General features: G+C 35.6%; 4 protein-coding genes and 1 long non-coding RNA gene across 7 annotated transcripts; 2 read left to right on the top strand and 3 right to left on the bottom strand.

Moving 5' to 3' along the window:
• Positions 1-38,801: 38,801 nt before the first annotated feature.
• Positions 38,802-52,055, bottom strand: LOC136037193 (uncharacterized). The gene is made up of 5 exons (XM_065719772.1): positions 51,918-52,055; positions 48,888-48,990; positions 44,878-45,072; positions 42,613-42,812; positions 38,802-39,057 (listed from the first exon to the last, which is right to left on the bottom strand). Exons 2-5 carry the CDS (start codon positions 48,988-48,990, stop codon positions 38,902-38,904), a joined length of 654 nt encoding a protein of 217 aa, XP_065575844.1. The 5' UTR covers positions 51,918-52,055; the 3' UTR covers positions 38,802-38,901.
• LOC136037194 (uncharacterized) lies at positions 48,989-53,337 on the top strand. Its single transcript, XR_010619881.1, has 2 exons — positions 48,989-49,162; positions 50,356-53,337. It is a non-coding gene; the product is annotated as an uncharacterized LOC136037194 (long non-coding RNA).
• A 19,803-nt stretch (positions 53,338-73,140) lies between these two features.
• Positions 73,141-92,994, bottom strand: LOC136037192 (nucleoside diphosphate-linked moiety X motif 17-like). Its single transcript, XM_065719771.1, has 4 exons — positions 92,752-92,994; positions 82,194-82,389; positions 78,297-78,520; positions 73,141-74,289 (listed from the first exon to the last, which is right to left on the bottom strand). Exons 1-4 carry the CDS (start codon positions 92,962-92,964, stop codon positions 74,011-74,013), a joined length of 912 nt encoding a protein of 303 aa, XP_065575843.1. The 5' UTR covers positions 92,965-92,994; the 3' UTR covers positions 73,141-74,010.
• A 2,949-nt stretch (positions 92,995-95,943) lies between these two features.
• Positions 95,944-139,530, top strand: LOC136037188 (mitogen-activated protein kinase kinase kinase kinase 4-like). Of its 3 annotated transcripts, XR_010619880.1 has the most exons (7): positions 95,944-96,095; positions 100,470-100,576; positions 103,060-103,260; positions 107,668-107,897; positions 110,322-110,652; positions 123,485-124,279; positions 139,332-139,530. XR_010619880.1 is itself a non-coding variant. In XM_065719747.1 (6 exons), exons 2-6 carry the CDS (start codon positions 100,496-100,498, stop codon positions 124,148-124,150), a joined length of 1,509 nt encoding a protein of 502 aa, XP_065575819.1. In that variant the 5' UTR covers positions 95,944-96,095; positions 100,470-100,495; the 3' UTR covers positions 124,151-126,304. The 3 variants fall into 3 exon arrangements, 2 of the variants coding, with proteins under 2 accessions (XP_065575819.1, XP_065575820.1); XM_065719747.1 differs by lacking the exon at positions 139,332-139,530 and having other exon boundaries at positions 123,485-126,304; XM_065719748.1 differs by lacking the exons at positions 95,944-96,095; positions 139,332-139,530 and adding an exon at positions 96,261-97,862 and having other exon boundaries at positions 123,485-126,304.
• On the bottom strand, positions 133,609-134,751 carry LOC136036781 (TATA box-binding protein-like 2). Its single transcript, XM_065719108.1, has one exon. It carries the CDS (start codon positions 134,749-134,751, stop codon positions 133,609-133,611), a length of 1,143 nt encoding a protein of 380 aa, XP_065575180.1.
• Positions 139,531-144,179: the final 4,649 nt, after the last annotated feature.

The raw sequence follows: 144,179 nt of genomic DNA, 5'->3' as shown, positions 1-144,179 counted from the left end.
ACGGACCATTTAATATAACTATAACCGATTTATTTTAATATAAAGAATAGGGTCGTCTATCTTAAGTTTTCTCACAAAAATTTATACAAGGACAGAAGTAAAAAAAAAAAAACCGTGTTTCAACTTCTGAAGTTTATCTTGTAGATTCAGTGTGTTACTTTTGAGAAAAACCAAGTTACAAATTATATTGAATTTGTCTAGAATTTTCTGAGGGAAAAAAGTGAAGAAACAGAAAATAAAAGTATTGAGTAGCAATTAAATTATAATTGTTAACTTGCCGCCAGAATTGCTAGCCAACTTCCTAACACTGATTCAGGCATGTATAATCTGAAGAGAAAAAAACACGGAAAAAGAAAATAAAAGATCACCAAAACTGTCGGCAACTTTTTGTAACCTTTTTTATATAATTTGTTTTCTTATTAATTCTGTTGATATTTTCAAAATCCTCGCTCGTGTTCCAGTAATTATACCAGTTGAACTAGCAAAAAGAAAATGGTTTCTAAATGAATAGGAAAAAAAATAAGGGGTTTAAAAGGACAATCAAAAAGTTCTATAATGGTTAAACCACCGCTAGCCATGCCAACATTCACGGATTAGGAAGATAAGCCAAGAGCGCCAGTTCAGTAAAATGCAGGAGGCGGGGCGATGAACTTTTTATCATTTTATAAGGGTACAAAAAAGGTATTTTTCAAAACTTAGGGGTGAATTTGATTAGAAAAAATGAGAAACCATAATAAATATATTTTTCAAAATCCAGGGGATAATAGCACACTTACCGGTACCCATTGGTACCCTGTGTTTGGAAATAATAAAGAAACAAGTTAATCATATTGATAAAACAGTGTTAAACGCCTAAAAAGCTACTAAAACTATTTATTTTAATATGCAAAAGAACGTTGTCTGTTGAAGGTTTTAATTATAATTTTTGTGTTCTTGCTAATTTACTGATGTTTCTCAAGAATTTAGTGATTTTTTTGTTGATTTAGTTATTTTTTTCAAGAATCTAGTAATTTATTTTTTACTCAGTGGAAACTCTGTTCGCCACCCTGTTATCGTTACCGCTGCTTTGTTATCAAGCAAAAAAGTTGTTGTTAGTACCTGTTTTTAATTCCTTTGCTATAATTTTTACATATTGCTTTTTTGGAAATAAAGTGAGCCATATGAAATTGCTAAATGGGTCACTCGGTAACACGCAGATCACAGGATGCCGACCTTTGGCTTAAAATGTCATTTTCAGTTTACTAAAAACAAAACATCATTTGAACAGATTCGCTTTTATTTTAGTAGCTGTATAACACTGAAAAATAAAGAATTACTGGGCCTTCTAGGAATTAATATACTTATCTTTTACATAGTCAATCTTGTTTCATTATTCTGAGATGAAGTAAGCTTTTATCCATGTTTTTGTCCTTTTAAAGAAATTACTACTACTATTATTACTAACAACAACTCACCACAGCACCAAGCCACCTGAGGCCAGCACAGCTACACACGCTCTTCCTCCGTCCCAATTTATTCAAAGCCTTCCTCTTCACACCCTCCCAGGAAGTTCCCATTTCCCATAAATCTTTTTTATGACACCCTCAAAACCTAACCGATAAATCAGATCAGCTAAGGTAAAGGGTAATGAAAAATGCCTAAAATAATGATGAACGAAAATGAAGAACAAAGAAATATAGCCAACAGCTGGAATACTTGCGTCAGCGACAATTACAAAACGCCAAGAACATAAGTGAAGAACAAAGAAATGTCTGGTTCGAAGATAAGCAGCAGCAAGAAATAAAATGAGTCAAAAACAAAAGCGAAGAACAAAGAAATATACTGTTACAAGACATGCGACAATGTTGAGCTGAAAAAATCTAAAATGAGAGTGAAGAACGACGAAATATATGACTAAAAGACATGCCACAGCGATAACAAAGAAATATGCGGTTATAAGATACGCGGCAGCAAGAATTACAAGCGGTAAGGAGAAAACGAGTATCAGAAAGAGTCAAAAATGAAAAGAAGGACAAGGAATTGTGCTGTTAGAAGACAAGCGATAGCGAAAATAAGACCTTAATCAAAAATGAAATTCAAGAAGAAAAACAAGAGCTAAGAGCTCATATGGCACTTGTGACAAGGTCAGAAGAGCCAAGAGCTCAAATGGCATGAGCTCTAGCAAAATTCTAAGAACCAATAGATTGATTTACAAGGAAAATCAGAGGCTTAATGCCGGTCGTGATTTAAAATAAGAGCTCTGAAACACGAGGTCCTTCTATATGTCAAAATTAATTAAGATCCGATCACCCACTCGTAAGTTAAAAATACCTAATTTTTCTAATTTTTCCTCTCCCTTCAGCCCCCCAGATGATTGAATCAGGGAAAATGACTTTATCAAGTCAATTTGTGCAGGTCCCTGAAACGCCTACTAATTTTCATCATCCTAGCACGTCCAGAGGCACCAAACTCGCCAAAGCACTGGAACCCCCCCCCCTAAATCCCCCAAAGAGAGCAGACCCAGTCCAGTTACGTCAATCACATATCTACGACATTTGCTTATTCTACCCACCAAGTTTCATCCCGATCTATCCATTCTAAGTGTTTTCCAAGATTTCCGGTTTCCCCCTATAACTCCCCCCAATGTCACCAGATCTGGTCGGGATTTAAAATAAGAGCTCTGAGACATGATTTCCTTCTAAAGATCAGATTTCATTTAGATCCGGTTGCCCGTTCTTGAGTTAAAGATACCTCACTTTTTCTTATTATTGCGAATTAACAGCCCCTCCCCCAACTCCTCCAAAGATAGCGGGTCCGTTCCAATTTTGTCAATCACGTATCTAGAACTTGTGCTTATTCTTCCCATCAATTTTACACCGACCTCTCCACTCTTTGCGCTTTCCAAGATTTCCAGTTTCCAAGATTTCTGTTTCCCCCTCCAACCTCTATGTCCCTGGATCCGATTTGAACTGAAAATGGAGCATTTGAGACATAAGATCTTTCTATATATCAAGTTTCATTAGGATCCAATCACCCATTTGTAAGATAAAGATACCTCAATTTTCACATTTCAGAAAATTTTCAGAAAAACAATTTTGTGAAGTTGCTGATGGTGTCCTAGGGAAGAGTGCTAAGACTGCAACTAGGAATATTAGTGAAAAAGCTTTAGGTTTAATAGAGAGTAGAAGGGGTTTGTATAAGAATTATCTGAATGATACGTCGTATGAAAACAAAAGGAATGTAAAGAAAGTGGAGAAAGCATTAAAATATGAACTAAGGAGATGTGAAGTGGATGCGATGGATAAAATTGCTGAGGATCTGGAAGATGCGGCTAGACGGCATAATAGTAAAATATTATACTGGCATGTTACTAAATTGAAAGGGAGTAGCCAATCCGGACAAGTCCCAGTTAAAGATAGAAATGGGGCCACAATTAGTGATAAGGAAAAAGTTAAAGAAAGATGGGTGGAACATTTTGAGAATGTGCTAAACCGAGATACAGTTGCAGGAAAAGATATAGATGAAAATGAAAAAGTTTGTGATACCTTGGATGTGAAGGAAGATTTGTTTAGTGAGGAAGAATTAGCGACAATACTAAAAGAATTAAAAAATAATAAGGCCCCAGGTGCTGATAGTATGATTAATGAGTTTCTTAAATATGGTGGCTCTGAGGTTAGGAATAAGCTACTGAAGATTATGAACATGATTTTTGAAAAAGGGGAAGCACCCAATGATTTTAGGAAAACCTTAATTAAACCACTGTATAAGAAAGGTGACAAGAGTGAGTGTCGTAATTATCGAGGCATTAGTCTAGTCTCTGTAGGTAGCAAATTACTGAGTAATATGATACTTTTTAGACTGAGACATGCTGTAGACAAAGTTTTAAGGGAAGAACAATGCGGTTTTAGAAAAGGAAGAGGATGTGTCGACCATGTTTTCACTCTTAGGTTAATAATTGAGAAGTCCCTTCGTTGTCAAACACCTTTGGTCCTCAGTTTTATCGATTATGAGCAAGCTTTCGATTCTGTTGATAGAACAGCGTTAACAAAGGTCTTGTCGTTATATGGTATACCTGTAAAATACATTAAAGTGATTTGCGCTATGTACGAGAATAATACTGCTGCCGTTAAGGTAGAAAATGAGGTTAGCAACTGGTTTTGTATTAAATCAGGAGTTAAGCAGGGTTGTGTTCTATCCCCCTTTATATGGATCATTTTGATGGACTTCGTCTTAAGGAGCACAGGAAAGGCAATTGGAGACCATAGAATGAAATGGGGAGGAAGAAAGCTCCTGGACTTAGATTATGCTGATGATTTAAGCATATTAGATGAAAGTATGAGCAAAATGAATGAATTTTTAGAGGTTTTACGAGTTTAGGCTGCTAAAATAGGCTTGAAAATTAATGTTAAGAAGACTAAGTCACTAAGGCTAGGAATAAGTGAAGATGAACAGGTGACATTAGGTAACGAAAAGATTGATCAGGTTGGGAGCTTCAGTTACCTTGGTAGTATTATTAGTAAAGATGGTGGGAGCAATGAATATGTCAAAAGTAGAATAACTAAGGCCCAGGGTGTTTTTTCACAGTTAAAAAAAGTTTGGAAGAATAGAAAGATAAGTCTACAAACCAAGATTAGAATACTGGAAGCTACAGTGATGACAGTGGTCAAATATGGTTCTGAAGCATGGGCACTCCGAAAAGCAGATGAAAATTTACTAGATGTTTTCCAGAGAAATTGCCTACGGATTGTTCTGGGTACCCGGCTGACTGACCGTATTTCAAACAGTAGGTTGTATGAAAAGTGTGTTTCAATCCCGCTTTCTGGGGCTATAATGAAAGAAAGGTTGAGATGGCTAGGCCACGTTCTACGGATGAAGGATGACAGATTACCGAAGATTGTCCTTTTTGGCCAACCGTCTGGGGCTACACGGAAAGCAGGTCGTCCTTGTCTGGGTTGGGAGGATGTCATAAATAAAGATTTAAAGGAAATGGGAACTTCCTGGGAGGGTGTAAAGAGGGAGGCTTTAAATAGATTAGGTTGGAGGAGGAGCGTGCGTAGCTGTGTTGGCCTCAGGCGGCTTGGTGCTGCAGTGACTTATTAGCAGTAGTAGTAGTAGTAGTAATTTTCACGTTTTCCAAGATTTCTAGTTTCCCCCTCCAACTCCCCGCAATGTCACCAGATCTGGTCGGATCCTAAATATTAAATTTCATTAAGATCTGATCACCCGTACGTAATCTACAAATACCTCATTTTTTATAATTTTTCCGAATTATCCCCCTCCCAACTCCCCCAAAGAGAGTGGATCTGGTCCGGTTATGTCATTCAAGTATCTTGGACTTGTGGTTATTCTTCCCACCAAGTTCCATCCTTATCTCTCCACTCTAAGCCTTTTCCAAGATTTCCGGTTCCCCCTCCCCCCCAACTCCCCACAAAGACACTGGATCCGGTTGGGATTTAAAATAAGAGATCTGAATTACGGGGTCCTTCTAAATACGAAATTTCACTAAGATCCAATCACTCCTTCGAAAGTTAAAAATACCTCATTTTTTCTAATTTTTTTAGAATTAATCATTCCCCAAACTCCCATAAAGAGAGCGGATCCGTTCTGGTTATGTCAATCACGTATCTAGGACTTGTGCTCATTTTTACTACCAAGTTTCATCCTGGTCCCTCCACTTCAAGCGTTTTCCGAGATTTTAGGTTTCCCCCTCCAACTCCTCCCAATGTCACCGGATCTGGTCGGGATTTGAAATAAGAGCTTTGAGACACGTTATCCTTCCAAATATCAAATTTCATTAAGATCCGATCACCCGTTCGCAAGTTAAAAATACCTCATATTTTTCTAAATTTTCGAATTAACCGTCCCCCACTCACCCCCAGATGGTCGAATCAAGGAAATGACTATTTCTAATTTAATATGGTCTGGTCCCTGATACGCCTGCCAAATTTCATCGTCCTTGTTTATCTGGAATTGCCTAAACTAACAAAACCGGGACTGACAGACAGACCGACAGAATTTGCGATCGCTGTATGTCACTTGGTAAATATCAAGTGCCACAAAAATATTACGTTAGAAGAACAACGCCCTCACAATCTTCGACACCAACAAAATGTGATGCAAAACCCATCACAAACCTACAAAGATGCCATAAACTACGTAAGTGTTAATTACAAGTCATTGGGACCCTTCAACGGTATATGTATTCCCTGTGGAGCTCTTCATTTTCCTGAGAAAAGAGTGTCAAGCAAAGGTGATTCTTTTGGAGGTTGCTACTTACAACGCGAATCAATATATACAAGCCTGTCATATGCCGAGTGCCGCAGCCCGGGCTCGAAATCCGCTACGTATTTTTTTCTTAAAACTGGCATATTTACGTTTATGACCATAAACGCTCTAAAAAGGTTATATCTTTAATTTAGAATTTGCATTTTTCCCAGGGTGTTTGTATTGAGCCTACGGTGAACTCATGACATTAAGAAGAGACGCACATTATCTTTGTTTAGAAGATAAGCGACAATGAAAATCAATATATAAAGGCCTACGGCGAAGGTGTGCCGGGGTAGCGCAACAAAAATCAAGATAAACGAGCATCCCGCGTAGCCCTGCCGGGACCATTAAAAAAACCAACCGAGTGAGACGGGATTTTCGAGAAAATTTTGAGTAATATGAAAGGAAGGTTCGCTATTTTCTAGAAGTTAATATTTTCTTTCTTTGTTGCCTAACTTAGATAATGATCTTGAATACTAGTCGAAGATAAAAATTATATTTGATTTTATAAAAGTTCAAAACTAATTTAAAGTTCATTAAAAGGGAAAGACAAATAAAATAACAGCCAGTACTATTAAAAAACCTTACCAAGAAGACTTTTGTCTCATGTATATGTCTTTGGCTTTTGTTTAATGAGACTGAAGAAAAAATCAGACCATTGCCTTTGATCTGCAATTTTATAAATAGTTGCCATAATAACGGCTGGTCTGATCTTTTATCTTTGACTCCGTTATTCTTGTCGTTCTAATTTATATTCTTATAAACTACAAAACATTTCGTTCTCGAACCCAGTTCAAGTCTTTTAACAAGACTAATTTGCATCTTCTTGAAGCTTAGAATTCCAATTTAAAACAAGAGCTAAGAGCTCATATGGCACTTGTGACGAGGCAAGAAGAGCTGAGAGCCAAGAGATCATATGGTATGAGCTCTAAGAAAATTCTATGAATCAATAAATTGATTTAAAAAGGAAAATAAGAGGCTTAATGCCGGTCAGGATTTAAAATAAGAGCTCTGAGTCACGATGTCCTTCTAAATATCAAAATTCATTAAGATCCGATCACCCACTCTTAAGTTATAAATACCTAATTTTTTCTAATTTTTCCTCTCCCTTTAGCCCCCCAGAGGGTCGAATCTGGGAAAACGACTTTATCAAGTCAAATTGTGCAGCTCCCTGACACGCCTACCAATTTTAATCGTCCTAGCACGTCCAGAAGCACCAAACTCGCCAAATCACTGAACCCCTCACCCCAACTCCCCCAAAGAGAGCGAAACCAGTACGATTCTGTCAATCACGTATCAAGGACATTTGTTTATTCTATCCACCAAGCTTCATCCCGATTCCTCCACTCCAAGTGTTTTTCCAAGATTTCCCCCTCAAACTCCACCCAATGTCAAAAGATCTGGTCGGGATTTGAAATAAGAGCTCTGAGACATGAATTCATTCTAAAAATCGAATTTCATTAAGATCCAATCATCTATTCGTAAGATAAAAATACCCCAAATTTTCACGCTTTCCAAGAATTCTGGTTTCCCCCTCCAACTCCCCCCAATGTCACAGGATCTGGTCGGAATTTAAAATTAGAACTTTAAAGCACAAGATCCTTCTAAATATCAAATTTTATTAAGATCTGGTCACCGTTTCGTAAGTTACAAATACCTCAATTTTTAAAATTACCCCCCCCCCAATTCCACCACAGAGAGCAGATACGGTCCGGTTATGTCAGTCACGTATCTTAGACATGTTTTTATTCTTCCCATCCAGTTTCATCCTGATCTCACCGCTTTAAGTATTTTCTAAGATTTCCGGTCCCCCCAACTGCCCCCCCCCAATTACGCTTGATCCGGTTGAGATTTAAAATAAGAGATCTGAGTTACGAGGTCCTTCTAAATACGAAGTTTCATGAAGATCCGATCACTCCTTCGTGAGTTAAAAATACGTCATTTTTTCTTATTTTTTAGAATGAACCCCCCCCCCCCCAATAGAGCGGATCCGTTCCAATTATGTAAATCACGTATGTAAGACTTCTGCTTATTTTTTCCACCAAGTTTCATCCCGATCCCTCCAGTCTAAACGTTTTCCATGATTTTAGGTTTCCCTACCCCAAACTTCCCCCAATGTCAACAGATCCGGTCGGGTTTAAAATAAGAGCTCTGAGACACGATATCCTTCTAAATATCAAATTTCATTGAGATCCGATCACCCTTTCGTAAGTTAAAAATACTTCATTTTTTATAATTTTTCAGAAATAAACCCCCCCCCCAAACTTCCCCAAAGAGAGCGGATTCGTTCCGTTTATGTCAATCATGTATCTAGGACTAGTGTTTATTTTTCCCACCAAGTCTCATCCCGATCCCTCCACTCTAAGTGTTTTCCAAGTTTAAGGTTTTCCCTCCCAACTCCCACCCCCTCAATGTCACCAGATCTGGTCGGGATTTAAAATAAAAGCTCTAAGACACGATATCCTTCTAAACATCAAATTTCATTGAGATCCGATCACCCGTTCGTAAGTTAAAAATACATCATTTTTTCCAATTTTTCAGAATTACCCCCCCCCCCCAACTACCCCAAAGAGAGCGGATCTGTTGCGATTATTTCAATCGTGTATATGGGACTTGTGCTTATTTTTTCATCAAGTTTCATCCCGATCCCTCCACTCCAAATGTTTTACAAGATTTTAGGTTTCCCCCCTCCAACTCCTCCCAATGTCATCAGATCCGGTCGGGATTTAAAATAAGAACTCTGAGACACAATATCATTCCAAACATCAAATTTCATTAAGATCCCATCACCTGCTCATAAGTTAAAAATTCTTCATCTTTTCTATTTTTCCGAATTAACCGGCCCCCAATCCCCCCCCCCCCCATATAGTCATATCGGGAAAACGACTATTTCTAATTTAATCTGGTCCGGTCCCTGATACGCTTGCCAAATTTCATCGTCCTAGCTTACCTGGAAGTGCCTAAAGAAGCAAAACCGGGACCGACAGACAGACCGACAGAATTTGCGATTGCTATATGTCACTTGGTTAATACCAAGTACCGTAAAAAGCATTGCACGAGGAAGTAAACTTTGATGTCGGTTATCTAAATGACATTTTGGGGAGAACCGACCTCCAAAGATAACGCTCCTCTTTTGTTCTTCACATATTTCTCTTCTGTTTTTCATCAGAAAATCTCGTCTACTAGTTATCTACATCGACTGCACGTTCAACTTCCTTGTTTTTGTATTATTTTATTTATATTGTACCTTTTTCGTGTACCTTATTATGTTGAGCTTATTTAATAGAGTGTCTTTAGAGTACAGAGTACCTTTGTCTTTTTTAGTTCTTAAATCACAATTTTTCATTGTTGATAGGGAAGAATGTTGTAAGTGAGTCATAAATTAATGTAAAATACGACCTTAAACATTGTCAAGTATTTTTTTTCTGTAAGAATTTCTTGAATTTGCATTTTTATTTAATTCTCTGGCGTACCAGTGATCTGAGAAAAATATCTTTGTCATTTTCCGAATTTTTCCAAAGAAGAGAGAAAAGCTACACTTCAATAGGTATAGCTGCTCTAAGAAGCCGTGCTACTGCATTAGGTAGATATACTGGAAAGAAATTTGTTGTAAAAATTTACTGAGTCTCCAATCGCTAAAGGTGGAGATTTAACATTACTGGGGACTTTACTTTCGGTAAAGTCGAGGTCGAGGCTTAAAATTACCAGGTACACCCAAAACTGATGGATCTGAATCGGAAGTGGTTGTTGAAGCTCACAAAAAACGTGATAGACCCAAGAAAATACAATTGGAAGTGAGTAAAGTACCTAAACAGCGTGAAAGGTCCAAAAAAGTTCAAAGAATGCTCGCTTCCGGAAAACGGATCGTCAGAAAGAATCAAAAATCCCATGATTCTGTTGACAAATATTGATATATTGAATGAATTAGGTAATATTTGTTATTTTCGTGTTGTTATTGCTCAAGATAACTTAATAAGTAAAAACCAGAGATCTAAGAAAAATATCTTTGTCAAACTAGAGATCTGAAAACAGAGAACTGAAAATTTCGACCACAATAGCAAATGAAATCTATCAAAAAATTTTTAAACTGGTTCAGACTTCAGAATCTGTCAATAAATACTGAATTTACCAATTTTGAGTTACAGCTTTCTGAAAGACAAATGTGGACAATTTGCACCCCATCTGGTAACATTATATATGACTTCCTTGTTCTTTTTATTGGGGGGGGGGCAATCATGCCTGCACTATCAAGTTTCACGAGAACTTCTAAGCCGGATCATCTAAAAAAGAAATAGCGAAATTGCGCCATTAGCACAATTCCGTTTCCCTTGCTGCGCTGTCACATATCAGGCATTTGGCCACACTGATCTCAGTTGCATCGAATTGGAGTAATTTTAGATTATAGAGGATAATGGTCATTTGGAAATTTAAAATGTAACAATGGTTGGTGATAGAGTTCCTCTTTTATTGGAAAGTCTTCAACGGGAATATTTTAGTTTTCAGCAAAAACCAAATCTTTCTATCTACGGAAAGTCCTACCAGAACGGTTAGGGTTGCGTTCAATTTAACACAACTTAGTTAACTAACAAGTCTACTTTTTTTCGCTTTTAGGGTTTTATTTGCCAGAAAGTAAACTTAAAAAGTTTACAGGGTTTTTGCAAATAGAACTGAAAGTTTGGCAGAAAATTCGAAGTTGCTACAACGTGAGCCATGCAAACATTAAGAATCATCAGGCTTAGGAATCTGAGGCCAAAATAAAAAAAAAACCTGGTCTTTGTCCTTTGGCCTAAAACAGCCAAAATAACAAAGTAGGTCAAAATCTGTTGGCTAACAAGAAATCAATCTTTTTGTGAAAATTCTGCACCTCTAGTTTCCTTTTACAAGAAAAGAAGTAAACTCCAGCATTAAAAATACAGCCACTGAATGCAGGGGCGTCATACGGAGGGGGGCAGTTTCCCCCAATAATTCGGAGGAAAAATTATACAGCCTTGAATGTCCGGATATGAACCCCTCATCCCTCTCCCCCAATAAAGATGCTGGAGATTCACCCCTGGCTGAATGAGCGCATTTAATAAACAGCTGCATCATTCAAATCTTAAAATTTTTAAATGAATCATCAGATTTTGAAAGAGCCAAGCCTTTTACCATAGAGCCAAGCATGAGCTGCTGAGCTCGAATTGTTTGCCAGAAATTCTTTGTAGATTTCTATCAACTAAGAATTCTTAATAGCAGTTTCACTTGAGGGAATAGTAAAATGTAATATTGTATATGTACTTCATGAGGAATAAATCTTATCTCTAATTGTCAACTTTTCAGTTAGTTAAGAATTCGTTCGTCAAATCAAATCTCTCAGAGTTAACTAATAATTGCAAAAAAAACGGCAAAATCCACTTATTTGTTAAACTAATAAAGTAAATCGAACGAGACTTAGCTTAGCAAAGGTTATGGCCTCTACAAGGGAATACTGAGAAGAAATTTACAGTATAAACTACACAACTGCTATCCAATTTCGGCTCGTTTAAAATTTAGCTAACTTGCTTATAAATGAATATACTTTTCTTCTTTTTTTCATGCAATAATTTTTTTTGAATAATACGAAAAAAAGAATACAATGAAAGAGTTTTAGAAACGCCATACTCATAAGTGTTTCTATTCATGCTTGAAGAAAACACAATCCAAATTATACAAGACAAAGTGATTAACTAGATTTACTGGCTTATCTATTTTCTAAATACCTGCACGAATAGATAAGAGGCTCAACAACGCCGTTCGTAGGTCAAAGATCCCTTAGTAACAAATTTCTCCGTGCAAAATTAAATCCACACACGGTAGTTCAGATCCAGATAAAGGAAGTATTTTTCACCATTTGCATGGGAATATTCGAAACAATAAGCTAAGTCATATTTGTCACAAGGAACCAAAGAAAGTTTCTTAATTCAATCAGATTGACAAGAGGTGTGCGCAGGGTTACCAGCTCTAGTGATTTAGCACTATTTCTAATGATTTTTCATATTGCCTAAACAAGAAATCATAAAATCAGCATACAAATAACTAGATCATTGAAGAAAATCACTATATCAAACAAAAAATCATTAAAATCTAGTGTTTTCTCCTCGCCGGGTGGCAACCCTGAGTTTACGTGCCATACGATCAAAATACAAATAATACGGATTGTTCACGAAGGAAGTCATTAGCAACACAACTTATACGGGTAACCTTTTCAAATACTCTTGATGTATTGGGGCAGGGTGTCTAACATCATTTTTATAGATTTATTCCCCCTCCCATACCTCTTACGCACTTTTCTCCTTAATAATAAAATATGAAGTCGGAACATTCTAGGCCCATGATTCCCAACGTGGGGTGCAGGCCCCACCGGTAGGGGATGGCAGTATTTCGGTGGGTCGTGGACGAGACGTATACACTTGTGTACACACCTATAAATAGTGTTTTATACAGACATTATTTTTCATTAGCATAAATATGCCTAGAGGACAAGTTGAAAAAATCCAAGTTAATGGCCTTTTAAGCTTCCTTTAAGTGAACAAATTTAAAATTTTAAACATCATGAGGGGCTCATCCGGATTTTAGAAATGCCTAGGTGGGGCATGGCCCGAAATTGGGTGGGAACCGGGTCGAATCTCCAGCATTTTAGTTAGGGGGAGGGCAAGAGGGGTCCATATCCGGATAGTCAAGGGCCATGAGATGTCTAATAGCTTTTTCTCCACATTATTGGGGGGAGCAACTTTCCCCCTTGCCCCATCCCCAAACAACTGCCCCGGTGGGAACCACTGCTCTAGTCATAGAAGCACTGGTGCGCGCAGCTTTAAATTCACCTCATTTCAAGTTATCAACTGCAAAACTCAAAAGACATATTTTTTGGGCAATCACCTTTTTGAAACAAATATTCTACTAAGAACGGTTTTCATTTGTTATTTCAAAAGTTATGAACTTTTATATCCAGAATCAGCGTAAATCAGCTCTTCACTCTCATCAAAATGTACAAAAATAAAATCACAGTTGCTAACAAGAGGTAAGAGCTCATATGGTATTTGTGACGAGGTCGGAAGAGCCAACAGCCAAGAGCTCATATGGCATGAGCTATAGCAAAATTCTGAGAATCAATAGATTAATTTAAAAGGATAATCAGAGCCTTAATGCCGGTCGACATTCAAAATAAGAGCTCTGAGACACGAAGTCCTTCTAAATATCAAAATTCATTAAGATCCGATCACCCACTCGTAAGTTAAAAATACCTCATTTTTATAATTTTTCCTCTCCCTTCAACCCCCCCAGATGGTCTAATAGGGGAAAACAACTTTATCAAGTCAATTTGTGCAGGTCCCTGAGACGCCAACCAATTTTCATCGCCCTAGCACGTCCAGAAGCAACGAACTCATCAAAGCGCTGGGACCCCCCCCCCCCCAACTCCCCCATAGAGATTGGATCCCGTCCGGTTACGTCAATCACGTACCTACGACATTTGCTTATTCTATCCACCAAGTTTCATCCCGATCACTCCACTCTTAGCGTGTTCCAAGATTTCCGGTTTCCCCCTCCAACTCCCCCCCATTGTTACCAGATCTAGTCGGGATTTAAAATAAGGGCTCTGAGATATGAGTTCCTTCTAAATATCAAATTCAAAAATACCTCAGAAACGGTCATCCGTTCTTAAGTTAGAAATACCTCAATTATTCTCATATCTCAATACCTCAATCATTCTAAGCGTTTTCCAAGATTTCCAGTTTCCCCCTCCAACTCCCCCAATGAGAGCGGATTTAGTCGGGTTATGTCAATCACGTATCTAGGACTTGTGCATGTTCTTCCTACCGAGTTTCATCCTGATCTCTCCACTCTAAGCGTTTTCCAAGATTTCCAGTTCCCAACTCCCCAATGACACTGGACCTGGTCTGAAGTCTAAATGAGAGATCTGAGTTACGAGGTCCTTCTAAATATGAAATTTTATTAAGATTCGGTCACTTCTTTGTAAGTTAAAAATACCTAATTTTTTCTAATTTACCCTCCCCCCAACTCCCCCAAAGAGAGCGAATCCGTTCCACTTATGTCAATCACGTATCTAGGACTTTTGTTTCCACCAAGCTTCATTCTGATCTCTCATCTCTAAGATTTCCAAGGAAATCTTGGAAAGCATTTTCCAAGATTTCCGGCCCCTCCCCCTCCAAGCCCCCCCCCCCCCCCAATGACACTGAATCCGGTTGGGACTTAAAATAAGAGATCTGAATTACGGGATCCTTCTAAATATGAAATTGCATTAAGATCCAATCTCTTCTTCATAACCTAAAAATACTTCATTTTTTTCTAATTTTTAGAATTAATCCTCCCCCCAACTCCTCCAAAGAGAACGAATCCGTTCCGGTTCTGTCAATCACGTATCTAGGACTTGTGCTTATTTTCCCCACCAAGTGTCATCCCGATCCCTCCACTCTAAGCGTTTTCCAAGATTTTAGGTTCCCCCCTCCAACTCCCCCCAATGCCACCATATCCAGCCGGGATTTAAAATAAGAGCTCTAGGACACAATATCCTTCTAAATATCAAATTTCATTAAGATCCGATCCCCCGTTCGTAAGTTAAAAATACCTCGATTTTTCCGAATTAACACTCCCTCCAACTCCCCCAAAGAAAGCGGATTCAGTTCAGTTATGTGAATCACCTATCTAGGACTTCTGCTTATTCTTCCCACTAAGTTTCATCCTGATCTCTCCAGTCTAAGTGTTTTCCAAGATTTCCGACCCCCCCCCCCCCAATGGCAAAGTTACGATGTCCTTCTAAATATGAAATTTCATTAAGATCCGATCACTCCTTCGTAAGTTAAAAATTCTTTACTTTTTCTAATTTTTCAGAATTAACCCTTCTCCCAACTCCTCCAAAGAGAGCGAATCCGTTCCAGTTATATTAATTACGCATCTAGGACTTGTGCTTATGTTTCCCGCCAAGTTTTTCCTATCCCTCCACTCTAAGTGTTTTCCAAAATTTTAGGTTCCCCCTCCAACTCCGCCCAATGTCACCGGATCCGGTCGGGATTTAAAATGAGAGCTCTGAGATAAGATATCCTTCTAACTATTATGTTTCATTAAGATCCAATCATCAGTTTGTAAGTTAAAAATACCTCATTTTTTTCTAATTTTTCCGAATTAACCGTCCCCCCAGATGGTTGAATCGGGGAAACGATATTTCTAATTTAATCTGGTCTTGTTACTGATATACCTGCCAAATTTCATTGTCCTAGCTTATCTGGAAGTGCCTAAACTACCAAAACTGGGACCAAGACACCAACAGACCGACAGAATTTGCGATTGCTATAGATAGATAGATGTGTATTTCAAAAACCCGTGGGCCATATACACAAAAATATAAATAAATAACAAACAAGCAAGGAAATTAACAACAGTACGAACACGCACAAAAAACAGAATTCAACGCAAAAAGTACCTAATCTAACTACAAAAGAAATTAATCATATACAACTTTTTTCTTCTTATTAAAGATTTATCTATATATACTCCCACTCGAAATATTGTGGTTGGGTTACTATTTTGTAGAATACCCGGAAGCATCAAATTAACCCCATGCAAATAAATTTCCCGTAAATCCAAGAGCACCGGGCATTTCCGGAGAAAATGATCCAAGTCTTCATCATCATCTTTACAAAGGGGACAAACATACCGCCTATCCGGACCAACTATCATTTTATTTTTGTCGAACGTTTTTTGCCTGTTCTGGATTGGAAGACAATTTGGCCTAAGCTGAATCCAACGACGTAGAATCATAGCCGGTAAGTTAAATTTAAAATAAACTTCCTCCCCAAAACTAGGTTTTGCCTGATTATAATGTTGCAGGGTTGTAGAATCAAAAACCAGCTCTTGTCTGAATTTCCTGACTCTCTAATATAAATCGTACCTGGCTTTCTAAATTTGTTGGTACATCACGAGAGCAAAGACCATTTATCCATAAATAAGGCATTCCTACTTTTTCTAGTAATGATTTAATTTGGGATGGCCACGAGGTTTTTAAAACACATTTCAACATCTCTTCATATGCCGCTCTTACTATTCTATCTTCATTACTCTTAGTTAACTTCAACCAGAATCTAAGCATCAAAATATACCTACGTAGCTTTAAAGAAAACAGGCCCATATCACCTTTCAGAATCTGTGAATGAGTTGTCTGATGCAGACCAAACACTCTTTTATAATACTGGAGCTGAAGGGACTCCAGTTGCTGCACCGTTTCTCCACCCCATATCTCTGCTCCATATTCTATCACGGGTAAAATTTTTGTGTTAAATATTCTTTTATGCATTTTTAGGTTTTTGATCCCCATTATCGTCGGGTTTCTAAATATAGCTGACATGGCCACCCTACCTCTCTTAATTATTTCATCAACATGACTCCTTGGGCTTCCATTATCCGATAAGATAAAGCCTAAATATTTTATTCTTTTACTTATAAATAGTTCTTTATTATTAAATTTAAATGTATATTTTTCATCGTCCCCAACCTTCCTTTTTTTTAAAAATAACAACTTCGCTCTTTTCAGTACTCAGCCTTAACTTTTTTATATGCAAATATTCTTCTATGAGATTCAAAAGAGTCTGTAGATCTTGCGGTTTATTAGCCACCAAAGCAATATCATCTGCAAATAATAAGAGAGATAGTTTTTGAGTCCCTAGGCTAACTTTCGGAGCCCATCTATTCTCTAGAAAATTAACAACATCATTAATAAAAATATTAAACAACTTAGGTGAAAGGGTGCTGCCCTGTTTTACTCCCCGCTTAATATCAAAAAGCTTCGAAAACCTATTACCAACTTGAACTAGATCTACGTTGCATGGGCAACGTGAGGTGTTGCGGCAACCTTTTCTCGGCTTCGCCGAGTAAAGTGTTGCGAGAGCAACACTTTGGTTTTGTTTCCTCGCTGCGACTAAACGCTGAAGTTGTTAATCTGTAAGGATGCTAAAATACATACTAGGTACACCAACTCGCAAAAGTTGCAAACTCCTCATTGCTAAAGATGATTGTAGCCTTACAGCCGATTATTACTTACAAGTCCCCTACATGTCTTACCACTGGAACCAAATTGGTCTTACCATCAAATACAACGGAAACAAAAATAGGTACACCAACTACTAAGAGTTGCGAACCCCTCACTGCCGAGGATGATTATGAGCTAACAGCCGACTGTTGCTTACAACTCCCCTATATGTCTCACAATTGGTATCGGCCTATTTTTGGTTTCAGTGTGTACCTTACTACTGAAGTTGTCAACCCCTTTAAACTTTCAAACTGGTATATCTCATGAAGGAATTTTTATACAAAAAAATGGATGACATATACTTTAATCAGCTCATCAAAAGCTATCGACTGCCGTCAAAAAAAAAATCTATCTGTCTTAGTTCAAAAGTTGACTTTTTTGCCGTAGGCCAACTTTCTAACGTCATCACTTAGAAAGGAGCAAAGGATAAACTCTAATTTCTTTAGCAATGAGAGAACTTTTAAAGTTTAAGAGGCACATCTGATACCATTTCTCTACCGCAATCCCAAGTGCGAAAAACCGAATGATAAACTCAGTGGGAAAATGCCGCTTTTTTGCTTCTCTAAATTTTTCTATTTATCACTCAAAGAAGATATATTGGCTGTGGGGCAGGGTAACTGTCGCATATATTTAACACTTATAGATTTTAGTCCATCTTCAATTTGAAACTGGTGCCTGCCTGCTTGCCTGCTAGAACGGAGCTTTCCACTCGAAAGCAGAAACATGGTTTGATGAAACGAAAGCTTGGCTGCATAACTTCAGATAGTCCTCTCTGACATAGGCTATACAACTCCTCTTCACTTCACACACTATAGGCTCTGGCTCAAGGACAAGCAAAAACCATCCTTTTTGGCACCAGGCAAGAGTTCTACGAAGCTTTCCAAAATGTAAAGTCATATTCATCAATCCGGCCTAAGGTCCACACTTTCCGTAAAAACCGCAGAGGTTAGACCCTTACTACTTTCTAGGAATAAGCTGAAATCGGGGTGCTAGGAACAAAAAAAAAAACACGACAAAACCAAAGTGTTGCTCTCGCAACACAATGATTCCACTCACACAAGTATACATGCTCACTATCAATCTAACAAATGAATGGGGAAGGCCAATATTTAGCATGGCATCCTTCAATAACTCTCTGTCGACACTATCAAAAGCCTTATGGAGATCCAGAAATCCCACATAAAGACAAGTTTTACCCTTTCCATATTTATCTATTAATGCCTTTAAAATAAACACACTATCTGTCGTCCCATACCCTGTCCTGAAACCTCCTTGTTCCTCATGTATTAAATTATTTTTATTTAACCAATTGGAAAGCCTGGTATCTAAAAATTTCTCCAAAACCTTACTTAAAGCAGGGACAAGTGCTATTAAACGATAATTTTCATGAGCCTTCGGGTTTCCTCTCTTAAAAAGTGGTATAAACAATGATGTCTTCCAAGCGCTTAGCCATTGCCCTGACCTTAACACCTTATTACAAAGAAGAACAATTATCGGCATCAAAATTGAAAGAAAATTCTTAAATAACAATATTGGTATACCATCAACACCCGCAGCAGTACCACCTTTTAAATTCTTAAATATTGACTTAATCTCTTGGCCATTCACATCACCAACTAAATCGTAATCATGTTCTCTCATGGGATATATAACCATCTCTGGAGTATGCGCTACCTCCTGAAGATCTGCACAAACACCTTCTAAATTATTTAGGTAATCAGGCCATGAATCAGCTTCCGGAACAGCCTGGGTATTAACATTTCTCCACTATCATTCTTTATATAACCCCAAAACTTTTTAAAATCTTTATTTCTAAAATCATCAGCAATAGCCAGTTTCTTCTTATTCTCGTACTCTTTTTTTTTCTTTTTATTAAAATTTTATATTCTCTTCTTTTATCTTTATATTTAGCCAATTTTAGACTTTGATCTTCCGCGCTATCAAATTCATTCAAACGATTTAATAAATATTTTGCTTCTTCTTTCATTAACTTGCAATCCAAGTCAAAATATCCCTCATTTTTTTTTTTTTTTTTTTTTTTTTAGTCAGGCCACATGATTCTGCACAACTGAACATTATTTCATTTAATTGTCTTCTAACGCTTTCAACTTATTTTTTACATGCGAGTCCAAGAGCTCCCTTCTAAATGCCTCAATATCTTTATCTGTTAAATCATTTCTAATTCGTTTTTCTAAACCTATTTTTCTATAATCCGCATTATAGAAATTTCTTACTCGTGAACCGTGGTTCACAAACTGCCCAATATTTACCTCAAGCATAATAGCTCTATGATCAGATCCAACTAAATCTAATACTCCTATATTTATTGATTCAGGTACAAATTGCGTATTAATTAGCACATAATCTACAACACTTGGAGTTGGACCCGAAAGGCAAGTGAACTCGCCCCTGCCCTTATCATTCCCAAACCTACCATTCGCAATCATCAGACCATGTTCCCCACAAAACGCCAGGAGCTTTCTTCCCCATACATTTATTTTTCTTTTTTCATCCTTGTTGCTTCGTGGTATTCTACAACAAATTGGGACAAAATCACCTAAATCTGGGATCAACACATCTGAGATCTCAGCCTCCAGGCTGGTATAAGCATTGAAATCCCCCATTAACACACAATCCAGATCTTTATAACTTTCTTGTATTAACGAAAATTCTTCTCCTAAAATTTCCCAAGTATTTTCTCGATTGTACGAACTATTCTGTGGAGGTATATACACTACACCCAAAATTAATTTCTTCCCACATTTAAAATAAATAGACAGCCAAAGCAAGTTTTCAGATCTACTAGTAATTCTCTCATAGCCGTCAATAGCAGATGCTTTAACCAAAACCAAAATGCCACCATAATGTCTATTATTTCTTGCTACATTACGCACGGTCTGTTCAACGAAATACCAGGGGAGAGGTGATATAGGAGAACAATCGTTCCATGTTTCAATAAGCGAAATCACATCAAACGAAAATAAATCGTCATATAAATAGGTCAACTTATCACGTAATCCTTGTATGTTCCATGAAACTAGACTCAGTATATGGCCCTCTATATCCTATGTTTCTAAGCCTTCTGTTAGCACGTTAACATCACTAGCCTTTGGTTGAGATTGCTCGTTACTAGTCTTAGTCGGGGGAAAGGCAACATGATAATACTCACGAGTGCGGTTATTTATATCCGCTAACTCACTTCGGTGTTTATTGTCATAAAAATCACATGAAAAACCACCACGATGTCTTTCATTAAACTTCTTTCTTGGCGAATGGCTTCCTTTGGGTGCTACATTACGAGTACCTGGTCGAAACAAGTCATTTGGGCTGACAATCAGGGCTTCCACTTCTAGGGAGATTACCCTATTTTAGGGGAAAATCACTTCTTTTAGGGACACTTATTTTGAATCTAGGGATTTAGGGAAATCTGGAGTAAAGTAAGGGTTTTTAGGGATCTTCAGGGAGAATTCGAATTTTTCAAACGAAGGCTGACAAATTCTTATAGATTGGACATTATGGTCAGTCTTCTTGAAAATACTTATGTCGCAACACTGGCTTATATTACAAAGATCAGCGCGAAATTTAAAAAAAAGCTAAAGCGTGGAATGACATTCATTAGGAAGGGACGACTTTAATCCCTTGGATTTTCATTCATTAGGTATTTAGTAATTTAGTTTAGGTAGCCTAGTATTTAGTTTATTTTTAAGCAATGCCTTTGATTGGGTGTAAACTGCCCAACATAAAGAGTATTGGTTAGGCAGCAATTGTAGAATAGGAGCATGCGGCCTATGCACTTAGCATTAGGGATTCTTTCAATCTGCTGGTGACCTCTTTTTCCCGTGGTCATCTATCTGCAAATCCACAGGGGACAATCCAAATAAAGCACCAGCTGCCTTAGCCGGGAGCCTGGGCAGCACCAGCTGCCCATGGAGGTGACCTTAGGTCGATGGGTGAAAAGTCAGAAACTATAATTTTTCAATTCTAAAATTTTCTTTCAGTTTTATACATTCCCTTCTATGATTGTACAGTCTATGACATCTGATCTCTTTAGGAGTAAAAAAGAAGAAAGCAATTCTGCTACTTAAAAAATGAATATTTTGATTGATTTTGTAACTACATCAATTTTAAAAAGGTCAGAAGGGCTTAAATTTAATTATGAAGTAAGAAAATATGATTTAAACCATGAAAGAACAGTTTTTGACTTGATAATTGGCAGGCGTTGATGTTTCATCCTGACACAAAATGGCACTCTCCATTGCTTAGCTAAAAGAAACAAGGCCCCAGCTACAATCTGAGCATAGAAGAAAGTATACAAGACATTTACGGAAGTTGAAAGACTTATTTCTACCAAGTACGGTCCTGAAAGACACTGACCTAAGGTCATCTTCCTATACAACATGTGCAGACTGTGGCTTCTGTGTCAAAATTTAGGGACAGATGCTGGTGTTGGTGCAAACTGTGGCTTTTTTGCAGAAAAGTTGCAATCCATACTGTCTATAAAGGACCCTGCATTCTGTTAAAACTAGCTGTGAGTACCCTTATTTTTAATATGATGATTCACACAACAATATTTAGTCTAGTCTTTTGTTCATGTCCACTTGCCTGCCACTTGCCATTTGGAATAATGTAAAATCTACTGTTTTGCCTTGGACTGCAGCATAATGAAAGTAGCAAATTAAAGTATTTTGTTAAGTTAGGTTTACAGAGAAACTTCTTTTTTGTTGTTTTTGCTTGGGTTGGTCCCTCCTAGGTTAGAAGACATCAAAGCAAAGATCTTCTAGTGAAGAAGTGGGTCACAAATTTCTTTTTCCATTTAAAGTGGTGTTCCAAATCTGAAGATACTTTACTTTGATACTTACTTTATTAATAAAGACGATTTAACTCTTTACTATTTAAATCTACTGCACTAATGAAAAAACCTACGTTTTTGCTGGCGTGCAGTAGTAAAGGTTAACCATTTTCTAAACCAACCAACAAACAACATAATAAATAATTAATTATCATTTATCAAGCTAGGCATACTTCGTTTTGATTTTTGCAAAAACGTGCAATACAACCATTGCAAATTTTTGGTCCATCCGTACTCCATACTGCAAACTTAAATTATACATGAGGTAATTTAAGTTAATTGAGGATATGCACCTTAATGCCCATGAGCATAGTTTAGCAGATCTAATTATTGTGTACCCTTGTACAAGTAATTATAGAAATAGACTAGTTTTGATCGCTAATAAAACACTTTTTCTAGAGATCATTGACATGCAAAGTTCATCTGAAAGCCAGTGTACTGAATCAGAGGAAGATAGTCTTAGAATTGGATCTAGTCCCGAAAGACGACTGGATGACGAAGATGATGATGTTCCTGGAGTTCACTTCCTGGTGACTCCTCCAAAAAAAACAGGGTTCAGGGCAGAATTCCCAAAAGAAAATATACGAGCAAAATTTTGTTGACAAGCGGATAGAGAAAAATTGGATAGAGAAAAGAGTGTCAAACAAGTCAAAGAAAAAGACTTTTGTACCATACTGTAAGTTCTGTTTGAAGTATGTGTATTGTGGGAAATCAGAGTTGACGAAGCATGCCCTGACCAAGCAGCATATAAAAGCAAGCAATGAAATCGAGACGAAGTCTGGCAGCATTGAAAAACTTCTGACTGTAGGCAGTCATTCCAAATAAATTGAACAGCTGATCTGCATATTTTTGGTTATCCCTTCAGGCCTGTGTGAAGAGGCTTATTGAGCAACGGGTTGCACTTATTCAGTATTTCGTAGAAACAACGTTTGAAGACCCAATTGCAACAAATGACCTTATCTTGTCGACATTACAAAGCAAGTTGACAAAGCCATACCTTGAATTCATGGACTGCTCTCTTGGCCTCTCCAACGAATTCAATACAGTTTTTCAATCCGAACTCCCACTTTTTCACTCTCTGAAGCTTAGTGTAAGCAAACTTGTGAATGATGTTGCGTCTAACTTCATGCAACTGGACTATATTCGCCGTGTTGGTTCGTTTACTGAACTGGATCCTTACCTTTCAAGTGAGTACCTGGCTTTAAACCAGACATATGTTGGAATAGCTGCAATCGATTCCATGCAAGAACTCGAGGATGCTCAAGAGCCAAGTGATAACATTGATCTCTTTTACCAGTCATGTCGAAACTACTATATAGTCCTGATCAAGCAGATCAAAGACCGGTTCAAGTTTGAAGACGAAATTTATGACATTTTGGCTTTAGTTAAACCAAGGAATGCAAGAAGTTTGAACCCAAGATCTCTAAGGCCACTATTTGTGAGATTTCCTGTTCTAACAGAAAAGTGTTCCCTCCAGAAAACGGACGTAGAATGGAGGTCACAGGCAATGACTGATGTCACTGAGCTTCATTTGGGAGATTCCCAAGTTGAAGACCTGTCAGTTGAACAATACTGTAAGAAAATACTTGGTCTGAAGACTCGCAGTGGCGAAATCAAGTACCCGGAACGGCGGAAGTGCATTTCACTGATATTCTCGTTACCTTTTAGCAATGTTCCAGCTGAACGTTTGTTCAGCCTCCTGAAATTGATCAAAACAGACATGAGAAACAGTCTCGAAAATGTCACCCTAGATTCACTGATCCGAGTCAATTACTGGTTGAAAAACAAAGATAAAACTTCATCAACTGTCAGTATACCGTCAGCTGTCGCTGGCTTCAAGACGAAGGCAAACGCTATGTGCCATGAAGTGCTGGAGATGACACTTGTTTGAACTTTTTTATGTATTCTCGTTAGTGTAAAGATGTTATCATTATCTGAAGTAAAAAGATCTCAGTTTGAACTTTTGTATGTATTCTCGTTAGTGTAAAGATATTATCATTATCTGAAGTAAAAAGATCTCATGTAAATTCTGCAGAAATCTAGGCCAAAATATCCTTTTTTCTAGGGAGAGAAATAGGGAGAAAACAGACCTAAACACGAGGACTTCTAGGGAAAATTGGTATGAAAATAGGGAAAATTGAAATCAAAAAGTGGAAGTACTGCTGACAATAGCACTAGCAGGTCTTTTAGCTGTCGATACTGCCTGAGGAGTGCTGGTCAATGGCACTAATGTCTCAGTATCACTATCACTGGCATCACTAACCAGCCTCATCGGAATACTATTGGGATCATTTGGGAGCCTAGCACTAAAGGGTGGACCAAAATTTTGTACTGGCTTCAAATTACGCTTAATCTCGACTATTGAATTTCCATCATACCTGAATATTCGGCCTTCGATGAATAGTTTGTCACCTCGTAATTTTGCATCACGGCCATCATTTTGCGCAGTAGTCAACATTTCCTTCAAATGTTTACGGGCCTCCCTTTGTATAGCTGTGTAATCCGGAGCCACCGATAAACCAAACCTTCTTAATACGGAGCTGTTTCTTAAAATATAGTCTCTGATTTCAACCGAGTTTAGCTTTACTACTATCGGCCCTGATTTCAATCTAAAAATGTCACGGATATCACTTCGATTTATTCCGAGAGACGGCATAGTACGATTTAATAACCCCGTTATTTCTTGCTTCAGAGTATAATCTCCGAGTTGTTGAGGGGTGTAATTATAGAAGATTAAATTCGTTCTCTTCTGCTCTGCTTCGAGCTTGTTGGCTCGTTCATAAGAAACTGCTAGGTTAGATTTCACATTTTCCAGCTCTTTTTTAATTTCATCATTTGTCTTAGCATTGTTAGATAACTGCGTAAATAATGTTACTTAACTGTACTTGCATGGAATCAATGCTATCCGAAAGTTCAGGAATCGTATTAACTTTCTGTGAAAGCACCGGTAATAAATCCAGTTTAAAATTAATTTCTTGCAAGAACTGGGCACTTTGCATTTTCTCGGCCTCTCGTGTTTGGACCGCCATAAACTTGTCAAAGTGCAAAATGTAAAACCTTTATCACTCCTTGATTTGATCCAGTATCGTTAATTAGCAATAAGACTTTTTTTCACCATTCGAAAAAATCACAATATTGGCTCAAAGCCACGCGGGAGAGAAATGTTATTTCAATCTTGGTTTAAACTAGTTAGTTACACAATTTGTCTAGATGTAAGCATGGATGTTATCCGAAAGAAATGAAATCTGGTTTTGTTGTTAACTCCTTGAACTCTGAATGAAAACTGATGGCACTTGGCACTATATATGGCACTTGGTATTTACCAAATCCCATAAAAATTCGTAATCTCCAAGTTGGTTCAAGGAACCCTGTCCAACACAGCTATAAAACTCAGACTTCCATTTATTTTTTTTTATTTTGGACCTAAACAAAAAATTGTCCAAACGTTTTAATAATCAAAAAAGCTTTTCGAGACATCAAACTCAATGCACTGGATGTCCTTTTTTTATACGTCGTCCTTATCCGTAGTATTCGATACAAGACATTTGTTTATATTAAATATAAAAAAAACTTTTCCAAAAAAGAATTTTTTTTTAAAGAAAGTAAAGGATACATTAAACCAATGATCAGCAGAAAAAAATTACTATAATAATTTAAACTTGAAACAGCCATAAATTACTATTAAAAAATAAATGAAATCCAATGCGAATAGAAATTAAATGAAGTATCATAGCAAACAAACATACAACAGGTACTAATTAAATGAATAAATAAACCCTAAAACGAATAAAACTTAATTTGAATATGCAAATCAAGTTTAAAATGAACAAAAATCACTACAAACAAGAGTTTGGCTACACCTCCTTTCCCTAACTGTAAAAATATAAAACCTACTGCGTCATTGGCGCTTTACTGAAAACGAATATATTTTAAATATTTTCGGTATTTGTATGATACCGCTCAAGTTGTTCATGCACTGACGCACTGTAGACCGTTTTCTTTCATTAGTTTCTTTCAACTTAGCGTGAGAAAAGACAAAGAGAAGGGACAGAATAGATGGGAAATATACAATTTCAGCTATATATTTGCACATTAGCGGGGGTGGGGTAAAGTATTTGGACAGTGAGAAGTCAGAAAACAATTCAGAGTGAATTCAGAAAACAATATCAGAATAATTGCAGCTAACACATTTTGCATGTAGACCCGTTGTACTTTACCCCCATCCCCCCTGATGTGCAAATATATAGCCCATATTTGTTAGTAAACTATTATGTATTTATCTTACTTAGGTATATTTTATTAGGATTAACCTAAGTTCACTTCTTCCGCGGCAGAGGGCATATCATACAAGTACTATATTAATTTTCTGATCTTATTGTAAATTACAAAACTGAAAATAAAAATTAAATTACAGTGAAATGAGATCTAGAACAGATGAGCTTTCCGCAATGGATATCATTATATATCAAATATTCAGTTTAACTCTATTAGTTCTTTGCAAGACTGTTCAAAACACATATAGTTTTCACTATAAACAAGAGTTTGGCAACTGCCCCCATCCCTAACTGTAAAAATCTAAAGCCTACTGCGTCATTGGCGCTTTACTCAAAACGAATTATTTCTATTGTACTTATTATAAAATTGAAAATAAAAATAAACTATAGTAAAATAAAATCTTGAACTAATGAGCTTTCAGCAATTAATATCATTACATATCAAATATTCAGATTAATTTCAATAGCTCTTTCCAAGACTGTCAAAGACACGCGTAGTGTTCAATAAAGCACTGATGACGCGTAGGCTTTTTCAGACTTTTACACTAAACAGTTTGGACACCCGATAACAAATCAAGCCTACGAAGACAACAGTTAAACAACTATAACTAAGCGGCTGACAAATCCCCCACAGCCCCCGGGGCAAGGGTGTAACTTATGCAAGTTGCCCATTGTTAACTTATAAGGTTTTTGTGGAAGGGGTGATTGTATTAACTTTGGAAGGGACTCGTTCAATTGGAAATTGAAAATTCTAGTACCTTTTTAAAAGTAAAAGGAGGTAAAGAGAAACTAATCCCCCCCCCAACTCATCCCATTTCCACAAATGCATCTGGTCAAAATTTTAAGATAACCATTTTGTTCAAATTAGTCTGAAGACTAAACAGCTATGCTACCAGGGTTGAAACCACTCTCGAGCCCCCAAGCAAGAGCTGTAAGCTATGTAAGTTGCTTGTTGTTACTTTGATACTTTGTTTACTTTGATAATATGATTTACTTATTTATCTTATGTTTTTCCTGTGTTTATTTTTTCTCATAAAGAAAAGAAAGTTACCTAAAATGTGTCACAGTTGCTATTAATACTCATAGAAATAGTTAGAAAATGAAACTATCTATATTAAAGCTGTCTTGCCGTATTTTCAATGGCACAAAAACTGTTTGCACAACAACTAGCTACCAATACCGACAACATTAAAAAAACAACCAAGCAAGGTTGTATTCATAGGAGGGCTTTGGACACAACCCCCCCAAAATGTTTTTCCGTCTCGTAGAAACACAACAAAAATGCATAAAAACACATTTTTGATGCAAGGGAATTAGCCCCCTCTCCATGTCCTCTTTTCCCTAAATACATCCAATAGAAGCTTAGAGATAGCCATTCTGTTCAAAATAGTCCAAACATCATACAACAAAGCCTTCTGGGTTGAAACGGCCCTTCAGAGCCCGGAGGAAAGGGTTCTAAGTTGCGCTCTGGGGGCAAGGGTTCTAAGTTATGCTCTGGGGGCATATAAGGTTTTATTGAAGGGGTGGTTGGATAAATTTTAGAGGAGGTTCATTTAATTGAAAATTGAATGTTCTAGTTCCTTTTTAAGAGTTAAAAGTGATGAAGGGGAACTACCCCCCCACCTCCAACGCCTTCTTTTTTCTCAAATGCACCTTATCGAAACTGGGGGAGAGCTATTTTGTTCATAATAGTTCAAAGGACATATAACAATGCCTTCAGGGTTGACACCCCCCAGAGCCCTTAACCAAGGGTTGTAAGATATACCTTGGGTGCAAATAAGATTTGTTTGGAATGGGAGGCCATATAGACTTTGGATGGGGCTCATTTTATTGGAAATTAGAAGTTATAGTGAACTTTTTAAGAGTCAAAAGTGATTAGAGGGAAGTCGGAACCCCCCTCCCCACGCCCACCATTTCCCAAAACAAACATCCAATCCAAATTTTGAGACATATATTTTCTTCAGCATTGTTGAAAAGTTCAGTAATTTTGCTTTGAATAATATCAACCCCCCTCCCCCAGAGCCCTCAGGGCAAGGGCTGTAAATTATGCAATTTGTTGACTGTTTGTATATATGTTCTGTAGTGCTCCTGTACAAGTACTACCAAGGCGGGGGATGCTGCAATTAACATCTGAGGAAACATTGAGGGGAAAGTTGAACTAAATCAAAACATACTCTGTGCATACAGATTGCCAATTCAGACATTTCAGCAGTATTTTTAGAACAGCTTACCATATCAAGATGAAACTTCTGGGGCATCATGAGTTTAATTTTCAACTGATCAAAAGAAACATGTACCTGCTACTACTGATATTAATACTACTGTTACTACTATGGTACTAGTACTATTAAAGCTGTGCATATGAAGGTGAAAAAACATAAAATCGCAAAGAAAGGATGAAAACGAGGACAATAAATAGCAAGTGAAAAAGTTGAAAAATTATGCAAATATTTCAGTCAAGCCCTCCACTTCACCATCCTCAGTGAAGAATAAAACTGATAAAAATAAAAAAAAAATAAAACCTTAAAACAAAACACAAGAATAAAATAAGATGACCCTTTCTTAGTAATGTTGAAAGGGTAAATGAATAAAAGCACAATTCTAAATGGCATTTCACAATTTCATCAAACAGTTCGTGGTAACGAACTGTAGTAAGGAGTGACCCGGCTCAATAGTAACCAAAACTCTAAAAAATGGAATTTTGATACCAATAGTTACATCAAAAAAATCGCATTTTAATGCTGATTTTAAATATATAACTTTCATCAAGATTAGTCTTACCTATCAATAGTTACGAGCCTGAAAAAATTTGCCTCGTTTTAGAAAATAGGGAAAAACACCCCCTAAACGTCATACAATCTTAATAAAAATGTGGAATTTCGGATTTTTTGCCAGAAGACAGATCACGGATGCATGTTTATTTGTTGTTTCTTTTTCCAGGGGTGATTATATCGGTTCAGTGGTCCTAGAATGTCGCGCGAGGGCTCATTCTAACGGAAATTAAAAGTTCTAGTGCCCTTTTTAAGTGAACAAAAAAAAATTGGAGGGCACCTAGGCCCCCTTCCACGCTCGTTTTTCCCCAAAGTCACCGGATCAAAATTCTGAGATGGCCATTTTATTCACAATAGTCGAAAAACCTAATAACTATGTTTTTGGGACGACTTACTCCCCCACAGTCCCCATGGGTGGGGTTGCAAGTTACAAACTTTTACCTGTGTTTATATATAGTAATGGGTACTGGGAAGTGTACTTTTCAGGGGGATTTTTTTGGTTTGGGAGGGGGAATGAGGCGGGGGGGTACGTGGGAGGATCTTTCCATGGAAAAACTTCTCATGGGGAAGAGGCTTTCAATCGAGGGGGCACAGGATTTTTTAGTATTATTTAAAAAAACAATGAAAAAATACATATGAAAAATTTGTTTTTTTTCTACTGAAAGGGAGGAGAAGCATTAAAACTTGAAACAAGCAGAAATTATTGCGCATATGAGGGGTTTACCTCCTCGTAATACCTCGCTCTTTACTCTAAAGTATTTTTAGTAATTTCAACTATTTATTCTATGGCCTTTGTGATTCAAGGGTCATTCTTAAGGAATTGGGACAGAATTTAAGCTTTAGTGTAAAGAGCAAGGATCAACGAGGGTTGAACTCTCTCATATACACAATAAGAACATACGAACATAGAAGTTCGTTATATAAGTTAATTTGTAAATTACATCTACTTTTTACTAATGAAAATGTTTATAAAAAAATTTAAAGTTCTAGTTGCCTTTTTAAGTAATCAAAAAATTGGAGGGCAACTAGGCTTCCTCCCTCTCTCCTTTTTTCCTCAAAATCTTCCAATCAAAACTACGAGAAAGCCATGTAGCCAAAAAAAAACAGTAATATGCAAATTTCGTTTTAATTATTTATGTGCAGAGAGCCAAGATCAAAACATGCATTAACTAAAAAACGTCTAGAAATTCAATAAAAAAACAAGTTTTTAAATGAAAGTAAGGAGCAACAATAAAACTTAAAATGAACAGAAATTACTCCATATATGAAAGGGGCTTTTCCTCCTCAATGCCCTGCTCTTTGCACTAAAGTTTTTTACTGTTTTAAGAAATAGATTTAAGAGAAAGGTTCAAACTTTAGCGTAGAGAGCAGGGCATTGAGGAGGAAAAGCCCCTTTCATATACAGAGTAATTTCTGTTCATTTTAAGTTTTAATGTTGCTCCTTACTTTCATTTAAAAAACTTGTTTGTTTTTTTTATTTAATCTTGTGTAAAGCACTTACATAAAGTATTGCAATCAAATAGTCTCTGATAATAATCTACATGGAAAGCAATTATCCTTTAAGAGTATTTTATATTAGATGAAATTATGAAATGCCATTTAGACTTGTGTTTTTATTCAGAAAAGAGCATCAAAAGGGCACATCAGCAATTTCTTTGGAATGGTTTACCATATCAAGGTGAAACTTCTAGGGTATCATCAGGGGGGTGTTAAGCTGACCAAAAGACAATATGTAAATGTTACTATTGTTATTAATACTGCTGCTATTTCTATTATTACTGCTACTAGCACAACACTACAACTGCTACTACTTCTCCTACTACCACCACTACTACTATGATATTATTAAAGCTAAGACAATGAAGATGAAAATTTAAGAGAATATTGAAAATAAATTTGAACCAAATAAAAAAAAAGACACAATCTGCATGCAGATCAGCAAAAGAGTGTATCTCAAGAAAAGATTTGGGTATTAAGTTGGAACTTCTAGAAAATACTTAAAGGGGAATAATGATTGACCAAAAGGCAATACATGCACACTACTGCTAACACTGCTACTACTACAGCTGTGACTACTACTTCAGCCACTACTTCTATTACAACTACTTGTAAGGCTAAGAGCATTAAGATGGAACTTTCATGAAGTATATGAATATACAGATTATAAAAAGGATATATCAGCCATGTCGTAGCAACAGCTAATTGTATTAAGGTGAAACTTTCATGACCTGATGAGAGTGATGTTCAACTGAGCAAAAATACCACTACAGTGACTACTATTACAACTATGCCTAAGGGTATGAAGATGAATTTTCAGGAAATCTTGAGGGGGGAGGTGAACTGAATCAAAACATGCTATCTGTATGCAGGTTGTCAAAAGGACATATCAACAATATCTTAGGAACAGCTTGATATGTGATGTTAAATCTAACAGGGCTTGTTGTGGGGGATGTCGAACAAATCAAAACACAAGATTTGCATTCTAATGCTATTGATTCTATGCATACTAATACTACTGCAACTACTACAGCTACTATCATTACTGCTGGACAGGGAATAGAGATGCTTAAACCAGTGCATAAAAATATCAAGCTCAAATTAACCATATGTTGAATACTAAATATCAATGTTGCTAAGGCAATTTCTTAAAAAATACTACTAAGTAATAATTTAAAAAAAAAACTGAAAAAAAGAAGTGCTGTTGAGCAACAGCAATCATTCTCTTATTATTCAACTGACTTGTTTCATTTTTACTTGGCCAATTAAGATCCACTGCAATATACAAAATTTACAATCTAGTATCAGAAAGTTTAAGACATATCTTTATATGAAAATAAGCAATTGCATATTTCTGTTTTAACAGGAGTTTAAATTACACAATGGACTCATATCAAGAATTGGGAAAATATACTGATTCTAGCTGTGATTTCTATTTTATGAAAAACAATAATTACAACAAGACATTATATAATTTTGATTGCAAATGATGTAAGCATGACACAAGAAACAGGTCAAGCAACTTCTTTATATCACAGAATTAGCTTTGGTTGCAAAATATATTTTAGCTATATTTTATTTATGTAATTAGTTTGTATTTTGGTTTGGTTTATGCAAACAAATTTGGGCTATATATTTTCACATTAGGGAGGGGGGGGGGTAAAGGATAGCATATATTTAGTAAAGGTTAGTTTACACATTTAATATATATGCTATGCTTTACCCCCACATCCTAATGTGCGAATATATAGCCCAAATTTGTTTCTAAACTATTGTATATTCATCATACTTTGTTTCATTTCATTAGCATTAATCAAACTTCACTTCCTGAGTGTCTATTATAGGCCTATAAGCAATAAGTACCCTCAATTCATTATCCTATTCCTAGTCCAAAGAGCTAGGCTTGGTTTTAACAGCTGTATGTGTTGCAAAGCTCATAATTAGGTTACTTAGGAATACTTCTAAGGAGATGCCATTACTTTGATTATTGTATCTCCTACCTCTATTTCTTTGTCCCTTCAGAAAAGATATTTTGAGGTTATATCTGGCTATTTCATGGACCTTTAGGAGGGAGCAGAGAGGGGGGGGTATTTTCAAAGTTGAGGCTGTTATGCTTAGAAAGATCATATAGTAGGGGACAAAATGGGGTAGGCTAAAATTGTAGTTTTGTTGCTCTTCTGAAGGAAACACTCTGTCTAAGCAATTAAACACTGTCTAAAACAAAAAGAATAAAATTTTAATTAAAGATGTGGATAATAGCACCTTAGAAGAAAATACAGCAATACAATCAAAATAAAGATGCTGCATAATAGGCCTATGAAGTGAGGATTAGGCTACTTGGTGTTATCTTTGAGTAGGCTATTGTATATATCCTGAAACTATATCTAGGAACTCCAGGCAATGATCATTACATTGAGAACAAGCAACAAATAATGAATTTAATTAGCTTAAATTACAGCTTTGAGCAGTCTAAGGATTTTTAGATTGGCACTACTTTGTTTTATTGACATCTTTACTTCAGAAGAGTGGTTAAAGGCAACTTTACTTGAAATCATATAATTCTTTCACTACTACAGTGTTTTCTTCACTAGATCAGCACCTCTAGAATATTAACCTATTTCTGTTTATGATGGTTGATTAATTTCGCCTCATTGTTTAAATATTGAAAAAGTTTGCCTTGTCTCTCGCCATCTCAAGGGTATAAATATAGATGGCAGTGGCAGAAATTCAAGTGTCTCACCAGTAGGCAAAGTTGGTTTTGAATTGAAATCAACTCATAAACCAGAATTGTATTAAAATGATGTCATTTCACTTGTTGATACATATTCTATCATCCATCCTAGGGCAGAACTAAGGTAGATAGGTATGGAGTAACGATAGTTCAAATGAGCTTTGCCTTACTCAATGAAGCTACCAAAAAGCCAGAATAAACTGTCTAAAGGGTTTTTTCACGAGATTTCTGGAGATACTTTCCTGCTCGATCGTACATCTCGTAAACTACTAGGAAGCAAAAATATGAAATTGGCAAACTAACACGATTCTTGGATACAAAAATTAGTGGAATACATCTGTCATACCGTAAGGTCTGAATAAATTTAACATGGACTTAGGTAATTCAAGTAGCAGGTGTTATGGATGATACAATATACAATTTACCCAAGCATCTGGATTTTCTGGATTTCAGAATTTGTATTCAGGACCACTAACTAACTTGCCTGTACTTTGGAATACGAGTCCCCCCTTTTCATTCATGCCACGATAATCTTCCTTCCTAAATACAGCCGTTTTATTGAGTTTCAATGTGGCCATATACTTTCCTGTTCTTTGGCCTGTTTGAAAACTACACTATAAATGTGGTTTCCAGCTTCAGTTTTTATGAACCGTCTGGATCCCCTTTCCAAAAATACAGAAATCGTTTCTAGTCACAAAAACCCAAACTGAAAGTTATTTCTGTCCGTCTTCATCTGCGAAAGCACATGGAAAGTCATTCCAGCCTTTCCAAGTCGCGAAAACCGCCCTTAAGTATAAAACCCAAGGAGCTAGACATATGTAACTTTTTTCGACTCTGGTGTACCAAATTGACGCCAATTTGAAATGAAAACAACGTCAATTTGAGTTTGAAAAATTTTCCAGTTTTTGGTGCCGATTTACAGAAATGGCTTCGAATTTAATCGTGATCATAAAAAAAAGAAATCCTCATAATTTTTCTTTTCTTCAACTGGAAAATGGAAAGAACTAAATAATGATAGCAATAAATTAAATATTTAATAATAAAAGAACTTCATAATTTAATAATGAAATAGTTCGAAATTTAATTAAGAGTTGTTTAGTAAAAAAAATTAGGTATTAAAAATTTTAATAAGAAAGGAACTAAATTATAACTTGAGGTCAACCATGCCACTATTGATAACTTACAGCTAACTAATGTTTTCCATGATGTTTAGTTTGAAAATATCACGCAAATGGCGGTGCTTTTCCATTGCTATCGTTTGCCCGTTGAGCTGCTAAAATCTGTGCCCGAAAAAAGCTACATGCGTCCAGCCATCAACTCTCTTACAGTCCAAGTAGCTTTTTTAAATACGAGAATGTCTTTCAAGGACTTTGAAAGTTAGAAGGTAAATGCCACATAAAGTATCAAAACCAATAGAATGGGTTAGTTCCATTGTCATTGTTAAGGAACCCATTGGTAGTGTTTGGTTGTGGCTGGACCCTAGAAGCCTGAGCAAGTCTATCAAGAGACCATTCCATCCAACGCTGATATTCGTAGATATTTCCATAAATGTGTAAAATCCACGAAATGTTTGAAGCTTGATGCACGGAATGGATACTGGACCAGGAACTCGAAGATCGGTCACCTGATCTAAATGTTTTTATCACAGTATTTGGAAGTGCTAACTTTAGTTGATACTTCTTTGGCTTAAATGGCGCTCAGGTTGACTTCCAAGGAAAAATGGAAGAAACATTCAGTGAGCTTATCAAGAAGGCAGGACAAGTCTCCTTATTTATGACATTGTAGTTCATAGAGCAATTGATAAGGAACAAGATAGCATTGAACAAGTTAAGCGGAAACGAGGTATTCGCTTCACAAAAGAAAAAGTACATCTTTGGCAAGAAGGAAATCTCATAGTTTTGGGCACATATTGATTTCACAAGATATGGTTTTAGACCCAAAAAATGTTCTTACCATTCGTGAAATGCTTAACCTTATTGGACCTGAAAACCTACATTCGCTATTGGATATGATTGGCTACACTGAAAAATATATTCCAAACCTGGTGACCTTAAACCATCTTTCAACTCTTTTGAAAGAAGCTACAACTGACGGCGGTTTTAAGTGGACGTCAGAACATAACAGAGCGTTCAACAGGATCATGGACAACATTTAGAGAAGTGTCAAGTAATTCAACCTTAATTCTGAGGATATTCTGCTGAAAGCTGACACGTCAGAAGATAGCCTTAAAGCGACATTGACATGAAACGGTGGAATCTGTGCTTTTGGATCAAGTTTGATGACATCAGCCGGAAAAATTATCACAAATTAAGAAAGAAGTTCTCGTCATTGCAGTCGAATGGAAACATTTCCACCGACGCGTATTTTGGTGGCCAGTCAAGGTCTTCATAGATCACAAACCACCTGGATCCATCGTACCTTGAGGCATTTTGACTGTACTTCCACGGCTACATTGTCTGATGTTACAGATAAAGATGTACAGTTAAACAGTCGTACGCATTCCTAGAACAAGCATCCCTGCGGCAAATGCTCAAGTAATATCTACAGAGTTGATAGTTTGGTAGAGGCATTTGCGCCCCCCCCTCCCCCACCCCTCCGACTAAGAAAAACCTAGATTTGGCACCAAAAACTGCAAATCCCTTCCATCCTACAAAAGAAGATTCAAAAACACTTGCAGCAGGGTAGCTAAAGACTCTTAATTTTATATTTAACAGTTACCAAAGGGAAACAAATCAGTCTAGAAAATAAGATGACCAATCTTTCACTAGTCCACTATCGACATACCGGGAACTTAAGGAAAGAAAATTAAAGTTCGACACACTAGGCCGTCACAAATTGGCGGGGATTTTTTGAGGCAAGCTAGAATGTGGCGGTCACCTACATATCCTCTTTTATACTACTTACAGTGCGAGAGCAAAGTAAGATCAATTCAAAAATAGTAACAACAATAAACATTATCTTTCAACTACAAGCCTGCTTTATTATTAAGTTTCTGTACTAACTTATTAAACCAAGCGTAAAAGCAAACAGAGAGAAAAGGTAAAGTGAAACTCATCGCAATTTCTTTTTTTTACTGACCTTATTTTAAAAACCGAAAAAATGCTTTTGCAAATAAACGCAACTAGTTTTGTAATTTAAATCGATAAATACTAATAATTGTTCATAGTTTCACAATTCTTCACGGTCATCAGGAGTCAAAGATGCACACAATGCCTTTATGTGTACGAAATTTGTAAGAAAGAGGGTCAGGCCAGGCCCTAATTTTGAATCCACTAATTTTACTAGAAAGGAACATCAGATCCAAAATAAAATATGTGGGAAGTAAGCGCTAGGCGCACAGGTTGTGCCTTTAATGGCCCGCACTTAATCCAATCTGTGTTTCTATAAACCTAATGTTAAGGTCGGTAGGTTGTTCATTCAAAGAAATGCGGTCAACAGCTACAACTTTGTGTCGTGTGTACATGTTATTTTGAAACTATGTGAGAAAAAGGCTTAGTTTTTGTCCTCTGCACCTACAAGAACAGCTTATATGATCTCAATTAAATTGGCTAAGTATCAGAAAATGGACATCGTGTGGCCCCTTTTTGGGGTTTGAGCCCAAATCGAAAGATATTGTGTCTTGTTTTCCCCTGGAACTGTGACTCATGGGTACAACAGGCTTTTGGAATGGTTCGTGGGGGAATTTAATCAAGATTTCGAAATGGATCGAAATAAATAGGCCATCTTTTTTGTTTTGCTGTGAATACAAAGAACAAAAATTTCTATATAATCTCCCTCTTTTGTTACAAAAGATTTTCCAGTGGATTTGCAACTTTTTGATAAGGTTTTTAAGAGAATAGCCGTAACTCACATAGAGCATTAAACAGAAAAACTTCCCTGAACAGGCTTGGAAAAGATTCAAGCTTTTCTTTTCCAAACTATTAAACCGACCAATTTCAAGTGATTGAATTTCTTCTGTAATTTCTGCCATGATTTCCAACGAATTTTAAATAATTTACCAATATTTTTGCTTCTCTTAAGCTATTTTTGACCACAACTCTTCGAGCTAGCTTTCAGTGTTGAACACAAATGAGATTCACCGGTTATTTTTGACGAAAAACTCAGACTGCTGTGAAACTAAACAATTATGACTTGGGCGGCTTTATCTGGTGCTGTCAAAGTATTCAGTAGCAAAACCCATTCAAGCAGTTGAGAACAGAAATGCAGATATGAGTTGATTTTTTTTTTCAATAAGGCTATTATAAACAGATTTATGAGCTGCCAATTTTATATAGTGTAAAATGTTACCGAGAACCAAGGGTTTTTCAAGCTTACTTTTCTCTGTCAAGCCTTTCGAAATTCCTTAAAAAAAGACATCAAACGTGTTAGCAGAACGGGTCCTGGCCCTGAGAGTAATCTTCATTCCCTTATTGAATCACTAATAAAAGCATTGTTTTGGTAAACCTTCTTAATTATGAGCTTTTAGTTCAAATTAAAATTTTTAATTCTTACTTTGAACCCAACCGTTCATTCAAATGGTTCGTTATTGCCAAGTTCAAAGAAAAGTAAGCGGCTTAGAGTTGTGTTTTGTTCTTCTCTGTCTTCAGCATGTTTTTGTTAGTTAGTTTAACAGTAAAAAAAAGAAAGAAAATTAGAGTTTCTTATGGAAAGGTTTGTTGACACCGCAGTCAATTTAACTGAAATTTTCAGATTTTATGGTTCTATTTGCACCCCAGTTGTATTTTTCTTTTCTGATTTGCTAGTCTTCTTCGAAAAAAAGATTATAACAATTGAAAGTTGCATATTTTCGTTGTGCAAAATTTCTTTTTGTTTTTGCCTTGCCATCATAAAAATATTAAGGCTGTGTCGCGGTTCCGTCTCATCGAGGCTCCTTTCATATTTAATGAATTAGCTGTTGAGAATTGACATACTTCCGAAATCAGTTAGTTTTTGTTGTTAATGATCTGTTGTATTGGATTTTGGATTGTAACTAAAGCTGTTTTTTCATTTTGTGTCGAATTTTTTTATGCTCCATAGTCTTGTCTTTGTCTATCATTACTGTGTAAAATTTGAATAAAATTGAATAAAAAACAAGCAGAACTTCTGCATGACATCCACTTCTGCAACACTTCTGCTATATACTGCTTTATAATGATTTTAGTAAGTGTCAATTTATCTTGAAACACTTTAAAAATGAGTTCTCAAAGAACCCCATAATTTGTCCCAGAGAGTAATAGAGCTCCACGGAGCAATGCCAGAGAGCCACTGGTATAGATTATAATATTCATAATTCCTCTGCCGCTCAAAAAAAAAAAAATAATAAAAAAAATAACGCAGCTTCTTTATGTATGTCCGGATTTAATCTACCGAACCCGGATTGAAAATCAAACAGAACCAAAAATTTTTTAAGAAATAAAAATTCGTAAGGTTTAATTACAAACTTTTGAATAAAATAGCAACAGATAAGAAACATACATAATAAATATTAAGTTATCTCCTTTTTAAAGAGGGAGAGTCGGGTTTCGTGATTTGACGTATTCCAGAAGTTCATCTGAATCTTCACAGATGAATGGTTTTTCGTGGTCGCAAGCAACATCGTGCCACTTAATTCCGTCATTGTAGAAGTTGTTCAAAATAGCCAGACATGGTTCTCCTTCCTACAAAGCACAAAAAATACAAGTTTAAAAAAATTTCTTATGAAAATACTATCCAAAATCATTTAAAAAAAGGAGATCCATATTAAAACGTGAGACAAGAAGACCTACAGTTATATAATAAATCATACTTAAGTGAACAGGAATAATTGTGAATGTATAAAAAAAACAACAGAAATTAAATTAATGGTCAAGGCAAGTTTAAACGAAAAGAAAATACTACCAATAAAAGTGGGGCTGCCACCCCTCAAACCCTGTAAAAGCTAGAATGTTATTTACACTTAAACAATATATTTATCTAGAACATGTTTTCTTTGTCAATACAATAATAAAAATAAATAGAACTCAACTTCCGAGAGCTCTTTTTTATGTATCAGTAGATTTTAAACAAGTTTAGTTTGCTTATATGTAATATTTTTTCATGAAAATCAAAAATGACTGTTTTGAGAATTTCTTCTCTCCTGTAAGCTTGATTAGGTTTTTTTTTATATGGTGAATAAACACAAACCGTTCGGGATACATCATTTTTAGTAAAAGGCAATCGACACTCAAGCTTCGAAGGTTTGAAAGTCGGGGAAAGGGTAGGACCATTCTTGTTCGTGGTAATTTCTATATGTTTTTCGACTCATTTATTCTCCTAGTAATTACAATTATGTATATGTTTGACTTAAATATTCGCTTTAATTTCTATTCATTTCACATTTTGTTCACTGAATCCAGTAATTTTTATTAGTTACATGTTTTATCTACTATATGACAACTTTTTGCTCGTGTAAGGTATTTTTGTTTCGTGCATTGCTTATCTTTGAAAAATCTTATCTTGGAAAACGTTTCCTTGGATTAATCCTCACAGCCGCCTACAATATACCAAGTCAGGTACTAAAAAATTGTTTTCAATCTCATTTGAATCAGTATTCATTTTTGAACAAACTTATTTATATAGCTTGGATCTCAGACCAGATCAATCGGTATTGTAATCAATTATTAACAAAAAAAGGGTCTACAACCGGTAGAAGTCTCCAATCCGGTTTCCAAGACCTTAAAACAAAACCTAGCCTATAATTTAGATACTGACTGAAATCCAATTTATCCTAGGTCTATAAAGCCACATTTTAAAAGGGCTAACACTTATGATAGCGAAAAAGAGAAAAAATATAAAAACAGGATAGGCATTAAAAAATAAATGGAAAAATGGATAAACGACTGAATAGTAAGAAGGGAGAATCTTTAATATTTTCAATGGCTCATTTCAGAACAGTCGGCAAATCGTCAAGACTCATTACTTAATGAAACAAGAGCTAAGAGCTCATATGGCACTTGTGACGAGGCAAGAAGAGCTAAGAGCCAAAAGCTCATATGGTATGAGCTCTAACAAAATTCTAAGAGTCAATAGATTGATTTAAAAGGAAAATCAGAGGCTTAATGCCGGTCAGGAATTTAAGATAAGAGCTCTGAGTCACGATGTCCTTCTAAATGTCAAAATTCATTAATATCCGATCTCCCAGTCGTATGTTATAAATACCTAATTTTTTCAAATTTTTCCTCTCCCTTTAGCCCCCCAGATGGTCGAATCTGGGGAAACGACTTTATCAAGTCAATTTGTGCAGCTCCCTGACATGCCTACCAATTTTCATCGTCCTAGCATGTCCAAAAGCACCAATCTCGCCAAATCACTGAACCCCTCCCCCGAACTCCCCCAAAGAGAGCAAATCCGGTACGGTTACGTCAATCACGTATCAAGGACATTTGCTTATTCTATCCACCAAGCTTCATCCCGATTCCTCCACTCCAAGCGTTTTCCAAGATTTCCCCCTCCAACTCCCCCAATGTCAAAAGATCTAGTCAGGATTTGAAATAAGAGCTCTGAGACATGAATTCCTTCTAAATATCAAATTTCATTAAGATCCCATCACCTATTCATAAGATAAAAATATCCCAGTTTTCACGTTTGCCAAGAATTCCGGTTTGTCCCTCCAACTCCCCCCCCCCCCCCAATGTCAAAGGATCTAGTCGGAATTGGAAATTAGAGCTTTAAAGCACAAGATCCTTCTAAATATCAAATTTTATTAAGATCTGGTCACCCTTTTGTAAGTTAAAAATACCTCATTTTCCAAATTACCCCCCCCCCCCCAACTCCACCAAAGAGAGCAGACCCAGTCTGGTTATGTCAGTCACGTATCTTAGACAGGTTTTTATTCTTCCCATCCAGTTTCATCCTGATCTCTCCGCTTTAAGTATTTTCTAAGATTTCCGGTTCCCCTTAACTTCCCCCGCCCCCAACTGCTCCCCCCCCAATGACGCTGGATCTGGTTGAAATTTAAAATAAGAGATCTGAGTTACGAGGTCCTTCTAAATATGAAGTTTCATGAAGATGCGATCATTCCTTCGTAAGTTAAAAATACGTAATTTTTTCTAATTTTTCAGAATTAACCCCCCCCCCAATATAAAAGATCCATTCCAATTATGTAAATCACGTATCTAAGACTTCTGCTTATTTTTCCCACCAAGGTTCATCCCGATCCCTCCAATCTAAGTGTTTTCCATTAATTTAGGTGCCCCCACCCCAAACTCAGTGTCACCAGATCCCGTCGGGATTTAAAATAAGAGCTTTGTGACACGATATCCTTCTAAATACCAAATTTCATTGAGATCCGGTCACCATTCTTAAGTTAAAAATACCTCATTTTTTCTAATTTTTCAGAATTAACCCCCCCCCCCCCCAATTACCCCAAAAGAGCGGATCCGTTCCGGTTATGTCAGTCATGTATCTAGGACTTGCTCTTATTTTTCCCACCAAGTTTCATTCCGATCCCTCCGCTCTAAGTGTTTTCCAAGATTTTAGGTTTCCCCCTCTCAACTCCCCCCTAATGTCACCAGATCCGGTCGGGATCTAAAATAACAGCTCTGAGACACGATATCCTTCCAAACATCCAATTTAATTAAGATCTGATCAACCATTCGTAAGTTAAAAATACTTCATTTTTTCTAATTTTTCCGAATTAAAGGACCCCCCACTGCACCCCCCCCCCCCCAGATGGTCAAATCGGGAAAACGACTAATTCTAATTTAATCTGGTCCGGTCCCTGATACGCCCGCCAAATTTCATCGTCCTAGCTTACCTGGAAGTGCCTAAAGTAGCAAAACCGGGACCGACAGACCGACAGAATTTGCGATTGCTATATGTCACTTGGTTAATACCAAGTGCCATAAAAAGGCTGTTATCACAGGAGTCATGCCTGAGTGACAATACTAGATTCTTCAATTAGCTTAAAAACATCGAGAATATGTTTTATTAAAACATGTTTTTTTTTCTTAAGACTGTTTATTTCCTAAGGCGGATTTTACGTTGTGATGGTACTCCTTATTCCTTAATTTATCGTATCTTTAAGTTCCTTAAGAGCAAGTTTTAACGATAAAACTCTTCATGATAAAAGCCAATCCCAGCTATATCGGGGAGGGTGAGGGGGTTCTCTAAAACCTTAGATTGACACTCATGATGCCAATTAAGTACCCAAAGAGTCAAAGAGTTAGCAAAAGCTTGAGCATTAATGGCAATACCTCTTCACGGTTGTCTGGCTGAGGGCGACCTTCAAGACCAGTATTAGACCAATCCCCAAGCTGACGTTGATTGGTGGGTGGAATTCTTGCACCACTACCAGACCAGAACCATCCATTGACAATAAGTGGCTGAAGGTCTTGACGAGTACATCCGTCAAAATCGCACTTTCTTCCTGAAGTCCAGATGTAACGAACACCACCTAGAAAGAAGTAAAAACAAGATTATTTAATGAAGAGAAAGAAACTGAAGAGGGTTGGAAAAAAAAATGATCCATCACCATCGAAATCACGTCTTTTCTTCATCTCTTTCATTTTTTCCTTTCTATTTGACTTAATCTTCTTAGCAATAATTTTCACCCCTATTCTCACATCCTTAATCTCCAAAACCTCGAAAAACCCATTTTTTCGCCAACATGTTCATCTAAGATCTGGATAAACTAATTCTAAGAGGAGTTTAGCTTCTTTTTGTTACTATATTCTCTCATAGCCTTTGCAGCATTGCCTAGGGCAAAGTTCATCAAAATAATCAGAGCGAGACTAAACGAGACGTGATAACTGAGACTTGTGTAATGTTGAGCATAATAAGCATTGGAAAAATAAACATATCATTTTTAATTCTATTATTTTGCTACTTTATTTCCGGCTTTCCACCTATCACTACAATTTTTTTCTACTCTCTTGGATAGCTCTAAGAAAGTCGATGATGCTTAACTTTAATTAACCAAGTCTAGCAGCTTATCGTAAGTTTGCCTTATGAAAATTTCTTACGATTGAAGCACCAATAAAAACTGAACAAGTCAAGATTCTCTGCGGGGCCTTCTACTTTATGTTTTCGATAAGACAAAAAATTTCGGAATTTCACCCCCGTCCCGGTTTGATATTGCCCAACGTGGCTGAGATCCTTATTCTCTTGTCAAAGTCCGAAGGAATATGAGTATACACTGAACCACTCACAGTTGCTATGTTTTCACAAAACAATTGTAAAGGTATGTTTTATGGATCATAAATTCTTGGGTATTATCTGCAAGTCGAGTCACCATTTGAATGTGTAAATGTGCGCTGTAGCTAGGAACTCTAGCCAGCACCCAAGGTAACCAGACGACTGCGCGAGCAGAGGACCATCTCAACAAGCGTGCTTTTTCGTAGAAGTGTACACAAGGATATACTATTACATTTAATATAAACCTTCCGGAATAAACAGTTTAGATATTTAAAAAAATGACCAAATTGGTACAAGTTGCTTTATTCTAAATTTTTTATTAAATTTCGTTCTACTGGAAATTATTGAAAGTTATTTTTATTGGAAGATCGACGACCTTTTATACTAAAAATATCCCAACCAAGTGCTTTGAGTTTTTTTTTGCAGAACTAAGACAAAATTGTGGAAAGTAATTTTAATCCTAACTTGTATCGTAATCTAAAATTTATATAAGTAGGCTATTTTAGTTTTAATGCCAACCTAAAGCATATAAGTATGCTACGTAATTTTAATACCAGCTTGTACTGTAGCCTAAAGTATGCTTAATGGGGGTTTTATGATAGAGCAGCAACAGAGAGTATTAGCGAGGAGAGTCAGATGAAATGGAACGAGCGATGTAATACTGAAAAAGACCAAAGAGGCGATTAGAAAGGTGAATCTTAGATTAAAATTCAAAATTTATCAAAATCCAATTACTTAGCAGTAAAAATAGAAAATAAATTTATGACAATTTCTTGAGCTATCTTTGATATAATGTTTCATAGTTTAGGCTTACAATAAGCCGTCTTGCAACCTAGAGAAGCATTTAATCGTACTTTTTGGCAGTTTAAGCCAAAAAAAAAAGTTTATTCATTGGATATATTTGTCCTTTCTTGCTTGGTTTCTGCCTAAAATTTAGCTTTTTTTTGCTTTTTGTTTATCCATTGATAGAAATTCCGGACGAGAAATCAAAATGTTTGGTACATGTTCGCGTCGTAGTTTCACTGTTTCAATCAGATTTTGTATCCACTTATTTTTCTTTTGTTTTGAACAAACGAGATCGGAACGACAGCCTCAGATACAAAATCCCTAGACTCCTTCAAGTACAATCCAAGCAATATATCTGAAATACCTTCTAAGCCCTTCTCTCTCTGCCAAAGAGTACCTCAAAATCCTCTTTAATGTTTCTACAAATAATTTAATATTAGGAAACCTTTTTCCAGTATATCAACAATATATTTTCGTGCTTTACTTACTTTTCAAATACACGAAGCGATTTTGTTAAACTAGATTACAAAAATACTCACCTCTTGCCATCTGTTGTTTAACCCATTCATTTTCTTGCAAAGTTTCAATTGACACGGCGTCCATACAATGTCTACGGCAGACATTTCTGGCATCAAGCCAATCAACTTCAATCTTTGATGTGGGTCTATGCAACCAACTGAAGAAATAATTATGTTTTGTTCCTTGAGGGTCAGCAAAAGACGCATGTTTGACACCTATAAAATGTTAATTAAATTGATGCTGTAATACAAAATAAACCGTATTATAAATTAATAAAATTAATGCTTTTTTTCAAAATAGAGAAAATAAATTTTTCAAACAAATAAATGCAATTTTGACACGCTTCAACTGGTAAGAATCATAGTTAACAAACCAATTAGGCTATACAAAAAACTAGCGATTTTTATGTTCCTTCCGTAAAATCTGAAAGCTATACATTTATTGCTACAAATCAAGGTATTTAATTACAAATAATTAAGCTTCTATTTTTTTTAAAATAACTTTTTGGAGTGAGCTTAAATATTTAAGAATGTAATTTTTGAAAATTGAGCTCCCGGGGATCCTGCATACGACTTTAAAAAGGAAAATAATCCAGGTTTGTAGATATTTTACTGAAATAGCGAAGAAAGGAATTTTTTTTGGGAGGGGGGGAGGTAGAGGAGATAGATTATTATTATATATGTTATTTTTCTGTGATGTGTATAAGAGGATACTGTATTGTATAGCCTTGTTAGGTTTATAACGATAAAGAAAAAGAAAATAGTGTGCATGACATTGATTTGGTAAGGAAAGGAAGAAATCTAAGTTTGTGCTCTTTTTCTTGTTGTTGTTGTTTTTACCGGGAGGAGAAAGTAGATGTTTTTACTATATTAGGATTTGAATTTTCGAATATTGTGCTGTATGTTCTGTTCAGCTTATAATATATCTATCTATCTATTTACCCAACTATGTAGGTCACTAAAATACGCCACAGTAAGATGATAAAACCAGTAATTTTATTAATATTTTCTTAAGATTTTCATAAAAGCCCAGAAACTGACAAAATTAGTAAGCATAGTGAATTGACACGTAGGGTCTTGAAGCCTCCGCTCAAAGATTTCTAAACATGTTGAATTTAATGGCGTAAGTTTATCATGATCTCATTCTTTTTGGGTTGTCCCCCTCTATTTAAAAAAAATTCAAACGCCTTTGTGTTAGAGTACTGGATTCTAAATTTGGGATCAGCATGAAAAGCAGCTTCTTTGATGTATATTTTTACTGTAATTCCTTGTTTGGGCCCACATTTAAGTCATGTTTTCGTCGTCTATCGGATTTAGACCAAAGCTCTAAGTATTTCACTAAATAACTGACTATCATCTGACTGAAAATGTACATAGAGGAAAGAAAAAACAAAAAGAAAATTCAGAACCAAATAAGTCTCAATGCAATGTTACACACAATGAAAGCACAGAAAATATCACAATGTATTGACGAAATGCCAGCGGAACTTTGCATATGGGCTTAGTGTGTGTGACTGAACTGAGCAAACAGTTAAACTATTAAAACTAGAGAGGTAAAATTTTCACAAAAATATATGAGCTAAAAAAATTGCTGTAAACTAGAAATTCCTAAAGAAGCTCACTGGTAAAGTCGAACTGGGAGAACTCGGCTTAGAATGACTACCATTCTTGGGTCCAAGGTCTAAGTCACTGGCCGTAGCGAGCGGAAGGAGGGAAAAATGCAGAGGCAGAAGGCCTAAGCTACCGCTCATGGTTCTTGCACTAAATAAACAAAATCTCCATGAAGTTGGCTTTCTGCTAGAACATAATCCGGCTTGCTTCGGCCACCTGTCTTTAATTTTGCGGGTCGCTTTAGAATTGACACTAATCAATTATGGCAAAGTACTTGCACTTGATAGGTAATTTTCTAAATATTTCGGGTGTTCGTTTGACAGCTGTCATCAGTCGAGAAAATATCAAACAAATAGAGAATCAGAAGTTTTCCTAAGACATAATGTAAACAATCGTAAGCCTGGTCTTCAGTATTGCCAAAGCCCGACCAATTTTGTGCCTTGTTTTTGGACTTTCGAACCTGTATTTATATTTTAAGAGTTCCATATGTTGGTTTCAAACAGTTCGTAGTAACGAACTGCAAATAAGGATCAACCCGGCTCAATAGTAACCGAAACTCTGAAAAACAGAATTTTGATACCAATAGATATATCAAAACAATTGGATTTTTATAAGTTTTATTAAGTTTAGTTTTATTCATCAAAGGTTATGAACCTCAGAAAATTTGCCTGATTTTTGAAGAAAGGGGAAACACCCCGTAAAATTCATAGAATCTTAATGAAAATCAAAATCACAACATCAGATTCAGCATATCAGAGCATCCTGCTGTCGAAGTTTCAAGCTCCTATCTACAAAAATGTGGAATTTCGTACTTTTTGTCAGAATAAAAATTACGCAAGCGTGTTTATTTCTTTGTTTGTTTTATTTCCCTTGGGTGATTATATGAACCCTGTGGGCCTAGAACATCAGGAGAGGGTTCATTCTAACGAAAATTAGGAGTTCTAGTGCCATTTTTAAGTGACCAAAAATATTGGAAGGCAACTAGACCCCCTCCCCCGCCTCTTTTCCCAATCCATGGGGAGGGGGATTTTTCCATAGAGGTGGAGTCAGATTTCCTGGCATAGAAAAACTTTAGCGTGAAGAGCAAGGTGTTGAGGAGGGTGCAACCCCCCTCGTTTCCGTAATCATTTATGGTCGTTTTAGTTTTAATATTGCTTCATACTTTCATTTGAACAAAAAAAAAATTATTTTTTATTTAATCACATGGATGAGTCTACGTAAAATTGGCAATAATTTTTTAATGAACAACGTTACATCAAGCCTTTTCGGCGATAATTGACAGCGACTGTTATAAACAATTCTCCATATGTCTTAGGAAACAAGTTTTTGCACAAAAGTAGCTATGTTTTTTAGGACAGTGGGATGGTAACGTTAAAGCTGGACTTTAACGCTAATTAACGATGCTGAAACAAATGTTCTTTTTACTTTAAAAGAAAATATAGATATTCAGACACCACTAATTTTCAATTCTACCTTATCATTATAAGAATACACTACTTTACAATTATGCAAGCGAATTCTACTGACATACAAGTTAACTTTAATGGCAAGTAGGTAAACACTTCAGAAACATCTACTGCCGAAAAATTGACGTTGCTGTTGTTGATTTTTTGCATCCATCTACTTAAAATAGATAATTCCACTAAAAATTGATTCCCTATTGAAAGCTTCAATATCAAAGCAAACCAAGTCTGTTCTGTTTCGTGAATACTAAAATGGTGACAAATTTTGTATGAAGTTTTGGCAAGTCTTACAAATTTTGTCTCACGTCTAGGGGATCAAGCTGGAACTTTCAGCAATTTTTTGGGGGTGGACAAGGGTATTTCAAATGTTGTATTAGGAGGGATGGGGCTGCCCTGTCGTCTGACAGGTTGTGCTGTTCATTCTGCATCAGTAATGTTAGCGCTCTAAATTGACCATATTCAGTTTTAGGACAGAAGTAAACCAAATCCACTTTTTTTCATTGTTCTTTATTTGTTACAACCAGTTAACACATTTCTTGCAAATCCCAGGTAAAATTGAATAAAAAGTAGGACAGAGCTTAGCCATGGACGTAGCTAGGATATCTTTCCTTAAAAGAGGTGGGAGAGGGGCAAATTTGCTATCTTCTGTCAAAGCTTGGCTGTATGCTTACTTTTAAGGGTTTAGTTGGGGACACAAAATGATCTAGGAGGGACAGTGCTTCCAGCTGCACCTTCGATTATAGCCAAGAGGAAGTGAATTCATTTTTGTCATTTAAATTCAAGGGCCTTCATTCTTAAAGCTGTTTTTCTCGAATTATACCAATTTAATGCGAAGTCCCCCTTCAAAATAGCAGCTCTGGTGGCTCATCTTTTTAAATACTATCTAGGGTTTGTATAGCACAAGTGATCTTTAAATACTAGGCATATAAACAAATAATTATAGTAGCGAATACTTACGATTGACACAGTTTGTAGGGTCTGGTAGCGCTAAAACTCGTTGCGCAGCTGCCTGTCCAACAGCCACAGCAAGTAAGCATGTCACTGCTAACAAAGGCCTCATCTATAAAAAGACAAAATTACTAAGCACTAACGTCATCACCATAGCAACTTGAAAGTTGATTAGTATGTTAACAAGAGCATGGGATTGGCAAAGTGGAAGGTTGAAGTTCACAAAGTGAAAATTGTTCAGCTTTCACTTTGGTTGAATACCTTCTTAAATTCTTAAAAATACGGTGTGTATTTTTGTTTGAGATTTAGGCAAAAACGGAGAACTACGTATTGAAATGATAACAAGAAATATTATGTGAATAGAACACGATCTATAAACCTCGCAAGGTTTTTCTTTTTCAATCAAATCCCTACTAAAAAAAACTACAATAAAATGATGTTTTGTAGTTTTCCTTGTTCTTGTTGTGACGGTAAAGGATAAAATAAATAGGTATAACTTGTGGTACAATAGACAAAATGTTCCACAAATGAGAGCTTAGTATATAAGTTATACTTGTTTCGAGTTACTATTGCGTAAGCTACTTACGTAAGAATATAAAAGGCTTACGGTTGGTCAGCTAAAAATAGTCCATCAATCAAAATAAAGTTTACAATCTTAGGGATCTTGAGTAAACCAGTGTACTAAGCCTACTTAACCAATGTTATTTAGTTTTAAATGACTTTCGCGGCTGGATATTTTATAGGCATTTACACAAATGGAATGATATCTATTCAAATTAATTTAGACTTGCACCTCACGTGATGCATTACTCTGTCTTGATACAAGTCTTCATTTTTCAATCCTTTCTATTTATTCTTTATTCTGTATTCCACGTTTCATTAAAAGCTCCGAAAATTCTTGTGGTACGTGAATAAAACTTATAAAATGGGTCTAAAGCCCAATTTAGGACACGAGAAAAATTTTTCGAGTTTCCTACACGTAAAGCTTGGAATATTCTGGAAGATGTAGCTAGTCTTCCTTTAAAAGAAAAAAAAATCCAAATCCGGCATAAAGTGAGCTTCTTTTAGTCTTTAGGCCTCAAGCAAGGCAGTATCCAGAAGTTTTAACCAGATTTTTTAAAGGTAGAATTTGTTTTCACAGAAACTTTATAAATGAAGAAGGATTTTGAGTTGGATTTTAAGTTTCCTGATTTTAAGTTGGGGTTTAAATCTAGACCCAGAAGTTTCTTTCATCTAGCAAAGCATATGTTTGAAATACATAAGAAGCTAATGTCCTGGAGGAAGCGGAGGCGTGCAACTGAAAATATCTATTACGGTCCCAGTTTGATTGCAGATCTATCCAGAGAAGTCAAAATTACCCAGCAATAGCTTTCTGAGTTGGTGAAAAGCCGCTATTTTCCGCTCTTACCCTCATTTTTAATCTTTAATTTGTTTTCTTAATCATTATAAGGTTCGTCTCCACTTTTTATTTTTCTAGTTAGCAGTAAATCTTCACCAACTACGTTCTTAACTTGTCAAGATCCGTAAAGACATCAGTGCTAGAGGTCAACATAGAGTTTATGAAATGGACAACAACGAAAACGTAAAATATTTTCAAGTTTTGAACTCTGAAGAGCAAACGTTATTTTTGAAGTAAAATGTTGCAATTTTAAAAATATTTTTTTATTTATTCAGGCAAACAAACTAGGATAGGGAGCAGGTCAAATTGCTAAGATTGGTGTCATAAAAAATTAACTCTTGATAGATCTGTAAAGAACTAGCTTAGCTTAAATAGAACAATTTGGGGTCATTATTCTAGTTTCTAACGAAATGACCACATGTTTGCGTCAATCCAAAACCGGCGAGGAACTCCTTCAATAGATATGGATCATGACTATAAAGATATTTTTTGTATGGAGACCAATGACGAAGATGACACACTTGAGTACACAACTAACAAAATATGTTTTTGTGTCATCACGTTTGTAATGTTTCTTGTGTAATAACGAAAATGTATAGAGGGTCGAGAATTTTTTTTCAAAAATAAACAATCAAAATGCACGTTTAAAAATTTAGAGGGCTATTGCACTTCCTTTTCCCCCAACCGAATTGGTATCCTTGGGTTCGTGATGGGGTTAATTGGGGTCAATTTGAAAATAAAAGAACAAAATGAGCAAATTTCGGAAACAGCCTAGGGCCATTTTCTTGAACAAAACATTTTATTTTGAATAAAACGAAGGAAGAATTTTGATACTCTTGGACGTTCAGCATATGACCTGCATTTACCTGGTACCAAAATCACTTACAATTGGCCGATGTCAATTTTTAGACGGCACTTGTGTATTATACGGCAAACACGCAAGTGCTTCATTGAATTAGAACCTGTTTCTTTGACGATCAATCCTAATGAAATATCACAAACGATGATGAAAATATAAAACTTTAGAAAAAATTTTCCCTATATATTTGCACATTAGGGTGTGGGGGTAAAGTATAGCGGGTCTGCACGCAAAATGTGTTATGTACAAATATTCTGCATATTACGAAGTAAGAATTGTTTTCTAACTTCAAACTGTCCAAATCCTTTACTCTCACCCCCTGGTCTGCAAATATACAGCCCAAATTATGTTTCTAAATACTCTGTCACTTGTTTTTGTCTTGTCTCACGCTAATCTGAAAGAAACTAACGAAGAAACCAGTTTGTTCTCGAGTTTTACACAGCGCAAAATTGAGTATTTACCGTGTAATACACAAGAGCCTTTTGGACAACATTGTTGTGATTGCATAAAAGTAATTGTCAATCGTATGCTTTCACTGGTGGATCCAGGAAGCCCCCCAAGATTTTTCTGGCGCCTTCTTTCCCTGTTTTTTAGAATAAATTTATCGTTTTGGACAATTATTGGCGCCCTTGTGATATTGGACCTCCCCCAATATTTTGCTGTAGATCCGCCCTTTTGTGCTTTGATAAATATACGTTATAAAATTAAACAGCTGACAGTCAAAATTGATAAGTATCAACAGGTCAACACTGCCTATAGGAAACAGTGGTACATATCTTACCTTTACTCAAGAGTTAATACCTTTCTACGTTAACTCACTGATTTAAACTGAAGAATCTGAAGATGTTTTAGTTACATTTCTTGTTCTTCATACCTACTTTCCCTACTACAGTATACCTTAAGGCCGTACATTACGTCATATTGCGTGTATGTGATTTAATTGATGAATATGAGACATAATTATTTTATTAGCTTGTCAAACGCTGCGAAAAAGAAATCAAAAATAGTTGAGTAAAAAGATCAACATTATGTCCTTTTTGACATGCAAGGCTCAAACTTAACCTTAAAAAGAAACGTTTCGCAATGATTTTATTTCTGGGGTGTGTCAAATTCTGAAAGTTTAGAATTAGATTCTCTGAAATTATTGAATTGTATGGTCTAATTATACTTTTCTCTTAGATATAATACGAATAATACAGTAACGCTTGACAAGTCGAAGGAATCGTCTCACCAAAATTAAAAAAAAAATGAAAGAAAACGAAGGTCTTATTGACCTTTCATTTTAAAAATCGACAGAGAAATGGAAACAAAATAAGGTTATTATAATATAGTTTCCGAAATGAATTCCCCAAAACATTAATGATTAAAAAAAAATAGATAAAAATATTGAGTAAAATTTAAGTTTCCAAAATTAACAGGTAGTATAATTGCTTCTCACACTAAAACACTCGACAATTTTAAAAGAGGTAAACGTGGTAGAAATTTTAGTGAAAATGATGAAGCTGTGTCTATTTCTATGAGCCTTAATAACTCCACCAACAATTTTTTAAAGTAAAAAATCCAAAAAGAGTATGTGAAGATTTTCATTGAATTTTTCTTAGGTAGTTTTATCTTTTTATAAGAGTAAATGTGAAGTTTATCTTCCTTTTATTAGCTCAGAAAGCTCTTGAACTAATTTAATTATACTACTACTACTACAACTACTACTAATAATAACTCACTGCAGCACCAAGCCTTCTGAGGCCAACACAGCTACGTACGCTCCTCCTCCAACATAATCTATTCAAGGCCTCCTTTTTTACACCCTCCCAGGAAGTTCCCATTTCCTTTAATTAAGTTCCCATTTAATTTAATTATACTCGCAGAAATAGATTTAAAGTCCAAATTTATACATAGGAAGATCTTTTCAAGGCCCTCTTTCCCTCCTTTCTCCCCTCCACAACATTTAATTTCCATGCATTTTTTTAAAGTCATGGAAGTTTGTGTGCTATAGAATAAAGCCGTCAGAAATGCATCTACTATATAGTAAGAGTTTGACGAGGAACTTCTGACCTTATACTTCCTTTGCTTCTGTAATTACAAGGTTTGAAAGGTTAAAGATATAACTTTGGTCGGAAATACAAATTTGAACTATCCAGATTTTTCTAAGAACCTGGCTCAAACGCTGGAAACAGCTTGGCCAAGGGCTATCTATATATATATATATATATATAAAAACTAAGAAGAAAAAAAATAAAAAAAAATAAAAAAGCTAAAATAAAAAAAAAGAAAAAACTAAAAAAAAAACTAAAAACAACTTACGTGCGGGGGGGGGGGGCTTGGGGGCGCGAAGCACCCCCACCAACTAGGTGTTGGTGGGGCAACTAGTATCTATATACTAGGGTGGTGGTATAGATAGGTGGTGGGATAGGTATGGTATAGATACTATACCATACCTATGGTATGGTATACCATACCGGTGGTATAGATACTAGGGTGGATAGGTATAGGCTAGGTGGTGGTGGTATAGATAGTATCTATACCACCACCTAGTTGCTTGGGGCAACTAGTATCTATATATGTAGTCTCATATATATATATATATATATATATATATATATATATATATATATATATATATATATATATATATATATATATATATACTAGGTGTTGGGGTGGCGCGAAGCGCCACCCCAACACCTAGTATATGGATATACTAGGAAAATCTGGATAGTTCAACACCTAGCTGGTGGGGGCGCTTCGCCCCCCCCCCCATTCCCCCCCGCGCGCGTAAGTCGTTACGCGCCATATTAGTCACGCGCCATTGTAGTTGTGTCCCTGTGTCCCACCTGTGAATATATATATATATATATATATATATATATATATATATATATATATATATATATATATATATATATATATATATATATATATATATATATATATATACTACGTAAAACATGCAAATATACAACATTCTTTGCTGTCCCATTGTCTGTCCATATAAATAGATTGTCAGGTTTACCAACTCTTGAACATGCAACATAATAATTGTCCATGGGAAAACAATCCGTATTCAGATCTATACCGCATTTTTCTAACGATTGCCCTTGAGCTTTGTTGATGGTGATTGCTAATCGAACATTCCCTGTGTCCCCGTCGTCATTTATATATCCCCCTGTGCCCCCGGCGTCCCCGTTGTAGTTGTGTCCCTGTGTCCTGGTCGTCATTTATATTCCCTGTGTCCCGGTATCCCAGTCTGTAATCTCTCTTTGAGTGTCCCGGTCGTCATTTATATTCCCTCTGTCCCGGTGTCCCGGTCGTCATTTGTGTCCCGGTCTGTAATTTCTCTTTGAGTGTCTCGGTCGTCATTTATATTCCCTGTGTCCCGGTCGTCATTTGTGTCCCGGTGTCCCGGTCTGTAGTGTCATCTTATAATGACGTCATATACAAAGCCTTATATACTTATAATGACGTCAAATGCAAACCCACAAACAAACAAACATGCATATATGCAACTTATTTTTATATATATAGATACAGTTTCTTCTTTAGTTTTTTTTTCTTTTTTAGTTTTTCTTTTTTTTAGTTTCTTCTTTTTATTGATTTGTTTTCTTCAATTTGTCAATGTTCATTCTAACATTGACACTTGGAAAAATCTTTACGTCCCAAGCATGCTAAAGTTCCAACAATTTATATTAAACCTCAAAATTTGGGGTATCTGTTTTAAGGCATATTTGTGCAATTCCCAGTTTTTTTAGTTTTTTCTTTTTTTTTAGTTTTTTAGATTTTTTTAGTTTTTTTTTCTTTTTTAGTTTTTTATCTTTTTTATTTTTTTACGTTTTTTCTTTTTATGTTTTTTCTTTTTAGTTTTTTTTTTTTAGTTTTTTACCATTTTTCTTTTTTCGAATTACTTTAATCTATTGTCAAAATATTTCGAAATATTTATGCAATTTCCAGTTTTTACATTCTAGTTTGTTTTCTTTTATATATATAGAAGATATAATCTGGCGTAACAGACAAAGTGTAACAGACATAACAGACAGACAACTTATTTTTATATATATGTAAATATATATATCAAATCTCATATATATCGATTTCTATATATATCTAATCTTATGTTTGAAGTTTTTAATCATGGTGGAGCAAATAGTGCATTTTTCATTTCAGTCCGGCGGCATTTTGAGGGTTTTCAGGGTCTTTTACTAAATTCCCACTATTAAATCTTAAAGATATATTTTTTTTTACCCTAATCAAAGAGTACTCCAATCGAAATCTAAAATTTTGACAACAATAGAGAACATCAAAAGAATAGAATTTTTATGCTTATTTCAAATACATAATATTCATTAAGTTTAGTGTTAGCCTTCAAAAGTTATGAAACTGAAAAAATTTTGCCGAATTTTCAAAAAAGGGACAAAACATCCCCCAAAAGTCAAGGAATCTTATTGACCATAAGATTCAGCGCATCAGTGAACCTTGCTACAGGGTTTTCAAGCTCCAATCTTTAAAAATCTAAAATTTTGTATTTTTTTTTGGCCAGAAGAAGATCACGAATACGTGTTTATTTTTTTTTCTTTGTCCTCCCCAGGGGTGCGAAGATATTCTAGGAATATTGAACTTATCGAAAATACTCTAAAATTAATTTTATAATTTTTTAGGTAGGTAGGTAATTTTATTCAAAAAACAATACAATAAACTTTCATTCATCAGCTAAAAAAAAATAGGCCGCAATGGCCTAATAAAGTAAGAGAGATCCTTAAAGTTTTGTTTGATCCGTAAAGTATTGGAAAGTGTTTATTGAAATTCTAGAAAATTGAAGGACATTAAAAACCATGGAGATGATCGTGGGACATACCTTCTTTCTGCTTTACAGTCTTTCAACTCCGGAAATGACACAAATAGTACCATATAACATTTTAGGATGGCGTTTTGAAGACGAATCTACAAAAAGAAAAAAACAAACGCTATCAAACAGTTCGTGGTAGTGAAATGTAAGTAAGGAGTGACGCAAGTGACGCAACAAAACGAAATTGCATTCCCTCCTATGGTGTTGTGTTACGATCTACGCGTCGGAGCGCGGGCTTGGAGGAGGCGCCAAGTTCAGAGCTCAACCAAAAAGTTCTCATGGGCAAGATAGGAGTTTTCATAACTGTATTGGCATCTAAGCTGTGTCCTAAGCCGTCTGAGCAATAGGTCCCATAAGTTCGTCGCGAGGCGCTAAACATTTGTCATTGTGCGTGCGCGAGGGCGGAGTAAGGAATGGTGGTTTATATATGTTTCAAAAACCTTTAATGTAGAGCATAATAGTTTTCGCTACTGTTCGTTACACATATTTCTGCTGTGCGGGGTAGTGACTCAAGCCAAGATGATCTCTTTTCTTTAGATATTTGAAGTTCTCCTCGTTCACATTTTCGAAGCAGAAATGAATCAGCACAAACCCATTAAGTTGCATAGGATGCAAAAATACTATTGGTGTACTTTCATCGGAATGATTAGCCCTTATTTGGTTTTACCTCCAATGTCATAACATTTTCATCTGCAGTACTACTAAACCAAATTTCCAATGTCGGGAAAAATCTACGATTTCAGGTTTTTAAGTAGGCTAAGCTTTTGGGTAAGTCACCAGGTATTTGACAGGTATCCAACTAAAATCTTGTGTAACCGGTACATAAATGGCAAACACATGCAGGGGTCACTTGGTCTGAAAGTTGTGTCTTACAAAATGGGCTGCGTTCATACGGACCGAAAGGATGAGCACCGTTACTTGCCAATTACGAAATTGAAAAGATATTATAGCAATAAATATTATTTTTTAGTATTTTAAATCAAGCTCCTGATACATAATATGGTACGAACTTGAATTGATTACATTAATCTGGTCATTAATGCAAAAGTTTGACCACTTGGGAGAGAAAATAATTATTTCGGTAGATAATTAAGTAATACTTTTTTTTTAACTGAAAGTAAGGAGCAACACTAAAACTCAAAACAAGCAAAATTTATTCCGCGTATAAAAACCCCTTGTCAATACCTTGTTCTTCGCGCTAAAGTTGTTAGCACTCCTAAACAAGAGCTAAGAGCTCATATGGCACTTGTGACGAGGCAAGAAAAGCTAAGAGCCAAGAGATCATATGATATGAGCACTAACAAAATTCTATGAATCAATAGATTGATTTAAAAGGAAAATAAGAGGCTTAATGCCGGTCAGGATTTAAAATAAAGCTCTGAGTCACGAAGTCCTTCTAAATATCAAAATTCATTAAGATCCGATCACCCACTCGTATGTTATAAATACCTCAAATTTTTCTAATTTTTCCTCTCCCTTTAGCCCCCCAGATGGTCGAATCTGGGAAAACGACTTTATCAAGTCAATTTGTGCAGCTCCCTGACGCGCCTACCAATTTTCATCGTCCTAGCACTTCCAGAAGCACCAAACTCGCCAAATCACGGAACCCCTACCCCCAACTCCCCCAAAGAGAGCGAATCCAGTACGATTCCGTCAATCACGTATCAAGGACATTTGCTTATTCTATCCACCAAGCTTCATCCTGATTCCTCCACTCCAAGTGTTTTCCAAGATTTCCCCCTCCAACTCCCCTAATGTCTAAAGATCTGATCGGGATTTGAAATAGGAGCTCTGAGACATGAATTCCTTCTAAATATCAAATTTCATTAAGATCCGATCACCTATTCGTAAAATAAAAATACCCCAATTTTCACATTTTCCAAGAACTCCGGGTTTCCCTTCCAACTCTCCCCAATGTCACAGGATCTGGTCTGAATTTAAAATTAGAGCTTTAAAGCGCAAGACCCTTCTAAATATCAAATTTCATTAAGATCTGGTAACCCTTACGTAAGTTATAAATACCTCAATTTTCAAATTTACCCCCCCCCCCCAACTCCAACAAAGAGAGCAGATCTGGTCCAATTATGTCAGTCACGTGTCTTAGACAGGTTTTATTCTTCCCATCCAGTTTCATCCTGATCTCACCGCTTTAAGTATTTTCTAAGATTTCCTGTTCCCGCCCAATTACGCTGGATCCGGTCGAGATTTCAGAGATATAAGAGATCTGAGTCACGAGGTCCTTCTAAATATGAAGTTTCATGAAGATCCAATCACTCCTTCGTAAGTTAAAAATACGTCATTTTTTCTAATTTTCCAGAATTAACTCCCCCCCCCCAATAGAGCGGGTCCGTTCCAATTATGTAAATCAAGTATCCAAGACTTATGCTTATTTTTCCCACCAAGTTTCATCCCGATCCCTCCACTCTAAGTGTTTTCCAAGTTGTAGGTTTCCCCCTCCCAACTCTCCCCCCCCCAATGTCACCAGATCTGTTCGGGATTTAAAATAAGAGCTCTGAGTTACGATATCCTTCTAAATATCAAATTTCTTTGAGATCCGATCACCCGTTCGTAAGTTAAAAATACTTAATTTTTTCTAATTTTTCAGAATTAACCCCCCCCCCCCAACTACCCCAAAGAGAGCGGATCGGTTCAGGTTATGTCAATCATGTGTCTACGACTTGTGCTTATTTTTCCCACCAAGGTTCATCCCGATCCCTCCACTCTAAGTGTTTTCCAAGTTTTAGGTTTCCCCCTCCCAACTCCCCCCCCCCCCCAATGTCACCAGATCTGTTCGGGATTTAAAATAAGAGCTCTGAGACACGATATCCTTCTAAATATCAGATTTCATTGAGATCCGATCACCCGTTCGAAAGTTAAAAATACCTCATTTTTTCTAATTTTTCAGAATTAACCCCCCCCCCAACTACCCCAAAGAGAGCGGATCCGTTCCGGTTATGTCAATCATGTATCTAGGACTTGTGCTTATTTTTACCACCAAGTTTCAGCCCGATCCCTCCACTCTAAGGTTTTCCAAGTTTTAGGTTTCCCCCTCCCAACTCCCCCCCCCAATGTCACCAGATCTGTTCGGGATTTAAAATGAGAGCTCTGAGACCCGATATCCTTTTAAATATCAAATTTCATTGAGATCCGATCACCCGTTCGTAAGTTAAAAATACATCATTTTTTCTAATTTTTCAGAATTAACCCCCCCCCCCCCCCAACTACCTTAAAGAGAGCGGATCCGTTTTGGTTATATAAATCATGTATCTAGGACTTATGCTTATTTTTCCCACCAAGTTTTATCCCGATCCCTCCAATCTAAGTGTTTTCTAAGATTTTAGGTTTCCCCCTCCCAAATCCCCCCCAATGTCACCAGATCCTGTCAGAATTTAAAATAACAGCTCTGAGACACGATATCCTTTCTAATATCAATTTTCATTGAGATCTGATCAACCGTTCGTAAGTTAAAAATACTTCAATTGTTCTATTTTTTCCGAATTAACGGCCCCCACTCCCCCCAGATGGTCAAATCAGGAAAACGACTATTTCTATTTAATCTGGTCCGGCCCCTGATAGGCCTGCCAAATTTCATCGTCCTAGCTTACCTGGAAGTGCCTAAAGTAGCAAAACCGGGACCGACAGACCGACAGAATTTGCGATTGCTATCAAACAGTTCGTGGTAACGAACTGTAGTAAGGAGCGACCCGGCTCAATAGAAACCAAAACTCTAAAAAATGGAATTTTGATACCAATAGCTACATCAAAAGAATCGCATTTTGATGCTGGTTTTAAATATATAAGTTTCATCAAGTTTAGTCTTGCCCATCAAAAGTTACGAGCCTAAGAAAATTTGCGTTATTTTAGAAAATAGGGGGAAACACCCCCTAAAAGTCATAGAATCTTAACGAAAATCACACCATCAGATTCAGCGTATAAGAGAACCCTACTGTAGAAGTTTCGAGCTCCTATCTACAAAAATGTGGAATTTTGCATTTTTTTTTTGCCAGAAGACAGATCACGGATGCGTGTTTATTTGTTTTTTTTTCCAGGGGTGATCGTATCGACCCAGTTGTCCTAGAATGTTGCAAGAGGGCTCATTCTAACGGAAATGAAAAGTTCTAGTGCCCTTTTTAAGTGACCAAAAAAAATGGAGGGCACCTAGGCCCCCTCCCACGCTAATTATTTTCCCAAAGTCAACAGATCAAAATTCTGAGATAGCCATTTTATTCAGCGTAGTCGAAAAACTTTATAACTATGTCTTTGGGGACGACTTACTCCCCCACAGTCCCCGTGGGAGGGGCAACAAGTTACAAACTTTGACCTGTGCTTACATATAGTAATGGTTATTGGGAAGTATACAGGCGTTTTCAGGAGGATTTTTTTGGTTGGGGGGAGGGGTTGAGAAGAGGGGGATACGCTGGGGGAACTTTCCATCGAGAATTTGTCATGGGAGAAGAAAATTTCCATGAAGGGAGAGCAGGATTTACTAGCATTATTAAAAAAAAAAAAAATTAAAAAATAAATGTGAAAAAGCTTTTTCAGCTGGAAGTAAGGAACAGCAATAAAACTTAAAACAAACAGAAATTATTACCCATATGAGGGGCTCACCTCCTTCTAATACCTCGCTCTTTACGCTAAAGTATTTTTAGCAATTTCAACTATTTATTCTACGGCTTTTGTGATTCAGGGGTCATTCTTAATGAATTGGGATAAAATTTAAGCTTTAGTGTAAAGAGCGAGGTACTGACGATGGGGCGAATCCCCTCATATATGTAATAAAAACATGAGAATACAAAAGTTCTTTACGTAAGCTAATTTATAAGTTACGTATACCTTTTATAAATAAAAAGATTCGTAAAAAATTAAAAGTTCTAGTTGCCTTTTTAATTAACCAAAAAATCGGAGGGCAACTAGGCTTCGTCCCCCGCTCTTTTTTTCTCAAAATCATTCGATCAAAATTATGACAAGGCCATTTAGCAAAAAAAAAAAAAAAATATGCAAATTTCGTTTTGATTATTCCTCTGCGGAGAGCCAAAATCAAAACATGCATTGATTCAAAAACGTTCAGAAATTAAATAAAAAAAACAAGTTTTTTTAACTGAAAGTAAGGAGCGACATTGAAACTTAAAACGCACAGAAATTACTTCGTATATGAAAGAGGCTGCTTCCTCATCAACGCCCCGCTCTTTACGCTAAAGTTTTTTACTGTTTTAAAAAGAAGAATTGAGAGAAAGAGTCAAACTTTAGCGTAAAGAGCGGGGCGTTGATGAGGAAGCAGCCTCTTTCATATACGAAGTAATTTCTGTGCGTTTTAAGTTTTAATGTCGCTCCTTACTTTCAGTTAAAAAAACTTGTTTTTTTTTTTATTTAATATGTCACTTGGTTAATACCAAGTGCCATAAAAAGCTTCTTATCCTAATTAAACTAGCTTCGTGTTTCAAGGGACGTTTTAAAAAAGTGGACAAACAGTCAAACATCAGCGTAAAGAGCGAAGTATTGAGAGGAGAGAAACCCCATCATATACGAAATAATTTATTGTTGCTTTAAGTTTTAATGTTGCTCCTTACTTTCAGTAAAAAATTGTCATTATTTAATTTCTTATCATTTTTCAAATAATTTTGGTAAATCTGGCTCACCCTGCAGGAAAAATCCCCCATCACGAGAAACCCATTCGTAGGATGTTCTTGCCACTTAAAATACGCTCGTCGTTGAAAATCCCCCTCATAATTTTTTTTAGCACGCTTTCATTTAAAAAGAATTTAATTTCCAGTCGTTTCCTCGATTACTTGATAAATCCCCCTCTTCTGGGAATTTTTTTTTGGAAATCAAAACACGCTGAAAAAAGCCCGGGTGTTGTCCCCCAGAACATCTCCACATGCAAAATTTAGTTAGCAAAGAGAAAGTAGGACAAATTAAAAGAATTTCGAACAGGAATTCCGTCAAATCCCCCTCCTCCCAGTGTAAAATATTCCTTCGAAAGTTCACCCGCCTGAAATTTCCTTCCCCAAGAAAAATTATCCCAATGGATACCCACACCAAGCACAAATTCCCCCCCCCTCTGGGAAAATGTGTGTAACGTTTTAACGTAAACAATGGGCAAATTTTATAACGTACAGGCCTCTGCCCATGGACTGTGGGGGGTCATATGCAACCTCTCCCGATCATATAAGCCAATTATATCGATAAGACCTGCTTTTCTTTATTTGTTTTATTGCTTTACCAGTGGAAAAGCAAATAAACAAATAACCACGCATCTGTGATCTTTGTTCTGGTAAAAAAAATGCAAACTTCTACATTTTTGAATGTAGGAGCTGGAAACTTCTACAATAGGGCTTCCTGATACATTGAATCTGATGGTGTGATTTTCATTAAGATATTATGACCTTTAAGGGGTGCTACGCTTTTTCCGAAAATCAGGCAAATTTTCTCAGGGTCAGGACTTTTGATGGGTAACACTAAACTTGATGAGTTTTTTTTATATTTGGAACCTTTTGATTTAGTATAGCATACCCCTCAAGATTATCACCTTAATGCCCTCAGCCTTCTCGGATACACCCAGAATCAAATATTTCCTATTTTCTTAATGGCAAATCCTGCATATAACGAGCCAATTATATATTTTACAATCCTGACGATTCTATCAGGGTGGAGGAGAGGGGGCATTTAAATGAATATGATCGCCCTGACAAAAACGTTTTTGTAAAAAACAAAAAAACATACATTCGTGATCATTCTTCTGGCAAAAATTACGAAATTTCACATTTTTGCAGATGGATATATCCATATATCGTATATATCCATTGTTTGCAGACTGGAGGAGAATAGCGCTTCCAGTAGCTAGTTTTTCTGAAGAAGAAGTCAAAGAGGTGAAAGGACTTGTTGCTAGTCCATATACCTCCCTACAATTTTTGGAACTGGAACTGGAAACTAGAAACCCTTACAGTAAGATTTTCTGATATGCCGAATCTGAAGGTGCGATTTTTATTAAGATTCTTTGACTTTTTAGGGGCTTTACCACCCTTTCTCAAAAGTTATACAAATTTTTTCAGATTTCCATGGCTTGATGTACAATTCACTTGATGTACTAGCTAGCTAGTACTAGCTGATAGTACTAGCTAGCTAGCCAATTCACTTGATGTACCTATTGTTATTAAAATTCCGTGTTTTAGAATCTTGGTTGTTGTTAGGTCGAGCTGCTCCTTACATATAGTTTGTTGCCACATGCCACCAACTATATGATTAATTGACCAGGCTCGGAATCTCCTCTCAGAAAGGGCATTGGTGGCAGACATGGATATTAATTTTATGGCAAATTTATATTAGTTATCTCTGAGACCCATATTACAAGACTTCCATGACTTGAGTAGATCAGTTTTCTTTGAACTAAACACTCCCTACTGAAAATCTGGAAAGCCGTAACATATACAACTGCTGAAAAAGCTTGCCTTGCATTGACTACTGAAACTTCGTCATGTAATCCCCACAAACTGGCTTGATTCTGCAGTGGCTGAATCGCAGGGTCTGTCATGGTACTTGCATCTATTGACACAGACTCCAAAAAGGCAAAATCCATGTCTCTTCCCATTTTGCTCTCAACTTGGAGAAAAGGCCAGGAATAATATATAATTTCTTGAACCGCGAATTGAAGTATGTGGCATTCGTGACAAGTGTGATCTGAGCAAGGTCTATAAGCCTAGAAGGTATTTTATCTAGCCAAGCCTTTCGGAGGTTCTCGGCAACATTTGAGAGTCCTCACTAAACATAGTTTGCGAATAGGTGATGTGCATGCTGTGAATCACCATAGATGAGTCAATGAATTGAATACATTATTCATCGTCTCAACCATTTACGAAACAATTTTCTCTGTTGGATCTTTTCAGCTGGATGTTCACCGTTAGATACTAAAAAAAGCCGAAATAATATCGTTTTTTATATCAATATTTACGTTTCGGTGTTCGGTATCAAATTTGGTGCGTTATATCGATATCGATATTCAATATCACCCAACACTACTTTAGATATTGCTGATATTCTTTTTTCACAACCAGCAAGCAGATAATGTTTTGAGCCTTTTTGGAGACCCAGGGTCAAACATGTTCTATTTTCAAATAAAAATCATTATATACTATTCAGGCACGTACGCAGGAATTTTTTTTCGGGGGGGGGGCAAAACCTTCGAAACAGCAGATATAAACTAGCACTTTTTTTATTTAGTAATGCAAAAAAGACGTATATCGGAAAACACAGATTAACTTTAATCTGTAGTAATGTAGCGGATGAGGGGGGGGGGAGAGAAGACTGAAGCCTCAAAAGTACGTTTTAGGCTCATGTTTTGTTCATAGCGATTTAGAACCAGTGATTAATCTATTATATCCTACTGAAAGGGAAATTTCAGGGTTAACAGTGCAATATGGGTGCTGTGGGGGGTAGTTCTTCTATTGCAAAAACGTAGATTTTAATGAAAAATGATAGTTTCCAAAATTGATCCATTAAAAGCTGTACTTTATCCTGAAAAGGGGGGATAAACGCCCTATTATCAAGGATAATTCTATTTTGCTGTGGAAAAAAAAACTCTCTTTACAAAAAAAAATAACAGTACAATTGCTAATTACTTCAAAGAGGGTAAAAAGTTAGACAGTAAATGGGTTAATAATTGGGCAGTGACTTGACCGGATAATTGCATGCTGTAAAATCCCCCCAAAAAGGCTTCACACACGTATCTAGATTCTTAATAAATGTCCTAGTTTTGCCAGAAATCCCAAGGAAACATGGGGAAATTAAACATTTCACAAAATTGGGGGGGGAGGACGGGCCCGAAGGCCCCCCCCCTGCGTACGTGTCAGATGCTATTAGCAAATAAAGATTTTTATTCCAGATATTCTTTCTGTGCCAGACTGCTTGAAGCAAGAAGTTGAGCTTTGGCGCAGCAAATGTGAAAAACTTGTTATTACAGACAGGCCTTCTTGTGCTGTATCTTCTCTTCGCGAATGCGTCTCTAGCTTTTTTTTCCAAATATTTCTCTTCTATTTACTGTCCTTGTAGCGTTGCTTATCAGTACTGCTTATCCGAAAAGAAGCTTCTCTACACTTAGAAGCTTAAAAATCTGGCTAAGAAATTCAACAGGACAAGAAAGGCTGAGTGGTTTAGCCCTGCTCGCCATCCATAGAGACATTGATGTCTGCCGCGGGAAAGTCATAGATGTTTTTGTGGGGAAGAAATATCTTTGTTTAGATTTCGTTTTGTAGGTAGTTAGTTTACTTGACAAAAACTCTTGGTCGGCTCTGTGGATATATTATGTACATAAATACTAAATACTTGGTATCCTAATGTCAAACTGCAAAAAAAAAAAGAAAAAAAAAAGAAAAAAAAAGAATTCTTTTTTGTAAGCCCCCCTCCCGAACTAAAATCCTGGGTAAGGCCCTGTATGGTAACAATGGGCAAATCGCATAACTTATAAGCCCATACCCAGAGAACGGGGGGGGGGAGGTTTGTGAACCCCAGAGACATAGTTATTTAACCTTTGAACTATTTTGAACAAAGTGGCAATCTCAGAATTTTGATCTGATACATTTGGGAAAAACGGAGGCAGCGGGCGGGGGGAGTTGGTTGCCCCTTGAATAAATTTGACTCTTAAGAAGGGCACCAAAACTTTCGATTTTCAATCAAAGTTTAAACGACCAATCCTTCCATAAAAACATTACATGTTAACAATATATATTAGAGCCCTTGCCCCAGGACCGGGGGTTCAACCCTGTAAGCATAATTATTTGACCTTTGGACCATTTTGAAAAAAAAATGGCTATCTCAAAATTTTGACCGGATACATTGTGGTAAAAAGGGTGGAATGGGCTGGTTGCCCTTTGATCACTTTGGACTCTTAAAATAGGATTTGGAACTTTCGAATCCTAATCGATAGAGCCCCTTCCAAAGTTTAAACAACCATCCTTTCTACAAAAATATATGTTAACGATGGCCAACTTGCATAAGTTATAGCCCTTGCCCCAAGGGCCGTGGGGAGTTTTTCTACCCTGAGTTATAGTTATTTGACTTTTTGGGCTATTTTTAACAAAAAAGCTATTTCAAAATTTAGTCGGATGCATTTGGAGAAAAGAGCGTGAGGGGGGGGGGAACTGGTTACCCACAAATCACTTTCAACTCTTGAAAAAAGCAGCGGAACTTTTGATTTCAAATCGAAGTAGCCTCCTCCGAAGTTTATGCAACCACCCCTTCCCTGATTATATGTTAAAAATGGGCAGCTTAAATAACTTACAGCCATTGTCCTTGGGGTTTAGTCAACCCCGGAGCCATAGTTATTTGACCTTTGGACTATTCTGAAAAACATGGCTATCTCAAAATTTTAACCGAATGACTTTGGGGAAAGAGGGCAAGGGGGGGGCTAGTTGCCCTCTGATCACTTTTGACTCTTAAAAAGGGTGCTAGAACTTCCAATTTTTAATGAAACGAGCCTCCTCCAAAGTTTATACCACCACCCCTTCCATATGCATTGCCTCTGAGGCCTTATCTGACATATCACGAGTTCGGTAGAGCTAAAAGGAGTTGGTCATTTTCGTTCTTATGGGTTGGTACAACTCTGAAAAAGAATAGAAAACAAAATTATTCACGTTTGTTCAAATTAGTATAGTGACTTTTAAGACACTGTGTAGAACATACAAACAAACAAAAACTCGTAAGACCAAACAGACGAATAATAGCCAAATAATACAGCTTGACTACGCTTTCACTGAAACCAGTTACCTGACCATTTCATTGTGCTAAAACCTAACCTTCAACATTTTACACCTTTGAAAAGTGAAAACAGCTTCCGTTCGTATATTAGTATTAGATCCTCGAACAACAACATTAGTGATGAAACAAAAAAAGGAAAAAAAAACAGAACAACTTAAGAAAACTCAAGATATAAAAACTTATTCGAGGTATTGTAAGTTAGAAAAGTAAAGACATGAGTTATTTCAGCCATGCAAAAGAAGATGAATGTTGTAAGAACTTTCATTTCTTAGATTTTAACTGTTCTCTTATATTAGAAGAGAGAATGGAAGAGGCAAAGACCTTGTGGAAAATACACCACCGGAATACCCCCCCGTCAAAAATAAGGTTTCCAAACCTTAGAATTTTATTTGTTTTTTTTTAGTTTCGTTCAAAAGTGCTAAGGAACGTGAAAAAGAGGAATTTACACACCAAAAATATCTTAAAAACCTCGAAAAAAAAACCCCGCAAATCCATTTTTGTTGAAAAGACTTCCACGTGAACTTCTGCAATTTTTGGTAGTAGCGGGGGCCAAATCAAAAAAAATGAAGAAGCAAAAATGTAGGCGAACAATCATCAAGATTAAGCTAAAACATATGACACCAAAAAGTTTAAGAAGGTTTAGTTTTCCTTTGAAAGAATAATTGGCCTTGGGAACCAACAAATTCTTACTGTTGAGTTTTTACGGACGAAACCGTTGGCATACTCTACGAGTTTGTTTTTCTTATCTTCCAAGTGTAAAACTACCACAAATCACCATTAATAAATAAATGAAACCCAAAACTAACAGAAATTACAATAGATATCCTAGTCAAACTCAAAACGAGCAAAAATTAAAAGGAGTAGGGCTGACAACACTCATCTCTTCTCAAGACCAGAACATATTTTTTCTTTAAAAAACTTATGTCTCCCTTTTCAACAAATAATATCTGTAAGTAATTAAATAAATAAAAACAAGCTTTCAACTGAAAGGAAGGAGCAACATCAAACCTTAAAACGAACAGAAATTTAACGCATATGAAAGGGGTTGCCTCCTCCTCAAGACCTCGCTCTTTACGCTTAAGTTTTTTTTTATATAGAACTATCATGTTAAATCTTGCTCCTTTTGAATTTGTATTGGTTATTTATTGTAATATCTGTTCGTTTTGGATTTAGTTCATTTATCAATGGTGATTTGGGGTAGTTTTACGCTTGGAAAATTATTTTAGTTTATCTTTACTCATTTTTGGCTTAATCAGGATATTTACTACTATTTGACACAGTCATTTTTTGGATGTTTTTAAAATTGATTTTTGTTAGTTTATTATTCTTCATAGTCTTTACTTTGAAAATTAGTTGACTTTATTTCTGCCCAAATTTGGTTTAACAAGGTTCTTTACTTTTCTTTAAAAAACTTGTTTCGTATGTTTCCCTTTAACAAATACTATCTGCAAGTAATTAAATGAAAAAAACAACAAGCTTTTCACCTGAAAGTAAGGAGTAACATGAAACCTTAAAAGTACTGAAATTATTACGTATTTGAAAAGGGTTGCCTCCTGCTCAAAATCTCGCTCTTTACGCTAAAGTTTTTTTTTTATAGAATTTTAAAACAAAGATTATTGTTGTAATTAAACAGCCATTGTGTTTCAGGAATCGTTCTCAAAAAATTAGGACAATAGTAAAAACTTTAGCGTAAAAAGCAAGGTCTTGCAGAAGAAGCAACTCCTTTCATATACATAATAATTTCTGTTCGTTTGCTTCCTACTTTTAGTTGAAAAGTTTTGTTTTTTAATTTAATTTCTGATCGTTTTTAAATAGTACCAGGAAATCCAGCTCTCTCTCCAAGAAAAATTCCGGCCCCTCACTTTTATATATTCTCACCTATTATACGCCCTTCACTCAAGTTTACGATGTGTAAAACTCGAGAACAAACCGGTTTTTGAATTAGTTTTTTCGTTAATTTGGGCTATATATTCACAAAATAGGGGGGGGGGGGAGTATAGCGAGTCTACATGCAAAATGTGTTAGGTACAATTATTCTGCATATTGTGAAGTAAGGACTGTTTTCTGACTTCAAACTGTCCAAATACTTTAACCCCCTCCCTTATATTCAGATATATAGCCCAAATTATATATTAACCATATATTCTGTCACTTGTCTTTGTTTTATCTCGCGCTAAGCTGAAAGAAACTAACGAACCAGAACCAGTTGCCATCGGATCTCTTTGAACTCTTAAAAAGTGAACTAGAACTTTCAATTTCCAATCAAATGAGCCCTCACTGAAGTTTACACGAGCATCCCTTCCATAAGATCCATATATTCCCGGAGTTTTTGTTATCTAACCTTTGAGCTTTTTTAACAAAATAGCTATCTCAAAAGGCTGTAAACATCAAAAGGCTATATAAACTTCAGAGAGTGCTCATTTGATTGAAATTGGAAGTTATAGCTTACTTTTTAAGAGTCACAAGAGATCCGATAGGAACTAGCCCCTCGCCTCACGCCATTTTCCCCCAAACCCATCCGATGAAAATTTTGAGAGAGCTATAAAAACCTCATATGCCCCTACGGCATAAGTTACAACCCTTCCCCTGGCTCTGGGGGGGGGGGGGTATATTGATAACGAAGTTTTTGTTATCTTATCGTTGGACTATTCATTTCAAACAAACTGGCTATCTCAGAATTTTCATTTGCTGCATTTGGTGAAAAGAGCGTGTTTGTGACAGCAGGGGGGGGGGGGGGGTAGACGCACTCCGTTAACTTTTGACTCATAAAAAGGTAACTAGAACTTTCAATTTCCAATCAAATGAGCCACCTCTTTGCACGACCACCCCTTAAATAAAATCTTATCCTCTTCCGGGGCATAATTTAAAACACTTGTCCCCGAGCTCTGGGGGTTTGTGTCGACCGCGGAGTTTTTGTTATCTGATGTTTGAACTATTAAAAAAATATGGCCATCTCAAATATTGTATCGGATGGATTTGGAGAAAAAAGACTGGGGGGCTAGTTGCGGTCGGATCTCTTTCAACTCTTAAAATGTGAACTAGAACTTTCAGTTTCTAATCAAATGAGCCCCCTTTGAAGTTTATACGACTACCTCCTACACAAAACCTTATACAGCTCCGGGGCATAACTTAAAACACTTGCCTCGGGCTCTGGGGGATTTTGTTGACCCCAGAGTTTTTTTTATCTGATGTTTGAACTATTTTTAAAAATTGGCTATCTCAAAATTTGCATCGGATGGATTTGGGGAAAAAGAGCTAGGGTGGTTAGTTACTCTCGGGTCTCTTTTGACTCTTAAAATGTGCGCTAGAACTTTCAATTTCCAATCAAACGAGTCCTTTCCCAAATTTATACGAGCATCCTTTCCATAAGAATCATATGCCCAAGAGCATAACTTACAGCGCTTGTCCCCGGGACCTGGGGATTGCGTCGACACCGAAGTTTTTCCTATGTGACCTTTGAACTATTTTTTAACAAAATGGCTAACTCAAAATTTTATCAGATGGGTTTGGGGAAAAAGGGTGTGGAGGGGCTAGTTGCCCTCGGATCTCTGTTGACTCTTACAAAGTGAAGTCGAACTTTCAGTATCCAATCAAATAAGCCCTCTTTAAAGTTTATACAAGCATCCCTTTAATAAGAGCCATATATACCCCTTGGACATAACTTACAACGCCTGCCCTCAGGTCCTGGGGGGGGGGGTAGTGTCGACACCGGATTTTTTGTTATCTGACCTTTGCACTATTTTCAAAAAATGTCTATCTCAAAATTTGTATCGGACGGGTTTGGGGGAGAAAAGACGTGGGGGGACTAGTTGCCCTCCGATCTCTCCGAAGAGATGGTCATATAAATTTCTGAGGGGACTCAAATGATTAGAAATTGAAGTTCTAATTCACCTTTTAAGAGTCAAAAATGATCCGATGGCGACTAGCCCCCTCCCCCCTTCAACTTTCTTTTTACCAAATACGTCCAATCGAACTTTTACATAGCCATTTTGTTCAAAATAGACCAAAGATAATATAATAAAAAAAAATCCGGGGGCAAGTGTTGTAAAATGTGCCCTGGGGGCATATAAGGTTTTATGGAAGGTATGGTCGTATAAAATTCGGAGGGGGCTTATTTGATTTTGAATAACAATTTCTAGTGCCCTTCTCAAGAGTCAAAAGTGATCGGAGGGCAACTGGCCCCCCAAAGCCCTTTTCCTCCAAATGCATCCAATCAAAATTTTGAGGTAGCTATTTTGTTCAAAATAGTTTAAAGGTCAAATATTAAAAACTCCGGGTTGGACACATCCCCCCAGAGCCCGGAGGCAAGTGCTGTAAGCTAAGCCCTAAGGGCATGTAAGGTTTTATGTAAGGGATGCATCTTATCACAATTTTGAAATAGCCATTTTATTACAAGTAGTCCAAAATTCAAAATACTATAACTTGGGGGTTAAGAAATCTTCTCTAGCCCGCGGGGCAAGGATTGTAAAATATGTAAGTTGCCCATAATTAGAATATAAGGTTCTGTGGAAGGGGTGGTCATATTAACTTTGAAGGAGGCTTATTCGATCGGAAATTAAATTCCTAGCTCTTTTTAAGAGTCGAAAGTGATCATTGGACAACTAGCCCACACTCCACTTTCCCAAAAGGCATCCGGTCAAAATTTAGAGATAGCCATTTTGTTCAAATAGTTCAAAGGCCAAATAACCATTCTCCCGGTGTTGACCCCCCCCCCCCCTCAGCCCCGGGGAAAAGGCTCTGAGTTACGGAACTTAATTACTGTTCCTTCGATTTACGGTGCAAGGGCTGTAAGTTGTGCAAGTTGCTTATTCTTACTTTGATATTTTGTTTACTTCGATACCTTGTTAACTTTGATCCTTTCTTTAATTTGATACTCTGATATTGTTACTTTGATACCATTTTTGATGCTTCGATGAAAGTTTGATGTTGAAAAAAAAATCTTATTTTAAAATAAGGAGTTTTTTTAAAAAACTTTCCGAAAGTTTTTTCCACAATTCTTTCCGAAAAAAATTGGGGTTATGTACTTCTAATGAATGGTGGCTTCACTACAAACAAGAGTATGGCTACAGCCCGCTTCCCTAACGGTAAAAGTATCATTCTCTTACTCATATAACCAATTCTCTTATTTAGAGTTATCATTCTCTTACATAAGTAACTAAAAAGTTCTGGCAAAATTAGTTTACCTTTTTTTTATTATAATAATTAGGAGAACAGAATTTTAATATATTTTTTATTAAATCCTCTGCTAACTGAAATTAGATACCCAACAATAAAAAAAAAATGTCAAAACGAAGTTCAACAATTGAACAAGGGCGACTAAATACCACTCATGTCATTATTATTCTAAAAAAATTGATCTTCGTTAATTCTGCACTGTATTTGACCTCCTATGTGTGTAACCGTCTGCACGTCAATTGAATCTTCCATGTTGACAGAACAGGTCGATTGGACGCTGAGAGGGATCTTAGTAACATGTTCAACTGAAGATGCTGTTATTTTGGACTGAAATTTTAGTAAAGCAATTTTGTTTTTCCCCTGTATAATTCATGGGCACCAATTCACGAATTGTCTATGCAAAAAATTAAATAAATGTTCATGGGCTCCCATAGGCTGAATTTTAGGGACGGGGGGCCTACATAGTCTAATAGGCACTTCCAATACGGTAAAATAGAAACCTCAAAACAAAAATATAAAATAAAGCAGTGTGATTCAGCCAGGGGGTTGGGCTGGAGTCACCCTTGCCCCCCTCCCCCCGTACGGGTGTCCATGTAAATGTTAATACAACTGCATCTAGAAAAATTATACAAAAACATTTTTTCGTGCGTAAATTCAGAGTATAGGAGATTGTATTTCCGGAAAGGGGGGATTCCAACAGGAAGGGGGGATTCCAACAGGAAGGGGGAATACTCTGGACATTACTCCAAAATACACTTCACCAAGCGAAACTCGGCTCCCTGGCACAAGCCTATACAGACACAAAAGAAGCAATATGTCAAATTGCAGAGAGTAGAAATCATTTTATTTTATCAATTTTATCATGCTCAGATCAAAGAGTAAATAGCCAGTTCCAAAAAATCTCCTTTTAGGCAGTACCTTTGAGAAGAAGGACCCAGTAACATTCGACGCCAACTCAGATTTATTTTCTTAATTTGAAGATAAACTTTAAGAAAATACGTATGGAAGTTAAAAAGAACGTAGTGCAGCTGAAATACATACAAAGGTAAAATTTGAATTGAACTATTTTTCAATGAGTTCATTGTCACGTCGTATGCTACCCCTATAAAGAAAGCTTGTTCCTTTACCAATTAGGCTACTGACATTTTTTCGAGTGTTCTCGAACAATACTCAATTGAGGAATTAGCAAAAATACTACTCAGCTTCTACTTAGCATGCTTACTAGTTAATTTAGTAATATAATGCATTCAAGTAATAAAATCAAGTATATTTATTTTTAATATTGACTAGTTCAATAATATAATTGTAATATGTCTATTAGTCACTATATTTTACTTCAATATGTTCCACTTATATACACTTAATAGTGTGATTAGCTGTTGGACCGTTAACCTAGCTTTGTAAAAGATGGTAAGCCTACTTTCTTTTTGTATCCTTTATTCCTTTACATAGAGCTAATTGATAATGAATGTACAGGCCATAGTTATTAATATTTATGGGCACGGGCCTTCCCAGTATACAGAGCTTGGTCAACACGAAGCATTCCAATTTTCACTTTCTGTTTTCCACTAAGAGTCTTTACATGATCTCCTCTTTTGACTTCTCAAATATATCACTTTCTCAAGTACTTTATCGGTTTTGACACTTTTTATTCATGCACAATTATGCGTCGACATTTTCTTCGGTTAAATTTGGTGCATAATAATTTAATTTTGGCTTGAAAGACGGCGAAAGTTTATTTGGTAAAATACTTCACCATTTCAGGCTGTGTTTATTCTTATCAGGATAAACATTCTTATTCTTATCTGTGTTTATTCTTTTGTGTTTATTTATTCTTTATTCTATTTACACTTTTTCAGTCAAAAGATATGTCACACTTTTTTTCAATCAACAAAAATTAAAACTGAAACAGTTATGAAAAAAAGAGGGATTGAACAAGAATAACAATAAAGATACTTCTACTGGTTTCACTTTTAACTTTGCTTTTGTCCGAAAAAATAGCCTTCGTCAAGCTAATAAGTAAAATCTGAAAACCATAGCTTAAATGGTTCTCATAACCAATGACCAAGATTGGAAGAAAACAAAACATAGCACAAGCAATATCCCTACTCTTATATTACAGTACACTTTTATGAATTTTCATTTGCTCTAAACATTCTTTGAGAGCATAGCGTGTTCCCCAACTGAGACGCTCAATAGCTACTTCACTGGCCCCCTCCTTAGGAGCTTTTGTCAGAATCACTTCACCAGAAATCTCGCTTTTAAGATGTTCACCAGTCGTAGTAACAGTTACTATGGGAAGATTTTCTTCTAGACTTTCTCTGGATCCTGAGACTAAGGCTCTCACATAATTTGCTGGCAAAGTGAGTGCTGCGTCCACTTCATTTGGATCCAACTGAAAATGTATTTTTTAATGTAGTATTCTAAATAATGTAAAAAAGAGAATATTAAGTTAGACTTACAGAAGAATGGGACCATTTTAATCAATTTTAAAACCAAAACTTAAATGATTTCTTCAGACACAAAACGCGTCTGTGTTTGCCATACTAGCATCTTCTTAATGATTTTTAGAGAAAAAAAAAAAATCCATTTCTCGAGTGCCCGTCGATAAGCAAGGTAGGGTGCTGATTAATTAAGGTTTTGTCTATATTTGAGAAAATAAAGAGCCGAATGTTGTTTCATTAGTTGGCTCAGTGATAATATTACCTGTGGCATCTCTTTTCGTTTGTCAATTTTTACATTTACCCCCTCCCCCGTCCTAACTATCAGTTCAAACTAGGGATAGCAATTTGTAAAATTGTGGTGCAAAACACCACTATTTTACTTATACTATCAAAAATTGATTTCAGTCAATAAAAAGAAGAGCAAGACGGTAAAATCTGTAAACCCTCTCCCAACTCATAATATTGTGCCTTAATAGCATCTAACTGTGAACTAAAATGCCACTAAATGTCTCCCAGCATCATAGAAAGAACATTTTCCATGCCGTAATAAATAGAATCCTCTCACAAAGGTGGCCGTGTCTAGACTTGGTTCATGCATATTTCCCTGTCAACAAAAGCCATAATCCAAAAAGTAACAACACGTACAATCATATAATAAACAAAATTATTAAATTTGTGGGAAGCCCAGCTAATTAGTCAAATTTTGAATATAGAGTTTTTAGAAGGACAAGCTGTAACTGCATTATTGCAAACAACAGAACATACTTCATTCTATGTATTAACATGAATTATCTCCAGGGGAAGAAAAATGAGCAAAACTACCTTCGCTCGACAGCCAAAAATCAACACCTCGTCTAAGCACTTCAAAAATTTAAGAAAATAATCTCATCTTCTTCTAAATGATCACGTACATTCAGTTCACCTACCTCTGACAAGAGAAACACGCAATCATTCAGATTCAAATTTCACTGTTTCTTCAAAATGAAATTTAGCCTTAGTTCTCTTTTGCTACTGGTTGACTTGCCTGACTTTATAGAAATAGATAAACAACTTTCAACGTATTTTAGAGCGCCACAAAGTACTTCGTGAAAGTTAGCAACAAAGCTCCCTTAACCTAATAAACTTTATTAACAGCACACGATCCGCCTATACTGGGCATCATTTCTATGATTTCACTGTAAAAGCAGCAACCACATTGATTGACGTCAGAAATTAAATAAATAGATTCTATTTAAATTAATTGCATAGCCTAATTAATTCAAAACGTGATGCTTCTACTGGAGTCTCCGATTTTGTGACAAAAATGGGAAATTTATTCTCGTAAGGCAGCTAATTTACTTTCATGCCCCCAAAAAGGGTACCTATGTCCTTCGGGGCAAGTGTTCGAGTACTGGCTTTGGTGATTATTTGGTTTGGGACGGGGTTCGACGGTGTGACTTTGTAAGCTCAACCAGAATCGACCCAGCTCCAACTAGGTACCTGGAGAAAACTGAGGAAAAACACGGGAACAAACAGACGATTTGCATCCAACCATGCAGAGCACTCCCGGCAAAGGACAGAGAATAAGGAGATTGGTACCTGTACTATGCAGACCATTGGTCTGAATGTGATTAAATAAAAAAAACAAGTTTTTTGAAATGAAAATAAGGAGCGACATTAAAACTGAAAACGAACAGAAATTACTCCGTATATGAAAGGGGCTTTTCCTCCTCGATACCCCAATCCTTACGGGCTAAAGTTTTTTATTGTTTTAAAAAGTAGAGTTGCGAGAAAGAATCAAACTTTAGCGCAAGGAGCGGGGTGTAGAGGAAGAAAAGCCCCTTTCATATACGGAGTAATTTCTGTTCGTTTTCAGTTTTAATGTCGCTCCTTACTTTCATTTCAAAAAACTTGTTTTTTTTATTTAATCACATTCAGACCAATGGTCTGCATAGTACAGGTACCAATCTCCTTATTCTCTGTCCTTTAATTTCTGATTTTCCGATTTAATTTCTGAAAGTTTTTGAATTTTCAGAAATTCAAAATGCATGTCTGATTTTGGCTCTCCGTACATAAATTATTAAAATGAAATTTGCATATTAATTCTTTTTTTTGGCTAAATGGCTTTCTCTTAGTTTTGATCAGACGATTTTGAGAAATAAGGGGTGGGGAAGGAGGACTAGATCTTTTAATTTTTAACGAATGTTTTTATTAATAAAAAATATACGTAACTTAAGAATTAACTTACGTACCAAACTTTTATATTCTTATATTTTTGATTATATATATGAGGGGGTTGGTCCCCTCGTTAATACCTCGCTCTTCACGCTAAATCTTGTTTTGTCCCAATTCTTTAAGAATGACCACTGAATCATAAAGGCCGTAGAATAAATAGTTGAAATTACTTAAACATTTTTTAGCATAAAGAGCGAAGTATTTATCTCCTCCTAAATACCTCGCTCTTTATGCTAAATAATTCTTAGAACCCCTCATATGCGTAATAATCTCTGTTCGCTTTAAGTTTTAATCCTTCTCCTTACTTTCAATTGAAAAACCTTTTTCATTTTTATATTTTCATTGTTTTTTTGTTTTTTTTAATAGTAATGCTAAAAAATCCTGCGCCCTTTTCACTGAATTTCTCTTCCCCCATGAAATATTCCTCCAAGGAAAGATCCTCCCATATAGCCCCCTCCCCTGAACTCCACACCCAAACCAAAAAAATCCCCTGATAACGTCGGTACACTTCCCAGTAACCATTACTGTATGTAAACATTGGTCAAAGTTTGTAACTTGCAGCCCCTCCCCCAGGGACTGTGGGGGGTAAGTCATCCCCAAAGACATAGTTATTATGGTTTTCGACTATGTGGAACAAAATGGCTATCTCAAAATTTTGATCCGTTGACTTTGGGAAAAACATGAGCGTGGGAGGGGGCCTAGGTGCCCTCCAATTTTTTGGTCACTTAAAAAGGGCACTAGAACTTTTCATTTCCGTTAGAATGAGCCCTCTTGAAACACTCTAGGACCACTTGGTCGATACGATGACCCCTGGAAAAAAAAAACAAAAAAACAAACAAAAAAACAAATAAACACGCACCCGTGATTTGTCTTCTGGCAAAAAATACGAAATTCCACATTTTTGTAGATTAGACCTTGAAATTTTTTCTATGGGGTTCTTTGATACGCTGAATGCGATGGTGTGATTTTCGTTAAGATCCTATGACTTTTAGGGGGTGTTACCCCCTATTTTCCGAAATAAGGCAAATTGTCTCAGGCTCGTAACTTTTGATGACAAAGACTAAATTTGATGAAACTTATATCTTTAAAATCAGCATAAAAATCCGATTCTTTTGATATATCTCTTAGTATCGAAATTCCGTTTTTTAGAGTTTCGTTTACTATTGAGCCGGGTCGCTCCTTACTACATTTCGTTACCACGAACTGTTTGAAATGTTTTAATTTTTAATTCCCTTAGCTGTACTTCTTGTCCAATCAATTCTCTTTTTTTTTTTAATCACAACAAAGCCTACACAGCATCGTTTTAGAGAATCGCAAGGTTTGACACCAAAACAAGAAATTTGCGACCTTAGTGGGTTAGACTGTCCGCCTGTTGGAAGAGGGATGGCTAGTTGCTACCAATCGATGGTAACAGCTATAAAGGTGAACCATTGGGCTGGCAGCATTTATGTTTGGGGTATATCAAGTTAGGGCGGTGCCATCAGTCAAAACATCTAAAAACCGAAGGGACATGAGCAAAACTAACGATAAGATACCCAGGGGAGTCAAGCTCAAATGCCCCAAGACGGGGTATATTAAAGGGAAGTGGTGTAGCAAGTCAACCCTTTATCCTTCTTTACAGAGTGAGAAAACATTCATTCTGTGGAGCAAGGTCTTGCAGCTATACCTTCCTTTCTGAAATTTGAACATTATCCATAAAAAACATTAGATGACAAATATTGCATAAAATAGAAGAGTCACTCACTTTGACAGAATCCAATATAAAGTTTGACTTGAGACTGCTATTTGCAATCAGATAAATGACTAGATGCTGATGTGTAGGAGGTCCAAATTCTAAAATAGGAGGGTAAAAGGATTCCCATAGACAAAGTGGTCGTATTTCACAGTTTTTATCAATTTCAAGTAAATCGATACCCGCTTCTTCTTTCAGCTCTCGCAAGCCAGCTTCTTCCAGGGTCTCGCCCCTTTCTGAAAAAAAAGGAAAAAATTGTTTATTACTTCAGAGAAAAAAAAATCTCGTCAATGTCCACAACAGTGCAAATTAATACTATCAAAAACGGCAATTCTGAAGCGCTTATGGCTTTGAAATCATCCACATCTTAGATATCCCAGAAGACATTTCTTAATTCAAAAGTATTTTCAAATCTGAATAATTCTGCACTGCGAAAATATTCATGATGCTTCCTTTTCTTATTTTTCAAGGTTAGGAATCTTAATCTGCAAATTGATTGCATCTCAGTTTTAGATTAAACATTAGGATAGCATATTGCTTTTCAACCACCTCCAGTCTGAGACAGAAGTCATTTATACTAATGCAAAGAAGCTTTTCCACACACACACAACAATCTGACATTGCTTTGGAGCATCTCAGAGGTTTAGTTTTTCAAATGATGACAGTATGAAAATTGTACAACTACGGTAATCGAATTTTCCCCATGTTAATTGACGATATTAAGGAATCCCAGTCCAAAACACCAAAAATAGAAAAGAAGCTTTACAAACAATTTTGATTTTAAAAGTTTAACAATGAGTAAACAGATTATAACATGTGCACATTATCTCTTTTTGCAAGCATTACCATTTAGAGAACGTGTCCCCGAAATGGCGTTCTTAACAAAGTTTGAAATAATGTGCAGAATGATCTCGAATATAAAGTGTAAACTGATTTAAAATCGTATAGTAAATTAGCTGTAAAAATTTGATTTCTTTTGGATTCCACTAAGTAACCTAAACACACATATATAATTCACCAACAATTAATAAACAGATCCGCAATATCATATATGTGGTTTTAGTATCAAATGATATGAAGCATACCTGTCTTTCTGCCAAAAAGTTGGTATAGGGAGGGGGGGGTTGCGTTTCTGACAAAAATTCAACCCTTTTGTGCCTCTACATTGAATCAGGAATTAGCTTGTTTTTGTACTGAATTAAATAAAAAAAACAAGTTTTTTCAACTGAAAGTAAGGAGCGACATTAAAACTTGAAACGAACAGAAATTATTTCGTATATGAAAGAGGCTGCTTCCTCATCAACACCCCGCTCTTTACGCTAAAGTTTTTTACTGTTTTAAAAAGAAGAGTTGAGAGAAAGAGTCAAAACTTTAGCCTAAAGAGCGGGGCGTTGATGAGGAAGCAGCCCCTTTCATATACAAAGTAATTTCTGTTCGTTTTAGGTTTTAATGTGGCTCCTTACTTTCAGTTGAAAAAACTTGTTTTTTTAAATTTAATTTCTGAACGTTTTTAAATCATGTATGTTTTGATTTTGGCTCTCCGCAGAGGAATAATTAAAACGAAATTTGCATATTTTTTTTTTTTGGCTAAACGGCTTTCTCATAATTTTGATCGAATGATTTTGAGAAAAAAAGAGTGGGAGAGGAAGCCTAGTTGCCCTCCAATTTTTTGGTTAATTAAAAAGGCAACTAGAACTTTTAATTTTTTACGGATCTTTTTATTAGTAAAAGATATACGTAACTTTTTACGTAAAGAATTTTTTATTCTCATGTTTTTATTACACATATGAGAGGGTTCGCCCCCTCGTCAGTACCTCTCTCTTTACACTAAATCTTAAATTTTTTCCCAATTCATTAAGAATGACCCCTGAATCACAAAAGCCGTAGAATAAATAGCTGACATTACTAAAAATACTTTAGCGTAAAGAGCGAGGTATTAGGAGGAGGTGAGCCCCTCATATGGGTAATAATTTCTGTTCGTTTTAAGTTTTAATGCTGCTCCTTACTTCCAGCTGAAAAAACTTTTCATATTTATTTTTTCATTGTTTTTTTTTTAAATAATGCTAGTAAATCCTGCGCTCCCTTCATGGAAATTTTCTTCCCCCATGACAAATTCCTCGATGGAAAGTTCCCCCAGTATATCCCCCTCTTATCAAACCCTCCCCCAACCAAAAAATCCTCCTGAAAACGATTGAACACTTCCCAATAGCCATTACTATATGTAAGCACTGGTCATAGTTTGTAACTTGTAGCCCCTCCCACGGGCCCACGGGGACTGTGGAGGAGTAAGTCGTCTCCAAAGACATAGATATAAGGTTTTTCGACTATGCTGAATAAAATGGCTATCTCAGAATTTTGATCCGTTGACTTTGGGAAAATAATTAGCGTGGGAGGGGGCCTAGGTGCCCTCCAATTTTTTGGTCACTTAAAAAGGGCACTAGAACTTTTCATTTCCGTTAGAATGAGCCCTCTCGCTACATTCTAGGACAACTAGGTCGATACGATCACCCCTGGGAAAAAAACAACAAAAAAAACAAACAAACAAATAAACACGCATCCATGATCTGCCTTCTGGCAAAAAATACGAAATTCCACATTTTTGTAAATAGGAGCTTGAAACTTGATACGCTGAATCTGATGGTGTAATTTTCGTTAAGATTCTATGACTTTTAGGGGGTGTTTCCCCCTATTTTCTAAAATAACGCAAATTTTTTCAGGCTCGTAACTTTTGATACGTAAGACTAAACTTGATGAAACTTATATATTTAAAATCAGCATTAAAATGCGATTCTTTTGATGTAGCTATTGGTATCAAATTCCATTTTTTAGAGTTTTGGTTTCTATTGAGCCTGGTCGCTCCTTTTCACAGTTCGTTACCACGAACTGTTTGATAATAGGAAAGCTTATTGTTTGAAAAAACGTACTATATGACTTTTCCAATGCATGCCCCATCAACAAAATTCTGATTAACGAATTTCTGTCCAAAAAAAAACTAATTTCATATGCTTTTATCACATCTTCAAGGATTATTGACTATCACTGAAACCATTGTGCCTCTCTTAGTTTAAAAGTTGATTTTCTTGCAGAGTATAATTCTTTAATATTACTGCTAAGAGTGAAGATAACCTCAAGTCTCGTGAGAAATATTAAAGAGTATGGTATATACATTATACGATTTCTCAATCAGAAATTCCTTGTTTAAGTTAATAGCAGCACTTTCAATTCCATGGGAAAATGCTACAATATGCTCCTTTTTTGGACATCTAATTTGCTTCTTTAAAACCCTAAGAAAATATTTTGATTATGGGGCCTGCGAATTTTTACATGTTTCAAGTAGTTCTAAATTTAATTCAACTTCAATCTTACCTGCTTAAATGGAGCTTTCCAATCAAAAGCCAAAACATGAATTGAAAGAACAAAACCTGGAGGAGCCATGTCAGAAACCATGTCCAACATTGATTATGAAAATATCCTTCAACTCAAATACAATATACTTTTGCTCAAGAACAAGCAAAACTATCCGTTTTTGGCCCCAGGCAAGAATCAAAGACACCTTTCAGAACTTGTATCATATAAATTGATCCAACATGAGGTCAATGCATTGCAAGGAACAGAATAGATGCTAAAACCTTGCTGCTTTCTCACAATAAACTGAAATCGGTGACACAGAATAAAAAATAAAAAAAGAAAGAGGAAAAAAACCAACGCTACGCTCCCACACCACAACTAGGCAAATTTAAAACGAGAATCAGATGATTTTCAAGGGAAAGGGGTCAAGGCTATGAGAAATGCATTTTAAAAACGAAATATAGAGCAAGGCTCTATCCTTGTCCTTTGCTTGCAACAAAATATTTTTTTTTGTACAAGTCACTCGAAGACAAAGATAAATAGATGGAACAGCACTATTACCTACATGGCCCCCTGGAGGTACCCATATTCCAGGAAATGTTCTCATATGCCATGCCCTTCTAGTCAAGAGGACGTGATTGTCGGCGGACGTAACAAGAACAGCCACCCCAACTCTTATTCCTTTCTCAGTTGATGTTGGTGACACTTCATGTCTCATTTCTGGAGTTAGAAACATGGCAGGACATTCCTTTGCATGCTAAAGAAGATATTTAGATAACAATAAAAAATACTAAAAGAAGAAATTCAAAATATATTACAAGCATAATGCAAAAGCTAATGGTAGGACAAAGAATTATGATAAGGAATGTGAGTCAAGAAAATTTTCCTGATTCTTAAAACGATTCCATGAGTAATCATGCTCTTCACACAAAAAAGCTTTGAACTCTCCTTTTTAACAGCAAAGATAGCAATTGAACTTTCAAAGATTGGATTCAAAGTTAATTGAACAAAAGGAGATGATCCAATTTAACTGCAAAATTTAGTATTTAGCATATTATTAGTTTAACTGGATTAGCTATTTTTTAGTTCTTTTATAAGGTGTTCTGGAACAATTTTTTAGAATTTTTTTTTTCGTTGGCTTAGTTAAGAAAGGTCTTAGGGGGAGACAACTTCAAAAACAGGCAAGTTATACAGAAAATACATAAGTTAATGTAGGAAAATTTATTTAAAGGAGCCATGAGCATAGATCTTTTTTCTTCTTTGTTTGCTCTTGATTAAAGGCAAAATACATATTTTGTTATATTGGAAAACCACTATAGAGAGAATACGCCTAAGCAATCATTATTCCACAGGAATTCTATCTTTTGTATAAAAAAAAATTCATGTTATAATACATAGCTGGGGGTAATCCTTTTTCTTTATTTACTTATTTTTGGCTTGATTTTATGAAGAAAAATTCCTAAGAGAGACAACATTCCGTTTGTGTGGTATTCCCAGCTATATTGCTGATAAAAACCAACTTAAGGTTCTCAACATGTGGTTAACTTATGAGTAAACTATTTACACAGTTTTAAGCATGGATTGGAAAGAGCAAATGAGCAATAGCTGACTGTCACATAAGAAACATGTCTAATGCCAAAGTTAATTAGGTAATGTGACTCTGCAAAGTCTTGTAACAGTCATCTAAAAACTTACTTCAACTTAGAATCAGGAATCATACTTGAATCAAGACATTGAAGTAAAATCAAATTTGAAATGGAATTGAAACTTTTTTGGCCTTGTCCTTTCACTAGCAAGAACGTTCTAATTTTCTTTCCATACATAAAATTATACAATACAATAAAACATGATTCCCCATCACTTGTATTGCTAATAATATTAATAAGACCTAGTAGGCAATTCTGGGGCATGATATCATGAAAAATGGAATAGCAGAGTACTGTCAATTACCCATTTTGCTGAGAAACAAAATACTGAACATTCTGGTAGAGGAGTCCTGTCACATAGAAGGCTATATGAAAAAGGCCCTTTCTCGTGATTTCAGGCTTCTTTTTTAATTTATGAGTTAGGAGATCAATTTTTGACTTGACTTCCAAGACTGACCTCCAAGAAAAGTTTTTTTTTTAATATGTGTGAGGAGGGGGGTGGTAGATTGACTTAAAATCTTGGTTTTGGGTGGGGAGAAGAATATTTTCCCTCTGATACTCACAAAAGAGCATATGCTACGGTTTAAAGTCTTTTTTTCATTGCTGGCACCCAAAGCTTTGGCTAGTTTAATAATAACAGACAAGCTCACATAGTCCAATGGTCACCAAATATCAAATAGTTTGTGGTAATAAACTGTAAGCAAAGAGCAACTCATTCTAATAGTAACTAAAACTCTAGAAACTAGCTTTGATAGCAATATACCTAAAAAAAATTGGCTTTTTATGGAGACTGTTAATATGTAAAAGTCATTTTGTTCAGTTACCCACAGAAGTTAAAAGTATGAGAAAATTTGCAAAATTTCAAAAAAAAATCAAACATAAAATAGCCCCTATCTACAAAGATACAGAATTTAGTGTTTTTTGTAACTATGAATAATACAATCCTATGACTCTACATTAGACCTGCTGGAGCAGGGTTTTCCTGTTGATGTATACCTTGTGGACTGAGCTAAGGCATTTGATAAAATGTCACATTGTTATCTGATGATAAAGCTGCTTGCATGTCAGATAGAAAATGATGTTGGCCAGTGGATCCATAGTTTTCTATTTGATAGAACTCAGACTGTTGCTGTATATGATGAAAGAGACTCCCTTGTCTACTCTATACCACTTCATGTCAAGAGGGGTGCCCCAAAAGAAACCAAACTAGGCCCAATACTTTTAACTTCTGCATAAAATTATCGTAATAGTTGCATACAATTATGTGACACCAATGATTACACTTATTGAAGAAGAATGATCGCAGGTATATGTTTATTTGTATTTTCTTTTGTATTTCTAGGAAGATTATACCAGACCAATGGTTCTAAACTATCAAGAGAGGGTTTTATGAAGTACAGCTGTGCATAATTATACATCAGCTATTATGGGGGAGTGCAAGTGGATCTTTGTGCAGGTAGGAGAAGGGATGCCTGAAGCCTCAAAAAGTATGCTTTCAGTTTTCTAACTTTCACTAAAATTTTATGAAAATGTAGAAGAAGGGAAGGAAAGAATTTAATGTCTAATCTCCCTTCATTCTGACCAATATTTTTGGACTAAGCCTGTAACATAGGCTCTATGGGATGATTAAATAAAAAAAAACTAATTTTTTTAGCTGAAAGTAAGGAGCGACATTAAAACTTAAAACGAACAGAAATTACTCCGTATATAAAATGGTTTGTCCCCTCCGCAATGCCTCGCTCTTTAAGCTAAAGCTTTAAATTGTTTTAAGAAGCAGAATTATGGCAAAGAGTCAAGTTTTTAATTGTTTTAAAAAGTAGAATTGTGACAAAGAATCAAACTTCAGCGTAAAGAGCGAGGGATTGCAGAGGGGACAAACCATTTTATATACGGAGTAATTTCTGTTCGTTTTAAGTTTTAATGTCGCTCCTTACTTTCAGCTAAAAAAATTAGTTTTTTTTTTATTTAATTTCTGAACGTTTTTGAATTAATGCATATTTGGTTTTGGCTCTCCGCACATAAATTATTAAAATGAAATTTGTATATTAATTCTTTTTTTGGCTAAATGGCTTTCTCTTAATTTTGATCAGACGATTTTGAGAAATAAGGGGTGGAGAAGGAGGCCTAGTTGCCCTCCAATTTTTCGGTTGCTTAAAAAGGCAACTAGAACTTTTAATTTTTAACGAACGTTTTTATTAGTAAAAATTATACGTAACTTATAAATTAGCAACTTACGTAACAAACTTTCATAATCTTATAATTTTATTATGTATACAAGGGGGTTTGTATCCTCGTTAATACCTCGCTCTTTACACTAAATCTTAAGTTTTGTCCTAATTCTTTAAGAATGACCCCTGAATCAGAAAGGCCGTAGAATAAATAGTTGAAATTACTAAAAATACTTTAGCATAAAGAGTGAGGTATTTATCTCCTCCTAAATACCTCGCTCTTTATGCTAAAGTATTTTTAGAACCCCTCATATGCATTATAATCTCTGTTCGTTTTAAGTTTCAATGGTACTCCTTCCTTTCATTTGAAAAACCGTTTTCATGTTTATTTTTCATTGTCTTCTAATTGTAATGCTAGAAAATCATGCGCCCTTTTCCTTGAATTTTTCTTCCCCCATGACAGATTCCTACAAGGAAAGATCCTCCAACATAGCCCCCTCCCCTCAGCCCCACCCCCCAAACAAAATAAAATCCCCCTGAAAACGTCTGTACACTTCCCAATAACCATTACTATATATAAACACTGGTCAAGGTTTGTAACTTGCAGCCCCTCCCCCAGGGATTGTGGGGGAGTAAATCATCCCCAAATACATAGTTATTATGGTTTTCGACTATGCTAAACAAAATGTCTATCTCAAAATTTTGATCCGTTGACATTGGGAAAAAAAATGAGCGTGGGAGGGGGCCTAGATGCCCTCCAATTTTTTGGTCACTTAAAAAGGGCACTAGAACTTTTCATTTCCGTTAGAATGAGCCCTCTTGCGACATTCCAGGACCACTTGGTCGATACGATGACCCCTGGGAAAAAAACCCAGAAAAAAAACAAAAAAAAAAAAAACAAATAAACACATACCCGTGATTTGTCTTCTGGCAAAAAATACAAAATTCCACATTTTTGTAGATAGGACCTTGAAACTTCTATAGTAGGGTTCTCTGATACGCTGAATCTGATGGTGCGATTTTCGTTAAGATTATATGACTTTTAGAGGGTGTTTCCCCCTATTTTCTTAAATAAGGCAAATTTTCTCAGGCTCGTAACTTTTGATGGGTATGACTAAACTTGATGAAACTTATATATTTAAAATCAGCATTAAAATGCGATTCTTTTGGTGTAGCTATTGATATCAAAATTCAATTTTTTAGAGTTTTGGTTACTATTGAGCTGGGTCGCTCCTTACTACAGTTCGTTACCACGAACTGTTTGATAACTCCCCTTTCATCACAAAAATATTTTAAGTGTGAAATAAAATATTACATCCATATGCTTAAAAACACTATCAGGGGGGATACTAATGAGACATTATGAGTGCCAACAATACAAACAAACAAGTGCCAACAAACAATTTTCAAAAGGGATGTGTGTAAGCAGGAGCTTCATTTTTGACAAAACTTAATACAAATAAGAATCATTTTCTTATTTATACACATCTGATTTATTTGTGTTGTGTGGGATGTTGATCATGTGCCAGTGTCTATTGGAAATATTTTGACAAAAATACTTGTTGAATTACTTCAGTTTTTTAGAACATATTTAGAAAAATATTTGAATAGATCCCCTTGAAAAACACAAAAATATTGACTTTAAAATTCATTTTTGATATTTCAAATATGAATAGTAGCCTATAGTTGCATTAAAGAGAAGTTTGAAACCAACTGTTTGTAGCAAAAAATAGTTAATAAAGAGCAAGATTTCTCCACAACTCATAAAGCTAGGTTATTCTCCCAATATTTGGCAAGCTGAGGAGCAAGTTCTTCTCTAGGACTATCAGAGGGGGGTGCATTATCAGAAAAGTGACCATGATAATTAGAAAGAGCATAGAAATAAGGTGAACATACCACTCAATGCCTTTTTTATGCTCTTTCTGAAAATAATAATTGCTTTACTCAGAAACTCTATGTTAAGCCCATTACAAACCCTCAAAGATGATACCTTTTTCTCTTATTTTGGCTCTATAAAAGGGTTAAAAACAAAATTCTTACTTCATTTTTTTCAAAATAATTGTAGTAAATACATTTCAACTCCAGTTCCACTATACTTTACCCCCATCCCCCTCATGGGAAAATATATAGCCTGAATCATATATTTCCTATGTGTCTTCTGGTTCTCAATTTTGTCACCATCAACTCAATTTATAGGAAATTCTTCTGTAAAATTCTAGACAACCTACTATTTGCTGTATTGAAAAGTAGTTAGCTTACTGAAAATGAAAATTTTAGCAATGGATGAATAGACTAAGGTATATCCCAGGAAGGTATTTTGAAATAATTACCTCTACTACTTCTCCTCTAGAGTGCAGTGACCTTTGATGATATTTAAAGTCTTTGTTTTATAGAAGTTAAACCTTGCAAAATACATCTTCTGCTTAAATAAAATACAAGAAAATTATTTTCAATTTAACAGCTTTGCTCAATCCCAATTTATGAGATTTCAATGAAGTTTCAAATACATTTGCTAAATTAAGAAAAAAAACAATTGATATGGCTTAAAACATTACCTGGATAACATTAATTACATTTTCAGAACTAAAACCAGAGAAAAAGAAACTGAAAATTAAGATATAATGTTGTTTTGTTTCAATTCCAATAGGTACCTGTCAAGTAGGCAAATTTCTATGACACAGAAATCAGAAGAGGGTTAACATAGTAGCTTGGCAATACCATCCATCAGCATGTTTTTGGTCCTGGATTCATTACTGAAAGTTTCCATTTTCCTAACATAACCACTTTCTAAGATAGCAAAAAGCAACTTGTCTAGAAAAATTCTAGACAAGCTATGGTAATGTGGAGTAGACTACATTTCTGACTTACAAATAAAGTAAACATACTGCTCAATGCTATGTTTTATGTTCTTTCTGAATTTAATAAATGCTTTCTTTGCAAATTCAATTTTAAGCTCTCTTTGGACTCTTGAAAATGATAATTTCTTTCTTTAGTGTTTGGGGATAAAAAAAGGCTAAAAATTGGTTTTAAACTTGCTATTAGATAATAAATCCATGCTGCTAAAGTTACAAAATCTGCAAGCATTGATTTGTCACAATAAAGTTGGATAAAAAAAACCAAAGTAAATTTATCATTTTTCCATCTGCCATGTTTCTTCTGTTGGCTATGATATTTTTTGACATTTCATTAAGAAGGAAGTTTTTAAGCAGCCTAACAGAATAAGAAGAAAATATGGTGGAATTGTTTTTTTTATCCACTTCATTTCTACAAATCAATGCTAATGAATTACATAACTTTTGCAAAATAGATTTATAATCAAATTGTAAGTTTGAAACCAATGTTTTAACCCTTTTATATACTAAAAAACTATAGAAAAAATTATCAGCTATAAGGGTCCAAAAAGGAAACAAAATTGAATTTGCAACAAAAGCAATTATTATATTTGGAATGGTGCAAGTTGAATGTGTTGGTTGAAGATGCAGAAACTGTTTCCTCAGACAGTTGATTCTACAGATTGATGACTCTTTGGCTGAAGAAATGACTTCTATGTCTACTTGTGGAATGCTGCATAGGGAGCTTCATTGAATGTCCTCTAGTACCAGAATGCATGGGCTGTGCAAAGAGACTGGGAAGGGTATTTTTAGAAAGGGTTTTTTTTTGGTTAAAATCATATCACCCCTTTTTTTGGCATGTCAGTGTTGGCAGCTTCAAAAAATGTAGTCTTTCTTTGTATAGAAATTTATTCATACTCCTAACCATCTTAGTGGCACAACACTGGACATCCTCAAGCAACTTCTTATCTTTTTTGGAAAAAGGGACTGCCAATGATATTCCAACCTCCAGATGTGGTTGTACAAGCACCTTATATAACTTCATAAAAACTCTTGGGTGTTGGCTGGAGATGGTTCCTCTTATGATATTGAGAGATTTATTTGCAGAAGATGAAACAGACTTAGCATGGCTGCTAAACTTTAACTGGTGATCAACAATAACCCCAAGATCTCTTTCATCAGAAGCAGCAGAAAGGAAGTTGTCTATAATAAAGCATCAAATGATGTTTTCACATTCATCCTAGCTAGATTACACTGCCCACTGCAAATTTACCATTAACTTTATCCCCATCTCTTAATGTGCAAATATATAACCCTTAATTGTTGACAGCAAAGTTTCAAATTGTAAAATTCAGCACTATTTTTGTCAACAACATTCAAAAAAACACATAGTTACATTGAAATGGTAAGAAAACGGTTTCTATTTGAGTTGGCTAATAAATAAGGTTTGAATTGTTATAAATAAGTATTTTTTGAGTATATTACTTTCAAAAAACTTATTTATAAAGTAGTGATATATTTTTAACCACTTTTCATTACCTTTACTAATGCTGATAACTTCTGTATGAGGTTACAAAAATGATATATCTTTGCAATCCCTTTAAGGACTCAAGATGTAATTAGTCCAAGAAGTGATTACTGAATTATAAAAGAACAAAACAGTCATCAAATACTTTTTTCATTTTCATCCTAGCTAAATTATATAGCCAACCACAAATTTACCTAAAATCTTTGTTTGACAAAAATGAACCTTACAAAACAGATCTTCTCCTTAAATAAAGTACAAGAAAAGAATTTTCAGCTACACAACTTTGCTCAGGCCCAATTTAAGAAGTTTCAAAGATCTGCAAACACATTTCCTGTATTTAGAAAAGAAACCCTTTGATTTTGATTAAATTTTTTCTCAAATAACAGGAATTGCATTTTCAGAACAAAAACCAGATAAAAAGACTTTCAGGGATGGATTATAGACAAAAGTATATCCCAGGAAGGCATTTTGAAGTACCTACCTCTATCCCATTCTCCCTTAGAGGACAGTGACCTCTCACTCAATCAGACTAGCCTATCTATCTTGGCTTTTCTATAATTAGACATGGCTTGATACCCACAACTACTTGTACAACTACTACGTTTCCTTCAAATAGTTTCAGAAGCTGAAACTCTGGTAAAATGCTAGTTTATTGACTTTTGGCTATCTCAGAAAAGGGTTAGATTAGGAAAATGAAACTTTCAGGGATGGGTCTACAGGCTAATGTATATCCTGGGAAGGTATTTTGAAGTACTCACCTCTACTCTTTCTCCTTCTAGAAGGCCCTGAAATTCGCCTTCATGACAGACTTATTGAAATTTTGACAAAACAATATTTTACCTTAATTTTCAGTTACCAGTTGGGCAATGTTGGCATTACCAGAACAATTTTTTTGGGTCATGAAACTATTGTTAATAGATGCATTTTTACTTTTGAACATCTTTTCTCTCTTGCAAAACTACCACAAACTCACTGTTATGGAGTTATTCTGAAATCAATAACATTTAAGACTGAAAATTGCTCTGTGGCTTTTAGAGACAATTTTTGTTAGGTTAGGTTTGTGGTAGTATTGCAAGAGAGAAAAGATGTTTAAAAAGTCAAAATGTATCTATTAACAATAGCTTCATGACCCAAAAAAATGTTCCAGTAATACCAATATTGACCACCAGTTACTTTTTCTCTGCCTTTAGCTCTGAAAATGCAATTCCTGTTATCTGAGTAGAATTCTGAGCCATATCAATGTTGTTGTTTTTTTTTAATTTAGGAAATGTATTCGCATATCTTTAAAACCTTATATATTGGGATTGAGCAAAATTGTGAAGCTGAAAACAACTTTTTTGTACTTCATTACATTCATTTCACTGCTACCTCATTCACAGGCTATGCACCCTGTCTCTTAGTCCAAAAGTGATCAGTTGGATTGAGGATTTTCTGAGGGACAGAACATAGTAAGTGAAAGTGACCACTGGACCAAACAGCCACGCACTCTCTGATGAAGTCAAAGTCACCAGCAGGGTCCCCTAGGGCAGTGTCCTGGGCCCTACCCTGTTCAATATATATGTAAATGAGCTAGCCCTTATCACAGTAACAAAACCACTCTCTATGCAGTTGATTCAAAACTCATAGGTCTAGCCAATACCCCTTCTGCCAGCCAATCCCTCCAAACTGATCTCAATCACATGTGCTCCTGGGTCAAAAGATGGTTGCTGGAATTCAATGCTGAAAAATGCAAAGTCATACACTTTGGACACAATAGCCTCCTGCAACAATACCTAATGACCCAAAACCCTGGGAGTCACCACATACTGGAGCATGTTCAGGAGGAGAGAGACCTTGGAGTTATTGTAGACTCCCAGTTGAAACTCAGCTCCCACTCACAGAAGATCTTAGCCAATGTTAGCAGAGCCCTAGGTATCATTAAACACAGAATTACAAACAGAATTAGACATGTAATCACCAAGCTCTACAAAGGACTGGTAAGACCATGTTTGGAGGTGGGGACCATCCTGGCCATCCCTCAATTCAAAAAGGACAAGGTAGTGCTTGAGCAAATCCAATGAAGGGCCACTAAGCTGATTGCTGGTATGGAAAACAAGCCCTACAGTGAATGGCTGGGGGAACTCAACCTCTCCTTTTTAGTCTACAGGCAGAAACATGGGGATATGACCCAGGCACATAAACTCCTCTCTACCAATCAAGAAAATGAGATTGACCCCTCCCATATAACACAAGGACACCCAAAACAAATCCGCAAACTTCATGCAAGGACTGGAGTAAGGTGCAGCTTCTTCTTGAACTGGATTGTGAACCTCTGGAACAACCTCAAGGAGAACACTGAATCTGCAGAATCAGCAGATGTATTCAAACACTGTCTGGATGCTGAGTGGAGTGACAAACCATGGAGATTTGACTGGGATGCACCAGAATCTAATCAACCATGTATGCAACTGTCATCATAAGGAATGATTCAACAGGATCAAAGTCCTTATTTCACTCTAAGCTGTGATTTAAGGTAATTAAAGCAGAAGATCTATTTTGCAAGGTTTCACTTTTATAACACACATATTTTTAAAGGTCATCAAAGGTCAGGACCCTCTAGAGGGAGAAGGAGTGGAGGTAGGTACTTTGAAATACTTCCTAGGATTTAGGCTACTTTAGCCTTTAAATCCAACCCTGAAAGTTTCAATTTCCTAACCTAACCCCTTTCCAAGATAGCCAAAAATCAATAAACTAGCCTAGAATTTTACCAAATATTGTTTTGTCAGTAGGCTAATACAACTGGCCCAAAAATTTACCCTTTGTTTTTTTTAGCATATTTTTTTCAGAAGGGACCAATCACTAGGCTTCTTATCAAGAGTTAATGTACTATGAAATACTTTACTCAATTTAAGATTCAACATACAATCTTCTCTTTAAAACAGACAAATAAAAAGTAAAGCAACTAACTTTTAACTTTAGTAGCCCATGTGTTTTTTCTTTTTTGGCATCCTTTGATAAAATGAGCTCGGACTTAACAGGATTGTACAGTAGGCCCACGTTTACAAATGCTTCAGTATCATCCTCTTTTAAAACTGAGACGATACATTCACCAAATTTGGTTTTAATGCTTTTATCTGAAATTCTAAGAGAAAGGTTAATGTTATGACGTATTGCATGCATTTTGTATATTTGAACCTGTCAAAAGAATATTTAACGCTGCCAGTGACCAGAATAGAGCTGCGTTTCAAATAGAAATAAAAAAGATAGAATCACATGAAATACTGAGAGTGTTTTCAGACTTCAATCGTTTGGCCTGAGAGTTCACCATTCGTTTAACTCAATCCCTGTTCAATTCAACCTTCATTTAACCACATCCCATTAACTGAACCCCCATTTGACTCAATTCTACCCAACCCCACATGAAAGGTAAATTTCTGTTTGCTGATCATGACGAAGACACGCCAGTAAAATAAATTATCTTCGTTAGATTCCTTGCTTTATTTTTTTCTAGATATTGTGGTTGCTTTTCTGACATTGCACCCCCTACTCCATTAAGGCCCCAGATATAGCCCTAGAGTACATAGAAAAACTAAGAGAACACTCTAAAACAATGAAATCCTCAAATTATAATGTTTCCTTTCATTGTTACCCCCATTTTTAATTTTTTTCGAATAATATACTTGTCTGAAAATTGCACTGAAAACTCTCAGCCAAATGGTTTTCATAAAGTCAAGAATATAAGACAGCCACCTAGCAAAGAAGATGACGCATCACGACACGCTATAGCTGAAGCCATAAGAGGAAGGGGGTGTTTTATTGTCATAAAAGTTGACATGATAAATGACCGTGTTGTCATGCCTTGGAAAGACCATGAAACAAAGAATATAACGGTACTATTTGTATTTTATTAGCATGTTTCCTTCAGATATATTCAGCCAGGGCATATTTACTTAATTTGGTTGAGTTGAATTGGAATTAACCTTCACAAGGTTAAATTAAATAGTGGTTGAGTTAAATCAGAGTGGAATTAAAATTGGGTCGACCTAACTAAATTGGGTTGAAAGGGATTTGAGTTGAAAGAGAGTCTAATTAAATAAATTGAATTGAACGGGGTTTGTTTCACTCGAACACCAGTCAACCTACAGTTAGCTTCAAGTGTTTTACCTACTGTATTAACTGTCGTTTTGAAAGTTTTTCCCTTGAATTCTAGTGGAATTTTCGTAACTCCTCAGCTTAAAAAGAGGAAAAAGGATTCTATTTTAATCTCCTTACAATTTTTGGAATTCATATAAAAATCATATTTGTAATAATGCTTAAAAAACCCTGCAGTTAGTGGTCAGATAGTACATTGAGCAGCTGATTAGTTGTATATAAAACTTTTCAACAGCTTTCACTCATGATGCTTCTTGTTGCATACAGTTTAAATATTTTATCATTGTTCCCAATAAAAGGCGTGAACACATCAAAATAAGACCAATCCATGAAAGGAATTTTTGCCAAAAAATACGTAAAACTAGCAGGAAACATAAAGAAAAAAATTCAGCTGAAGAATTTTGTTTGCGCTTTCATTTGTTGATTTGCCTTACACTTCTTCCATAGGCCCCCAAACGAAAATAAAAGGTCTAAAAATTAAAAACTTTGAAGTTTTAATATTTGGATGAAGCCTTTGATACGTACATTTGGTGAGTTAAAACACTAAAGTGTTTTTGTCCAAACCACGATCTATTTTCCTACTTATTAAAGAAAATAAGCTTCTGTAATTTTCTATAAATGATGCTTCGGATTCACTAGAATTTATTCTAAGTCCCTAGTTGCCAAAACATTTTATAGTCCAAGGACATGAAGCAAATGGTCTACAAAACCTAAAAGCTTTTTACGCCATAATTGTTCACAGATAAAAGATCCAAATATTGCCCAGATTAAAAACTTGCTCTCTTTTGTGGACCAGTAAAGCTTTTTAAAGTTTTTTTCTTTTGAGGGACTTGTTCAAAAATTCTTATAAGAAAAAGTACAAATACTCAATGCTACGGACGAAAAAGAAATTAAAGATTGAATTTTATCAAAATTTCGTCAGACAACGCATTGTTATAGAACCAAAACCAGTATTTGTAGTAGAATTCACTAGTAATTTGGTACAAATATTGTAAGAGATGGGTCAAAATTTCGTAGATCAGCATAAAAGCTCTTCACAATATAAAATACTGAAACAATCAAAGTTAATTATTTTTGGAGCCGCTGTAAGCAAAGATTTGAACTACTAAAGGGAAAAAAATACCTCCATCTTTAGAATAATCTAATTTTACTCTCCACGCCATTTATTCTACTGAACATTTTTATATACCCAACAAAAGTCGTCCCAGGAATATAGCGTCTAGAGATACTGAAGACCTTATGAACCTAACTTTATTTGTCGTTTTTTAGATTGAGTCAAAACTGAATCAGCAGTTTGTTGGATAAAGAAAAATTATAGACAATGAGTAAGATTAAAGGAAAAAAATGGAATTCCCGTTCAGCATTTTGAAGTGAAACATTTTTAATTCTTCCCGCTTTTATTTTCAATAAGAAAAAATGGGATCTTATCTTTGTTCTTTTGAATATTTGGTAAATATTGTTTTATAAAAACAGTTGAACTTAATATAAATTCTTTATTTAGTCAATATTTTTAAAAAGAATCATAAAATGCCGTGAAATTAACAGGGAATACATCTAAAATTACAGCTGCCGTTGGGACTTCGCGAGGTTATATTACCAGTTTTTGGCTCACTCTTTGAGCTCAGCCAGAGTCAACCTAGCCCAGAATGGGTAAATAGAGAAGTTTGGGAAAACACGGAAGGTGTTGGATAATATACCCCCAACCACATATTGCACTCCCAGGAGAACATAGAAAATGAGGAGATCGACACTTGCGCTACACAAACCATTGTTCAGCATGCGAAAAAGTAAGTTATATATTGAAAATAAATTGAGTCAACTTTTGGAGAATCGGTGCCAACTTATTGAATTCATAGCAATTTATCTTTTTTAATTAAAGATTAAAGTAAATTTTCAAAAGCATTCCAGATTTTTGAAAGATATACCCAATTCGTAATTTTTCTCATTCATCCTTAATGTTTGCCTACCTTTAAAAATACAATGTACAAACGCTGTTTACCATTTAAACGGCAAATTTGAATTTTTAAAGGCTAGGAATGTTTAAAGTAGTCCCTTCAAAACAGGATAACTCTGCTTAGTTGTGAATTGTAACACCATCTGTTGAAGCCATATTTTGACACTGTAAAATATGGAAACTATATCAAATATATCCAGATAAGGTAAGAATATTCAATTCAATCAGTTTCCTATTTCAACACACAATGAGCTCCTGATAATTTTTTAGCCTATGTAATGTTCAAACTGTCATTACTGGGTTATTTTTTCAAAAAAAGTGTTGAAATCAGCACCAATGCATCAAGATATTCTTCTCTAAAATACTGCTACGTTGACTTTCTCTCAATAAAATTAAGTTGAAATGGCAGCTAATATTGTAGTGACAAAACTTTGTTCCAAGTGTCAAAATTCTTGTCTGATGTAGTGGAATACCAAACCAACTAAATATAAGGCTCTATGGTCAAGTAAGAACAGGGGAGAAAAAAACATACCAACAAAACATTTTCAACACAATGTATTTCAAACCTTCAAGAAACTCAAAACAGGAAACAAAAATAAAAGACAAAGAATAGAGAAAAAATAAATAAATAATACAATCCCCTGTCTCAAAAATCCCCATCACTACAAGCTAGGAGTAGGAATAGCACATGACTTTAAACCTTATTACTGAATCAACTAAAAAAAAACCTAAAAAATTTGTTAGCAACCATCCAAAGTCAGGTAGATTAATTCCAGGGTAGGCCAAAATCTTCATTATTTTTGGTTGCTAGATTGGTGGTAGCTTCATTTAGGCTCTGGGAGTGTGATTTAGATCATATTTAAAGCTATCAGAGGGTTGAAGTCTGACCACAATGATGGAGGCAATTGATTAAAAATAGAAGATTTATTATTACACAGGGCAGCAGGAAGGTGGCCATGCAAGTATAGAAAAGGGAAAGAAGCACACAAAAGAGAATAATGAGATTTTAAATCAAGTATGGGTTTAGATGACAAATGGGTAGTTACCTGAATAATAGTTCTTGCTCTATCATAAAGTTTTCAAACTGGCTTCAGTGAGGAGAGAAAGGTTGAAATCCAAATAACAGAGCAATATAAAATGTAATATTGAACTAGGCTGTAGAAAAGGATTTTAAGAAGCAACCCTGGAAATAAGGGCTCCAAGAATCCTTGAGACTTTCATTTTGATCAAGTCAATATAATACTTAAATGAATGATTTTCATCAAGCAGGATGCCTAAGAATTGGACATAACAGACCTTAGCTCATCTTAAAGAACCTCTTGATACAAGAGGTATAAGGCTATTTCTGCATTTAGACCCCCCCCCCCCTAGAAAGCAAGATTTTATTTTCTAGAAATTCAAAACGACATTCATTAAAATGACACTTTAACATTCCTTTTCCCATACAACTTCTTCATTATATAAGCTAGACTCAGTAAGGAAACAAATATTAACAACAGTAATTGAATGCAAAGCTTCCAAACTCAGTATAAGCCACAAAGTGTTCTCAGAGCTGCTCTCAACTATATTCACTCTCTCAAAATTCAGTTGTTTCACATATATGCTCACACTGCATAATTTTAAATAATTAAAATTTTTCATACTTCTACTGTTCCCTATATTCAGTGTACCTTGGTAAGTCCTCAGATTTGCTTTACCTAACTAAGTTTTAACATAACAAAAACTACACCAAAAAGTCTATTGGCACCACCAAATAGTATTGGTGTGCTGCTGCCATAAAATATTTCCTGTCAACCACAAAATTTGTTTTGGATGCATTTGTGTATTGCTACAGAGCTTGGTATTGCTGGCCTACCAAAGAATTTCCTCACTAAATCTTTTTAAAGATTTTTAGAATTACCTAAACAAAGATGAAAGCAAATCTTGAAGCTATTAAAAGAGAAGAGTTGATACCTTAGTTTGGCAGAAAGAGGTTAATTATCTGGACGTTTTCTATTTTGCTTAATTTTCAACTGTTGTAATGATGTGGCTGCACTCTTGTGTAGATTTTAGACATGAAGTCCTCCCCCTCAAGGCCCTCTTAATTTTAAAATACTTTTGTGCTGACTGAAAATATACATCCATGAACACAAATTCTTGACAGTTGCTTTTGTTCACATTTTCTGGATATCAATCATCCAACAATGCCTGACAGTGAAGTTGTTATGCTAAACTATAAATATAAATACTAAACTAATTTCTTAAATATTTTTAAATTTAAAAATGCAATTTTTATTTACCATGCAGAGAAGATTTTCCATAGGGCAAGAATTGTCTACATGGGGAATTTTTCAAACACTTTTAAAATATGGTCATTATTAATATGCAGGTGGAATTTTCTTGGGTGGATTTCCCTTGATTTTTCTTTTTTTTTTAATAGCAGTGTTTCATAATGGGTAAGCTAGTAATGGATAAAACTGAAACAAAAAACACATGACATAACATAAAATGTCAACATATTATTGAAAAAAAAATGTGCTGTTTAGACCCAGGATTAATTGTCAGCTAAACTCAAACAGCAACCAAAACATGTTTTAAAAGATTGAAAATAGGCTTAAGAATTGAATAAAATTTATATTTTTGCCATTTAAGTATCCATAAGTCACAAAATATATATATAGGGTAGTGTAATGTATCACTCTCTAAACAGCCCAATTAAAAGCTCTATAATTTAACATGATATGTGATGTGATAGAAATTTTAGCTACTCAATAAAATATTGTAGAAGTTCTTTATCATCTTCAATCCAACCCATCTGTTGACTTCTTTAAGCAAAGATTTACCATCTTTGGATAAAATGCAAAGTAAATCCATCTATGCAAAGATGCATAAGACCTAATGATTAGAATGAGCAAAGGACTAGCAGCATATTGAGATGTGGTAATGCCTCCAAATTTTGAGAATGAATACTTATTACAAATTTTGAGAACCTAATAAATACTTATTATTCTTTTATTTTTTTTTTGCAGGATGTTTTGGGTAGATTAAAGAACATTGAAACAGGCTCATCATTTTCTTTAAAATTGACAGAAGCACAGTCCTAGACACAACAATAGCAAATATTATATGCAATCACTTATGAAAATGGACAATTAAAGTTAAGATAAATCTGTAATCTATTTCCCTGGCATAACTATGTATTTTACTTATTGTGTAATACTCCATGGTGAAGGTTAGTTTGTTTTTTCATGTTGTATATAGAAACGAGGGATATAAGTATGTAGACTCCTTGACTTTAAATGAGGGGGCTAATAGGAATAGGAATGGAAGTCGCTCTACATTTTAGAACCAAGTTTGGCATGTTTTGAGTAAGGGTAAATGGCATGATAGGGATAAAATTTTAAATTGGATAACATTAGCTGCTCTTTTATTTCTTGCCGTCATCAACCCCATCCTTGCAGAATTTGAAGAGCGTTTCAAGTTTGTTGATGACTTGTCTGCACTTCTCAAATATATAGTCGAAAATGCAGTAGCAAGGCAGCAGTCTGACCCAAATTTCTTCATAGACTTCATCAACCAGTGTAAGTCAAATAGTCTACAAGTGAATGAACAGAAATCAGAAGTTTTACAGTTTAATCCACTTAAGCAAGATATCACTATCCCAGATACTCTGTTTCCAATTGTTTCCTTTGCAACAATCCTAGGCGTAACATTTACAAGTGATTGCTTGTTTAAACTGCATGTAGACAATATTGTACACAAAGGTCACTACTCAATTCAAAGTTTAACAGCTATGCACTGGTTAGGCTTCTCTGATCATCAGCTCCTGCTGGTGTATACAACCTACATCAGGCCTTTCCTCGAGTATTGTTGTCCTTTTTGGGGTCCCCAAACTCAGAACACAGCTTACATGACAGATGAACTAGAACATGTTCAAAAACGCGCTACTAGGATAATATTCGGACCTAGTTTCAGCAGCTACAAAAGTGCCCCTGAGCTCTTGAATTTGCCCACCTTGTTCAATTGAAGACATGAGCTAATAATGAAATTTGGGAAATCACTATTAACAAACAAGAAGTATCAATCCATACTTCCACCATCCACATCAATCAGCAGACATACTAGGCATTACAACAAACTAGAACCAGTCAACTGCTATACAAACAGATTTGCAAACTTCTTTGCACCATATTTTGTAAGTGTATCTAACTAGTGACCATTTTGTGACTGTAAAAATAGCATAATTTAGCGTTCATTTTTGAGTGCTATGATAGTTATTTCATTAAACGAACATGGATGCGAAATACGAAATTGTACACTGTTTATTTTCTCACTAATGCTTTTGTATTTTTGAATGAATAGAATGTTGAATGTTAGTTGACAAAGCTGGTAGAAATGCCCAGATTTTATACTAAAGTAGACACATCTGTTTAAGCTTCAGTTGGCAATTGATATAATGATGTTGACATAAATCATAAAAAATGCTATTCTTTGTAAAATTTTAGATTTTGATAAAATGGTACAACCTAGAAACATGCCTGATGAATTTTTCTATGTATTTAAGAGAAAAAATTATGTATTTTCTACTCTGTCTTTTCAGGTTTATGGAGTTTAAGGAGTTTCAAGATGATTAAGCTTACTGATCATGAACTAGAAAAAGCTATTGACAGAGAAAAAAAGAAATACTCTGCAAGACGTCTAGCAGAAGTAAGGATATTGCAATTGTTTTATACTCAGAACAAAAAAAAAACATTTATTTTTCTGTATGTGTGTGGGTTGAGGGATGCTTATTAGTTTTTCAGGGGGCAGGGTGTCTGAAAAACACCAACAAATGTATTTAGTGGCTAAATTTTCACGATAATTATCTTACATTGCATCCAAAGCACTGAAATTGTCTAATTATGCCATTTCTTTGCCTTACTTTACTTGACAGCTTTGGTCTTTTGCTCTTGTAAGTGTGTCTTAACTTGTCTTGAGTATAGTATAGTAATGTCATTCCAAATAAAGTTATCTGAAATTGTTCCATCAGTAATAATATTCCATGTATCCCTTGCCTACTGTAGTCACATGTTCCACAGTTCTGTGACTGTAATTAGATAAAAAAAAAGTTTTTTTTAACTGAAAGTAAGGAGCAACATTAAAACCAAAATGAGCTGAAATTATTCCGTAAATGAAGGGTTGCCCCTCCACTCTTAATACCTTGCTCTTCATGCTAAAGTTTTTAGCACTTTTAAAAAGCTTCCTATCTTAGTTGAATGACCCTGGTGTTTCAGGAGTTGTTCTTAAAAAACTGGGACAACAGTCAAACTTTGGCTTAAGGAGCAAGGTATTAATGGGGGAGGGGGTAATCCCTTCATAAATGGAATAATTTCTGTTCGTTTTGAGTTTCAGTGCTGCTCCTTGCTTTCAGTTGATGCAATTTTTTTATTAATTTTTGGTCATTTTTCAAAAATTGCCAGTAAATCTGGCTCACCCTCCATGAAACATTCCTTCTCTTACAGAATAATCCTCCTTGGAAAGTTCCACTCAATTAAAATAACCCCCACGCGAAAATTTCACCAGGGCAATTCCCTCCTTGCTGAAATCCCCCCCCCCCCCCTCCGTAAAATTTCTTGCAGAATTTTCAACCTAAAAAATTCTCCTTAGTATATTTTCATTTGAAAAAGACTTAAGAAAAGGAGAAAGTAAGTCAAATAAAAATAAATTTGTAATAGAATCCTGTCAAATCTCCACATTTTAAAATCTCCCCTGAAAAGTTCACCCCACATGGAAAGGCATGGTTTTGAGACTTCTCAACTATGCTGAACAAAATGGCTATCTCAAACATTTTTATCAGAAGATTTTGGAAAAAATGGACGTGATAGGGGGAATAGTTGCCCTCTAATCTTTTTGATCACTTAAAAAGGGCACTAGAAGTTTCCATTTCCTTTCAAATCAACCCTCTTCCAATGTTCTTGGAACATTGGTTCAATACAATCACCCCTTGGAAAAAAATTAACATGCAGCCATGATCTTTCTTCTAACAGAAATATAAAAATCCACATTTTTGCAAGTATGAGCTTGAAACATCTGCAGTTGGGCTCCCTGATGTGCTAAATCCGATGATCAATTTCCATTAAGATTCTTTGACTTTTGGGGAGTGCTTCCTTCCTATTTCGAAAATCAGGCAAATTTTTTCAGGCTCGTAGCCTTCTATGGGTAACAATAAGCTAAGTTTAACTTAATGAATCTTGTAAATTTGGAAAAAGCATAGTAAGCCAATTCTTTTGATATATCTATTGATATCAAAATTCCTTTTTTAGACTTATGATTACTATTGAGCCGTATTGGTCCTTACAGTGCGTTACTACGAACGGTTTGATTGTTGTTAAAAATAGCTTTGAATAGTTCAAAATAGTTTTGATTATATATGTAAACATATTTATTTGTAAGTCTACTGTTAATGGAAAAAATGGGTTAACAAAAAAAAAAAAAAAAAAACAGAAAGAAAAAGGGACGACAAATATTAATTGGTCTTGAAAAGTAAAAACTTATTTATCTTTGATGATAGACATAGATGCACATAGTGTTTTTAATCCAGACGTCTTCTTTAGAGGTTTATATTCTTTTCTGGAAATAATTTTCTTCTTTGGAGATTTTTTTATCTTTAGAAATTTTTATAAAAAGAATTTCCTTGTTGAATTTGAGCTTTGCTGTGAAATCTGATTGTCACTTTTCATGCTATTTTGTCACTATGCTCATTATGGATAAAAATATGGTTTTATTGTTTAAACTTTGTTTTGTTTGTCTTTATCCTGTTCACCGTATTTCTATTTCTTCGTTTTTGTTATTTCTGTTTGTTTTCCTATTTTATTATTTTTAGATGCATAATAGATTTCTTCTTTTTTAAAAAGCTGTTCTAAGTATAATTTTAGGTAATAACGGTAAGTTCACTTTTACCTTACTGGGGAAAAGGGGTACAGAAAATGAGAAAAGACTGTACAGAAAATGGGAAAAATATGTACAGAAAATGGGAAAAGGGTGTACAGAAATGGAAAAAAATAGTATTAAGTTAATTTAATCCAAATTAAAATTCTCTAGCCAACCAAGCTTGGGCAAGGAAATTTCTAGACAATCTTGTTTTCGATTTCAGTGGAGCAGCATTATCACTTTAAAATTATCTCGATTAGGAAGACATATTTATTCCGTAGGTACAAGAGCAAAGCAAGGCACTTTCAAAGAAGATTTTAGATTCTAGACATAACTACAAAAAGACTCTTCTGGATTGTATAGTAAAGGAACTAGTTGTTGAAGACGAAGAGCGCAGAAAAGTAGAAGAAAAGGAGATATGCCGTAAAATTAAAGCATCCTTTGAAGAGATTGGAAGTGCACACAAAGCTGCTGAGTCAGAGGTAAAGGACTTAAATGCAATTTTTCAGGATTTTACTTTGTGTAATGTGTCAAAAAAAAGAAGCTGCAGGGGCTCTTACTTCATAGAAACCGATGATGAAAATGGTAAAAAAAAGTTTCAAATCATAAAAGAACCAGTTTCTTGTAAGTAATTTAGACATTTCCCATGTAATTTCAAAGTTAGACATGTGGCAGCATTGGAATCTTCCAGGTATGGCTTATGTGCGCTCATCCCCTCACTACTGTCTTTTCTGATTTTTTGCGGTTGATGTTTTTTTTTTATTATTGCTACGCTATCTTTATACTCTTTTTGTTTGCGCTGATTATGAATAAGTTAAATAACTAATACCTCTGCTTCGAAGACCAAACAACACGATTTTCTGTGTTGCATACTAAGTAACAGACCATTCAGCTGTGTGCTACTGAATCTGGCGAATCCAGCTCACCGTTCTTATCACTCCTGAAATGCTTACTCAACACGCCTAGAGATGACTCCCCCCCTCCTTGCGGTCTTACGCGCTCTTCAAAAGTCTTATTGATATTTGTTCCATCCTCTTACTTTTGGAGTGATCTACATTTGGGAATGGGGGGAGGGAAGTAAGTTTTCAAAACAGCAAAATCTTGCGAATAGAAGGGAAAATGTATGGGATTATCAGGAAATAAAAAAAAACAAAACAAACAAACTGTGATATCTCGCGTTTTTGCGCTATTACACCCTTTTTGGACCTATGATCTATTCATTCTTAAATAGTGAGGTAAATCAAATAATACTGTATGTTGTGAGTTAATCAAAGCGGGTTGCTCAGAAGATCGTGGGAACAGCTTTGGAGATCAATTTGAAACTTTAATGAGTGATTAGAGGTGGGAAGGAGGAAATGGACCTTGACTCTTTACTTTTGGAGAGAAGGAAAAGGGGAGGGGTCAATGCCACCTCCATCCAGCTTAAAGCTTTCTGACACTGTGAACCCCTGTTGGACTAGGATCTATCCCCAATGAAGTAACGATGTAGACCAAAAGAAACTATGTGCATTTTCGTTTCAGGGAGTGTTGGGGGTATTTGTACCTCAAATTTTGACTTGGGGAGAGGGGGCAGAGGGAATGACATAATGTTTTTGTCTCCAGTCAACCTAACATTTTGCACTTTAAGCTGCTACGGGAATCTATTCTTCACTAGTAAGTGGAAAGGTAATCAAAGACCCTATATCCTGTGTGCGGCCTGGTAGATCATTTTGAAACTTTCGGAGATTTTTTTTTGTGAGGGGGTATTAAAGTCCAGAGGATGGGGCCAGAATGGTACTGAAGCTATTCCTTTACTCTCTAAGTAAAGCGACCTAAATAAATCACGTCAGTTTGTTTGTGTCTTTATAACCGACAAAATCGTCTCTTGGGGATAGAAAAACTTCTCTTGGAAATCTCCTCTAAATGTCTCTCTTTTCGTGCCAGTTCAGAACCCCACACTCTGGCCTGGAGCGGGAAACAAAGTCTACTATTATAGAACGGCAATCTTATCTATACTCTAAAATATCTTCTCTCATAGAAGATATCCCAATAGCAAAGCCGTATCCAGGGGGGGGGGGCTAGGGGGTTTAAACCTTCCCCAAAATGTTTGTTGGACTCATAAAAACGTAACAAAAATGCGTATAAACAGATTTTTGATGTGTTTTTTAAATTTTTTTTGTACCCCCCTCCCTCCGAAATAAAATTCTGGAAACGACCCTGCCCAATAGCATAGGAATTGTATTTCTGAAAACCTTTAACCTAGGCAAGAACGGCAAATTATAGGAACTTTGAAACAGTAAGAATACACGCAACTGGGGGGGGGGGTTCTTTTCTAGGTACTGGCCAATGGCCGCAATTCAGCCAAGGTTTTCGTTGTATAAGTCTGAGAATCAATCAATTTTCTGATTGAAATTTAATAATAGCCAAACATGTGGCTTGTAAACGTCTCGGCTGTCTGGAAGACTCACTCTCTAGTCGAATGTTACCTTTATTTTAATTAGTCCCTTTTTCCGACAGATTAATACGGCAAATGATAAAACGAATCTAAATCTATACTTAGCTTAGAATTATGCGAAAATATATTTCACTAATAGCGAGGGTCAGGGGTGAAAATACCTTTAGAGAAGGAGTTAAATCAAGAAAATGACATTTATCTCATAATAAGGGCCAGGGGCCCAGCAGGGGGGGGGGGCTTGTGGATCTGGAATTTTTGCTTGGGCTAGGAAGCAGAGAACCATATGCCCTCAAGATATCAGAATACCCTATCGACATTGTCTCAGGAACAATCCAGGGGAGCAATTTGAAATATTTAGGAGGTACTGGGGGGGGGGAATAATCTTCGTGTTTTGACTTGGGTGAGAGGCAGGGGTATGTCGAAACAAACCTTGTATCCTAGTTATCGTAATGGGTAATATGGAGCAAGTTAGGCACGATTTTTTGGGATTGAAATGAAACTAGCAGAGTGTTATTCATATTGTAACTTGAATCTATATAAGGTGAAATAGTCAGGTAAATCAAAATACGGTATATTCACCCTGGTTATAAAAATAGCCTATCTGTAATATATATCAGGGAGGGTTTGGGGATAAAATTATTTCAAATATTACGTTTAGAGGAAGGAATAAGTTCTAAAAAAAATTCTGCTTACTAAATATCGGTTCGTGCGAAAGACTTAGAAGCTTTAAAATTAATTGGGAAAGCTATTATTTCAAGGGACCCTTATGCGCAGAAATAACTTAGAAAAAAAAATGTGTTTTCGCCTGAAAAGTGGCCTATACCTATTTTTCCAATAGACCAAGACTTTTTTCGGCGCATTTAATACTTTTTTTCGGCGCAGAGGATGGAAAATTAACCAAATTTTTCATTCGCCTCTGATAAATTTTTAGCTCAGAGGGTATGTAGACAGGGTCTGGAAGACCTCAATAAAAACTAAATAATCTGAAGATTGGTTGAACTGATATGTATCGCCTGAAACTAGCCAGCGATATTTGTTTTCTCATATTGACCTAGAATCTCAGAACATTCAGACCGAGACAACGGGATCTTTATGAAGACAAAGGCTAGCCATAAAACTTGTTGTATTTATTCGTAACGACCAAAATAGGCTCAAACTTGTTTGGCCAAAATAGGCCAAACTGGTATAAGAAAAAATGTAACCGCAGTAATTGTAAACCGCAGTATTGTTTCTTCTTATCAGGTGAAACTTTGAGGCTAAATACACAGGGCAAGGGACCTTAATGACGACAATAAACTATGGAAGGAAAGTGTGGTTATGTCTTTTCTCGGTGCGAAAGGTTCGATTTTTCTTGTGTGTGTCTTTGTGTCCATGTGCTTTAAAATTACAGGTCATGTAGACACCGAAATTGAAATTTCAGAATCAACAGAACAACAATTAAACCAAAAAATTAGGAAGCGAATCTGTTTGTATTAAACCGAACCGTGACATCCTATTGTATCTGTTTATATATTTCTTTATGACAAAACAACTCTTTTTAATAAATGACCTTGACATGCGTTTATTAAGTAAGAAAATAATAACAATGAAATATACCATTAAAATATTCTTTTAGTAGAATTAAGGATTAAGATACGTGTAAATTCAAGATTGCCAATAGGAGGGGGTCAGGATGGCTATAGCCACATAGCAGACCAAAAATTATGTAGATTTCATTTCATGTGAATAAATATGCCCCTCTTAATAAACCAAATTTTTTTATTTAAACTATTAATAAAGATGTATTCCACAAGACTACTGACGATCAAAATTTTTGACAGAATATCCTTTTTTTCCAAAATTGAAATATGCATTTATTTGCATTTTTGCTCTTTCTCCCCCCCCCCTGAAAAAATTCTTTGACCTCTCCCCTTGTGAAGATAGAACATGTATGCAATTAGCTAGCTATTGTAATGGGCAATTGCAATAGCTAGTGTAAAAAAAAAACGAACGAATAATAGTAATAACAGAGAGAGGCAAAGATAGGAAGTAAATTGTAAGTCTGCTGTCTGCTACATAACTTGGTTTCAAAATAAATATAAAATCGTCATGCATATTTAGCATATTTTCGGTAGTTATTTGGCCACGTGTGTTGTCTGAAGATGTAGGACACCTCCCATTGGTCACTTTTTGATTGATTGCCAATTGTAATATGTGCCATTTGGTGACCATTGTAATAGTTACAGAATTGCGATCCGGTAACTATTTTTTTGTCTTGCTAAGTAACTTATAAACGCCTTTGGCCAAGGCTTTTCTTAGCGCATTTTTTGTCTTAAGTTTGAACGGCTGAACTGCAAAGCTGATTTTCCCCCTCGTCCCCAACTGAATATGGCCTTTTTTGTGTCCCCTGCATATATCATTATGGGGGTATATAAAACCATTTAATTATCTTGAGTTTATATGCCCTATTTTGCAGCCTGATTACAAAGAAATTAAAGATAAAAGGTTGGAAAGTTTTCACAAAGTCACGAAAGTCAGAGGGAAAATTGCTGCTAAAATTAGTGAAGATATAAAAAGGAAGATTGAGGAAGAGCGAGAGTATCCACGACGACTGAAGAGAGAAGTTCGAAGTTTAGAAGATTTAAGAGCAGCATATCTTGTCTCCGAATTTAAAGAAACCGAGCCAAGGAAGAGAGAATCATCGAGGTGCGTTTTCTAAAGATTCATTTGAGAAGGAAGACTGTGCTTGTTGCAACCAAAACTGAACCATCTACTTTTTTTTCTTTTACGGAGTGTTTTAGGAGGAATTCAGGGGTATTTAAAACCAGTGGTTCAGTATTTAAAACCTGAATTAAGAAGATGAATATAATGTATTAGGCAAGCACAAATGTACGATGGTATTTGACTGAGGAATGGGGTTGTTTATCTCTTATACTGGATAATTGATTGTCGTGAGTTGCAGTCACGGTATATCCCAATTCATGTTGTTAGTTGACTCATGACTTATTGTAGTTAATAATAGGAGCATGGAGTAGAAGTTGGGTTTTAATTTTTTCTGAAAAATTTGTTGGAGTCCATAGAAATTAAAAATTTGTAATCCGAGTTGAAGAAAATAAAAAGATTTTGAGTCCAGTACTTTGTCAGACTTTTATGTCTAATTCTCCAGGGTTGTCACGTACCCTTTGGCATTTGGGACTTTAAATAGACCACTTTACACGTTGATAAATATTAATAATAACCAGTGTCTTTTTTTTAGCTACTGAAAGTTGTGCACAATGCTGTTTATTTTTGACAAAATGCTTATTGATGGTACAATATATACTTTAAGATTAGGAAATTCCCTATTTAAGGGCGCGCAGTAGAATTTTTACTCTGGCAGAAAGTCAACTATTATTCATATTTTTATTACGTTTGCTATCTATCTATATATATAAAAATAAGTTGTCTGTGGGTCTGTCGAGTGACGTCATGTCATCATGTCGTCATGAAGTTAGTTGTCGTCATGTTTGTTATGACGATGACGTCGTTAAAGGTATTTAAGAAAATCGTTCAAAGACAAATTTTTAATTGTAAGAAGATCGTTGACGGAAAATGTTTAATTGTAAAATGACTGAAGAACCTACAATGGCAACAGCCGAGGAAGCTGCTCAAAGAGTCTATGCCAAAAAATTTGCTAGTTTAAAATAAATTTAAAAATATTTTCAAATAAAAATCGACAGGTGCATGCCTATAACTATTAGGATTCAAATGCAGAGAAATAGAAAGTGAAATCAAAAATTAACAGTATCGGTTTGATGTCTTAAATTTTAGGAATTAGATTTGGATGTGTAGCTTCAAAAAACTAAAGGGCTAGGAGTAAAAATAAACCCTGAAATTTTACGAGTAAGAACCAGCATCTCGGATGTAGCTACTCCACAATCCTTGTTAATTTGAGTTCAGAGCCCTCCCTCCCCCTCGAAAATGTTGGACAACACGCAGGTCTTTTTAATATGTTACAGTAGCTTTTGGAAAAAACTTCCAGATTCGCTTTTTCTGGTTATTGCCAGGGACAAGGGGCTTCCTAGCTGCTGAAATAATAATGCATATACTATCATGCTGCTTATTTTTCTTTCCTTACTTGTTATAAAGATTTTCACTGATTACAATAGAAGTCAGGCTTGTTTATGACACCGAGTATAGAGGTTTGGGGGGGGGGGGTTGTACGGTTTGAGCTGACCTTTATTATCAATGCTCTTCTATTTATTTATTGTCCTTTTTGTTGAAAAAAAAATATTTGATTTGACTACAGAAACATATTTCAATCCTAATTTAATACGTTTTTTTTTTACTAGGTATTTCTTTTTATCTAATATATTGATCTTGAAGACTTGCTACTTTGGGTTTTGAAGTTGCTGTTGCTATTGGGTTCTTGTTTTTGTAGGTATTCCTCTCTTAGCTTTGAGCTATTGAAGTGAGTAAGTTTTAGTCCGCAGGAATTCTATGCTGTTAATTTTGAGACTACAATTTGATTCTTTTGATGAATATTTTGAGACAGGTAACACCATCACTGGTGAATGCTCTGCATACCTCTTGGAAAACTAGATTAATTAGTTCGTAAATAAGGATTGGTTTGAAATGCAAAGATCTCACTTTCTATCGCACAAAGCCCCTTACTGTTGTTGGCCGGTATTAAATCTTTCAAGAGCAAAATGTTTCAATAGCCATTTTAGCCTACGAGTCCGAGTCCGATTAGCCTAAGAGTATTCACCGTCATAGATTATGTAAATATGCGTTTTTTCGTTCACTGTTTTGCTTTCAATACATTTTCTAATAAGCCTTGTGCTTCATTTTGTTTTGTTTTTATGCATAATGTTAAAAAGTTTTATGTTTATTTTGAAAGGGTAGGCACTGGCCACCTTTCTTATCCTGATAGTACCTCTCTGCTTGTATATTGCTAAATCCCATGGTACAGAATGCTATTGATTCCGTAAAAAACTAGAAATGAAAGTATTTAGTAATCTATTAAGCGTCACCAACTGATACAGGAGAAGCAATAGGTATTTATGGCTCATAGAACTTGAAAATATGACGGTTGCGCATAATGTGTATGAAACATATTTTTTTCTTCTTTAAAGATGATATTTTTTGTAGAGACAGAAAGAAAAAGCCTGAAGGAGTTTTAGTGTTTGACAGAAAAAATCTTCATCAATACGTGTCGAACCGACCACGGAATTTTGTTTCGAAGTCCAGTCCAAGACCGAATGCAATTGAGAAGGCTAAAGAATGTTGTGAAGATGAAGAAAAAAGACTGATAGAAAAAGAAGAAAATAAGAAAGTAGCTGAAGATCGAGGAAAGAGAGCCCTGAAATCTCAGGCAGTCAAAAGGCAATATTTGAAAATGATTGAGGCGCTAAGTACTGTTGAACTTGAATCAGACTGGGATATTACTCCTCTGGGACCACAGTCTAGAAGTATTGATAAGGTTAAATTTTTGTTAAATTAAGTTAAGAATTAATTAAATTAAGGTTAAGTTAAGTTAAGGTTAGACTAAATTAAGGTTAAATTCTGGTTAAATTAAATAAAATTAAGTTAAGTTAAATCAAGTTAAGGTTAAATTTTGGTGAAATTAAATTAAGTTAAGGTTAAATTTACAGTATTATAATATATGACACTTGGGTGACATTTATACCAGATGGTATTGAAAAAATAAAGTTTCTTAAAGGACTATTGATAGGGTATCAGTGATCGTATTTCAAAGAGAAAGCTGTACAAAAAACGCGGTTCAATTCTGCTTTCTAGGGCTATAATCAGAGAAAGGCTGAGGTGACTAGGACACATTCTGCGAATGAAGGATGATATATTTCTAAAGACTGTCCTTCTCAGCCAACTACCTAGGGTCAGACTTGAGTAGTAATTTGAGAAATTTATCTTTCTTTTTTCACTTAAATTTGCTAGTTTTCTTGTAGGCCTCTTTACTAATTTATGCAAACGTATTGCTCTTTGTAATGTCTAATAACGTAACTATTATCGTTTCTGTTAGTGTTTTGAGTTGTATTTTTTTTCTCTTTGCTTTCTTACTTTTTCCAGTGCTCTGTCTTTTTTATGGCACTTGGTATTTACTAAGTGACATATAGCGATCGCAAATTCTGTCGGTCTGTCTGTCCCGGTTTTGCTAGTTTGGGCACTACCAGATAAGCTAGGACGATGAAATTTGGCAGGCGTATCAGGGACCAGACGAGATTAAATTAGAAATAGTCCTTTACCCGGCTCGACCATCTGGGGGGGGGGAGTGGGGGGACGGTTAATTTCGGAAAATTTAGAACAAATGAGGTATTTTTAACTTACGAACGAATGATCAGATCTTAATGCAATTTTGTATTTTGGAGGAAATCGTGTCTAAGAGCTCTTATTTTAAATCCCGACCGGATCCGGTGACATTGAGGGGAGCTGGAGGGGGAAAACTGAAATCTTGGAAAACGCTTAGAGTGGAGGGATCGGGAAAAAATTGGTGAGAAAAATAAGCACTCCTAGATACGTGATCGACATAACCGTAAAGGATCTGCTCTCTTTGGGAGAGTTGGGGTGGGGGGGTAATTCGAAAAAATTAGAAAAAAGAGGTATATTTAACTTACGAACGAGTGATTGGATCTTAATGAAATTTGATATTTAGAAGGTTCTCGTAACTCAGACCTCTTATTTCAAATCCTGACCGGATTCAGTGTAGTTGGGGGGGGGGACTGGAAATCTTGGAAAACGCTTAGAGTGGAGAAATCAGGATGAAACTTGGTGGGAAGAATAAGCACAAGTCCTAAATACGTAATTGACATAACTAGACCGGATCCAATCTCTTTTGGGGAGTTGGGGGGGGGCCTAATTCGGTAATTCGGAAAAATTAAAAAAAATGACGTATTTTTAACTTACGAAAAGGTTATTGGATTCTAAGGAAATTGGATTTTTGGAACGACCTTGTGTCTCAGAGCTTTTGTTTTAAACCCTGACCGGATCTGGTGACATTGGGGGGAGCTGGAGGAAGAAACGAGAAATCTTGGAAAACGCTAGAGTGGAGAGATCGTGATGATACTTGGTGGGAAGAATAAGCACAAGTTTTAGATACATGATTGAAATAACCAGGCCTGATTGTCTCTCTTGGGGGGAGGGGGGGGGGGTTAATTCGGAAAAATTAGAAAAAATGAGGTATTTTTAACTTACGAACGGGTGATTAGACCTTAAAGAAATTTGATATCTAGAAAAGTCTTGTGCTTTAGGGCTCTTATTTAAAATTCCGACCAGATCCGGTGACATTGGGGGGATTTGGAGGGGGAAACCGGAAATCTTGGAAAACGTGAAAATTGAGGTATCCATCTTAAGAATGGGTTATCGGATCTTAATGAAAGTTGATATATAGAAAGATTTTATGTCTTAGATGCTCCATTTTCAGTTCGAATTGGATCGGGGGACATAGGAGGATGGAGAGGGAAACAAAAATCTTTGAAACTGGAAATTTTGGAAAACGCTTAGAGTGGAGAGATCGGGATGAAACTTGATGGGAAGAATAAGCACAAGTTCTAGATACACTGTTGAAATTACTCGACCGGATCCGATTTCTTCGGGGGAGTTGGGGGGGGGGGGGGGGTCCAGCGCTTTGGCGAGTACGGTGCTTCTGCACGGGCTACGAAAAATTAGAAAAATGAGGTATTTTTAACTTACGAACGGGTGATTGGATCTTGATGAAATTTGATGTTTTGAAGGACCTCATGTTTCAGAGCTCTCATTTTAAATTTCGACCGTAATGGGTGATATTTGGGGGAGTTGGAGGGGGAAACAGGAAATCTTGGAAAACGCTTAGAGTGGATTGATCGGGATGAAACTTGGTGGCAAGAATAAGCACATGTCCTAAATACGTGACTGACATAAGCTGACTGAATCTGCTCTCTTTGGGGGAATGGGGGGGGGGGCGTTAATTCAGAAAAATTGAGGTATTTTTAACTTACGAACGGGTGACCGGATCCTAATGAAATTGGATTGATCGGGATGAAACTTGGTGGCAAGAATAAGCTCATGTCCTAAATACGTGACTGACATAAACGGGCTGAATCTGCTCTCTTTGGGGGAATTGGGGGGGGGGGTGTTAATTCAGAAAAATTTAGGTATTTTTAACTTACGAACGGGTGACCGGATCCTAATGAAATTCGATATTTAGAAGGAATTCATGTCTCAGAGGTCTTATTTGAAATCTGGCCAGGTCTGGTTACATTGGAGGGGGGGGGGGAGGGGAAAATTGTAAATCTTGGAAAACGCTGAGAGTGGAGAGATCGGGATGAAAGATGGTGGGTAGAATAAGCAAATGTCGTAAATACATGTTACGTGGGAAGTTAGGGGGGTCCCGTGCTTCGACGAGTTTTGTGCTTCTGGACGTGCTAGGACGGTAAAGATTGATAGGCGTTTCAGGGACCTGCACAAATTGACTTGATAAAGCCGTCTACCCTGATTCGACCATCTGGGGGGTTGAAGGGAGAGGAAAAATTAGAATTAGGATCTTAATGAATTTTGATATTTAGAAGGACCTCGTGTCTCAGAGCTCTTATTTTAAATTCTGACCGGAATTAGCCTCTGATTTTCCTTATAAATCAATCTATTGATTCTTAGAATTTTGCTAGAGCTCATGCCATATGAGCTCTTGGCTCTTCCGACCTGGTCACAAGTGCCATATGAGCTCTTAGTTCTTGTTTTGTTTAACGGGTTTTCAATTTATGAATAAATAATTAAGGAATATTTGTGGTCCCAATGCTTCAAGTTTAATTTTCTTATTTTATATTTTACATTTATTCTTTTTCTTGCTATATTTTATAGTCTAAATGTGTGAGTAATGCTTACAAATTTTTTTTAATTTCCTCAGTTGCCATTTTTGGTTCATGTTACATCAAGGTAAAGTGTTGATTAAATGGAAACTTAGCTTCAGCAGAAAGACTTCCATGTCTGTTAAGTTTTTGCTTTAGATAGCTTTTATTTTGATATTTGATTTAACATTTAACAATAATTGTTGAATTTTGGCTGCTTATCTTCAAAAATACCCAACTTCATATATACCTGCTATGCAGCGGTAATAATAATAATAATAATAAAAAAACAGAAACAAAATAAAACGTCACACCAAAAGTGTCACTTGCGAGGGGTGTGTTGCTAAAAAAAGAAGAAAAATGACAACATATATACGATATAAGGAGTTGGAGGGTGAAATCGTGTACCGAAAAATATACTGACATAGATATTTCACTCACACTAAAACTATATAATATCAGGATCCCGATACAAAAATATTTATAAATTTAACAATAATTACATACAATTCACTAAATAGATAAGTTTTTTTTCAATGCATTATTATCATTTTTATTTCAATTCAATCTCGATCTGTTTCGAAGGTATACCTGCTAAGCAACCCCACACATAGCTCAGATTTAGATTGAATAGTGCGCAATTCCTAATTACTTGGGCTCAGCTTATTCTAGTAGCGAATAGTTTTTGATAATAAAGGGTAAAAAAAATAAATAATAATATGTTAAAAAAACGTTTAAATAGTACTTCAAATGACAATTTAGCGATAATCGTTCCCTTAAACCTCGAAAACTAATTTAGCACATTTTTATCCAGGTGCTTAATACTTGAGTACAAATTTGGAAGTACTTAAATAATTAACCACAGATTTGGAGTAGTTGCTAAAATATAGGTTCTCTTATTCCTTATTTGTCTTAAAAACTCATTAGGCATTCTTTACTACCAACTTGTTTGTTTCATTGACAGGTGATTCTTTGCACTTATTTTATGAAACACAGGGCCCAAAATAATCACATCTGCTTCAACTCGCATTGATTAGTTTACCAGATATTTCATATATTAAGCGTCACAGGGGCTTTTATCTAGCTCGATAACCCCAACTTCCCCAGAAGTAATCACCCATGTATAAATACCTTTAGGCTTCTTTTCAGCTATAATGCAGGGGTCCGGCTTATTCCTCCCCTCCCTGGAAAAGTTCCCCAATTTAAGATTAAGAAGCCTAAAGGAAATTAAAACTAATAAAAAGAGTGAAGAAAAGTGTGGATTATGGAAATGTTAACCGTATTCCCAAACACATGTAGAATATATATATGCTAGAATAAACTATGTATATATATATATATATATATATATATATATATATATATATATATATATATATATATATATATATATATATATATATATATATATATATAAATATATATAAATATATATAAATATATATATATATATATATATATATATATATATATGTATATATATATATAAATATATATAAATATATATATATATATATATATATATATATATATATATATATATATTATATGTATATATATATATATATATATATATGTATATATATATATATGTATATATATATATATATATGTATATATATATATATATATATATATATATATATATGTATATATATATATATATATATATATATATATATATATATATATATATATATATATATATATATATATATATATATATATATATATATATATATATATATATATATATATATATATATATATATATATATATATATATATATATATATATATATATATATATATATATATATATATATATATATATATATATATATATATATATATATATCCCTCCGTGGAAAATTCCCCCATTTAAAACTGAGAAGCCAAAAGGAAATTAAAACTCATAAAAAGAGTGAAGAAAAGTATGGATTATGGAAATGTTACCCGTATTCCCAAACACATGTAGAATATATATATGCTAGAATATACTATGTATATACATATACTAGCTGTTGGGGTGGCACTTCGCGCCACCCCCAAGCCCCCCCCCGCGCGCGTAAGTTGTTACGCGCCATATTAGTTACGCCCCATTGTAGTTGTGTCCCTGTGTCCCACCTGTGAATATAGATAGATATATATATGTTTTTAATTACGTAAAACTTGCGTATATACAACATTCTTCGCTGTCCCATTGTCTGTGCTTATAAATAGATTGTCAGGTTTACCGACTCTTGAACATGCAACATATAATTGTCCATGGGAAAAACAATCCGTATTCAGATCTATACCTCATTATTCTAATGATTGCCCTTGAGCTTTGTTGATGGTGATTGCTAATCGAATATTCCCTGTGTCCCCGTCGTCATTTATATATACCCCTTATGCCCCCCGGCTTCCCCGTTGTAGTTTTGTCCCTTTGTCCCGGTCGTCATTTATATTTCCTGTGTCCCGGTGTCCCAGTCTGTAATTTCGCTTTGAGTGTCCCGGTGTCCCGGTCGTCATTTGTGTCCGGTGTCCCTGTCTGTAATTTCATCAGTCGACAAACATGACTTCAGTCGACAAACAACTTCATGACGGAATAATGCTCAATCCTCATAATGACGTCAGTCGACAAACATGACGTCAGTCGACACACAAACATGACGTCAGTCGACAGACACACAAACAAACAACTTATTTTTATATATATAGATAGGTAGATATATATATCTATATTTATTTATTTATTTATTAATCTATTTTCTTTATTTCCCTCAAAAAATGAGGAGTACGCTACAATATAATATAAAGAAAAGACAAATGATAACACTTACAATCAAAACCTATCAAATATTGATCAAATACTTAAAAAGAGAAAAAAAAAAATCATGAAGCCTATAAATCATGAAGAGCCAGAACTGTTACTAAAAAACGGAAATAAATTGTGGCCTAAAAGGTTAATTTTCGTCTTATCTTTAAAATTTTTTATATTTTTTCTTTATACAGACTACAGGATCCTTCACATTAAGCTTTAAAACAATCTCCGCGTTATTAAAAGAAAGGGGGAAACCAAGTAAAAATTTCCAAAATTTAAAATAAGAAACTTTAATGGGCGAAAGATCGGAAGGTCTGAAATTTCGGAAGAGGAGGGACGGGAACAATACGTGAGGCAGAGCAACAGTGCTATAAATACGACCAAGGACGTCCCGACGGTAAAGACTCCGAAAACGAATTAAAAGACCAAATGCCTTGCGTAGTTTCATCTGAACATGCTGAACCAGGACTGGTTTAAAATCTCTTTTCGAAGCAGCATAAGGTAATCCCAAATAAGTGACTATTGGCGACGACTGAAAAATAACACCATTGCCGCAATCGAGCGCCGCCCTGACATTATCCTCTAAACAATTTACAACAAAAAATTGACGTTTTTCAAAACTGATAGAAAGGCCCACACCTTTTAAACAATTATTCAAAATATTAAAATTAGAAACAAGACTAGACTTGGACCGGCTTAGAAGGATAATGTCATCAGCATATGCAATGTAAGACAGATTTCGAGATAATGAAACAAAAGAGCAGGAAAGAGAACTAAGGGCAGTAGCTAAACATGAATTGAATATATAAGGAGAAATAATTCCTCCTTGTCTAATTCCTCTACCCACTTGAATTAATTTTGACTGAGATGAAGACGAACTCGGACAAATACGGATCTTTAATCCAGAATACCAAGAGCGAAGGACTCGTATGACAGCTAGGGGGAATCCAGAATGGATTAAAGTGAGCAGAGCAGATGCATGAGAAATGTTATCAAAGGCCCCTTTGATATCAATCAAGAGGGCGTATAGCGGTTGACCAGAGATTATCGCTTCTTCAATAACCTTGCTGAAAGATGCATGGGCGTGGTCACATCCCAAACCTCTGTTGAAACCAACTTGATTAGAACCAGTGTCAAGAATTTCAACAAGATCCTTCAAACACAACTCAAACACTTTCCCAATCATAGAACCCCTAGTAATTGGCCTCCAGGAACTACAAGATGACAAGTCTTTTTTCCCGCTCTTAGGAATAGGCGTAACCATGCCAACATAGAATGACGATGGTACTAAATCAGTAATAAGTAAAAGGTTGAAAAATGCTAGTAGAGTAATAAGAAAAGAAGAAGGAGCAAATTTGAGGTGATTAGCAAATACGCCATCATGATCCTTAGCCGACTGCGCCTTTAACGTTTTGATTGCTCCACGTAACATATCCTCAGAAATCCTGTAATCAGTTGAAAAATTCTTCAACCTTTCATCTAATTGCAACACGACACTGTTGTGTAGAATCGTGTAGAATCGTACGAAGTCGACAACTTAGAAAAATAATTTTCCAACTCTTATAGCGATGGTGTGGAATTAGTATCAGGCATGTTAGTCCGCCTATTGCCTCGGAGAACATTCCAAAGGAGATTCTTATCCTTCTCGTTATTAATGTTTGAAGAAGCTTCTTCTATGACCAGGTTATTATGACGACGGAGCTCCGCTTGGAATTCGGCCTTTCTCTTTTTCATTAGCAAAAAAGCTGGATGCGATTCTCTAGGCTTACCAAGCGCCCGCCATTCCCAATACGCTTGTTTTGCCACCTTATTAGAATTTACCAAAAAAGGATTGAGGCTCCAAAAAGGTATCTGCGCGCCCAATCTTATCCTATTAGTAGGAAAAACTGCCGCAGCACCATACTTTAAGCAATGGATTAATTCAAAATAAAGACAATTAATAGTCAAAGAAGGATTACTGTCCATTGAATCCAAACTATTAGGGATAAAAACTTTATCAATTAAAGTCCCAACTCTTACTTGGTAAAGCGGTCGAAAATTTGGATTCCAATCAACCCGATTTAGGAAGCTTATTACCAGAAAAACGAACTGGGGAAGGACGAGAAACCAAAGGGGGTAAAAGGAACTGAAGCGGCGTGTGGTCACTAACGGGGAAATCTTCGATTACAATAACCACAGGCAAAGGATCACTTAGGTTAGAAGAAAAAACATGATCAATATTAGTTGTACTACCACTCCAATGAATATAAGTAAAATCCTGGGACTTCGGTAAAACAGAAAAATTAGGAAGACAAGAAGATAAAATTGTACCCCTTTCATTTGCTATATTTGGATCACAGTTAAAATCACCTAAAATATAAGTACGCAAATTTGACTGTAAACTAGAGACAAAACGACTAAGATTAAAACAGTATTGAGTAAACGCATCAAAAGAAATATCATCACGGTAATCAGTCGGAAAATAACAGTTAATTTAAACTACGTTTGAAAAACTACAAGCTAGAAAATTTGTATCAATTGCTAGAAAAGTTGCATTAAGAGACTTGGGTGAAATAGTAGATAAACCACCGGAGGGACGCCCACCAGTCGGTGTAGCGGGAACAGCAAAAATATCTTGCTGAGTAGACAAACTAGAAAGCAGATTCAACGAATGATCAAGGAGGTGGTGTTCCTGAAGACATAATAACGATGATTTTTCATTAAAAAACTATGAAGTACAGGTGATTTCCCTAACACACCATTTGAATTAAAGGACGTAAAACGAAGTAATACATTCGTTTACAATTTTTTTTTAAAATCGGACACCTAAACCTGTAAACTGGATGATCATTCGAGCCACAACAGACATGGGGAGTCTTTAGTCGAAATGTGATTACCGCTACACCGGGCACATTTGAAACATTCAGATTTACATTGATTTTGAACATGGTTAAAACTTTGACATTTAAAACAACGCCTAGGCTGAATACGATCACGTTCCACTCGGAAAAGCTTATAACCGAATTTGATGCCATGTGTGATGTAACAATGCAGGTATTCTTCTGTTTGAAAAATAACTCTTACAGTTTGCGATTTTCCTAGCCGATTAAACTCGATTATACCCGGAAAGTCCAATGCGTAGGCACCAACATCAAAATCAATGTCCACACTCCTGAAAATTCCAAAAAATTGCCGAGGCTTGGAAGTTATTATGCTTTCAGGAAAATTAACCTTTAGATCACAACTGAGCTTCGATGCATCTTGACATGGTACTGATACCATAACACTATCCTTAGTCGCTTTAGCATAACGAATATTTGCACACCCTGTCTTATCAAATTCTTTCTTGTGGCAGACAGGATCCTTCATTAGGAGAGCGGTGGGTTTTTTATCACTATGGTCTCTAATGGGACAGTCTTTAGTGGGAGAGGTGGCCATTCATGGCGGGGCACAGTGAGGGGATTGAGATCAAGATCATTGCCAGGCGTTATTTTTTTCTCTAAATTAGATTCGATACGCTCAATAGAAGAAAGTGTTTTTTCAAGCTTTCGGGAATAGTCATAAACAAGTTTATCAAGCCGGACGCTGATGTCAGGCTTTAATACTGGACATTCATTAAAGCTCCTTGGGACGATTACAGGCCATATAAACTATTTCGAATCAAGTTCTAAGATAACACGCATTATGTCCGAGGCAGTAGTCTTTTCAGCTGTTTTTCCTCTCCTTTCTTGCAATCTACCTGCTTTACGACACAGACATGCGAGCAGCGTTTTTTGCTACATTCAACTCCTCTAAACGATAGAATCCTGCTATTGCGTTAGATATTTCATCAACATTTATTCCTGCTTTCAACGAATCAAGAGAAAAGAATAATATCGAATTAACTACGACATGCGAAATTCCTGTCTCTGACACAAAAGTCTTATCAAAATCACATGCATTGACTGGCTGGCTTGTGACGTCAGTTGTATTGTCACTTGAAATTACTTCAGTGGAATGGTTATTTGGTGTTGAAATAGACTGGATTGACAGGTCCACGCTTCGACTGCATGAATTTTCAGCTACAAAATTAGTATTAGCAGGGATGGATTTTTGACTGCTAATTATTGGGGATATACAGGGATTATTATTAGAGTTGCAAGATTCATGAATTTCATCGTTATTTGAACAGATTAAGCAAATCCAATTCGGTTTTTCTTTACGCTCAATTGGGGAAATGCCTGCACACTGTGGGTGAAACATCTCGAGACATTTTGTGCATTGCAGGGTGATCCCCTTGCCACAAGATCTACCACAACCAGGACAAATAAATATTGACATTTCTCACTCCTTAGGTCTGGGGTTAAATAAGCAAGGCCAAAAAAAAAAAAAAAAAAAAAAAAAAACGCCTTTAGTGCTCCATTAAGCTTATAATGCAATAAAATCCTTCAGCTTAAATTTGCAACATAGTACGTCTATGCGGTACGGACACTCAGATCTTCAAAGCCAAAGGGGTGTGTGACTATCCCCCGTTAACAGAATATAGTCGAGCGAAAAATGAATTTATTCAATTCAGATCAAATCAGATACACTAATCCGCTCATATAGTTATATAAATTTAGTCACACTAAAGTAGACCGGTTTTACTCACAGTTCATAAATATCCAATTCAAACTAGCCAAAATAACCAATTGCTGTTGTGTCACAGAAATTGAATACGAGCTGTAAGTAAGGAGTGACTCGGGCCAATAGTAAGCAAAACCGTATAGAAAGAAACTTTGATTAATACGTAAAAAAATTGTTTTTTAATGCTGATTCTAAATATATGAAATACATTAAGTTTTATGTTAGATATTAAACGTCACGAGCCTTAGATAATATGCCTGATTGTTGAAAAATGGAGAAAACAGCCCCAATAATGCAAGTGATCTTAGTGAAAAGTAATCACACCAATAGATTAAGTTCATCAGAGAACCCTATTGTGGAGGTTTCAAGCTCCTATCTTTAAAAATGTGGAATTTCGCATTTTTCGCAGAAGAAAGATGACGCATCTGTGTCTGTTAGTTTTTTTTTTTCAGGGTTGATCGTATCGAACCGATGGTTCTAGAAGATAGGGAGAGGGCATATTCGTATGGAAGTTAAAAATTTTGTATCCTTTCAAAGTGACCAAACAGATTGTGCCACGGAAAAATGACTTTTACTGTCATTTTGTGACAACAAACTATGATTTTGCCTTATGGAGGACCAACTTGCTATCAATTATAAATTCTGAGATAGCTAATTGAATTTATAAGTATAAAGACTACATATTAGGCTTCACAGTTGCGGAGAAAGTAATACCACACAGTTTCAGATTTGTTGCTGAAAAGTCAAATGGATAAGTGAAGTAACTTCAGTGCCAAATACTTTTGTGAATCGGGCTTGAGGACCTTTTTAAAACTTTCCTTATTTAAACAATTTCTTGCTTATTTGGAATAAGGAGCTCTGTTGGTTTTAAATTTGCTTGGTTCTGATCTTAGAGTTTGACTCCTTGCTATTTAAATTAAATTAAATAGTGGACGCTTTCTCGATTATCTGCCATATCAGTATGTAAAAACGACCAATCAGCTGGTAAAATCCCCCCCCTCCGACGTTTTGGCTAGTAACGCCTCTAGTCAGTACCATACCCGGTCCAGGGGAAGCAACTGCTCGTGCCCAAGTTCCAGCCTGTTATTTCTGTGCATTCTAACATAGGACAACTCTTCTACAGTCGCCACTAATTTCATATGTCTCAAATTATTTTCTTAGCCTTTATTTTACCCTGCTATGATAACTTAACTCCCCAAAACACGAAAAAAGAATTAAAATCAACAAAATATAAAAATAAATATTGTAGGAGGATATTCTATATCACACATTCTGCCTGTATTTGGGAATTTAAATAGAAATTTCCAAAATTCGGTTTTTTTCTTCATTAATTTATTTGACATACTAACTTTTTGACTGCTTAATTTTGCATGTGTGGGGAGTTTTTCAGGAAAAATCACACAAGATTGTGCACTGTAAATATTTTAATGTGCTTCTAACGAATATTTTTGTCTTTTAATGGCTATCTCTTATTTTACTTTTGTTATTTACATATAGATTCATTTGTCACTGATCCTAAGGGAAAACAAATGTGTCTGTTGAAAGTTACATGCTTTTTTTTTTTTAGAAGCTTTCTATTTTAGCAACAGCTACTCTGTAATATAACACTATTGAAAAATATTCATTATGCTATTCATTATGCCAGATTTGTCTCTCACTCAGTCGGACTATCTGTTTTGGCTTTTTCTACAGTTAGCCATGGTACGTGATTGTAATTCAAAACTAACGAACTCCGTTGATTTTGAATCAAAATCAAGTTGTTGCGGCCATCAAGTCATGGCTAATTGTAGGAAAAGCCAAGACACATAGCCTGAGTGAGTGAGAGGCAAATCTGGCATAACGCAAAAATGGCATAGTGTGAAAATAATGTGAATCTAAAAATATTAAGATTAGATGTTACTTATTCTTCAATTTTTGGAATATAAATTCTACTTTACTCTAGTTTCAAAACTCTACAGTTTATTTTATCAAATTTGTACATTTAAGTGTCAGTTCTGGTTTTAATTAATAGCATTTGCTGTCTCTTATCAGGTTGTTATTGCTTTAATTTTCTCATCAGCAATGCTTTATAGTTTCTGTATTTCTAGATATCCAATTCGTCTGCAATTGATCTTCATACAGCATTGGAAGCAACAAAGGGTACTGAGCAAATGCAAGAATTATCGATTATGGACAATCCTGATGTTGTTGATAAACGAATAATAGAAACAGATACAACGGTAAAGGATGATATTTTATGCACTACTCCCGAATTTTCACAACCTTTGATGGTTGATGTTCCATGTCCAAAGAAATTATGTGATAGTGGCTATTTAAAAAATGCACAAAATGTACTCGAACAGTTAAAACAGAAAAGAAAAGAGCTGGAGAAAGAGTTTGAAAACATTCCTCTTGTGGCAATGTCGTCTCATTCTTCCAACTATTATGACATTACAAATGAAGATGAGGAAGAAGAGGAAGAAATGAACTTAAGTGAATGCCGTGATCTTGCAGAGAAAATAAAGAACCTTAAAAAAGATTTATTGAGCCATAATGCTTTTGACAGTGTTTTGGAGTCTGGGCAAAAGAGTAAGAATAGTGTAACATTAGAGTCGCCCTCTAGCAACTTAACTACTAGCACTAGTTACTTGGATCTTCCGCTCACCCTAACCAGAAGAAAAGATAAACAATCCTCTGTTTGCAGTTTTACCTCTACTCAGTACAAAAGTCTTCCAGAAAATGTGGCAATGGCCTTTCCCAGACGATACAAATAATTCTACAATAGGGTTTACTGACGTTTGATAAGGTGTAAACAAGTTTTTAAAAACATTAAAACACAGTATACAAATAGTGAAACGGAAATATTAAAATCGATGGAAACAAGATTCTGGCAACGGTACGAGGTAACTATTAAGAATAATATAGGGATTATTTGAGACAGAGCAGGAAGCCATCCCCTCTAGTGTTTATGGGCTTGAAACATATGGCCCTGAAATATGCGTAGAATTTTTATAACATTGAGCTTCCTAGACATGCCAACAGCCTTCCCCAGACCATTTGATGAACCGTTCACAAATCAAATCAGTTTAGTTCGCTTTTTAATTGTTGATTCCCCAAATACATAAGTAACCACTAACAAAATTTTGACATTTTTTCACCGTACCTTAAAACCAAATGGTGATTTATCTTAAAACTGGATTTATTCTTTTCTTTTTCAAAGACTTAGTTAATTTTGCTTGTGAACGATTTATTTCAGAGACTACAGTGTGTACATTGTTATAACATATTATAAAAATATGTAAATGTGAAATTGGTGTTGTAGGTCTGACAATTTTTTAACTGAAGCTGGTAATATATCTTCAAATTGAATTCATTTCCTATTTTTTAATGTATTTTATTAGTTTTGCATGTGAACGGTTCGGTTTAGAGACTGATGCGTAAACATTATTATATAAGTTATAAACAAGTATGAATTTGCAGCTTGTGCTGCAGTCTGCATGATTGTATAGACAAATGGTCAAATTGTAACGGCTTTACTGTAATAACATATCAAATTTTTGTTATGTATGCCATGCATTTCAATTTTTTCTTCAAATCGCAACAAACTATTACATAGCAAAGAACATTGTGGATCTTGAATTTGCGGTTTTCTGATAGTTCAGAAAACATTTTTAAGTCGGAGTTTTTGTTAGAAAATAATAAGGTCTGAAAGCACTAAGCTTCTGAGTTTTTTTTTTATTTTTTTTTTTTTTTTTTTTTTAATGTTTATCCGCATGATTGACTGACCAATTGCTCAAATTATACGTACTTTTTCGTGATAGGTGAAACTTTGTAATTTTTGTTTGGTAAAATTCAACTTTAGCTACTTTTGGCTATCTTGGAAAGGGGTTAGAGGTAAGGGAAATGAAATTTTCAGTGATGGTTTTATTGGCTAAAGTATGATCTGAGAAGGGATTTTGAAGTCCCTATCTCCACTCGTTCTCCTTCTAGAGGGTCCTGACCTTTGGTTACCCTTAAAAATCTGTTTATTAATAAAAGTGAAACCTTGCAAAATAGATCTTCTCCTTAAATGAAATGCAACTAAATTATTGTCAGCTTCACAACTTTGCTCAATCCCAATTTATAAGGTCTCAAAGATATGCAAATACGTACCTTAAATTTTGAAAAAAAACATCGATATGGCTTAAAATTCTACTCAAATAACAGGAATTGCATTTTCAGAACTAAAGCCTGAGAAAAAGAAACTGACAACTGAAAATTAAGGTAAAATGTTGTTCTGTCAAAATTTCAATAGGTTATGTAGGCAAATTTCAGGACCCTCCAGAGGGAGAAAGAGTGGAGGTGGGTACTTCAAAATAGCTTCCCGAAACATACTTTAGCCTGTAGACCCATCCCTGAGAGTTTTGTTTGCCTAATCTAACCCTTTTCCAAGGTAGCCAAAAGTAGCTAAAGTAGAATTTTACGCTATGTTTTTTTTTAGCTTATATTATTTTGATGAATAATTTTAATAATCGGTTTTAGGCCACATTTCGAATGTTTTCCTTTTTTTTTCATTATCTTTTTGTGGGATAAATATGTTTTGTGAAAGTATATGATAAATTTAGGGGTTATATATTTCGTTTCTTATGAAAGTAGTACGCCTAGAAAGATTTTTTTTTCTTTTTTTTTTTTATGACGAATGGAACCTAATAATTAATTTTATTGTTATTTAATCTAAATTTAATAGCTTATACTTTAGGTTTTATTTTAAATTCTTCTTATGTTCTTTTTTGATTCCTGTTGCTCTATTTATTTATTTTAGACCAATAAAAGAACAAATTTTATTCTATGTGAAAGTATTTAACAATTTACTAGTAACTATAATAGTTTCTAGAAATAATAGTAACTGAATACTTTTGGATGTGATGTAACTTTCTCATCCCATATAGGGTACTCTTTTATACGGAGTACTCTGAACAACTATTTTGCTAACTAGCTGTAAAAGTATGTATTATCTTGCACACCGACACTGATATTTAAGATTCTTTTGTTGCTGTCACCCTTGACCTATGTAGATCCCCTCCTTTCGGGATCGGTCGATAAAGAGTAAAAGTAAGTAAGCCGATTAACAAAATGAGTATATTCAAGCTGTTAGCTTAAAGAACGAAATTACAGCTTCTGTTCATGAGAATATCGAATAACTAGGACAACCTACCCATTTTTGGGCAAATTAGGTTTACCTGCTTTGTCTCACAAAAAAATTGTCTCAAAATAAAACAAAAACTTATAAGAAAAAAAACATTTTATGGGTACTATTAATCCACAAATATCTAGTAAAAAGTAAAAAAACAATTTTTTTTTCATTAACTATTTCCTAAATTATGTAGCTCAACTGCTTAATCCTGGGAATCCTATTAATACAGAACTGGTCGCAAGTTATTCAGAAAGTTAAATTATAAGACTAAAGCTTTAAATTGTTTTGTAGATTATTCGGTACTAACGAATCAAGTTTTTTTTTTATGAAAATGTGGTGCAAAGCAACGTTAAGGCTAGAAAAAAAATTGGTATTTAGTGACGAGGCTCAAATTGAGAATTAGACTGGTTATTCAGCCAAAACTTTGGTTTGAGCTTACTTTTAAGTTGAAACTAGTTATCAGTTAAATTATAATTAACTAATTAAAAAAAATCGGTATTCAGTTTCTAATGAGGTTTAAACTTAGATTTAGACTTGCTAGTGAGCTAAGACTCTGGCTTAAGCTTACTTTTAAGCTACAAAAATAGTCGGTGTTCAGTTTTTAATGTGGTTTATGCTTAGAATTAAAATGGTTAGTGATGTAAAACTTTGGTTCAAGCTTAGTTTTAAGCTGAAGCTGGTTATAACAGTAAATTCATAACTAAAGAAAAAAAAATCGATGTTCAATTTCTAATAAGGTTTAAACTAGGAATTGAACTGACTAGTGAAGTATGACTGGTTTTAATTTTAAGCTGTAGGTAGTTATAACAAGAAAGCTGTAACTAAAAAAAAAAAAAAAATAATTAAAGAAAAACGAAATCAGTATTCAGGTTTAATGAAGTTTGAACTGTGAATTTGACCGGCTAGTGGCCCAAAATTTAGGCTTAAGCTTACATGTAAGCAAAAGCTAGAGACAAAGTTTGACACACTAGCACTGATAATATTTATCTATTCATTTTTTAGTTTAATCGTTGCAATAGATTGAAAATGTGTTTGTAGGGCTCAACCACATCAATTTTAACGAATTTATTGACAGTTGAGAAACAAATCGGCATCTTCTGCTGGCATATTTATAGATGAAACGAGAATTTTGCGCCAAGCTAAGAATAACAAGCGCTTCTATTTCTAATTAATTGAATTAAAGTCTGTTTTGTCTTGTATGCTTGCAATCCTAATCCAGTAAATAGGCACGTAAGTTGGAACTTTTTAGAATAAGGCGCATGCCCTTACTGGATCTTTGAGTTAAGTAATTCATTAGATCATAACCTTTCCTTGGGGATTAGGATTCAGCAAGTTGAACTTCTAATGTATAATCTAGCTACTGTAAAACAACCTTAAACATAGCTAACGTTAAATTTAAACCATATTACAGCAGGTATGGTTAATGCTTCTTCATTAATCGTTTTGTTCATTAAATGAATTTGAATTTATTTAGTCAGGTTTAATTTCTACTCGTTTTTATTGCCTTGCCCAGAGTTATCTTAATTATGAGGACGGCTACTGCCCCTTCAAATCCCATGGCTACAGAATTGTGTGGTGTAGAGTTACATAATGAATGGGGTATGTAGTGGAGAATTGTGTTGATGCAGATTTGCCCATGCACCACGGGGGTTGTTATTTGGTAACAACTGGTAAACCCTGTAAAACAGAAAACTATAACGTTAACAAGATTTAAAGATGATTCCCAAGTCTAGAGATTGAAATATGGCTCTAGTGTGTTTTTTTTTTTAATTCTAGCACCACACATACTGTAGTTTTAATTACCCTTCGATAGGACTATCTAATATATTTAATTTCATGACGTGATTTCCATGATTATTGCTTACCATTTTGCTGGTATTCTTTTTTGAAAATCAGGCAAATTTTTTAGCCACGTAACTTCTCATGTAAGTAGCTTTAAACTTTATTGAATACGTACAATATAGGTACTATATTAGGGGGTTAAAAATACGTACTATACTTTTAACATACATTTGAAATCAGCATTAAAAAACTAACTCTTAATGAATCCTGAATTACAAACTAAAACTAATAAGTTTACTTTACCAGTCAACATTATATACTTGTTGTTGTTGTTTGGGGTTTGACGCGTTCGACCAATAGGTCATATGCGTTCGTATCACTCAGTTGTTCTGTGCCTTCTATAATCACTAGCTTGCTTGGGTGTCACTTCAGTCAGTATTCACTGAACCAGAACAGTATCACTTGACTTGCTAATGGAGGGGGGGTTATTTGCCTGCAGCAACTGCCTGCGTTGAAAAATGGGAATCAAGATACTGCAACTATGCATTGTCAAACAGCAATTAAAATACATGTACAACACAATAATAAAAAGTAATACAATTTTTACACATTATAACCAATATTATACAACCAAATGCCGATAAAATATATCTAAAATGATAAATAGGGCAATTCTAAAAATCCTATTAAATAGGTGAAAAAAAAAATTATAGGGAATGAACCAAACCAGTAGTCTTAGCGGATCTACCTAAAAGGTTTGTGCTTAGTTGTCTTGCTCAAGGAGGAGGTGTGTGATGTCCCAGAACAGAACGCATTGTGAATCCACTAAATGCCTTCTCACAGCAATTTCTTAGTACCTCTCTCTCTTTTTCATATTTTGTACAGTTAAAGATGATGTGACGTATATCTTCATACACTCCACATGTGTCACAGTTGGGGGATGGAGCCATTTTCCACTAGAATGGTGTTGATTTTGTCTTTGCATGGCCACATCTAAGACGAAATAGGCAGGTAGAAAGGATGCGAGAAGTGAGGTACATTTCTTTTGAAGGGTGCTTATAATCATAGAGATCGAGGAGCTGAGTATGAGAAGAATGGAGCCAGGCCTCTTCTTCTTCCAAAATTTTTGAGCTAATTGAAGAAAGAAGTTCAGGACCAGTAATAGGGGTTTGAGTGATCAGGCCTAGTTGGGAGGCTTGTTTTGCAGCCTGATCTGCTAATTCGTTTCCTGTTATACCACAGTGTGCTGGAACCCATATGAATAGAACAGATATACCCTTTTTTGCAAGTTGAGCAACCAAATTTTCAATCTCAATGGCAACATTTCTTGCTTGGTGTTGCTGGTGTGAGAGGTAATCCAGAGCTGAAAGTGAATCAGTGCAGACAATATACTTCTGATGTTTGCACTCTGTTTGGCTTGATGTGGCTTGAAGTGAAAACTTAATTGCCATAAGCTCTGGAGAGAAAATTGTCAGGCTAGGGGGTAAACGGTATGAAAGAGACAGGCTCTGGGAGGGTATAACTACTGCACAACTGCATTTTGTTACTGACTTTGAGCCATCTGTATAAACTTGAATGTATTCCTCATATTCTGCCTGCTTTCTCAGGAATATGATTTTCATCAGTGCTTGGGGGAGGCCCTCCTTTTTTTTATGGTGATCTTAGGAATAATCAATTCCTTAATTCCTTTGAAGGCCCTAAGGAAAACCATCATTCAAATTGACAGTCAGCCTGCCATTCTCTATGAACTCTTCCATGCCCGGAAGGCAAAGGAATATCTGGAAAGAAGACATCTCTGTTGGTTTAAAGCGGATGTCAGGGTTGTGGTGGCTAATAATTTCATTGTAGATAATATGGTTCCCGAGTCTTATTTTCTTAGCAAAATATCTTGCAAGCAGATATTTTCTTCTGGAGTGAAGGGACTGAGTAGTAGATCTGGAGTGAGTAGATTTTAGGCCACCAAGGGCCCTTCTTAAGATTGGATGAAGCGTAGTGTCAAGTTTCTTCAGGAGACATTTCTTAGCTGATCCGTATATAAATGATCCATAGTCTATCTTGGATATCACCACTGACTTGACAATAGTTGAGGCAACGGCTGTGGGGGTACCTCTTCTTCCAAGGCAGAGAGCATTAATGAAATTTTGTCTTTGTTTGAGACTACCAATCAGCTCATCCAGATGGGGTTTCCGTGTCATTTTATGGTCAAATATAACTCCCAGAAAGTGTGCACGTTCTGCAACTACAATCCCTTGTCCATTCAGTTTCACCTGTGGTTTGAAAGCAGCCAGGTTATGCATTTTGTGGAACAACACACTAAAACAGCTCTTCTCCAAGGACATTTTCCAGGCTTATATCATGACAATACACCCAGAAGAGAATTGGACTTAGAACAGATCCTTGAGGGAGTCCAATGTTGTAAGCTTTTCTCTTAAACTCTGAGTAGGAGCCACCCAAGGAAGCCTCAACCTCCCTGCCCATCAAGAATTGGTGGATCCAATTTACCAGTAGATCTGGTAAACCCATTACAGATAGCTTTCTGATTAGTTGCCCCACATCAACTCTATCAAATGCTGAATCCATGTTTAGAAATATTACATGGACAGCTTTTCCTTTTTTGAAACTAAGTTTTATTAGATGCTCTAGTCTAACTAGGGCATCTGTGGTGCTTCTTCCAGGTTAAAAGCCAAGCTGATTACTTTGGATGTGGTCTGATAAAGGGGTTAAAATTTTTTATTTTATTACCCTCTCAATTAGTTTTGCAACACGAGAAGTGAGAGATATGGGGCGGTAGGAATCAACCAGCTTAGGGTCTTTGCCTGCCTTGAGAAGTGGGATCACTATTGCCTTATTCCATTCAGATAGTATTGCTGACTCTATGACAGGTCTGTTGAATAGCTCTGTTAAAGCTCAACAAATGAATCTGGCAAATTTTTCAGCATCAAATTGTGAATTCCATTAGGGACAGTTGCACCAGGCTGGAGCTTTGAAATGGTGTCTTTAACTTCCTGGGAGCTAAAAAGGGGAAAGGGTGCAGTACTATTTTTGGGACTAGGTTGGTGGGGTGTGGACTGTAATGGAGTAACTACATTCAGAAACTTTTCTAAGAAGAGATGAAATTTACCATTGGTTAAAGATTCTGTGGACTTACCCATCTGTATTTCTGCAGGGATGGGGTTCCTTCTTTTTTTGCCTGAAAAAAATCTGGAAGTTTATCCATAGCTCCTGAACAGGAGTGTTGTGGCTAAATTTGTCTTCAATGAGCCTTCTCCATCCATCTTGTGTCTCAGCTTTCAGTGTCTTTTTGAATTCTGCTGTCTTTTGCTTAAAAACTATTTTATTCTCAATTGAGGGGTATCTAGAGAAATTATTTTTTGCTTTTTTCTTCTCTAGGTAGGCTTTCTGGCATTTACTGTTTAATCCCGGAGTAGAATTTTGTCTTTTTGGATGAGGTTGTTTGTAGCCAAATATTCTTTCTGAGGAGGCTATGATAGCTGAAGTAATCTTATTAGACAGTGATTCCACTGACTCATCACTTGTCTTAATTTCTAAAGCCTTTTGGTCTAAGTTGTGTTTCCAAGAGTCCCAGAGTTTTTCTTGGAACTTCCACAATTTCACTGGTTGGTACCCTGCCCTTACTGGGTTAATCTCCAGTTTCAATGATAAAATCTCATGGTCTGAGTCAAAGTCACAGGGTTTTTGGATTTCTACACTATTTGCCATATCTGTTGATGTGAAAGTGAGGTCAATGGTTGAGTACTTGCCTGTCTGTGGGTTCAGCCGTGTATTTAGGTCTGTGGGCGTGACAAGGGACAACTTATTTTGGGGTTCCAGGATGTAATTGGTTAAAGAGGTAGCAATTGAATCTTCAGGTGATACACTGTCCCACATTCTGTGGTGTAGGTTAAAGTCCCCCGCTAATTATTTTTACAGGGCCACATGCATTCACAATCAGTTAGAATTGTTTCAGGGAGAACTTATTTGTCTTTGGTGCATAACAGTTAGCAATACTAATCCACTTATCACTTCCAAGTAGCTTTATGTCATTATATACTTGTACCGAATTCTTTAGAACCGATGTCATGATACAGTTTTACTATAGCCTCGTTTATGGTTATAACCTATGATTATGACGTTATTCACCATCTTTTATGCGAAGATGCAGGTTTTGTCAAACATGGATTTTGAGTTTAAACTTAAGCTCTATTAACTACAAAAGCACGCAGCTGCATCAGTTCTCTTTACAATGAGTCCTTAAACAGCTGTCAATGATGTTCCAGTGCCCTGCTAGCAGTGAAGGAAAAAAGAGGACACATCAGGGCTACCCATTCATTTTCCTTATTGTTCAAACCAGATATGTAAATCTTCAGAATAAGGTTTTGGGCCAAGAAAATTCCAATGATGTACTTTTTGTTTCGATCCGACAGCATTTGTGTGGTTTTAAGCTATTCTTTGAAATTCCCTTAAATTTGTTTTCAAATAATATTTTGCTATTAAGTCTATTTAGATTATAATTATCATTCCAAAGCAACCACAAATGGAATTTTTATCGTTAGCCAGCGTTGGTTTAAACGTTTTATTTGATTTTTGATTACCATGGGCCTTGGTTTGTTCTTTACTAGGTTGAATCTACTGCTGCAACCATGATGAACGGAAGATAACGTGATGATCTAGGAAATTTACTTTGAATCATCAAGAATGTTGACATTGCTGATTCAAGGTTTTTATTAGTCTCGGTCAATATCAAACAACTTACCGGCCTAATTTTAAAATTTATGCTGGAAAGTTAAAAAAAAGGATGGGAAATATTAGTTTACTTACAGGGTAACTAAACGGTGGGACAACTTCTGCTATTTGGCGTGTTGATTCAATTGCCTGGTGAATGCTCAATATTAATCAGATCAATTTATTTTTTTATAGTACTTTGTTAGTTCAGCCACGCCTTAAATTATTTTGTATTATTATTATCACAGTTCTTGCCATTTGTTATTTTTCTCTTTTGTATTTGATTTTTTTGCTTCTTTTCTTTTTTTTAACCTTGTATTTATTTAATATTTTGTCGTGTCAAGTAGTTGACTTAATGCTGAAAGTATCAATAAATAAATTAGGATTAGAGAAGAAATCCCCAAAACTAGAATATAATAAATGTTAGCTGGGACTTTTAGGAAGTTGTGCGCAGTGCAAAAGAACAAAATATAAAGCTTTCTCATTACCATAAGTTCTTAAAATTCATCTTCTTTATACGAGGACAAAACAAATATTTTTTCACGTTTGGTGCTCTCAGTCAGTTTTGCGTGCATTCCACAGGTACGGATAAATCTTGTTCAAGCCAGACTCAAAGTCGGCAAGACTTTTTCCTCGAAATAAAATGGCGCCATTTCCATGAACGGTTAAATTTATAGTTCGGTTAATTTTAATTGAAGTCCCAGGTTTGCTCGCACATCTGATAACTTTAATGCCAGTTGAGGGGTTAAGACCCTTAAGATCAGAATAAATATTGTCTGTTAATTTGAACGGTAGTTTAGTGGAAATTCCTACATTTACGATCCTAAATCTTCGAAAGTGGCAATTGAAACCAGTCCTCTGAATTATTCTCGCAAACCTGCGGCATATTTTTTCCGCCTCATCTGGTGGAAATAAACCAGATACGAAAGCCCCTCCATTTGGTCGAAAAGTGGCAAATACCCTGGGTCTTCTTATCAAGAGCCGTAGCTTGTCCCGAAAAAGCCATAGATTATTTTGCTTTTCGGCTATTTTTTTCAAGTCTAAGACGCAGTCGACTGTAAATTTGCAAGCCACGTTGTTATATTTGTAATTCAACTGTATACCTTGGATTGTTATGCAAGCTAACGCAGATGGGACTGATGCGGGTTTTCTTTTGACTGCTTTGAAATTCAATTGGAGAGTGCGATGAGGTGATGGCTGATCCAATGAGCTATCGTATCTATTACCTACTTGATTATTCCTATTGATTTCTTTTGTAGATCTCGTTATTTGATATTTATCTAAAAAATGTGCTGGTTCCAATTGGGGACGAAATTGGGATGGTAGGTGATAGTCTGACGAAGACTCATATTCGCAACCTACCTGATAATAATTACCAATTTGTTCTATAATACTCGGCAATTGATATCTATCTGACTCGGACAGTCTGAAACCTAATCTGGGACCATTCTGGTTTAATAGACTATAGTCATGTGAAGAACCATATCCACTGCATACTTGATGAGTTTCGGCCATCAGCTCTATATGGTTCGGTAGCTGATATTGCCCTGAAAAATCTGACGGTAACCAATAGCCTGATGCAGAATCATATTCGCTACCTACTTGATGGATCTTATCAATCTGTTTTTCATTAGTCGGTAGTTGATGTGTATTTGAATTATCTGAACTATTACTATTTATATTCAAGTTATAAGGCATATTTTGTCAGAATTTGAAGTTACGTTGTTATATGAAAGTTATCTTTTCTGATGAGAGATCGCTCTAGCTTCCGAAAAAACTATTGTTTTTAAACATTTGAGTGGTTTTTCTTGGGAAAGATCAGTATAACAATTAATTAGAAAACGATACGGCAATATATGTGCTTTTCTTTTTCTTTTCTTTTTTTTGTTCATGAAAACTATACAAAAATGGTAAATCATCTGAGGCGTCTTAACAGCTTCTAAAGGATACAGTCCATTTCTTTGGACCAAGACCAGGCTTTCCTGATTGAAGGGTGCATATTTGAATCATAGAAACGTATTTCTTTCAAATTTGGTCTGTATAAGTAAATATTTATACCATAGACTGTTTAAACCATTTTCCCATCCAAAAACAATTAATTGATAGGAAGCAAATTCAGCACGGACAATTTAAAGTGCAATTTAATTAAGTCTGTTTTAATATACGCGTTTTAAAACGAGTTTTGAATACCCGTTTTTACGAAGATTTTTTTAAGAACCCATTCAAAAGTCTGTTTTAGATTCGAATACTTTCCATTTTCCAGCATGCAAGCACACACTAACTTGGTCAGTTTTTGCCTCTGAACTTTTCGAGTGAAAACATTTTGAACAGTAAGTAACTATACTATTGCAGGGTCTTCCATGAGTACCAGGAAACTTTATTTTATGCAATATGTTTAGCCAGGTTGATCTTAAGACTTGCAAAATAATAAAATGCAAATTTCCTTTATGGATTACACCATTAGATTTTCAACAAATGAAAATGAGCAAAAGTACGTAAATATCGGAAGACTAAAATACAACGGACACCAAATGGTACGACAGATACCAGGCTTGCATTTCGTTTCTTTTAGACTTTGCCAGCCTCTTGATTGAATGACTTAAGATAACCCGTTTGATGAAGCAAAAGGACAAATCCTTGCGATTACGTAAAAAGATTGTCAGTAATTCAGAAATTAGTTAAAGAAGAGGAGGAAAAATAATTCAGTTAATACCAAGAACGACTCGAAGAGCTATTCAGTCGGAATTATTACTTAATTAATACTAATTACAGCATACTTACTTTTGAATTTATTCGCCAGAGCAACAAGAAAAGTAGACATCAAAACAAGAGGCTTTCTGAATGTCAATTAATCGACCTAACAGTTCAACAAAATAACAGTAATGTTGTTACTAGTAGCTTTAGAAATGAACAATTTGAGTTGGAACTTTTTAGAATAAGGCGCATACCCTTACTGAATCTTTGAGTTAAGTAATCGGAAAGTCTTGGAAATTTAGTTGCTAATCCAATGAACGAACAAGATAATGTGTTGGTTGTGTTGGTTTGTGTTGGTTGAATATTTTCCCAATGACTGGAAAATTAACTTTAAAATCAAAAGGCGTCAAAATAGCAGAAAATCTAAGTCTGAAAATCATGTTGATGTCGCTCTTTCCCAACACAGCAATGAAACTATAGAAGAATGTTCCATCTGCTTAGACACCGTTGAACATATGAAAGCTTTAAATAAAAAATTAATGATTTTGATTTGTAAAAATATTGATTTTGTTTCACATGTTTTTTTCAATTACAAAAGTATGTAGAGGTGAAAAATTTCTGATGGGATAATAACATAAGCTGCTAAAGTGTTATAAAAAATGTAATTTTTCGTAAAAATTGATTATATTTAAAATAAATTTGATTACAATAGGTATTAATTCCCTTCAATTTAATTTAAAATAAGCCATTAAACATGTTTCTAAGATGTTCAAGTGCCTCGCTATCTAAGGAAAGAAAGAATAGAAAACGATGCCGTATATGGAGAATATCGTGGTTTCAGCTACTTCTCTTGATTTTCAAGCCATTATATTTCCCTTGTTGTTCAAGCCAAGGGACAGCAAGATTCCAAGATAGCGCTTTTGGAAAAGGTAGTTCTGATAGGGCACTTCTTGTTTTGATGACTGACTATTTTTAGGAGCTATGGGTTATTATATTTCGTAGTATTGGACCTGATCGTCTCTTATTAGGTTGCTAGCTACCGCTGCAACCCGGATACTAGCTAAGTACTTTAAAGGGATTAGTGTTTTCATGAGAATAAAATTGATGTGAATAAGGTAAAAAGGGAGGTCAGTAAGTAGTGATAGGGCTCCAGCACCAAGTAGAGCCCTATCCCTTCGAATCCCGGTCCGGACACTTTTTTTCAGAAGCTCCTTCAAGAAGCAGGTGTTATTAATTTTCTTCAAGACGCAGGTGATTGTTAATAGGGAATGTTTACTTTTGGATGTTACAGAATAGAGTTTTTTTTTACTTCAGGATACAAGTGTCTGTTATGTTAATTACTTAAAAAACCCGAAAGGGCCAGGGAAAACGTACAGGGTCCCTCAAGTAAGGACACGGCCCGAATTGACTTTAACCCATTATTTTCATGCTTCAAACACGCATAACCTTTTACTGTCTGCAAACAAACGATTTTTTGCTATATCTAGGAGCAAAACTGTTATACAGTCTAGATGTCTATTGATTTTCTAGGAACATAGGCATGCTATTCTACTAGCATGAGCAACAAAGGGTGTCCCGCTATTTCCAGGAAACAGAAGCGTCACGTGACTCTCTATTCTGCTAGCAGGACCGGGTAATTCCCATTGTTCCCTGGGGGGTATAAAAACAGAAACTAGAATGTAAATTTCATCAGTCTTGTATTCAATCTGGAGCATGATACATCAAGATTTTCTAAAATGAATATGTCTCAAAGTTACCAACAGGCAAGGATCTATCTATATTAAGGACACCCCCCTCCCCTACCAAAAGTAAGGGGAGGTATACCCAAACTTAACCTACTATAAATCTTTATATTGAATTAACAGCTAAAATACCCTTCCTTAAAAAAAAAATTGGGAAAATTTTTATCTAGTTTTCTTGTAGAATTACGCTTCTGAATTTTCTATTTCAATGTGCCTTTCGTTACTCTAGCAGAAGGTTGAACTTACATCCATCAACTATTTGGATTAGGCATTAATCACCATCTATCCTCCTCTTTACCCTAACTGCTAATGACTGTGAATAGCACGATACAACCTGGCTTAAACATTTCCATAAAAAGGTATATCGGGATTAAACCCTTATTTATAGCACGCTGTCAGATGTAGGATTAGTTTTCCATGAATGGGTAACTAATCCTACATCAGCGAAAATGGGTCTTTTTGCATTTTAGCTAAATGCTTCCTTTGTGAGGTATAATGACGGCTTAAAAAATTCATCTTTCATGGTTTTAACCAGTAAAATGGTTATGTAAAAAAGCATGTTATATTAAAATCTATGCAGAGAGTGGAGCTAGTTACAATCTTTATTTTCAAATGAGAAAAATGCGACATGAACTAATATAAGGAACGCAGCATGGAAAAAAGTTGTTTGAAATCAATAAAAGGAAATCTTTTGAAACGTGTGATGATATGAAGTTGGCTGGGGGTGTGCGTAAATATAAATAATTTAAGTTTAGAGCCTAATATGGAAAAAAGGGCTTTGAAATTAATATAAGAAAGGCTTTTGTAAAGTTTAGTGGTAAAAAAGGTACAGGTGTATGCACTAATCTGAATAATCTAGGTCTGAGGATGCAATATTGAAAACTAGGCTTAAGGCTACTAAAAGGCAGGCCTTTTAATAGTATGGTGGTAAGAAATCCTTATGAGGGTATATGCAAATCTGAATAATCTGAGCCTAGAAGCACAATATGGAGAAAAATGGTTTGAAACTTAAAACGAAGGGTTTTGAATAGTATGATGGTGAAAAGTTAATGTTGGGGTGTACGAAAATCTGAAAAATCTAGGTTTAGGAGTGCAATATGGAAATTAGGGTTAAAATTACTCGCACGAAGGAATTTGAATAGTTTGCTGGTAAAATTATTACGGGGTGTACACAAATTTAGATAATTTGGGCTTAGTGGCGTGACATGGAAAAAAGAGGTTTGAAATCAAAAGAAGAAAGCCTTTTGAATAGTATGTTGGTAAAAAAAAACTGGTAGGGGATTGTACGCGAATCTAAATTATCTAGGATTAGGAACGCGGTATGGAAAAAATGGTTTGAAATAAAAAATAGGAAGCCTTTCGCAAAGTATTGCGATAAGAGATTAGTATGGGGGTGTGCACAAATCTGAATAATTTAAGTTTATTAGTGTAATACGGAAAAAGTAATTTTAAATTAATAAAAGGAAGGGATTTGAGAAGTGAAGTGGTAAAAAATTGGATTGGAAGTGTACTCTAATCTAAATTATAGGTTTAGGAACGCAGTATGGCAAAAAAAGTGGTTTGAAATCAATAAAAGGAAACCTTTCGAAAAGTATGATGGAAAGAAATAGTATTGGGGATGTACGCAAATTTGAATAAACTAGCCTTTCATTAAAAAAAGTTTCTTTCATAATTTTCATGCTTTTCATGCTAAAGATTTAAGTTGGAAGGTTTTGAACACTGGTATAGAAGTGGTGGAACGCAATGGAGGTGAGTTAAATTTAAGTGGGGACATGTTAAAACTAAGATGTATTTTAAAACCAATTTAGTTCATGAAAAACTAAAATTTTATTTCTATTTAAGGAAACCCTGAGTACTAGCACTCCATTAAGAAGGTGAGGATGGGGGCTGACCCAAGCGCGCCTAGTGCTCAGCATGCGGTTCCATGTTGGCGAAAACCCACAGGGCGAAAATACAAAACCTTCAACCCCCAAGCTATAGGAGAATAAACTCCCTATACTAGAAAGACTCGCCTGCCCGTCCGTGGCACTGGAACAAAACATGTGAAATGCTCCCCATGAACATGAAGATGCTTTGAGGCTAGACATTTCCATACGCTTGGTGTGTATTACATTTCATCATAAATTTTTATTTCGCTTCTAAACATCACGATTTTTGTTCCTCGTTTATCATATTTTTATAGCCTGTGAAAGATGTATTATTTTATGGCATTAACTTACTAATTATGTTACAGCATCAAATACTTAGTTGAAGTGACTGGTAATGCTATGGTTTCAGCAGCAGCAGAGGGGCTCGTGATCATTGCTAAATAGCTTGAGTGAGGTCAATGCCGCAAGATGTTACCTCTAGGCTCTTTCTAGGATTGCCATTGCTTCAGCTGAGGATAAGTCCAAAGGTTATAGAGTCTTACTAATCTTCTGAACCATCATTTTATCTGGATAATCCTCCTTCGTTGTTTGGGCTAACCACCCATACAAACAGTGGTTCCACTTGCACCCCTTAAATGTCCCGTCTGATATCCTAAAGCATCTGCAAAATCCCGCTCTAAAAGTCTAAGAATCTGTATTTCATACTAGAAGAAGAGATGGTCAATACCAGGAACAGATTTCGCAGTCAACGCTGAGTCAGGCTAAATTTTAGAATATCATTTTTGCAATGGGAGAATGATACAAACAAACGACAACGACAGCGAGACTCCTGACTCCATTATGTTTTCTATCTGCACTGTCACTTGTTAGCCGGGTTAACCAGCACTGGTTAGCATCTCTTAAGATAGTGCTTTACCAAACGAAACAGGCTGCTTTAGGATGTCTATTATTCGTTGGAAAAGTCTGACTGAAATATCAATTTTCTCTATGGGGAAAAGCGTTGACAAAAGGAGTGCTGCAACCAAGGCCGTATCCAAAGGGATAGTTCTGAAAGTAATTTTTGCTGCGTTATTTGAAGTTTTTGTAATACCCCCAAGAAAGTTAACCCCCTCCCCCCGACAAAAATCATGAATACGGCCTTAATCTTGGCATGATTTGGAGGATAAAATTTAAACTTTCAGGTACTGTTGGAGAGACGAGGGAAAAGACAAGTATCCTCCAAATATCATTTCGATTGAAGGAGAGGGCTAAACAATTTTTGTCTCTGTTCCACCAACAGCCTTTTGAACCATAAATCCAATAGGACTTACAATCTATGCACAGTAGAGTAGCGAGGTAAATCAAATTACACTCTGGTTTGTCAATTAATCGAAACAGTATATATGCAATGTCTCAGTAACAGCGTTTAGGTAAAAAGCTGAAAATCTTAAAGGGTGTTTATGGGTGGGGAACCTGACATTATATTTTGAATTGGGGGAAGGGGAAACTTAAATCGAAAAACACGATGTCCGTCCGGGTAATCAAAATACCATGTTTGCCATATATTAGGAGTGGAGGGGGTGAAGTTAGAACTTTAAGGGGCAGTTAGTGAAAGAAGGAGGTGAAGTAGGTCCAGGGGATTTCAGATTTTGTTTTATTGGAATCGAAGGAGCCAAATAATTTTTCTTTCTAATTCACAGAGCATTTCTGCACTAGAAAACCCTAAGAAATTTTTAATTTGTTTGTAGTTGAAGCAAGTTAAATGAAGAGACGCTCTATGTAGCCAAGTTATCAAAACGCCGTGTTTAAAATATCTGGGGGATGGCTTGAGATATAGAGTTGGTTGTTTCAAGGAGTATTACGGGAGTGGGAATAGACATTGGACTAGGACTTGAGGAGAGAGTAGAGGTAAATCAAAAGAGACTTTGTGCATCCAGGTTATCAAAATATTATGGCTATTATATTTCTCAGAAACGGCTCAGGAGATGGAGCCAAAGCTTTCAGGCGGTGTAGGAGAAGGAATGGAGAGGAGTAGGGGGATTCAAATTTAGTTTTGGGGAGTGGTTTACGTTTTGTCTCTGATGAGCCTAAGCTTTTTAGCTCTAAAAGAAACTACAGGACTTAGAATCTACTTACGATTAACTAGCGAAACAACACAAAAATTACTATGTATTGTCAGGTTATGAAAATGGAGTATCTTCACTGTCTTGGGATTAGATTGGCAGATAAAGTTGAAACTTTCAGGAAATTTCTAGCAGGGGTGGGGCATTGAGAACTTTGGGAGGAGGGGTTGAGAAGGGCTAAAAATCATCTCAAACCTATAGTAAAGTCTTGACACTGTAAGTCCCTGTGGGACGAGAATCTATCATCGATGAAGTAGTAATGTAAATCGGAAGATACTTTGTTTAACCAGGTTAGTAAAACAAAGTATCCAGAATATGGCATGGGAGATCAAGTGGAAGCTGGAGCTTCCAAGAGGTGCTGTGGGGTCACTTGAACCTTAAGCTTTGACTTGAGAGAAGGGGTCAAAGTTAAATATTAAGACGGTATTCACATCAAAGGTATCAAAATAGCATATCTGCAATATCCTGGGAGTACAAATACCTCAGTGAAACTAGCTGCGCCCATAGCTGCTACTCTTTTCTTTTTTAGTGGCTTGAGATCATGAAGAAGGGTTAACGGTGATTCCCCCAGTGATTCCATGTACCAAACGAAACTGGAACGTGGCTATATTTTCACTATAGTTATAGATGGCGACATGTCTTCTTTTCCAACGATCCATTTTTTCACTCTAAGCAGTTTTTCCGTTGATTTTATGAAATTTTTCTGGTGTATGAATTAAACATAAGACCCGAGATATCCTATGGTGAAAAAACGACGCGTTAGTCGACTGAACCAACAAATTATCAGCATTATGATGTTCTTAGAAATATATACTAAGCAATAGGTTTAATGCGTGTGAACTTCGCTCAATTTGAATCAATTAATATGGAATTTGAGAGAGAACTTACGATTATGCATGTCTCCACTAACCCAGAGTTTCCTCCAGTCAACTTTAAGAGGGCCCCATACCTCCCTCCAAGGGCCCCCAGTGTCAACAAATTTTCGGCAAGCAAACTCTTGTCCCCTATGAATCAATTAGTATGGTATTTTGTAAGAGGCGACTTATGGTCATACATATCCCCCTCCAGAGCCCCAATCCCCTTTACCCACTTTTTACGCAACCCCCCACAGATTTTTCTTAAAGATGAGACTTCGTCAACTTTTTTTCAGGCTTTTAAATTACATTGTATACACTTATAAAACAAATTCGATTGATATTTTTCGGAATATGAAATAACGGTAAAGTCATGTCTGGTATTATCAAAGTCTTATCAAGTACTTCAAGAGTATACTGATCTTCAGGAGTGTCTCAAAAAATTATCAAGGATTCTTAGCGCAATATATGTGCATTTAACAGGTATTATTGCATAATCATTGAGGAACATGGTTTTTTTTTCTATGTGACTGGCCCATGGTACTCTGTGGCTGATCATCAACTGTAGTTAGTTTATTGTTTGTTTCTCATAAGTATTGATTGTGCATTGGAAGGATAAACATTTACAACTGATTTAAAAAAGCGAAGATTAAAGATTTTCAGAAAGTGTCGGTACATGATAGATTTACCGTACCATTTCTTGCTTTCAAATACAAATATTTGAACTAAGAAACAATTACTAGTGGTGACACAATTGAAAACGTATGCGTGCACTATCATGGCAGTGAGAGATAAAATATCTTAGGCGTCCCAAGGAAGTTCAACTCTTATGATGGAGGATATGCGAGAGAAACATATCCAGAGATGATAGATTTTGAAGAGAATGAAAGCAATAAAATAATAGTTCATGACGAGGGGAAACTTCTTTCTTATGGTTCTGGTAACGAGTTACCCATTGATAAATCCTATTGCCACATCTCTGGTATTATCATTCAAATGAAAGCAAAGGGAAAAAGGAAGGCTTACTGCTCGACCAATATCATAAACCATATCTTATCTAAATGTCGAAACTGTTACCAGTGTAAAACTAATGTGGTAATTGACAGTGAAATCGTAGTGAAAATAAAAAGGGGCATTGTTAGATAGTATCACCAAGAAATACAAAAACGAATCGATGGAAAAAGTACCTGCAAACGTTACTTGTGTCATCGACAGTTTACCAGCAGATACAGTCTGTGAATCCAATAAAACCAATGACAAAACCCATTTTGAACCTGTACCTAAAACGACGATAAAAGTCTGTATCTGTGTCTAAACCATTTCAATGAACGAAATTGAAGCATTCAAACTTCTTTAATGATGATTTGAATAGCATTTTTAGAACGTTTATTCAAAAGCCAGAGATGCAAGAACAGGAATTTTCAGACATAGGCACTACTACTGGGCTCATAGGTGGTGTGCTGGAGTCTGAGATAGGTTAAGAGGCTTTTTTTTTACCAAAGTAAGCACGTCAACTAAAAATTTTCAGACACGACACATCCAAGAAAATTCAAATGCTCAAGTTCAAAAGTCCCAATAGGTAACTAACAACTCAAGCTGAAGTTTATTTTCATTATCAAACTAATTTCACTCACTATAACACTATAATACATCATGCAAGAAAATAGAAAATATTCAAAAAGGGTACCTACACAGTGAGTTATAATCGAAAACCGGCACCCTTAGAAAAAAAACTAAAACTATAAATGTAATGAAAAATAAATAATAAAAAACAATAAAAACGCCCATCATAAAAAAAGAACATTCAACTCACAACCCATATTCCAAATAAAATAATAAACTTAATATAAATAACCACCAGCACTA

Source organism: Artemia franciscana, chromosome 16, assembly GCF_032884065.1.
Source record: "Artemia franciscana chromosome 16, ASM3288406v1, whole genome shotgun sequence".
Lineage (NCBI taxonomy): Eukaryota > Metazoa > Arthropoda > Branchiopoda > Anostraca > Artemiidae > Artemia > Artemia franciscana.
Note: the sequence above shows the minus strand (reverse complement) of the source record. Positions and strands in the feature narration are given on the sequence as shown.

What these genes read in the sequence shown, in the direction of transcription:
- LOC136037193 (XM_065719772.1), bottom strand. Translation starts at nt 48,990, where the DNA reads ATGAGGCCTTTGTTAGCAGTGACATGCTTACTTGCTGTGGCTGTTGGA. An exon ending in CCCTACAAACTGTGTCAATC is followed by an intron (nt 45,073 to 48,887) that starts GTAAGTATTCGC and finishes AACATTTTATAG; the next exon opens with GTGTCAAACATGCGTCTTTT. An exon ending in AGCCAGACAACCGTGAAGAG is followed by an intron (nt 39,058 to 42,612) that starts GTATTGCCATTA and finishes TGTGCTTTGTAG; the next exon opens with GAAGGAGAACCATGTCTGGC.
- LOC136037192 (XM_065719771.1), bottom strand. Translation starts at nt 92,964, where the DNA reads ATGCATGCAATACGTCATAACATTAACCTTTCTCTTAGAATTTCAGAT. An exon ending in ACCTCCAGGGGGCCATGTAG is followed by an intron (nt 78,521 to 82,193) that starts GTAATAGTGCTG and finishes CTTTTTTTTCAG; the next exon opens with AAAGGGGCGAGACCCTGGAA. An exon ending in TTATATTGGATTCTGTCAAA is followed by an intron (nt 74,290 to 78,296) that starts GTGAGTGACTCT and finishes ATACATTTTCAG; the next exon opens with TTGGATCCAAATGAAGTGGA.
- LOC136037188 (XM_065719747.1), top strand. Translation starts at nt 100,496, where the DNA reads ATGATTAAGCTTACTGATCATGAACTAGAAAAAGCTATTGACAGAGAA. An exon ending in CTGCAAGACGTCTAGCAGAA is followed by an intron (nt 100,577 to 103,059) that starts GTAAGGATATTG and finishes TTTATTCCGTAG; the next exon opens with GTACAAGAGCAAAGCAAGGC. An exon ending in AGGAAGAGAGAATCATCGAG is followed by an intron (nt 107,898 to 110,321) that starts GTGCGTTTTCTA and finishes TATTTTTTGTAG; the next exon opens with AGACAGAAAGAAAAAGCCTG.
- LOC136036781 (XM_065719108.1), bottom strand. Translation starts at nt 134,751, where the DNA reads ATGCCTTATAACTTGAATATAAATAGTAATAGTTCAGATAATTCAAAT.